We start from the raw sequence: 121,896 nt of genomic DNA on the forward strand, positions 1-121,896 counted from the left end.
AGAATTCGCTCCACACTACTGAGGAAGAGAATCGTATTTCGAAACCTACGTGTCTGACAACAGCTGATAATCAACTGAGGGGACTCGTTCCAAAATGAACGACTGGCAGGAATCATCTTACGTGTTAGATGAAGCAGTCTCAGTAAGATGCTGTTATTTGTTGCTTTCTACATTCGTTTTTACTAAACAGTACATTCTAAGTAGTATGTAGTACAAGTTTTAAGCCATACATATTTTGCTAAATAAAAATACAATTTTGGGCTTGCCTGTTTTGCATGTTATTTTGGCATTAATACGTGTCACATATCAGTTTGCAAACAATGTAAAAAATATATATATTTGAGGTAATAAAGCCGCATACAAACATGGTCTCTTTTTTGCTTTCTTGAGTAAGGCAGCTCCAAAATGCAGGTGTTTCAGCCTAGCTCAGTGCTTTCTGTGGTGGTGGGGCAAGCCAGCAGAAAATACATTGCACCGTGATTGGCTCAGTGTTCTGTCACTCATTGGGACACTACGTCACTGCCAAGTCTAAGGGTCCAGCTCGAAAATTCAAGCCCCCTGGGTGCTGCCATAGAGTTACATTAGAAGTGCCCATCCAAGAAGGCTCAAGGTCATTGGTCACAGATAGAATTACGTCAAATCACGTTATATCTACAGTAGCTTTGATTGGACTGATCATGTCAACATCATACTTTCAAAATCTTAGCTAGTGTACCAGTTGTTAAAATACTTTGTGAATTTCCACAGGTTCACGTATTAATATAGCATGTTGATTTATTATAATGCATGTCTGCATCCTGGGAATAGGGGAGTGTGTACTTGGGTTTTACCCTGTGTGCTCGTGCTCAAAATCATTCTGATGCACTATGGGAGGTAAGCACGCTTTTTCTGTATTCTTCAGAAAAGTTAGATTCCTTTAGGCACAAAGTCACGACACACAGTGTTTTGTTCATGAATAATGTTGTATACTTAGAGGTTACTCATAATTGAATGGTACTGTCAAGATGCAATTGTAATTGTACTTTTTAGGATGATATTAACATTCTGAATGCAACATGCTTAGCTAGCTAAGGTATTGTATGTGCGATGGCTAGATCCTCGACTGATCCCAGTCCTTTGTATTGTGTGTCTATGTTGTAGAAAGAGGCGACAATTGGCAGAACATATTTGTGCTTTACAAATGTTTTGTCTTTTCTTTTGCATGCAGGTATGTGGTTTTATCATTGTAAAATGGGTGTTATTTGTTGATACATTATAAGGAGAGGCTGTACTAATTTTTGTATTCCAAATCATTTTGATGCACTATGAGAGAAAGCGGCGACAATTAGCAGAACATATTTGTGCACAACAAATGTTTTGTATTTTTTTTTGGGATGCAGATGCAGAGAGAATTCTGATTAATTAAAACAACAATCTCCGAAGTACACGTCTATAGTCTCAATCAATCACACACGCACCGGTTACACTAGCAGTAATCATCATGAATCAAGTCGACAATCTACTGGCAAATAATGTTTAATCCTTATCATATGAAAAGAAATTATGAAGAGAAATTATAGATAAAACGTATCGGTGCTCATCTGCCATTGGACATAAACATTACACAACAAGTTGGAAATCGCGAATTCAACAATGAGTGGTTTGGAAGGAATCAGTGGCTAACTGCAAGCATTGCAAAGCCATCACTAGCCTGCTATTCAGTCGAGTGGATGTGTGGTCCCAAGTCTAAGATTAAGGGCCTCTTTTCCTAGTTTAAAATTATAAACATTCAACATTGGCCATGCTGTCAATGAAGCATGATTTGTGCCATGCTCAAAACAACTGTTAACTCGGAACTGCAAAATCTGATTTTAGTGAGTTCAAAACAACTGGGAACTTTCATCCAACTCGGAATTGTAAATCTGGAACTCTGGCCTCTTTCTAGAGCTATGACCTGAAGATCTCAGCTCCCGAGTGGTGCAGCAGTCTAAGGCACTGCATCTCAGTGTTTGAGGCATCACTACAGACACCCTGGTTCGATTCAAGGCTGTATAACAACCGCCCGTGATTGGGAGTCCCATAGGGCGGCGCACAATTGGCCCAGCGTTGTCTGGGTTTGACCGGTGTAGGCCGTATTTGTAAATAAGAATTTGTTCTTGCATAGTTAAATAAAGGTTACATTTAATGATTCAACCTTTTTTTCCCCCCAGAGTTCCCTGTTATCTTGAAAGCACCATAAATCCATAGAATGCCAGACCTTGATGACAAAGTTTGATGACAAAATGTGCCCACGAAGGACCGCCGCGCCAACTTGTATGCTGCTACATAAATTATGTAATATGGCAGGGAGATATGTATACTGTAGTTAAGAAAGTAATACTAAGTGTATGTTGTGTAGTTAAGTATGCTCTCTCCAATTCTCTCTTTCTTTCTTTCTTTCTCTCTCTCGGAGGACCTGAGCCCTAGGACCATGCCTCAGGACTACTTGGCATGATGACTCCTTGCTGTCCCCAATCCACCTGGCCGTGCTGTTGCTCCAGTTTCAACTGTTCTGCCTGCGGCTATGGAACCCTGACCTGTTCACCGGACGTGCTACCTGTCCCAGACCTGCTGTTTTCAACTCTCTAGAGACCGCAGGAGCGGTAGAGATACTCTTAATGATCGGCTATGAAAAGCCAACTGACATTTACTCCTGAGGTGCTGACTTGCTGCACCCTCGACAACTACTGTGATTATTATTATTTGACCGTGCTGGTCATTTATGAACATTTTAACATCTTGGCCATGTTCTGTTATAATCTCCACCCGGCACAGCCAGAAGAGGACTGGCCACCCCTCATAGCCTGGTTCCTCTCTAGGTTTCTTCCTAGGTTTTGGCCTTTCTAGGGAGTTTTTCCTAGCTACCGTGCTTCTACACCTGCATTGCTTGCTGTTTGGGGTTTTAGGCTGGGTTTCTGTACAGCACTTTGAGATATCAGCTGATGTAAGAAGGGCTATATAAATAAATTTGATTTGACTAGTAAGCTGTTAGTAGCCCATGTGCCTCACCCTAACAATTTGGTCTATTTTCAACTCTTAATCTCGCCTACTGTTCTGATTTGGTGGTGCACATGTAGCCTATAACCTGTTTTTGAGAAATATAATCATTGAATATTGTAAGAGTTTTCATTGTCTGCTCTAGGTCCTAAACGATATCATAACCGCCATCGATAAGAGACATTACTGTGCAGCCGTATTCATCGACCTGGCCAAGGCTTTCGACTCTGTCAATCACCACATTCTTATCTGCAGACTCAACAGCCTTGGTTTCTCAAATGATTGCCTCTCCTGGTTCACCAACTACTTCTCTGATAGAGTTCAGTGTGTCAAATCAGAGGGCCTGTTGTCCGGACCTCTGGCAGTCTCTATGGGGGTGCCACAGGGTTCAATTCTCGGGCCGACTCTCTTCTCTGTATACATCAATGATGTCGCTCTTGCTGCTGGTGATTCTCTGATCCACCTCTACACAGACGACACCATTCTGTATAACTCTGGCCCTTCTTTGAACACTGTGTTAACTAACCTCCAGACGAGCTTCAATGCCACAACTCTCCTTCCGTGGCATCCAACTGCTCTTAAATGCAAGTAAAACTAAATGCATGCTCTTCAACCGATCGCTGCCCGCACCTGCCTGCCCGTCCAGCATCACTACTCTGGACGGTTCTGACTTAGAATATGTGGACAACTACAAATACCTAGGTGTCTGGTTAGACTGTAAACTCTCCTTCCAGACTCACTCACATTAAGCATCTCCAATCCAAAATTAAATCTAGAATCGGCTTCCTGTTTCGCAACAAAGCATCCTTCACTCATGCTGCCAAACATACCCTCGTAAAACTGACCATCCTACCGATCCTTGACTTCGGGAATGTAATTTATAAAATAGCCTCCAACACTCTACTCAACAAATTGGATGCAGTCTATCACAGTGCCATCTGTTTTGTCACCAAAGCTCCATATACTACCCACCACTGCGACCTGTACACTCTCGTTGGCTGGCCCTCGCTTCATACTCGTCGCCAAACCCACTGGCTCCAGGTTATCTACAAGTCTTTACTAGGTAAAGCCCCACCTTATCTCAGCTCACTGGCCACCATAGCAGCACCCACCCGTAGCACGTGCTTCAGCAGGTATATCTCACTGGTCACCCCCAAAGCTAATTCTTCCTTTGGCCGCCTTTTCTTCCAGTTCTCTGCTGCCAATGACTGGAACGAACTGCAAAAAACACTGAGGCTGGAGACTCATATCTCCCTCACTGGCTTTAAGTACCAGCTGTCAGAGCAGCTCACAGATCACTGCACCTGTAAATAGCCCATCCAACTACCTCATCCCCATACTGTATTTATTTATTTATCTTGCTCCTTTGCACCCCAGTATCTCTACTGGCACATTCATCTTCTGCACATCTACCATTCCAGTGTTTAATTGCTATATTGTAATTACTTCGCCACCATTGCCTATTTATTGCCTTACCTCCCTTATCCTACCTCATTTGCACATACTATATATAGACTTTTTCTACTGTATTATTGACTGTATGTTTGTTTATTCCAAGTGTAACTCTGTGCTGTTGTATGTGTCGAACTGCTTTGCTTTATCTTGGCCAGGTCGCAGTTGCAAATGAGAACTTGTTCTCAACTAGCCTACCTGGTTAAATAAAGGTGAAATAAAATTAATTAAAAAGTTAATTATATTCCCCTTTATTTATCCTACGGTTCTGACTTGGTGTACAGGGAGAACACTGTAAGAATGGCCCATGTTCTGAATTCTGTCGCTGTACATTTCAAAAGTGCTGAACAAATAGTTATATTAACTAAGTCCGTTCTAGCTCGCTCTTAATCAAAATTACGGATTGCCTCTTATCTGCTTGTCGTCCCTTATGCCATAGTTTGTACATCTCAATTGTCAGTAGAAACCACATTTGTTTAAGCAAGTCAGCCATATCAGCTATGTTTTTTTTTAAGGCAGTAAATGAGGCTGAATGAACTGTTTCGCTGCCAGACAAGGCTCCGGTGATAGCCAGGGGGAGCAGTGGTAAGGTGTTGGGACAGCTTTATGTAGGCCCTAACATTTTGTGGGCACTGTTTGTCACCGTTATAGTGCAATTCATGTATTGTTTAGTGTTGTGGCTTTGCTGGCATGCATGACACTTTTTATTTTTTGCCCCACAAAGATTTACATGCTAAAATCGCCATTGAGTACGATAAATTTAAGTAGTAGTCAAGCCAGATTTCGGACATAGCCACTGACTGGAAATGATAGGTAGTTGTGTAGTAACTCAAGCATGTCAGTAGAGGTCAGTGATTAGTCGTGAAATGTCTCATCGCCTTTGACTAAGATTATCTATTATATTGAAAAGATAGCCGAGATGGCCGCTCTAACAATGGAAATACTATGATATGTCCTCATGAAAGCTGGATATCTAAATATCAAAAACTAACAACAAATATTGAATAAAACTCAATGTGGTTATAATTTATTCAAGGTAGCTTTATGTAATAATTTATACCACATTAAACCTATAGTGTTCCGACATTTACCCACACCAAATAACTTTTTTTCTAAGGTAGGCCCACAAAATACTATGGAATATATGACTAGTTTTCTTTTCTATTTTCATTTAACTAAGAAATTTAACTAAGAAATTACCCAGCAAACAACACAGTCGTATAGAGGTAACGTTGCTAATGTGCAGGCTTCCTGCCAGTAGTCTTTCTTACTTTTTGCTGAGACACTGAAACTGCAGATCGCTGTCCAGGGCAAAGAAAAACACGTGTGGTGTTTTCAGTCAACGACTTTCTGGTCGACAAGCCATCAAGTTCAATTCGATAATTATCCAACTCCATAAAGGCAAATACGTTTTTTAGCCAATTTTTTTTTTGTGGGTCGTAAACTAGGATCATATGGGTTCAGTCACGGGTTGGAATCAGTCACAGTCTAAAATGACGTATCTCTCTCTAGTCGACAGGGATGCTGTGCTTAGGGAACTATTTATTGCGCCACACAGCTCTCACTTTAAGGCCCAATTAAACAGTAACGAGGCCAAATTGATGTGAAGATAAAATGCGGGCAATTATCATATTGCTTGATGCTTATTTAGAGAACATTTCGTCTTTGATTGGTCTATTTACTGCCAAATTATATGATTTTACATAGATACTTTTATGATCTATTCCTCTCTTCAAAACTCATTAGTATAAATTTAAATTGTAATATTAGACCGCATTACTGCTTCCTATAAGCCTAAAAAATTATGATCCATATTGTCGACTAATTTTATACATTTTGAAGTGTGTGTGTTCCATTACTGGGGTCTCACAGCAGGCACATCTGGCTCCTGTGATGTCTGTTACTTCATGGTGTTTCAGCCTGATTCATGGGCCTGCTCGGCCTCAGCTGGTATTCCACTTCAACCATTTTGCATCACATACCTCCCAAAACCTCTCTCTCTCCTTTCACCCACATACCTTCCAAGACTCTCCCTCTGTCTCTCCCCACAGCTCTCAAAGTCCCTCTTCATCTGACTGTCTCCCCCTACCTTCCAAAGAAACCCTCTGTCTATCTCTCTCACTCATACCATTATGTCATGTCCTAGACCTACTGTGTATCCTCTCCCTCTGTCTGTCTCTCTCACTCATACCATTTAGTCATGTCCTAGACCTACTGTGTATCCTCTCCCTCTGTCTGTCTCTCTCACTCATACCATTTAGTCATGTCCTAGACCTACTGTGTATCCTCTCCCTCTGTCTGTCTCTCATTGATCTACATCTATTTCCAGAAATGTTTCATATCCAACCTCTTCCTTGTTCAGTATGTTTCTCTTTATCTCTGTTTGTCTCTTGAGTCTCAATCATTCACATCCTTCACTTCCTTTCGCTCCTCTCATCTCCACTTTTCTATCATGGAAAATAGTTTGAGGTTTTCAGCATAACCTCAAGGCTATAGGAATACTGCCGGATGTTGCCCCATGCCTTGAATGTGTTATGGCTACACCATAAAACACTCACACAACTTCACCTCTCAGTCATCTAGACAAGTGGTTCTCAACCCTTTTTGCTTGCTGTACCACCAACTGAAATTAGCTCTGCCCAGAGTACCCCTGAAGTACCCACTCATGTGCATTCTACCAGTTAGCCTATGGTCTCATGAGTCTTTTCTAGTACCCCCTGTGGACAGGCCAAGTACCCCCAGGGTCCTAGTACCCCATGCGGATAGGCCAAGTACCCCCAGGGTTCTAGTACCCCCTGTGGATAGGCCAAATACCCCCAGGGTTCTAGTACCCCCTGTGGATAGGCCAAGTACCCCCAGGGTTCTAGTACCCCTGTGGATAGGCCAAATACCCCCTGTGGATAGGCCATGTATCCCCAGGGTTCTAGTACCCCCTGTGGATAGGCCAAGTACCCCCTATGGATAGGCCAAGTACCCCCAGGATCCTAGTACCCCCTGTGGATAGGCCAAGTACCCCCTGTGGATAGGCCAAGTACCCCCAGGGTCCTAGTTCCCCCTGTGAATAGGCCTAGTACCCCCTGTGGACAGGCCAAATACCCCCAGGGTTCTAGTACCCCCTGTGGATAGGCCTAGTACCCCCAGGGTCCTAGTACCCCCTGTGGATAGGCCAAGTACACCCAGGGTCCTAGTACCCCCTGTGGATAGGCCTAGTACACCCAGGGTCCTAGTTCCCCCTGTGGATAGGCCAAGTACCCCCAGGGTCCTAGTACCCCCTGTGGATAGGCCATGTACCCTCAGGGTTCTAGTACTCCCTGTGGATAGGCCAAGTACCCCCAGGGTCCTAGTACCCCCTGTGGATAGGCCAAGTACCCCCAGGGTCCTAGTACCCCCTGTGGATAGGCCAAGTACCCCCAGGGTCCTAGTACCCCTGGTTGGTAACCACTGATCTTGAGGAGAGGAGGATACTCATTAGAACTTACAGCAATGAATCATATCAATTATGAAGGAATATTGACTATGTCAAATTGAATATGGATAGGATTCATATCTTCAATGATCTGCTGACATTGCAATGATGCCAATTCTCGAATTGTAATGTCACCAGGATATTGTGACTATGTCTTCATATTTCTATACAAGCCAGGCCTTCAACAAAGACATACAATTAAATATCACACAGTATAGGTCAACATTCACAAGGCCGCAGGGCCAGACGGATTACCAGGACGTGTACTCCGAGCATGCGCTGACCAACTGGCAAGTGTCTTCACTGACATTTCCAACCTCTCCCTGACTGAGTCTGTAATACCAACATGTTTCAAGCAGACCACCATAGTCCCTGTTCCCAATGACACTAAGGTAACTTGCCTAAATGACTACCAACCCATAGCACTCATGTCTGTAGCCATGAAGTGCTTTGAAAGGCTGGTCATGGCTCACATCAACACCATTATCCCAGAAACCCTAGACCCACTGCAACAGACCGCCCCAACAGATCCACAGATGATGCAATCTCTATTGCACTCCACACTGCCCTTTCCCACCTGGACAAAAGGAACACCTATGTGAGAATGCTGTTCATTGACTACAGCTCAGTGTTCAACACCATAGAGCCCTCAAAGTTCATCACTAAGCTAAGGACCCTGGGACTAAACACCTTCCTCTGCAACTGTATCCTGGACTTCCTTACGGGCCGCCCCCAGGTGGTGAGGGTAGTAAACCACACATCTGCCACGCTGATCCTCAACACAGGGGCTCCTCAGTGGTGCGTGCTCAGCCCCCTCCTGTACTCCCTGTTCACTCATGACTGCATGGCCAGGCATGACTCCAACACCATCATCAAGTTTGCCAGTGACACTACAGTGGTAGGCCTGATCACCGACAACGATAAGACAGCCTATAGGGAGGAGGTCAGAGACCTGGTCGTGTGGTGCCAGGACAACAACCTCTCCCTCAATGTGATCAAGACATCGAAGATGATTGTGGACTACAGGAAAAGGAGGACCGTGCACGCCCCCATTCTCATCGACGGGGCTGTAGTGGAACAGGTTGAGAGCTTCAAGTTCCCTGGTGTCCACATCACCAACAAACTATCATGGTCCAAACACACTAAGACGGTCGTGCAGAGTGGCACGACAAAGCCTATTCCCCCATTCGGAGACTGAAAAGATTTGGCATGGGTCCTCAGATCCTCAAAAGGTTCTACAGCTGCACCATCGAGAGCATCCTGACTGGTTGCATCAATGCCTGGTATAGCAACTGCTCAGTCTCCGACCGCAAGGCACTATAGAGGGTAGTGCGTACGGCCCAGTGCCTCACTGGGGCCAACCTTCCTGCCATCCAAGACCTCTATATCAGGCGGCGTCAGAGGAAGGACCTAAAAATTGTCAAAGACTCCAGCCACCCTAGTCATAGACTGTTCTCTCTGCTAAAGTCAAGGTCCAAAATGCTTCTTAACAGCTTCTACCCCCAAGCCATAAGACTCCTGAACAGCTAATCAAAGGGCTACCCAGACCCCTCTTTTACGCTGCTGCTACTCTCTGTTTATAATCTATGCATAGTCACTTTAACTCTACCTACATGTACATATTACCTCAATTACCTCGACTAACCGGTGCCCCCGCACATTGACTCTGTACCGGTACCCCCTGTATTTAGCCTCGCTTGTTAACTTACTGCTGCTGTTTAATTATTTGTTACTTTTATTTAAAGTGTTAAAATTTTTACTTAATACTTATTTTTATTTATTTTTATTAACTTCTTAAAGTATTGTTGGTTAAGGGCTTGTAAGTAATCATTTCACTGTAAGGTCTACACCTTTTCTATTCGGCACGTGATTTGATTTGATTTAAGGCCATGGAGTAAGAAAAATAATTTATATTTCTACTTTTTTTACAGTATTTGTGGGTGGAAGTGTAAATTATTACTTGTTGTGTTCGGTCAGCTCTGCCTAGATAACACATGTTTTCCAACTTTGTTTTGGTCATGTGGTCTCATCATTACACTAATTTCATTGGATTAAACAAAGACTGAAGCTTTCTAGACCCCAGTTGCCACCCACTCTACGGAAAAAAATATTGATTCCCACACAACGAGAGCATTGGGGACATGTGATCATCCTGGAGCGAATTCTCAGAGAAACAATGCCAGCCTGCAAGCCTGCATGACGTGAGGGGGATTCTTTGTTTTCTTGTAGTCATGTTACTCTTGTTTTGGTATCTATTTGCTTCATACCCACACCCTACCCCCACCTCATCTTCACAAGTCCCTCCCTCCCCTTCATGTGTGTCACTACATTCCAGCCTGGGTTAACTATAGTTTTAACTCTGCTTTGTGGAAAGTAACACATTTTCCGGGGGAACAAATAGTACATTTTAAGGTGACTAAGACTATTTAAATACAGATCCCCCCCAAAAAAAGTATGCCCTGCCATTAGTTGAATACAGACCTCAGGAAGTGACTACTTTTGAGAAACTATTGGATTGGCTGCCTTGAACTGCATGTTGAAGATAGAAATTGAATGATTAGAGCACACACAATCTCTACTATTCCAATAGATCCTCATTCATTTATTTAAACGTACTAATTTCCTTATATGAACTGTAACTCAGTAACTCGTGTTGCATTTATGTTTTTTTCCCCAGTGTAGTTTCCTTTCTACACTTAATAGCTATATTTTGTAACTGTTAGCATTCTCAGTAACGCTTAACATTAAACTGTTCTTGTGCCGGTGTAATAAAACTGTAATAACTTTTGGAGCATAATTTTATTAGCATGTTGTTACATTATACTTTGGCAATTACATTTGAATTGCATAGCAATTAACTACTGTAAACAAGAGGAATAGTGACTGTTCCTTATTCCACTTATGTAATAACTCCGTTATTGTGTCATAAAGCAATTTCCAAAGTCCTATGTAACAACATTGTTATTGTAATAATCACTAAGTTACTACACATGTAGAAGAACTTGATTTCAAGTGTTACTGCATTACCTTATGTCACTAATTTATTAAAATATATTTATTAGTCATTTTGAAGCTGCAAAAGTGGTTTAGTCTAATGTTGTGGTGATTCCATGTCCCTCATGTATTTCATTCTAGGCTATAGTCTATAATTAAGATTAATATCTAAGAGCCCTCCAACCCATGTGCGAATGATCATATACTGTATCTAGATTAATTCAACAAACTATTGTAGTTTTTGGTTCTTCATCAAATATTTTGCAGCCATCAAATACATATTTTGGGATTTTCAAATAACTCGCATATATTCAAATACCTTCAAATATTATTTGGTTTTCTGAGACGTATTTAAATACTTTCAAATATTATTTGGATTTCTGAGACCTGTATTTGAATATCAAAGAAAATAGTTGCCTTTTAGTTGAAACTCTATTTTAACTATATTCAACTACCTCAAGTATTTAAAAAATAATAATAATAAACTACAAAGTATAACTATTTTCTGTCCAGGTTTGCTCCAATCCACTGTCTTTTCCCCAAACATACGTCAAGCTAAAACACGCACACGCACGCACACACACTGTTATGGTCGTGTGAGGAGGGTTCTGGTACAATGTATGAAGCAAGGAATGAACCAAGGCAAACCCCACTCCAGCAGATTGATATTTTGCCTGGCTCCACAACTGTCAAAACATCTCTGCCTGCCTACCCTAAGCCAACGTACTGCCTCATCAAAGCAGCCTGCCGTCCATCCCATCAGCCAGCCAGCCAGCCCAGCTGTAACAGCCTGGATCAAATAACTCACATGCAGTCTATGATGTACTGCTGGGATACCTCATCCAGAACCTCTTTCTCTTTCAGAGCTCTGTCATGGTAGTAATAGTCTATCATAAAACAGAGGATAGGGTGTCTCTCCGCCTCTTATTTTTTTACTGGCTGGTCTTCCCCCCCTTCTCACTCTGTCTCTCTTTCCTTCTTTCTCCCCTTCTCTCTCTCTTTCTCCTCTGTCTTGGTCTCTCAAGCGTCACATACCTGGTTCTAACATGAATCCTTTGTACTGATCTTGTCCACATTCTAATTTTTAGACAGGTGCAGACGATTAAAAGACACATTGTGATCTGACTGTGATCAGATCTTCCTGCCCACCTCCAGAGGTAGTCAGACACTCATTGTGTCTGGATATCTTACAAATGTAGAAGGATCTGGACAGTGTAACCATTTAAATTACACCATTGACTTATGGCATCACTATGTATCTTACAATATCTGTCAAATTATTTGCATACCCTGAGGGTCCAGGATATCTGGTCACATTTTACTACCATGTGTAGATGTAACAGCTACAATATGGGCAGAATCAGAATGTGGATAAGATCAGGACAAAAGAAGCATGTTCAGCCAGGTCACCGTGATACAAGTCAGTATTCATCGTCCCTCAATATCTGAGGACGTGGCCAAAGGTTGCATGTTTGTATCCAGCGATAGAAAATTGTTTTTTATATATATTTTTTAAGCCTAACCCAAACCTTAACCATTCGGAGTTAATAATGCCTAACCTTAAGATTAAAAAATTTGATGTTTGGAACAACTTCGAATTTTGACGTTTGAGAAACATGGATGGTCTAATTCTAACGTGAGACTGAGAGCTTGTTGCGCATGTTATCCCCAGGTATAAACAAGGCTTCAGTTTCAGCTGTCTGTTCCGCTCTTCTCTGTATCCTTCCCTCTCTCTCTCACATCCCTGTTTTTCAATGCATTAATATCCTGGGGGTTGTGGGGTTAAGTTGTCCTTAGCGTGTGAGAGGAATGAGGAAAGCCCAGGTCTGCACCAGTGGAAGGGTCAGGGGTTAAGTGCCTGGACAGGGGGGTTGCTGCTGAGGCATAAAAACAACACCAAAACCCATCCGCTGCTTTACCTCATAGACATAGACATGAACATGACAACAGAGATGTTATACAGAACTTATTTATACACATAGTTATAGTATAATATAGTATAATGCAGAAATACACTCCCGGAAACACACTAATACTGTAGTTGTACATACACACAAACTCAGAAGCAAAAGCACAAACACACACACATCGATTCGGAGTGACAGAGGCAGCTGCCAGTGTGATCTCTGGGTCATGTTAGCTCACATGACCCAGAGGGGGTGAATGTCTGTGAAGTGAGTTACCAGATCACATGCTGATGGGGGTTAGTGTAGGTTCGAAGTGTAACCCTATGGAACAGACAGAGGGATACAGAGGGCCCCTGGTAACCACTAACATGGCCATATGCACTACTCACAACTCATGGTGCAACGAAATGGCTAAATAAGACTGTTATATACCTCTGTTTGTCTTCATCTCTTTCCTTTCATTACATGTTGTAAAATTCATTCAAATAGTTTGGGTTTTAAGTAGACTCTGGGGTGTATTCAGTTCACGAGGAGGGTACATTAGTAAAACTAATTTCTGTGGTCGCAGCTTTGCTTGGGACTTTTACAGCGACAACGATTTGTCTTCATCTTTAATGGTACTGCCTGATTAAGAAAGCAAACAGTCTTTCTGGCGATACTGTACAGGATTGTATATTGGATTGTGTGTGTGTGTGTGTGCGTGCGCGGAAGTTTATGTTTGTGTCCTCATATTGGCCCAATTTTTCGTATTCATCAATAAAAATGGCAGCTGTATGATTGATCCAAAGTGGGCAAGCATTTCTGTTGACATAATCTCTATTTATAAAGTGTGTAGTCCCTCCAAGGGCTGAGACGAGACTCGATTAATCAGACCAGTGTTTTAATTAGGGCTAATATCCTCAGGGTGGCGCGCGCGCACACACACACATACTCGATATATACACACACACACACACACACATACTCAATACACACACACACACACACTCACAGTGGCCCTGTGTGTATGACCAAGGCCTGAGAGGGGTAAGGGGCAGCGAGGGTGAAGAGTGAGGGGGAGGAGGGTGTTCTGTTTGTCCAAACGCTCTGAGGGTTGTTCTCATTTAGAATTTGTGAAACAGAAGTGTGTTTGTTACAGTAGAGTGCCAGTGGGCATTAATAGATCGTGCAGATGTTTGAATGTCTTGAGTACTATTTCTAAGAAAGGCTGTTGTGTTCAAGTCCAACTCCATGTCAGGAACCTCTCTTTACGGTTCTATTTTTACACAGGGCTTAGGGGTTTAAATACGTTTATTTGAAAACGACATGCTTGTCTCTCTATTATTTTGAATTTTATATTACGATGAATCACTGTCAATTATTTACTGCACATTGATGACAAATATTTCATACACAAAGATTGCATTGAGACCAAAATGACCTTGAAATTACAGTGTAACTTTCAATAAAAATTTTACTATTTTTAGTCATTGTATTTTCATTTTTTATTATAAATAGTAATAATACTGAGCTTGTACACAAGACATTGCGCCATAACATTCTGTCAAATAATACAAAAAATATATAAAAATTAAAGAAACCATTGGAAAGAAAAAACACTTTTCTTTCTGTTACAGACAAATGTACAATTGAGAGCTGAGTGCTTGTGGCAACCTTTGATCTGTTGAGACATCCAGCTACCATTTAGTGAACAGACGGACACAGTGTTCCTATAAGGTATGTGATGTAGTAACTTGACTAAAACATTGCAGAAAGTTTAAGAATAATGTTGCAGAATTGTTTAGATACTTTAGAGAGAATAAATAAGGAAATGACGTAAAACACCACACTATTGATCTTTCGGTTTTTGCAACAAGAGAAACAAAAAGACACAAGCAAAAAAAATTATGAAATAATTTTTTCATACGTTTTTTTTGTTGACTTCTTTTTTGTCCTTGAATCAATCTGCTCCACATGGGCTTGGAATGACTTCAATGGTTCACAATGTGCATCCCACCTTTCCCTGTGGCTTTGCTGTCATAGCCGTACTGACGATGTTGTTGTTTCTTTGTTTTGGACCTCGAAGCCTACGTAGGCACATGTAATAACCAATGATTCAAACATGATTCAAATGTTTTACAGAAAGTTCTTAAGACACAAGATCTTTTTGTTTCATGTTTGATGGCGTCGTTGACTCTGAGGTACATGATATTGCACTTCTGGTCAGCTGGGTTGGTCTGTGGTGAGGTGGTCCTGGTTTCTCATGTGACTCTTGGTCGTGAGTCTCGTGCCCTAATAGGCCTCTATGAGGGGGACTGCACCCCTTGATGGATCAGCCCTGTCGCCCATCAGAACCCCTGAATCCCCCCTCCTTCCTCCTCCTCCTTCACCTGGGACTTTCCCCGAAGTCACCCCTGACCCCTAGGAATCCTTCTAAAGCTACAAGAGATCAGAGTTATCAACAGAACACAGTGAGAGTTCAATGGAATGTTTTAGAACACTGAGCATTTAACATAACGAAGGGAAGGAACAGCTGTAGTATACATTACAGGTCTGTTTATGATGATGTCTCAAAGCTTCCTCTTTCTTTGATTGACATGTTTATTTTCTACACATTTCCTTGTTTGTTTGTTTGTTTGTTCCTCAGTCTATGGCTGGAATGTTGTGTTCATTTCACTCTTTGTGTGGGAAGGAATCTTCTGGAACAAAACATATCAAATAAATGCAACGTCAAATAAAAGTCTGTTATTTTTTCCCTCAAGTAGCTTTCATTCAGAGATAAATAGAATGAATCTGTATTCCTTTGGCCCTACGACAAACATGTAAACAGGTTCACAGCTCTAAAGCCACTAGTGAGTCTGTTACTATACAGTCTGGTTGTGCTCTTCCACAGGCCCGACTTAAGGATGTTTTACCCCAACCGGGCCTCCACTCCTGGGCTGTGCTGTGGGTCTGTTTGGATTAGTCTTCCACGGTTTTCCTGGTCATAGTTGGCGCACAATGTGGGGTAGACCACATCACAGCCAAGGGAATGTACCCAGTGGCATCTCTGTCAGCCATCAACAGACATTAATCTAAGTTCTTGTGTTTCATTGTTTTGGCCTTAAATTCCTCTATCAATGTCCTTTAACTTTAGTCTCTCTTCCATTACTTTCATCAAGCCTGAAGGAACAGATCATTGTTGAGTGGAAGTGTCTGGGTGAGGAAATAGGTAGCCAGGGATGGTGGAGGAAGCTTTTGGTCCTGATTACTTGAAGAGCCCCCTCAGTTTCAACATATACAGTACAGTACACACGTCCTTCAACCGAGACTAGGCTGGAGGTGGAGGTGGAGACTGGGCTGGGCCGGAGTTGGAGACTGGGCTTGGCCGGAGGAGGAGACTGGGCTTGGCTGGAGGAGGAGACTGGGCTTGGCTGGAGGAGGAGACTGGGCTGGAGGTGGAGACTGGGTTGTGCCGGAGGTAGAGGTGGAGACTGGGTTGGGCCAGAGGTGGAGACTGGACTGGGCCGGAGGTGGAGACTGGGCTGGGCTGGGCCGGAGGTGGAGGTGGAGACTGGGCTGGGCTGGGCCGGAGGTGGAGGTGGAGACTGGGTTGTGCCGGAGGTGGAGGTGGAGACTGGGCTGGGCTGGGCCGGAGGTGGAGGTGGAGACTGGGCTGGGCTGGGCCGGAGGTGGAGGTGGAGACTGGGTTGTGCCGGAGGTGGAGACTGGGCTGGGCCAGAGGTGGAGGTGGAGACTGGGCTGGGCCGGAGGTGGAGACTGGGCTGGGCTGGGCCAGAGGTGGAGGTGGAGACTGGGCTGGGCCGGAGGTGGAGGTGGAGACTGGGCTGGGCTGGGCCGGAGGTGGAGGTGGAGACTGGGTTGTGCCGGAGGTGGAGGTGGAGGTGGAGACTGGGTTGGGCCAGAGGTGGAGACTGGGTTGGGCCAGAGGTGGAGGTGGAGACTGGGCTGGGCCGGAGGTGGAGGTGGAGACTGGGTTGGGCCAGAGGTGGAGGTGGAGACTGGGCTGGGCTGGGCCGGAGGTGGAGACTGGGCTGGGCCAGAGGTGGAGGTGGGGGGGGGGGGGGGGGGGGTTCTTAGATGGGCAGATCCTCAGGTGATCTCAGGTCTCAGATAATGAAGGGCACCTAAAAGGAAAAACAGAAGAGAATGAGACTAAATTACAAGTTAACCTCAATTAAAAATAAAGACTGATGATCACTGACAGAGATAAAGAAGGTTTGAACCATGGGAGCAGCATTATCATGGTGATCAGTCTCACAGTGTGTGTGTGTGTGTGTGTGTGTGTGTGTGTGTGTGTGTGTGTGTGTGTGTGTGTGTGTGTGTGTGTGTGTGTGTGTGTGTGTGTGTGTGTGTGTGTGTGTGTGTGTGTGTGTGTGTGTGTGTGTGTGTGTGTGTGTGTGTGGTCTAGAAAGGTGAAGTGGGCAGACTTGAAATCAGTCCCATTAAGGTTGGGTAAGGGCTTGGTTAGGCTTGACACTAGAGGCCCAGTACCAGTGAATCTGGGACAGGGATCAATACTGCTTCCCCAGCTGACCTCAGCAGGCCCACACCACACACCTGTTTCTAATTGCTCCCTGCCAGAGGATATTAGGATCCTTCCACCCCCCAGAAAATCCCTTTTCCCATTCTACAGACCTAACCGCACACGGCTATCCAGTCTCTGTGATTAATGACATCAAGATGTAGTCCCTCTGATGAGTGTGTGTGTGTGTGTGTGTGTGTGTGTGTGTGTGTGTGTGTGTGTGTGTGTGTGTGTGTGTGTGTGTGTGTGTGTGTGTGTGTGTGTGTGTGTGTGTGTGTGTGTGTGTGTGTGTGTGTGTGTGTGTGTGTGTGTGTGTGTGTGCGTGCGTGTGTGTGTGTGTCTTTTCTGTCCACTTACATATCTCTTCAAGATATTTCATTAGGCATTTCTTTCTCTCGGATATTAGGTTAAATATTCACTCGATACCTGCAGTCCTTTATAAAGCCGTAGCAGCCAGCTACAGGGACTGGTGCCTTTGCTTTGAAGGGCGAGGTTGCTGCGAGGTCGAGGGACTGGCCTGATTGGGTGACCTGTGCAGGTCGCCCCCCACAGAGGGAAATTGAAAACTACTGGGTGCTCTAATCACGGTTGAACGCATGTGGATGACGTCGGTTTTTGAGAGTTACATGAAGGTTTGTTTGATGTCAGAGTTAACCTTAGTGTAATGTTAATGTGAACTGAAGGGCCTCCTCACAGTTAAACAAGCCTCCCATAAGAAAATGTTCCAGGAGAGCATATCTTACACTGTTAGTGCTGTTTGACAGGAATTAACAATTGCTGACAGGCGAGGCGAGGTGAGGCGAGGTGACATGATGTGAGCTACAGTATACCAAAGGACAGATATGATCCAATATAGTCAGCGTTACTTCAGAGATAGGATCAAACAACTCTTCCTGTCTGAAACCCTGCTGTTTTTGTTGGATGGAAACACGTCATATGAACACTGATAGAGTCCTATCAACACATTTGTCCTTTGTAAATGTTTTGGCGTGGTAGACTTAAGAGCAGTGAAAACTCAAGGCGGCTACAGTTGATATGATTGGAGAGAGATCTTCCTAAGTGTTTAAGTGGTAATAAAAGTGAGAGATATTGACCTTACTTTGTCCATGGTACTGCCCATACTGGTAGGAGGCCACAGGGTCCACGCTGTAGGCAGGAGCGCTGTAGGAGGAATGGCAGTAGGACTGGGAGTTGGGCAGCGAGGGGAGACTGGGGATGTTGGGGACACTGGACAGGCCCTCCAGACCCTTGAGGTGCTCCAGACGCTGGGAGCAGCTGGCCCCCATGCCCCCGGGGGGCTCCAGGCCTCCTGTCAGGGGGGAGAGGGCGTAGTCACTCTGGGGCTGGTGGGGCACCCCGCCTGGGTTCAACAGACCCATCACCTGGAGAGAGGGAGGGAGAGTGTTATTGCTGTTACAGTGACGTTATTGACATTCCATTCAGATAGGTGGTTAAGTGATTTTGGAACTTGTGAGAACAGGTGGTGTAGTCCTATCAGACGCTTTGGCACAGCTTTGTGTTATGTATCATTCCAAACACCACGCCCAACCCCCATCCATAACACATAGTAGCACAGCCTAACTCAGACAGGAAGTTCCTCTCCACTGACATCAAAACACTTCCACCAGGCCTTCCCAGACAGGCAGCGATAGCACCACAGAGGAATAATCAACCAATTTGTCTCAGAAACTCTACTCCACTTATTTGGAAATTCCCTCCTGCCGCCGCTCCAAAAAGCATAGGATGAGATAAAGACTTATCACCAAAGATGTCCCAACACAGATAAGGTAGTCGACCTTTAGAAGCAGAGAGAAAAGCCTCTGGACCACAGCAGACAAGCTGCAGACAGAGAAACAGGCTTTGACCTGTTGTTGATTAGCCACCCTAATTGAATTTGGGGGAATATTTGTTGGCGAGCGAAGGACGGAAAAGAGCCGTAGGGTGTTGTTGTAAAGGAGGTTCAGACAGAACGAGCCGATAACAAACCCTCACTAACTTTAACTGGATGGATGGGAACAAGTTCAACAAAAGTGTCTAATAAACAGATAATTGCTGTGACTCAATATCATCTCACTGAAAAGATATATCCCAACCCAACGTGACCACTTTAAACATCCCTACCTCTAAATGAATCTAATCCCTCTAAACAAAGACCTCTAGCCTCTGTCGATGTCCTAATGAAAAGCAGGTACGCTGCACTTTGGGCTCTTCTGGCCCTATAAGTGACATATTATTCTACATCCACACACACAGATGGTCCCACTTAAGTCATTTCCCAGGCAGGGGACAGAGGAGCCCATGTTGATTTTGAGAGGGGAGTTGTGTTTCTCGACCCAAATAACATTTTCCCCCAAAAGAACCTGCGTTTTGGAACACTCTGTTTAAACAGAAGAAGTATATGGACGGTTGGTGCGGTCGACCTCTACAAGAAACTACAGCTTTCTAAAAATGCTATACCTCTCTCTCTCTCTCTCTCTCTCCCTCTTTCTCTTTCTCTCTCGTCTCTCCTTGTCTCTTTAGCGTGACGTGGCTCCTGGCTGGGCTTCATCGGCGTGTTCTGTGTTGGAACATTGCTGTGTCCAGCGGCCCCAAATCAGCGTGTCCAGGAAAAGCCGGACAGCAGAGGAGAGCCAGGGAAGAATGTCGGAATGGGGGAAGTCTGAGACATACAGGACATTCCTGATCTCTCATACAATATACTGTATATTCAAATAAATGAGGACTTGACTTTCATACTGAGGAATGTGGAGACAAACATTGTAAGAATGCAATCATGAGAAGCCTCCCTGGAGGCTTGACGGTTTATGTGCAGTGTGTGTGTGTGTGTGCGTGTGTGCGTGTGTGTGTGTGTGTGTGTGTGTGTGTGTGTGTGTGTTTCCCTGATTGTCCAAGGTAGCTGTGTATGGACTGCGTAAGAGAGGTAAGTGTAGATAAACAAAATCTCAACAGAGATTCAGGGAGGGGTAGTTTCCCATGCATCTTAAAATACACACTCTCAAACATACATTATGGTTGTCATACAGAAGCCCTGTCAGTGTAATCTTGACAAACACCCTTGCAGAAGTCGAGGTGTGTTCCTTACAAATGGAAAACATATGGGGGTCAGGCACCACATTTATCAGAGAGAGAGAGAGAGAGAGAGAGGAGGATAAGGGGTGTTTGATTTGTAGAATTGTGTGTTGCGCCAACATGCAGCAGAAGTTCTCTTGCATGCAAATAATAATGATCAATCCATTTTATTTCTAGTTTCTAAATAGAGTAGGCCTAGTTGATCTTCGATATACACTCTTCATAACCATTTATATAAATGAAAGACCCATCCAATTTAAGTCAATTCATAATTTAAACAACATTCCACACTCGTACCAAAAAATGGAGATAGCCTGCACCAATGATATATGTAACAAAACATAGGAAGTAATCTACATAAATTACACACATAATTCAATTCCTTAAATATTCGGTAGCAATCAATTTGGACACTGGAACCTTGATTGATTCCTCTTCCAAAGTGCAAGGATATTATGGATGTGTTGATGGGCTACAGCCAGGGACGAGTTAGAGGTGATGACGGTGAAACTCGAAGCAAAAGTATATTTGTCCTACTGCAACAGAAAAACACAGACTATTGTCTGAAAATATTAGACTACCATACATGTTCTTTGATAGACGATATCTCCCCTCCTTATGACTTAGCCTATTCATTGTTATTTTGATAAATTGAACACAGTTCAGTATATTAATAAGTATTTTAAACGTTCATCAATAATATGAAACATTTCAAAATGTTTTCTTTCCCAACATGTGACCTGTGTAAATTAAATTTTTCCATGTCAGCCTCTCCAGTCAGTCATCCTTCATGTCCATATTGTCAGTCACACTCTCTAAAGTGACCCCGAAGCACTGTGTGCGTGTGTGTGTGCGTGTGCGTGTGTGTGAGTGCGTGTGTGTGTGTAAACCCTGTGCTGTATTGTCTGAGTGGTCTGACTTTGAGCAGCTGAAATCTCATTTTCTGCCTGTTAGGACAGCCTTTAATGTTTAGGTAAAGGGACGATAAGCCTCATGCCTGTATAATTGGCCATAATTGTCTTTTCAGTTTTCATTTGTCTCATCTTCTCCTCATTTGTCCTCCTCCGTGTCCTTCCTCTGTCCTTTTCAAGTCCTTTCACTCCACCTCCACCTCACACCCACCACCACCTCACACCCACCACCACCTCACACCCACCTCCACCTCACACCCACCACCACCTCACACCCACCTCCACCTCACACCCACCACCACCTCACACCAGGGGTGCGTGCTTAGTCCCCTCCTGTACTCCCTGTTCACTCATGACTGCGTGGCCAAGCACGACTCCAACACCATCATTAAGTTTGCTGACGACACAACGGTGGTAGGCCTGATCCCCGACAACAATGATACAGCCTATAAGGAGGAGGTCAGAGACCTGGCAGTGTGGTGCCAGGACAACAACCTCTCCCTCAACGTGATCAAGAAAAAGGAGATTATTGTGGACTACAGGAAAAGGAGGCCCAAGCACGCCCCCATTCTCATCGACGGGGCTGTAGTGGAGCCTTGGTGTCACCAACAAACTATCATGGTCCAAACACACCAAGACAGTCGTGAAGAGGGTACAACAATGCCTATTCTTCCTCAGGAGACTGAAAAGATTTGGCATGGGTCCTCAGATACTCAAAAAGTTATACAGCTGCACCATTGAGAGCATCCTGACTGGTTGCATCACCTCCTGGTATGACAACTGCTCGGCCTCTGACTGCAAGCTTCCTGACATCAAGGAGCTCTATATCAGGCAGTGTAAGAGGAAGGCCCTAAAAGCCCTAGTCATAGACTGTTCTCTCTAGTACGGCATTGCAAGCGGTACCAGAGCACCAAGTCTAGGTCCAAAAGGCTTCTTAACAGCTTCTACTGCTGAACAGCTAATCAAATGGCTACCCAGACTACTTGCATTGACCCCACCCCCTTTTTTTACTATGCTGCTACTCGTTGTTTATTATGTATGCATAGTCACTTTACCCCTATCTACATTATTACCTCAATTACCTCGACTAACTTGTACCCCTGCACATTGACTCAGGAACCGGTACCCCCTGTACATAGCCACGTTATTTTATTGTTGCTCTTTTACTTTTTACTTTAGTTTATTTAGTAAATATTTTTCTTAACTCTTATTTTTCTTAAAACTGCATTGTTGGTTAAGGGCTTGAAAGTAAGCATTTCACGGTAAGGTCTACACCTGTTGTATTCGGCGCATATGACAAATTCAATTTGATTTGATTTGACCTCACACCCACCTCCACCTCACACCCACCTCCCGACATAGATAAGAGTGTGAACTCTGTTTCTGTGTGTGTGTGTCTGTTTGTGTGTCTGTGTGTACATCGGTAGCTCCGCTGGACTCACCTGGGAGGAGAGGCCATTGCCGTTGGTAGGGTTCTGGGAGTTGGGAGGGCCTCCTGACGTGACAAAGTTGTCAGAGTAGCCTGAGAAGCCGTGGCGTCCAGAGGCCAGGCAGTAGGCCGACCCCACATCCTGCCCTCCCCCACCTGAGCTCTGGTGATGGCCTGAGGAGGGGGGCAGGGGCTGGGGCCGATGCAGGGTGCTGGCCTGCTCCGACACCGCTAAGGGAAGGACAAATAAAAAGGAAGAAAGTTCCATTTAGATATATTGTCTCTCAATTGACAGATTATTACATTGTAGCCCACTTGAAGCAGTCAATATTTAATAATACATGACTTTGTTAATCAAGCTCAAGGGTCTGAACCCTGACAGCAATAGCTGAAACACACAGGATGTTTAGCCTGTGGCCTTGATTATAGTATCCAAACCTTGTGATATGGATGTAGGGGGATACGGGCTGTCAGACAGCTGATAAGGTGAGAGACTGGACATGGCAGAGGGCGGGAAACCCCCAGGGATCAGGTGATTGAAGGCCATGAGCTGACTAGCTCCAGCCTGCTTCCTCCAGCGGGCTCTTCTGTTACTGAACCACACCTGGGGAAAGAGGAAAACATGACATGAGATCTTACATTGTCTTAAACATTCATTCCCACTTACAGTACCAGTCAAAGGTTTGGACACACCTACTCATTCAAGGGTTTTTCTTTATTTTTATTATTTTCTACATTGTAGAGTAATATTGAAGACATCAAAACTATGAAAAAACACATATGGAATCATGTAATAACAAAAAAAGTGTTAAACAAATCAAAATATATTTTATATTTGTGATTCTTCAAAGTAGCCACCATTTGCCTTGATGACAGCTTTGCACACTGTTGGCATTCTCTCAACCAGCTTCTTGAGGTAGTCACCTGGAATGTATTTCAATTAACAGGTGTGCCTTGTTAAAAGTAAATTTGTGGAATTGTTTTCCTTCTTAATGCGTTTGAGACAATCAGTTGTGTTGTGACAAGGTAGGATTGGTAGACAGGAGATAGCCCTATTTGGTAAAAGACCAAGTCCATATTATGGCAAGAACAGCTCAAATAAGCAAAGAGAAACGACAGTCCATCATTACATTAGGACATGAAGGTCAGTCAATCCGGGAACATTTCAAGAACTTTGAAAGTTTCTTCAAGTGCAGTTGCAAAAACCATCAATCGCTATGATGAAACTGGCTCTCATGAGGACTGCCACAGGAAAGGAAGACCCAGAGTTACCTCTGCTGCAGAGGATAAGTTCATTAGAGTTACCAGCCTCAGAAACTGCAGCCCAAATAAATGCTTCACAGAGTTCAAGTAACAGACATCTCAACATCAAGAGGAGTTCAGAGGAGACTGCGTGAATCAGGCCTTCATGGTTGAATTGCTGCAGCGAAACCACTACTAAAGGACACCAATTAGAAGAACGGACTTGCTTGGGCCAAGAAACATGAGCATTGGACATTAGACCGGTGGAAATCTGTCCTTTGATCTGATGAGTCCAAATTTGAGAGTTTTGGTTCCAACCTCTGTGTCTTTGTGAGACAAAGAGTAGGGGAACGGATGATCTCCAAATGTGTGGTTCCCACCGTGAAGCATGGAGGAGGAGGTGTGATGGTGTGGGGGTGCTTAGCTGGTGACACTGTCTGTGATTTATTTAGAATTCAAGGCACACTTAACCAGCATGGCTACCACAGCATTCTCCAGCGATACGCCATCCCATCTGGGATGAATGAATAGGTGTGTCCACACTTTTGACTGGTACTGTATATGAATGGTTAATGACTGTTAGTTGTGCATATGTGTATATCTCTCTCTATGAGTCAATCTCTGTTTTTGTCTGACTGCATTTTTAAAATAATCTGCTTTCTATGTATCGTGTGTGTGTGTGTGTTTGTGTGTTCGTGTGTGCTTGTGCATTTGCATTAGTGTGTGTGTGTGTGTGTGTGTGTGTGTGTGTGTGTGTGTGTGTGTGTGTGTGTGTGTGTGTGTGTGTGTGTGTGTGTGTGTGTGTGTGTGTGTGTGTGTGTGTGTGTGTGTGTGTGTGTACTGCCCTTAGCTATAGTTAGAAGTCACATAGTGATCTCCCATTTGTGTGGACCACATTGTGACATCATCTCTTTGTGTGTGTGTGTGTGTGTGTGTGTGTGTGTGTGTGTGTGTGTGTGTGTGTGTGTGTGTGTGTGTGTGTGTGTGTGTGTGTGTGTGTGTGTGTGTGTGTGTGTGTGTGTGTGTGTATGTGTGTGTGTGTGTGTGTGTGTGTGTGTGTGTGGGAGGGGGTCATGTGTTCCTCTCCAGACCAGCCCATGTGACTCCTGTCTGCAGCCAACAAGGCCTTCGCTATCTCCACATCTCATGGCCCACCACCAGAACATCATTAAACATGGACTTGGCCATAGCAACACAACACTATTTTACATGGTTTCCTCCCCTATAACTATAAACTATCTCTGATGGTCTTATTTAATTTCTGTTCCAAAGCCATAGAGTCACCCAAAATCCCAAATACTGTTGCTAATGAGAACAAGGGAATCATGTTTGAGGACGGTGCTTTCCTCAAAACTCATATCCATTCCAACTAGCTCTCACACTCTCACGTCAGAATTAGACGTTCATCCATGTTTCTGAAACGTCAAAGTTCGAAGTTGTTGCAAACGTCAAATTTCGAAGTGTTTAAGGTTAAGTTTAAGCATTAACGCCTAATTTTTAAGGTCAGGGTTAAGTTTAGGCATGAACTTCTCTAGGATAGGGGGCAGCATTTTCACGTTTGGATGAAAAGCATACCCAAATTCAACTGCCAGCTACTCATCCCCAGAAGATAAGATATGCATATTGTTAGTAGATCTGGATAGAAAAAACTGTGAAGTTTCTAAAACTGTTGGCATCATGTCTGTGAGTATAACAGAATTTATTTAGCAAGCGAAACCCCGAGGACAAACCATTCAGATTTTTTTATTTTTAGGTCACTCTCTTTTCAATGAGTTTTCATTGGGAAACCAGATTTCTAAGGGACCTGCTTGCAGTTCCTACTGCTTCCACTGGATGTCAACAGTCTTGAGAAATTGGTTGAGGTTATTCCTTTGTGTAATGAAGCAGTACAGCCATCTTGAACGAGAGTCACATGAAGTGTCCTGTTAGATAGAAGCGCGTGACCAGAAAGCTAGCTATAGTTGGTTTTAATCCTGTATTGAACACAGATCATCCCGTCTTCAATTTTATCGATTATTAACGTTAAAAAATACCTAAAGTTGTATTACAAAAGTAGTGTGAAATTTTTTGGCAAAGTTTACAGGTAACCTTTGAGATATTTTGTAGTCACGTTTGAGCAAGTTGGAACCGGTGTTTTTCTGGATCAAACGCGCCAAATAAATGGACATTTTGGATATATATCGACGGAATTAATCGAACAAAAGGACCTTTTGTGATGTTTATGGGACATATTGGAGTGCCAACAACAGAAGCTCCTCAAAGGTAAGGCATGAATTATGTTTTTATTTCTGCGTTTTGTGTCGCGCCTGCAGGGTTGAAATATGCTTCTCTGTCTTTGTTTGCTATTGTGCTATCCTCAGATAATAGCATCGTTTGCTTTCGCCGAAAAGCCTATTTGAATTCTGACATGTTGGCTGGATTCACAACCAGTGTAGCTTTCATTTGGTATCTTTCATGTGTGATTTAATGAAAGTTTGATTTTTATAGTAATTTTCATAGTAATTTGAATTTGGCGCTCTGCATTTTCTCTGGCTTTTTGCCAAGTGAGACAGTAGCGTCCCGCCTAAACTCAGATTTTTGGATATAAATATGAACTTTACCGAACAAAACATACATGTATTGTGTAACATGAAGTCCTATGAGTGTCATCTGATGAAGATCATCAAAGGTTAGTGATTAATTTTATCTCTATTTCTGCTTTTTGTTACTCCTCTCTTTGGCTGGAAAAATGGCTGTGTTTTTCTGTGGCTATGTACTGACCTAACATAATCGTTTGGTGTGCTTTCGCCGTAAATCCTTTTTGAAATCAGACATGTTGGCTGGATTCACAACAAGTGTAGCTTTAATTCGGTGTCTTTCATGTGTGATTTCATGAAAGTTTGATTTTTATAGTAATATATTTGAATTTGGCGCTCTGCATTTTTACTGGCTTTTGGCCCTTTCTATTGCTGGATTCAAACTTGCCACCTTTGGAATCAGAGGCAGATGCTTACACTTATCCGTCTCCCCGTCCTCAACGCCCTAGCATAACCAAAACTTACTTGAAGGTAACATGGCTCACTGTTCCCCCTAGTGGCCGGTTTCCACGTCATCTCCTGACCTCCTCAGACATGGATGTATGTCGAATACTGACTTGTATCATGAGTGACCTGGCTGATCCATTCACAGGGACATAGCAGATAAATGAACCCATCCAAATTTCTAAATTAACATTTAACTGAACAGGCCTCCTTCTCCTCTGACCAGTATGGGGGGATGTGGTTGGCTGCTGCTGCTGAGAGTCAGTGTGTGTGACTGGCGGGACTCATGCTGATTCCATATGTAATAGCCCCATGCTGGGCCCGGTACAGCCTCCATATGGGAGCTGTTGTGGGGAATTTTCTGGGCCGTAGATCAGAGCTGGCCCTGCAGATTGGACCCCTGGGAACACAGGATGAAGGGGAAGGACAGGAATGTGTGTGTGTATACTTGTGCATCCCTGTGTGTGATGTGAGACAAAGAATGTGTGTGTGTGATGTGTGTGTAGTCTACCTGTACTCTGGCCTCCGTGAGTTTGGCCCTCTGAGCCAGCTCTTCCCTGGTGTAGATGTCAGGGTAGTGTGTTCGTTCGAAGGCTCTCTCCAGCTCATCCAACTGTTCGGCCGTGAAGGTGGTTCTACTGCGGCGCTGCTTCCTCTTCAGAGGCAGGTCTGGTTCTGACTCCACGTCCGACCCCTCATCTGAGTGGCTCGCTGCTCCAACAGACAAGAGGTGCACAGTTAGGACTTTCATGGTGTTAGTTAGTACTATATCATTATCACAGGTAACAGTTACTGACGTTTTTTCTTCTTAATTGACTCGACTGGTTAAAGAAAAGTAAAAATAATAATACTTCAAAGTCTTACAAAACATATCTTCAGTTTCTCATTCTCCTGACTACAGTGATCAAATAGAATTCAGGAAGACCAAAAGGGAAAGTCCTCAAGAAAAAGAGGAGTAGTAACGTAGTGAGAGTGAAGAACAGAAGTATAAATCCATCCACTTGAAGTGTGAACTTGTTTACTTTCCCTTTTCCCTGCTATCTGTTTACATAAACCTCTTCAGAGGAGGGGCCACCAACACCCTCCCAATAACCCCCATTCCTCTTGTCTTGTGCACCAACAGACTTCCATTCAGAGGGGAATTCTGTGTGATTTTATAAATAATCCCACAGGACAAGGTTCCCGAGGCGCAGCGACAGTGGGATTGAGAGGACTAAGCGCCACACAAAGGCCTAATTTGGATCCAGGGATCATTCGTTTTTTAAGGGGGGAAAGGGGGGGTCAGTGATGGAAAGAGAGAGAGTGTAGGGGGGAACCAGCATTGTCTAAAGTTGCAGTCTTTCTGGAGCCCCAGTAGCAGTTGGGGATTGAGCGAGGGACAGGGCAGCCCCCCCCCCCCCCCACCCCACCCCATATACCCCCTCTACACCACTTTGCAGGTGCATGCTGGTCTTGTTTGCTCAGAGAGAAACGCCGGCCCTTTAAGAGCCAATTCAGCAGAAGAGGCAGTGAATTGGAGAGGCTCTCTAAAGCTGCGGGCCAGTAGTAACACAGTGGTAACCTAGGGCAGGGCCAAGCCAGCCAGACAGACAGAGCCAAGGCCAAGGAGACCCAGAGATCAGAGACTCTCCTCAGGCCAGGGTGACCACAGGCCATTGTGTGTCCAACGCCCAGCTTTACTCTGCACCTCAGTGTCCCTGTCTATGTGCACATAAGCACGCACATAAGCACACATTTGTACTAGAGCTGTGTGATATGCACAAAAACACTTATTGCGATGAATTGCCTGAATTTATGCAATATTGATAAATAGAATGATACGTTCATAACATGATTGTACACCACAGTTGTTTTTTTATTATCCTTTACATTTCCATAGATTTTTCCTCAAAATCAAATAACTTCTGGGTAACAATTAAGTACCTTACTGTGATTGTTTTCAATTAAAATGATCAAAAAGAAACTAAAATAGCTTCTTAGGACTATCTGGGGGGGGGGGGGGGGGGGGGGGGGGGGGGGGTCTGAGTGGAGAGGGGGAAACTATCTGTTATTGCCAGAGAGGTTTGGAACTCTCTTTTTTATTGGTCTACTTTACCTCCTGGTGATGTCACCGGGCAGGCCAAAACTTCATCCCATCAAAACAGGCTGAAATATCAGGCGTTCTTTTCAAAACAGGCTGATTTTATATTTATATTTTACACAGGTGTATAAAATCGAGCACACCGCCATGCGATCTCCATAGACAAGCATTGGCAGTAGAATGACCTTACTGATGAGCTCAGTGACTTTCAACGTGGCACCGTCATAAGATGCTACCTTTCCAACTAGTCAGTTCATAAAATTTCTGCCCTGCCAGGGCTGCTCCAGTCTACTGGAAGTGCAGTTATTGTGAAGTGGAAACGTCTAAGAGCAACAACGGCTCATCTGCGAAGTGGTAGGCCACACAAGCTCACAGAATGGGACCGCTGTCCTCGGTTGCAAAACTCACTACCGAGTTCCAAACTGCCTCTGGAAGCAACGTCAGCACAATAACTGTTTGTCGTGGCACTTTATGAAATAGGTTAACAACGCCGAGCAGCCGCACACAAGCCTAAGATCACAATGCGCAATGCCAAGCGTCGGCTGGAGTGCTGTAAAGCTCACCGCCATTGGACTCTGGAGCAGTGGAAACGCGTTATCTGGAGTGATGAATCACGCTTCACCATCTGGCAGTCCGACGGACTAATCTTGGTTTGGTGGATACCTGCCCCAATGCATTGTGTCAACTGTAAAGTTTGGTAGAGGAGGAATAATGGTCTGGGGCTGTTTTTCACACTTTATTTCAGCATGACAACGCCCCCGTGCACAAAGCGAGGTCCATACAGAAATGATTTGTCAAGATCGGTGTGGAATAACTTGATTGGCCTGCACAGAGTTCTGATCTTTTGGTCATGTAGTGTATATAAAGCACAGAAAATCTAGTTTTTGACTGCACTCTGCCTTTAAACTACTAGTTTGATGGTTGTACCATCAATTGTCCCATTAACAATCACCCATATTATCAAACTTGTTTAATTTCACATTTCTCCAGTATAGGCTACTTATCATGATGAATGATATCAGCAAAATGCCTGCGATAAGTGATCGATATAGTCGGTGTCGATCATTTTTGATTTATCATCCCAGCTCCACTTTGTACAGACACACACGCACACACACACACACACACACACACACACACACACACACACACACACACACACACACACACACACACACACACACACACACACACACACACACACACACACACACACACACACACACACACACAGTCAGACATTGAAGTGGTCACTGAGTGGAAGTTTCAGGTTGATTGAGTTAGTGTGATAATATGAGACTTGACAGCTTTTGTATGTCTACTATTCAAGTTAAAGTAAGATCAGATTTAATACTACTGTATACTCTGTTCTGAAGCGTATGGGCTGGTTTCCTACCAGGCAGTTCTAGTAGGCCTTTAGCTACTTCAGAAACAGAAGTTCATTGAGGCTGGCGCGCCGACTTTGTGTTACTCTTAATGAATTCCCTGGAGTGGAGGGGGAGTTTTTGTCCAACACTGTATTAGTCCCCATCAGAAGCAACAAGAAAATACAAGAAAATCCAAATAGCTTGAGGTTCCTCATGTGAAACTGATCCACTCCCCCCTTAACACTTTCCCTTCTCAACACCAAAGGCAGTGGGAGCCAACAAGGATGCATTAAGAGCAAATTGGTAAAGAAACATTAAACAATGTGAGGAAGGGAGAAAGAGAAAGGGTAGGGGAGGGAGAGATGTTTTCTTTGGGTATTTGGGAAGATTATTCTATTTTTCATTTGATCAGAATGTTCTATTTCTGTTTACAGCGACTCACACTCACGCAGGCCTCTCAGCTGCTCCCATCCACACTAAATAGAACCAAGATGTAAAATGGCTGCCGGTCGTGGTTAAGACCATTACAATGAATCAAGAAGGAAAACTGCAACTTTACTACCTCCAAGCACCTAATGAGTCATTCACTCTGTGAGCTTCCAGTAGAACAAATATTTTAATTCCTGACTTCTAAACATCTTCATGCCACATCACTAACCAAACAACAAATGCAAAGACTTATTATAAAGAGAGACCAAGGGGTGGGTGGAGATTTTTTAGGTGGTGGTGGTAGTGGCTGGTGGAGTAGGAATTTGAGGTGTGGAGGAGTTGGAGTGGGGGGCATTATTCAAAACAGGATTGCTGGTGAAAAACAGAGAGGAGCCTTTGTAGCTGCAGCTCCTGGAGGACCATAGGGAATGCTTAGTTTCCCCACAGTTACCAGAATGCAACAGCGTTCCAAAGAATTTCACAGGGATTTAGATTCTGGGAATGCCGAGTCGTTCGAAAAATCCTTAATTACTTTGGAATTACCTATCGGTTATGATCAGTCTGCTTTGGGGATCCTAGGGAACGTTGTCTTTCAACCAGAGTGTCATTATGGCCTCTTGGAGGTCTGCAGTCACGTCTTGATATACTCTCATGTGACAAAACTATTCAGGGACATTAATCTAGTTGAACTATAAAAAGATGAATGAAGTCACCGACCAACTTAGAACACTCCTTTCAGAGAGACTGTCTTTAACTAAACACCACCTAGACCTCGCTCCCTCTCTCCCTTTCTCACCCATCTCTTTCTCTCACATACTCTTTGTCTCCCTCTCCTCGTCCCCATCTCTCTCTCTCTCTCTCTCTGCCTACTCTGTCTCTCTCTTTCTCTTCCCCATATTTCTCTCTTTCTCTCTCTTTGTTGCTCTAAGTCTGAGGTCTTTGCTGGCGATTTGCACGCTCCATCTGTGGAATCCGTCATGGCTGCCTCGGCCCGCACAGAGGGGCCTGTCACCTGCCCCACGGGGGAGCGGGGGGCACAAAGAGGGCCAGAGAGGGGCGAGGGGGGGGGGCACAGCTGGGGGGGGGGCTCCCCAAAACCTTCCACTCCAGCCTGGGGGGACCATGGGAGCACCTGAGGGGTAGAGGAAGGAGGAGGCCTTTGTTGTTCTCCTATTCAAATGTAGGCTACCACCACCAGCTTTCTATGACTGTGCAGTTGTGTTGTTGATGTTGTTGATGTTGTTGTTGTGTGTGTCAGTGTGTTTGTGAGAGAGGGATAGTGTGGGTCTTACAGAGAGAGAGAGAGAGAGAGAGAGAGAGAGAGAGAGAGAGAGAGAGAGAGAGAGAGATGAGATACAGAGAGAGAGAGAGAGAGAGAGGGGGAGAGAGAGAAAGAGAGAGAGAGAGAGAGAGAGAGAGAGAGAGAGAGAGATACAGAGAGAGAGAGACGAGATACAGAGAGAGATACAGAGAGAGAGAAAGAGAGAGAGTAGGGGGTTGAAGTGACAAAAGTCTACCTGGTGATAGGGCCGAAAGCACACCTTCCCTGCCACCCGCTAACTCCCACTACTCTCAGTACCCTGGCGCAGAGCAATCCACACACACAAACACACACACACAGGCGCCTAGGCTTCTGTAGACTGTGAAAATTGGGACTGACAGTGCATTACATAGACCATCCTTCTGCTTCTAGGTTAATGAGCCTTGTCAACTCTGCGGCAACTCTGGTGGAGTGCAGATACACACACACTCCCTCACTCATATACTCACACACTCACTCATACACTCACACACTCAGTCATACACTCACATCTCACTCACTCTTACACTCACTCATACACTCCCTCCCTCACTCACACACACACTCACTCATACACTCCCTCACTCAATCACACACACACTCACTCACTCACTCATACACACACTCACTCACACACACACTCACTCATACACTCACTCACACACACACACACATAAACTCATGTACTTGCTGCGTTTTCAGCACATTCTAATTTTTACATAGATATTCTCTATTTCACACATTGGACGCACAAACAAATGCGTACAATGAAAAAATCCATTCAAGATATTTACAGCCTAAGCAAACAGCAATGAGTTGACCATTTCCCCCTGATACTACTTTGGTCATTATTACTCCTGAGTTAAGAATAGTTCCATGTAAAACAAAACAAAAATTGTATAACAGGATGAATGTGCTTATTTTTCCGAGCTAGTAAACTCGGCACACAGCAGTGAAGTGAGGGAAGGGAGAGAAAATCAGATCCTTTACAGCTGTTCTGTAAATCTGTGGTCTCTGAGTGCCCCGTTAGTCCCAGGCGCCGCCCGCTGCCTCCTATCCATGGATCTCATTGCTTTTATTTGGCACTGCTGAATAGCCTTTGCAATCCAATTATCCACCCAATCCCACATATCTCTCTTTATGTATACATAAACTGTATTTTAAAATGTTTTATTCATACTCTAGCTAAACATTCAAACTTACTTTTCCATGTATTTTCACTTCACCTCAGCTGTGGGTGGAGTGGGTTTACAGTATGTGTGGGATTGGACCTGTAGGCTTGCCAGTTTGTAAAACCCCAAAAGACACAGTGCAATCCTTAAAAGGGTAAAGCTACAGTATCTGAATGTCAGAGACCCGTTCAGGAAGCCTGGCTTGGGCTGGGCCTGCCAGGGAGCTGGAGCATTGCTGCTTTAAGCCGCAGAGAGAGAAGGGGAGTAGCAGAGAAAAGAAAACTGTTTAATTTAACCAAACTGTATTCCTGAGAGGCACACAGCACATAGCAGCCTGAGCCAAAACAACCTGAGAGGCACACAGCACATAGCAGCCTGAGCCAAAACAACCTGAGAGACTCCCTTCATTCCAGAACAGGGTAAAGAATAGAGGATTTAACTGGAACAGACTGTGCTCCTGGAAATCGTACAGGATGGTTTTGTGGGGACTAGGAGTGGGGACAAAAAAGCTTTAAAATGTCCGCAGAGAGATGGAGTGTATGGAGCTAAATTTTGGGCATGGTGGGTGGGTGTGTGGGGTGGCTGACCATATGGGTTTCTGTTTACAGCCTTCTCATGGGGGTTACTGGTCGGACGGCGGGTACTGCCATGGAAGTTCTCTTGGGGTGGTTGGTAAATGAAGAGGGTAACTGAGCCAGTGACATGTGCCCCCCTCTGAAACAAAACAAAAGGCAGAGGAGACAAATGAAGCATTTATTTGGGCGGGGAGTGACGCTGGTCCTTTTCAGGGGCCAGGGGACTAAGTGACTGCCCAACTGCATTAAACAGTACATAGAGGACTGGGCAGATGCCTGAAGGACTGAAGGATAATGGTTAACTGACAGCTTATGGGCCCATCTGCGCCTCTACCATGTTGTTAAAGAAGGTGGGGGGTGCTCACTTGACTTGCTAAGGAGGAGCCCCGACCTCTACAGCTGCCCTGTAATTGAGAGTGTGTGAAGAGCGCTGTGTGTTTGTCTGCACTGTCAACGAGTGTGTGTGTGTGTGTGTGTGTGTGTGTGTGTGTGTGTGTGTGTGTGTGTGTGTGTGTGTGTGTGTGTGTGTGTGTGTGTGTGTGTGTGTGTGTGTGTGTGTGTGTGTGTGTGTGTGTGTGTGTGTGTGTGTGTGCTTGAGAAAGAGATGATGTGGTGAGAGAGAAAGAATAACTAATAAGTCATAACCTCATCAAGCTTCAAGAAAAGAAAGACTGAATAAGACAAAGCGACCAAGCTCTCCTCAAACAATAAAAACCTCTAGAGGAAACCTCTAGACAGAAAACCTCTAGACAGAAAACCTCTAGAGAGTAAATCTCTAGTGAGTAAACCTCTAGACAGAAAATCTCTAGAGAGAAAGCCTCTAGACAGAAAATCTCTAGAGAGAAAACCTCTAGACAGAAAATCTCTAGAGAGAAAACCTCTAGACAGAAAACCTCTAGAGAGAAAACATCTAGACAGAAAACATCTAGACAGAAAACCTCTAGAGAGAAAACCTCTAGAGAAAACCTCTAGACAGAAAACCTCTAGAGAGAAAACCTCTAGACAGAAAATCTCTAGAGAGAAAACCTCTTGACAGAAAACCTCTAGAGAGAAAACCTCTAGAGAGAAAAACTCTAGACAGAAAAAAACTCTAGAGAGAAAATCTCTAGAGAGAAAACATCTAGACAGAAAACCTCTAGAGAGAAAACCTCTAGAGAGAAAACCTCTAGAGAGAAAAACTCTAGACAGAAAACCTCTAAAGAGAAAACCTTTAGACAGCAATGAGAGTTATGAGAGTCTGTGCTGTGGTGGGATAACAGGAAGCTGTTACCTGTCATGTTGACCCAAGCATGATTGTAACCCTGTTTCCTGTAGGGATGATGGAGAATGACCTTACGTTGACATCTGACCCCACTTAGCCTGATCTGAGAGGAAAAGAGAGCTAGGCACTGACTGACCACTGGGGAGTTAACTCAATGTGACTCTCTTTTACGAAGTCCCTTCAATTTTAAAAGGTCAAAAACAGCTAAGCTCTTGTCATCTTTGACTGTTGGTAGCATTTTACACTATGGCATGTAATTAAATATTAATAACATGGTAATAGTATAGTAACAAGTTATAGTTCCTTACAATAAAAAGAAAACGTATATTTCCATTTCTAGGTTCTACTATTGAGAGCAAAGTTAACTCTCTCCCTCCCAGCTTGCCCTGCCCTGTCTAGAGCCTTATATCACTACCCCTGCCCTGTCCAGAGCCTTATATCCCTACCCCTGCCCTGTCCAGAGCCTTATATCCCTACCCCTGCTCTGTCTAGAGCCTTATATCCCTACCCCTGCCCTGTCCAGAGCCTTATATCCCTACCCCTGCCCTGTCCAGAGCCTTATATCACTACCCCTGCCCTGTCCAGAGCCTTATATCCCTACCCCTGCCCTGTCCAGAGCCTTATATCCCTACCCCTGCCCTGTCCAGAGCCTTATATCCCTACCCCTGCCCTGTCTAGAGCCTTATATCCCTACCCCTGCCCTGTCTAGAGCCTTATATCCCTACCCCTGCCCTGTCCAGAGCCTTATATCCCTACCCCTGCCCTGTCTAGAGCCTTATATCCCTACCCCTGCCCTGTCTAGAGCCTTATATCCCTACCCCTGCCCCGTCTAGAGCCTTATATCCCTACCCCTGCCCTGTCTAGAGCCTTATATCCCTACCCCTGCCCTGTCTAGAGCCTTATATCCCTACCCCTGCCCTGTCTAGAGCCTTATATCCCTACCCCTGCCCTGTCTAGAGCCTTATATCCCTACCCCTGCCCTGTCTAGAGCCTTATATCCCTACCCCTGCCCTGTCCAGAGCCTTATATCCCTACCCCTGCCCTGTCCAGAGCCTTATATCCCTACCCCTGCCCTGTCCAGAGCCTTATATCCCTACCCCTGCCCTGTCTAGAGCCTTATATCACTACCCCTGCCCTGTCTAGAGCCTTATATCCCTACCCCTGCCCTGTCTAGAGCCTTATATCCCTACCCCTGCCCTATCCAGAGCCTTATATCACTACCCCTGCCCTGTCCAGAGCCTTATATCCCTACCCCTGCCCTGTCTAGAGCCTTATATCCCTACCCCTGCCCTGTCCAGAGCCTTATATCCCTACCCCTGCCCTGCCTAGAGCCTTATATCCCTACCCCTGCCCTGTCCAGAGCCTTATATCCCTACCCCTGCCCTGTCCAGAGCCTTATATCCCTACCCCTGCCCTGTCTAGAGCCTTATATCCCTACCCCTGCCCTGTCCAGAGCCTTATATCGCTACCCCTGCCCTGTCTAGAGCCTTATATCCCTACCCCTGCCCTGTCCAGAGCCTTATATCCCTACCCCTGCCCTGTCCAGAGCCTTATATCACTACCCCTGCCCTCTCCAGAGCCTTATATCACTACCCCTGCCCTGTCCAGAGCCTTATATCACTACCCCTGGCCTGTCTAGAGCCTTATATCACTACCCCTGCCCTGTCTAGAGCCTTATATCCCTACCCCTGCCCTGTCCAGAGCCTTATATCCCTACCCCTGCCCTGTCCAGAGCCTTATATCCCTACCCCTGCCCTGTCTAGAGCCTTATATCCCTACCCCTGCCCTGTCCAGAGCCTTATATCCCTACCCCTGCCCTGTCCAGAGCCTTATATCCCTACCCCTGCCCTGTCTAGAGCCTTATATCCCTACCCCTGCCCTGTCCAGAGCCTTATATCCCTACCCCTGCCCTGTCTAGAGCCTTATATCCCTACCCCTGCCCTGTCCAGAGCCTTATATCCCTACCCCTGCCCTGTCTAGAGCCTTATATCCCTACCCCTGTCCTGTCTAGAGCCTTATATCGCTACCCCTGCCCTGTCTTGAGCCTTATATCCCTACCCCTGCCCTGTCCAGAGCCTTATATCCCTACCCCTGCCCTGTCCAGAGCCTTATATCACTACCCCTGCCCTGTCCAGAGCCTTATATCACTACCCCTGCCCTGTCCAGAGCCTTATATCCCTACCCCTGCCATGTCTAGAGCCTTATATCCCTACCCCTGCCCTGTCCAGAGCCTTATATCCCTACCCCTGCCCTGTCCAGAGCCTTATATCCCTACCCCTGCCCTGTCTAGAGCCTTATATCCCTACCCCTGCCCTGTCTAGAGCCTTATATCCCTACCCCTGCCCTGTCTAGAGCCTTATATCCCTACCCCTGCCCTGTCCAGAGCCTTATATCCCTACCCCTGCCCTGTCCAGAGCCTTATATCCCTACCCCTGCCCTGTCCAGAGCCTTATATCCCTACCCCTGCCCTGTCTAGAGCCTTATATCATTACCCCTGCCCTGTCTAGAGCCTTATATCCCTACCCCTGCCCTGTCTAGAGCCTTATATCCCTACCCCTGCCCTGTCCAGAGCCTTATATCACTACCCCTGCCCTGTCCAGAGCCTTATATCCCTACCCCTGCCCTGTCCAGAGCCTTATATCACTACCCCTGCCCTGTCCAGAGCCTTATATCCCTACCCCTGCCCTGTCTAGAGCCTTATATCCCTACCCCTGCCCTGTCCAGAGCCTTATATCCCTACCCCTGCCCTGTCCAGAGCCTTATATCCCTACCCCTGCCCTGTCCAGAGCCTTATATCCCTACCCCTGCCCTGTCTAGAGCCTTATATCCCTACCCCTGTCCTGTCCAGAGCCTTATATCCCTACCCCTGCCCTGTCCAGAGCCTTATATCCCTACCCCTGCCCTGTCTAGAGCCTTATATCCCTACCCCTGCCCTGTCTAGAGCCTTATATCCCTACCCCTGCCCTGTCCAGAGCCTTATATCCCTACCCCTGCCCTGTCCAGAGCCTTATGCCCTTACCTCAGTCAAGTGATTAACAACTCCCTGTCTGCCTTTCCTTGTTCAACCACTGCATTCAGTTGCCTTTTCCCTGTGTTCCACAGCTTTGACACCCCCAATCCCTCCTCTGCACATGCACACACACTCACACACACTTGTAAAAACAACCTCTCACCCCCTTCCTTCTCTCTCTCTTTTTCTCTAGCCGTTGTGTTTGGTGGATACTTCCATTAGATAAAGAGAGGCCATATTCTATGGCATCCATTCTCCTTGACCTTCGCAGGCCTTTTCACTCTTTCACTCTCTTCAAACCGTCTTTTGGAGCACTCGGCTGAATGTGGCAAGTCCATCACGGGTGAAGGGGGTGTGCGAGAGGTTGAAGGGGCTGAAGGAGGAAGCCCCGAGCCCCGAACCAATCGCCCCCACTTCAAAGTTGGCCTGCATTCATTAATTGCCCTTTGAATTGATATCAGAGGGTCACAATAGGGGTGTGAAAGGAGAAAGAGGCTTTAATGAAGCATAGAGCCCCCATTCATCTGCAGATAACTATGTTTTTATGCTTGGATTGTCATCATGCACGGCATTATAAAAAAAATTATGCGAGGCGGAGGAGCAGGGGAGGAGAGGAGAGGAGAGGAGGAGAGGAGAAGAACAGAGAGAGCCCGAGGCGAGGTTTAGTGAGAGTGATTTGGTGCTCCCCCTTGCCCCCTGTGCCCTCGTGCCCAGGGACACACTGAGTGACACATTCCTCAGACTGACAGGGAATATCAGTCTTCGGATGGTCATGTTATTTAGGGCAGTTGCCATTTTGCTCTATATAGCCTCAGTCTAACTTTGTATAGTCTGAGTCTGACTCTATACAGCCTCAGTCTAACTCTATATCACCTCAGTCTAGCTCTATATCACCTCAGTCTAGCTCTATATAACCTCAGTCTAACTCTATATCACCTCAGTCTAACTCTATACAGCCTCAGTCTAACTCTATACAGCCTCAGTCTAACTCTATATCACCTCAGTCTAACTCTATACAGCCTCAGTCTAACTATATATAACCTCAGTCTAACTCTATATCACCTCAGTCTAACTCTATACAGCCTCAGTCTAACTTTGTATCACCTCAGTCTAGCTCTATATCACCTCAGTCTAACTCTATATCACCTCAGTCTAGCTCTATATAACCTCAGTCTAACTCTATATCACCTCAGTCTAACTCTATATCACCTCAGTCTAACTCTATATCACCTCAGTCTAGCTCTATATCACCTCAGTCTAGCTCTATATAACCTCAGTCTAACTCTATATCACCTCAGTCTAACTCTATACAGCCTCAGTCTAACTCTATATCACCTCAGTCTAACTCTATATCACCTCAGTCTAGCTCTATATAACCTCAGTCTAACTCTATATCACCTCAGTCTAACTCTATATCACCTCAGTCTAACTCTATATCACCTCAGTCTAACTCTATATCACCTCAGTCTAGCTCTATATAACCTCAGTCTAACTCTATATCACCTCAGTCTAACTCTATATCACCTCAGTCTAACTCTATACAGCCTCAGTCTAACTCTATACAGCCTCAGTCTAACTCTATATCACCTCAGTCTAGCTCTATATAACCTCAGTCTAACTCTATATCACCTCAGTCTAGCTCTATATAACCTCAGTCTAACTCTATATAACCTCAGTCTAACTCTATATCACCTCAGTCTAGCTCTATATAGACCCAGTCTAACTCTATATCACCTCAGTCTAACTCTATACAGCCTCAGTCTAGCTCTATATAACCTCAGTCTAACTCTATATCACCTCAGTCTAGCTCTATATCACCTCAGTCTAACTCTATATCACCTCAGTCTAGCTCTATATCACCTCAGTCTAACTCTATATCACCTCAGTCTAACTCTATATCACCTCAGTCTAGCTCTATATAACCTCAGTCTAACTCTATATCACCTCAGTCTAACTCTATATCACCTCAGTCTAACTCTATACAGCCTCAGTCTAACTCTATATCACCTCAGTCTAACTCTATATCACCTCAGTCTAGCTCTATATAACCTCAGTCTAACTCTATATCACCTCAGTCTAGCTCTATATAACCTCAGTCTAACTCTATATAACCTCAGTCTAACTCTATATCACCTCAGTCTAGCTCTATATAGACCCAGTCTAACTCTATATCACCTCAGTCTAACTCTATACAGCCTCAGTCTAGCTCTATATAACCTCAGTCTAACTCTATATCACCTCAGTCTAGCTCTATATCACCTCAGTCTAACTCTATATCACCTCAGTCTAGCTCTATATCACCTCAGTCTAACTCTATATCACCTCAGTCTAACTCTATATAACCTCAGTCTAACTCTATATCACCTCAGTCTAACTCTATATCACCTCAGTCTAGCTCTATATCACCTCAGTCTAGCTCTATATAACCTCAGTCTAGCTCTATATAACCTCAGTCTAACTCTGTTTCTCTGAAGCTCTAAGCTTTATAACAACAAACAATCAACAAGCACTCAACACTCAAATAATTTTCATGTTCCAGACACACTCAAATATTGTACATTTCCATATAGTGTCTTCACCCTACTTTGATCGTTGCTAGAGAGCGTAGCAACAACCGTTAACGTGCCAGAAATTACTATTATTTACAGCTTCTCGTATAGAACACAAGATGTAAGAACCGAAGATGTCAAGGTTGTCATGTTTTCTATAACTGTCTGTAATGAGCCACCTTCATGAAAGTATGAATCAGGGGTGCAACTTTCGCTGGGGACGGGGGGACATGCCCCCCCCCCCCCCCCCCCCCCCTACACACATTCTGAAATTGCATTTTTGTGCCCCCAGTTTTATCATTGGAATGTGATACAAAATGAGACAACAGTGTGCTTTAGGACCATGTGGATGCCTCCGAGTGGTCGGGTAGACTGTTTGGAGTGTTTATCTGACTGGATAAAAAATATATATATATACAGTACCAGCCAAAAGTTTGGACACACCTACTCATTCAAGGTTTTTACTTTATTTTTTACTATTTTCTACATTGTAGAATAATAGTGAAGTTATCACAACTATGAAATAACACATATGGAATCATGTAGTAACCAAAAAAGTGTTAAACAAATCAAATATATTTTAGATTCCTCAAAGTAGCCACCCTTTGCCTTGACAACAGCTTTGCACACTCTAGGCATTCTCTCAACCAGCTTTGTAAGGAATGCTTTTCCAACAGTCTTGAAGGAGTTCCCACATATGCTGAGCACTTGCTGAGTACTTGTTGAATACACATCCCAAACCATCTCAATTGGGTTGAGGTCGGTGATTGTCACTCTCCTTCTTAGGTCAAATAGCCCTTACACAGCCTGGAGGTGTGTTTTATGTCATTGTCCTCTTGAAAAACAAATGATAGTCCCACTAAGCACAAACCAGATGGGATGGCATATCGCTGTGGTAACCATGCTGGTTAAGTGTACCTTGAATTCTATATAAATCACAGACAGTGTCACCAGCAAACCACCCCCACACCATCACACCTCCTCCTCCATGCTTCACAGTGGGAACCATACATGCGGCGATCATCCGTTCACTTATTTTGAGTCTCACAAAGACACGGCAGTTGGAACTAAAATCTCAAATTTGGAGTCATCAGACCAAAGGACAGATTTCCACCGGTCTAATGTCCATTGCTCATGTTTCTTGGCCCACGCAAGTCTCTTCTTCTTATTGGTGTCCTAAGTAGTGGTTTCGCTGCAGCAATTCGACCATGAAGGCCTGATTCACGCAGTCTCCTCTGAACAGTGGATGTTGAGATGTGTCTGTTACTTGAACTCTGTGAAGCATTTACTTGGGCTGCAATCTGAGGTGCAGTTAACTCTATAAGGAACTTATCCTCTGCAGCAGAGGTAACTCTGGGTCTTCCTTTCCTGTGGCGGTCCTCATGAGAGTCAGTTTCATCATAGCGCTTGATGGATTTTGCGACTGCACTTGAAGAAACTTTCAAAGTTCTTGAAATTTTCCGGATTGACTGACCATGTCTTAAAGTAATGATGGACTGTCGTTTCTCTTTGTTTATTTGAGCGGTTCTTGCCATAATATGGACTTGGTCTTTTACCAAATAGGGCTATCTTCTGTATACCACCTCTACCTTGTCACAACACAACTGATTGGCTCAAACGCATTAAGAAGGAAAGAAATTCCACAAATTAACTTTTAACGAGGCACACCTGTTAATTGAAATATATTTGTTTAACACTTTTTTGGTTACTACATGATTCTATATGTGTTATTTCATAGTGTTGATGTCTTCACTATTATTCTACAATGTAGAAAATAGTTTTAAAAAATAAAGAAAACCCCTGGAATGAGTAGGTGTGTCCAAACTTTTGACTGGTACTGTATATTATGTCCCCCCCACTTCTAAAACCAAAGTTGCACCCTTGGTATGAATCATCTGCTGCTGGATATTTTAATTGTGAGATCGTGTTAACAAGGTGAAAAAACTAAAGAGAGAAGAACTAAAGTATGAAGTCTATTTAAGAGTATACATGGAATGTGCCATGAGTGGAATCCATCAAGTCATCTTACTGAGTTTCCCTATAGTCTAATTGTTCTGTTCCCTAACTGCACATACAACTCAAACTTTCACACAAAAATATCAACGCATGACTTGTGTGAAAGATTCAGTGACATTGAACCTTTATTTAACTAGGCAAGTCAGTTAAGAACAAATTCTTATTTAAAACGACGGCCTACCCCGGCCAAACCCAGATGACGCTGGACCAATTGTGCGCCGCCCTATGGGACTCCCAATCACAGCTGGATGTGATACAGCCTGGATTCGAACCAGGGACTGTAGTGATGCCTCTTGCACTGAGATGCAGTGCCTTAGACCGCTGCGCCACTTGGGAGCAAATGCGTGCATCAGCCATTATTTGGAATGTGCCTTCGGAGTGTAACTGAATCCATGAAGATAACTGATTTTCAGTAGGCAGCACCTTTAACACCTTAAAACATAAGACCTGGAACATGGTGATGTATATGAGAATGTGATATGGGAACTTGACCATGGATCTATGCTACAGTATAGTGTGTATTGTGTTTCCAACTTCAATGCCTCTTAGCAAATCCTCTTCCAGTGCCACTGTAAGACAATGATGAACATCACAAATCCAACATCAGAAGCCATGCAGAACATAAATCTGCAAACACTCACACACTAAATACACAAACCTAGCCCCTAATACTCTCTCAAACAATTTTCTTTTACCCCCCTCCCTTCTCTCTTCCCCATTCACTCTCTTTCCAGCACCCCCCCCCCCCCCCCCCCCCCCCTTCTCCCTCTCCTCCTCTCTCCCTCTCCTCCTGGCACTAATCTGGTGTGTGGCCACATTAAATTGTATAGATGCTCCAGCCTGAGTAGTGGGTAGTTCGTCAACTTTATTTACACAAACAAAGTCCTGCTCAGTTTCTGTTACAAAAGCAGCTAAATCTTTTGGCCCTTTCATGTATTGTCAGCTCTTGATTCCCTTGTGTCCTGCAGCTATTGGCCTGGCTCTGGGCACAATGAGGCTGGGAGAATGGCAGCAGATTGGCGGAATGCGCCTCAATAAACCTAATTATGACACGATGACTGCGCTCACCATGGCAGGTTTTCAAAGATCCCAGACTTATTCAATTAGCCCTTTCCAGGAGTCCCTTTCACAAAATAAAGTTATCCCTCTTTGACTGTTTGTCTTTCAGATGGGGAATTTTGTGTGTGTCCGAGTATAAATGGAAATGTGCTGGGCCAACAAGGCTCCTCTATATGTATCATCAGTGTTATTCAGGGAAATTTTAATTGGCCAAGTAAGGTTAAGAAGATACACTGGAAATATGAGAGAGGAGGAGAGAGGGTCGTTCTTGTACATTATCAATCATTAGCTCCATTTCTAGGGTTAATTAACTCAATGTTAGCCTTTTAGATTCTGGAAGGCAGAGAAACTACTATATTGAACCCCCTGCTAATGGTTATGCAGGAACTGTGCCAAAATAGAAAATATGCACAGGAGGCATTTAGTGAGACTGGATCACTGACTGGACATTTGGAAAAGTATTTTCTTAAGAGTGGCATAATGTGTTCAACTATTGTAATTCTAAGTTGAAAGTATTTTCTCTGACACATGAATTGAGAAAGATAGCCTGCCCTACTGTCTACTTAACCAACTGCACCAGCCTTTTTTCCAATCACATTTGGCACGTGAGGATATACTTGCGCATCATTTTAGGCACTGTGGTGCACGAAGCTGCAATTGAGCTAGCTTGAAATTTCCGAAATACATTTCAGTTGTCTTTTTCCCCAGACAAATAAATCCAAACAAGCCGCCTTTGATGTGGACGCTTAAGAGAAACGACAATGAATTCTGAACGACCCTCGCACAACAATGGTCTCAACAAACATCGACTTCATCAATGTTTGACCCGTTAAGCTGGGAAAAAAAAGTAATTTTCAGATTGTAATTGCGGCTGTAAAAACAGCATTCCAAATGAGACCAGACAGAAAAAACGCACGAAAATAGTGGACTTCACAGGTCTCGAAAAAACTACAAATCGTTAAAAAAAAGTCGAGATTTGGCGTTACTGGCGTCACTCTACCCATACAAGGCAATCTCTAGAGCGCCACAATAGCTTAGTCCTCAGGACCAAACACCAACCAATTTGAAGTGTGCGCTCATTTCAACTCTCATTACCTACGCATAATAGTATAAACCATGCATTAGTTTGAGTTATCTGATATTAGTGCTAAAATTAACTGTGCCCGTTTCAAGTCAAAGCATTGTCGTGGCAAAGGTCATTTACATTTATAGTTAGCCCTTAGGGTAAAATGTACACTTGACCGATACGAATGGAAATAGGATAGTAAACTGACTGAGGTAAAGCGAGCCCGAATGAGCACATGGACACAGCACAACCTTTCTAAGGAAACGGATACTATTTTAGGCTTATTAATATTAGTTTATACCCTTCATTTTGGAATTAATAAAACAATGTGACATGTATTGGCAACCAAATAAAGACAAATATCAGATGGGTCAATGATTTAACGGATAATTTAATTTTAGGGACCTTTCTACAACAAACTGACTTCCTTTTGTTAGCGGTTGCACTCCTGAAGATGAACCATAGATATTAAACGAATGTGCGCCGCAGGCATGGAGAGAAAGAGAAGGAAACCGAGGGAGAGGGGCGGGTTCGCTCTCTGGATGAAAGTAAAATGAAATAAAAGGCTCAATTTAATCCGCTTGAAGAGATTTTGAGAGCGCAAGGGGTGAGAGCATGATGGGTGAGTATTGCAGCAGTGCGCATGACGAGTGGCGAGTTCCATTGTGACCGCCGCTCGAGGCCAAGCGCGCCTCTCGGGGGAGAACATTGGTCCCCATTCACCAAAGGAGTCCTTAATACACTCCCTCGATCATTAAATGTGACATAGCACAATATCAAATCATTTAGAAGACATTATTAATGTTTAAAAGGGAAAGAATAGGGCATCAAAGACTTAATAATAGACCATGCACAGGGACATGTTACTAGCCAATTGTACATGTATATCATCAGGCCTATATTGGTAAGAAAATATATTGTGCAACAATTTGTACTTAAAAAATAAAAAATAAATATTTATATATTAGGCCTATGAATTAAATTATTAATAACCATAAAGTAGCCTATGCATATATTTAGGAAAATATTTGTAATTTTATGAGATATAATATTTTGTCAAAACCGTTGATATGAGGCTGCTACACAGAAACTATAATTTCTTATCTTGGGGCATTGGAATTTGTAACATGCCTAAATCATTATTAAGTGACATTAACTAAAAAGGCCAATATAAAAGTGTTGAAAGCGTGAACCCGAAACATCAACAAAAAACTAGTAACTTTTAAACGTTGTGTAAAATATGTGAGTGTGCACAAAATGTATAATCTGAGTGCACATAATAACCAAAAAGTTAGTTTTTTCGTAAACCATTATGTCCACAATGCTCTGTATGTCCAAAATTAAAAGTAACACATTATCAAGAAGTTTAATTCACCTCGCCATTAAATAAGCGTATTAAGCTGATTTGAAAGCATGTTGTTTAAATATCAGTTAGGCCTATACACTGTGTGTGTGTGTGTGTGTGTGTGTGTGTGTGTGTGTGTGTGTGTGTGTGTGTGTGTGTGTGTGTGTGTGTGTGTGTGTGTGTGTGTGTGTGTGTGTGTGTGTGTGTGTGTGTGTGTGTGAAAGAGGGCTTGAGAGGTTCTGAATGGCAGTCGGCTTCTTTAGACGACCTAAAAAGCCTCCAAAAGAAACATTTTGTAGGTGAAAACGGCCATTTCTCCATGGTGAACAGTCTCTAGACCTAGCCCGAGCAGCGGCTATTGGCGGACCTGAATAATTCATCCTTCATTGCGGTCTCATAATGTATTTTCTCTGCCTTTTGTTGCAAAGCTCCTTCTCCTTTTCTGACTGAATTATAAACAGGTTGCCTTCTTTTATGGCGACCAAGCTGCTGCGAAGCCAGGCTTTGTCCACGCGTAACCGAAGCGTAAATCTCAATGGACTCTCGCGCCTTTGTCTCCCAAGTTCATCCTCAAATGTCCGATTGTGTGCTCGAGGCCTGGCTTTGTGAGGGATGGAACTGTTATACAAATGTTTGATCAACTCATTTGGGACGTTTTGTCTCCTCCAACTCTCTGTCTTTTTCTATAATTTGTTTTACTGTGCTTGCATTTTACAGTAGAGCGGAAAGAGCAGGTGCGTTGAGATGGAATAGGCCTGCGAATTCGTTCATAATAAATTATAGGAAACCGTAAAATGGGATGTTATGAGATTTCTTGGCAATTAGGGGTTGAAAAAGTTTTTGGTTCTTTTTTATATACTTTTGATGAGGGGTATTTCCTCAAACATTACAACGGGGCTATGTGCATCTCGATTAAAATGCATGTATAGGCCTAATAACAACGTTATTAGTATGATAAAGACATTATAAAAAGTAAACATGTACCTACAATAAGCCTACAAGGTAAAGGCTAGCCTATATATATAAGCAAAGTGTCCTACCATAAACAATTAAATGCAAATATGTAGCAGAAGTAGAATATGCACAGACTGATTCGAGGCCTGAACGTTATAATGTTTGTCTGCAACAAATATCGTGTGGGTTGCCCACTTCGTGCAAGCACCCGTGGTTACACATTCGTTCACTTAATTGTTTTAAATTATCTCTCTCTCTCTCTCTCTCTCTAACACACACACACACACACACACACACACACACACACACACACACACACACACACACACACACACACACACACACACAAAGTGGCAATCCTCCCTTTACCACAAAAGTTATCACCTGCTGTTTGAATTATCGTAACGCCTCATGGGACAAGCATTAGCAGGAGAGATATGGTCGATAAGAATTCAAAACAATCCAGTGCACTTTATGACTGTTGACCAAGGAAGACACTCTCCTTGTGCTTTCACTTCATCGGAAACAACAACAGTTTTAGAGTTAAAGACAGACTAGGCCTATCTACCTCACAGTCTAAAAATGAATGGCAACCCGTAAGGAGTGGTGACTCCCATTGTGAAAATGTAGGCCTAGCCTATAACACCGAGTCAGAAAACCAAGAAGCTTACACAAAACAAGATGAAAACCTTTTTCTGTCCATCTTTGTTTAGTTTTGAATAAACGAGAAGTTTCCTCACCGTTTCAAAGAACATGAAAGTGCACAGAAGCATTTAGTTCTGTGTATGAAGGGCCTACCCCTTACGCAACAAGTAACTGCCTCACGCAAGTTGCCTATAGAAGAGAGGAAATTATTTATTTATGATTGCACTCACATCGGTCTCCTAAGATGCCCTCGATGCTGTGTTTGGCCCGCCGTTCGTGTTCTTCTAATTCCTTTTTCTCGATTTCATCTTCATCATCATCGTCATCTCCCTTCCCTCCGAATTTACTCCTCATGATGCGACTGATAGAGCTCACTGTGTTAGAAGAAATTACAGAGCACTGATTAATAAATAATAAACTGGAAAAGTCTAAATAAAAGTTAAACAATCTGCACTCACTGGCTTTTATTTGTTCTTCTAATCTACCATGATAAAGCATCAAATAAATCTAACTTGATATCAACATATGCACCATTAAAAAAATCGATTGACTTTGCAATATTTTTTTATGATTTTATCTTAACTTAAAATTAATTTGTTAATTACATTATAACAGTTATTATTTCCCCCAGCCATAATTTTCAGCAGGTGTTAACGTTTTTGTTTTCAGAGAGTAAACGGTTTATTATTGTGGTAAAATGTGGTTATTGAGAAAGAAAATACATTAGTTCCATTATCATAAATAAGACGGTGATGATGATGACCATGATGATGATGAACAATCTATGGCTGCAGGTGAAGATTGCGCCCATTGAAATGGGCAGCAATTATGACAGAATGCAAATGTTTCCTTTTACCTGATGGAACGGTGTTCCGGTCACATATCCCATCCATCAGTAATTTATCCCGAATCTCCCAGCTAAACATACCCGGGTTGTCCCGCTTGTACTCCTCTATTCTCTTCTCAACATCAGGTGTCGTCCCCTGCTAAGGAAACGACAAATCATATCATCGTTAATTAATTAAGGCATAATAAACAGCTCATATCTACTTACACTGTCTACTTACACTCAGCAAAACAATATAGGCCTCTTACATGCTTTCCCAACCTGTAGCTTGTTAAATTTTAATCCAACATGTCATACCTCGAGAAAACAGTTTTAAGAGAATAATAAAATGCATGACAATACAAAACCCAACAATTTCACCAGCGATAGAACTGCTCGTGCTCCCTCACCTTGGGTTTGCTTCCTCCGATGGCCCCGGGTCGGATGGAGCCGGTCTCCTGGTACCGGCAGAGGATTTTGGAAACGCAACCGTGAGAGACGCGAAGCTGACGGGAGATTACGCATGGCCTGATGCCATGGTGGGCCATTTCGACGATCTTATGGCGGATATGGTTGGGCAAAGGTCTGCCATTTATGAAAACTCCCCCGAGCTGGTTCATTCTGCCTTGGCCTAACGGGGTTGAGACTGAGTAAAAGAAAACACAAAATGGTCACCAGAAGGCTTCATGATTATAAACTATAGGCCTACAACACAACAACTAACATTATTTCCATCATAGGCTACTAATAACACCACAAGGCTACTACTACATTTTTTTATACATAATAGCCTAATAAAAAATTAAAGTCGTTTAAAATGAAAGGTTTGGTAACAATGAAAGTCCTTAAAAGTTGCTTTAAGTAATGATGCTGTATCTTATTATTTAAAATAGCGAGGTGTATAGCCTACTTATATGAGCCTGTAAATCTTCTGTAAATAAACAAATGATTTGTTTTCAGAGATTAAGAGATTATTAAATTAATACTTTAATTAATAGTCCACTGCAAACAAATAGATACATATAAAAAGGTGTCAATAATGACTACAAAAAAAGCAGATGATAAAGATGACGTTAACCGTTCAAACCACTTTGCATCCGATAACCGAAATGAAAATAACTTTGAAAAATGAAACATGAAAAGAACATTACATTTTAATTGTGTTACTTCTCAATTTTGCGTGTCAATCCCAAAGTTTTATAAAAAATGTTTTTACAATTGGATATGACCACGTTTAGGGGGGAGGGGGTTATGGGGTAGGCTACAGAATATCCTATATTAATAATCACTCCTTAATTATTACGCATCGAAGCCCAAATCTTCCCACAAGCAGTGCTCAAAAAGTTGTTTCGACTTTTGATTTTACCTTCCAGTGGGAAGCCACTGTGTGGGTAGTTCTGAGCCAGCATGGGGCGCATCATCCTTGGTATTGCCCCTGCCAACGCAGTCATACCTCCACAACCCTATGCCTTCAACTAACCTCCCGCCAGAGAGGAGAACAGGGAGCTGCCGACGATGGAGCTTGACCACTGGGAGAAATTATGAGTAAAAATGCCCTGTATTCCAATTCGTGGAAGGTTAGCCTTGATAGGGTAGCCACTGGACTAGACAAGAACCAGCGTCCAGGGAGATAAAAAAAAAAACACTCCCGCCTCCCGAAGAAAAGAGCCCAAGTTACCAAACCAGGAAAAACTTGAGGTAGACTTCTGAAGAGTGCGCCTATGCGTTGATCTTTCAACAGTCGAGAGGCACTTGGATACGTGAGGGAATCTGCGATGTCATCAATAATCATGCAAGTGATGTTGTTGTCGCTGTTGTTGTTGACACACGTTCAGAGTGAGGGAAGATGGTCAAAACCCTGAGGAACAGTTATTAGTTGTGCTGCACTTCTTTGCCATCAGTGATCCAGGCTCTGTGATTGGTTTAGAGGAGGGAGACCGGCTCTTGGGCGTGCGTAATGATTGGCTGACGGTGCAGGAAACTTTCTTCCTCAGAGTTGTTGTCAGAGGCGTTGCTTGGGACAGGACTGAGGAAGCTTCTTTAATCATCTTCTTGACAGATGTGACATCACCTCAGGTCATAAGTTCGATTACATATACAGATGCGTGTAGTTTTTAATGTTTTTAATGCCGTTTTGATTAGTCACTCAACATACAACAGTGTTTAATTGAAGGTATTTTTTCGTAGAGCCTATGCATCCATTTGTTCTCACTCTATGGCCTGAAGATAACACAAACGCTGCAAAAGTTAGTGCACCTCGAGGAATTTATTGTCGCTTTTAGATTGCGCACTACCAATAGGAGAGCCGTCTGACCGGGACTCGCGCCCCAGCAGGGTACGACGCCAGGAAAGCGGTAAAGAACGTCTGCTCTGCTGACAGACGTAACTATTGTGTTGTTGGGCATTTATTTATAGTTGCCTTGCAAGTTTTAAAGACACGTAGTATCCCTATAGGCAATCTCACAAGGAAGGGGCATTGCAGTCCCTCTCTTTCTCTCTCTCTCTTTCTTCCTCAATTCAATTCAAAGGGCTTTATTGGCATAGAAAACATATGTTTACATTGCCAAAGCAAGTGAAATATAACAAACAAAAGTGAAATAAACAGTAAAAAATTAACAGTAAACATTTCAATCACAAGAGTTTCAAAGAAATAGAGACATTTAAAATGTCATATTATGTCTATGTACAGCGTTATAATGATGTACAAATAGTTAAAGTACAAAAGGGAAAATAAATAAACATAAATATGGGGTGTATTTACAATGGTGTATACAGAGAGTTCTTCACTGGTTGCCCTTTTCTTGTGGTAACAGGTCACAACTCTTGCTGCTGTGATGTCACACTGTGTTATTTCACCCAATAGATATGGGAGTTTATTAAAATTGGATTTGTTTTCAAATTCTTTGTGGGTCTGTGTAATCTGAGGGAAATATGTGTCTCTAATATGGTCATACATTTGGCAGGAGGTTAGGAAGTGCCGCTCAGTTTTCACCTCATTTTGTGGGCAGTGTGCACATAGCCTGTTTTCTTTTGAATGTTTGGCTGCAGTGCAGGTCATCGTAAAAGAAGTGAAAGCAGCCATGCTCTTTAGAGCTTCCTTATCAATCAAAAGAGCAGAGGTTCATTCCCCACCTTTGAATTCAGACAAAACCCCACTTCTCTCCACTGTCCATCTAAAGGAGTTCATTTTTACTTGGTTAGCTGCATGTTTGCGTTTAGATGTAATTTATTTAGTCCCAATAGTATATAGAGTAATGATCCAATCACTTTTGAATGGTAAAGGTATTTGGATGATTTTGTAGTAAACTGTAATTTTTTTGTCATACATTAATCCCATGGCCTTGTTTTATTTTTGGCTGATATTTTCAAATTCAATATAAAACATACACATACCATTTTAAACCCTACATACACTACACGACCATAAGTATTTGGACACCTGCTCGTCGAACATCTCATTCCAAAATCATGGGCATTAATATAGAGTTGGTCCCCCCTTTGCTGCTATAACAGCTTCCACTCTTCTGGGAAGGCTTTCCACTAGATGTTGGAACATTGCTCCTTTTAGCCACAAGAGCATTAGTGAGGTTGGGTACTGATGTTGGGCGATTAGGCCTAGCTCACAGTCGGCGTTCCAATTCATCCCAAAGGTGTTTGATGGGGTTGAGGTCAGGGTTCTGTGCAGGCCAGTCAAGTTCTTTCACACCAATCTCATGCTGAAACAGGAAAGGGCCTTCCCCAAACTGATGCCACAAAGTTGGAAACACAGAATTGTCTAGATTGTCATTGTATGCTGTAGCGTTAAGATTTGCCTTCACTGGAACTAAGCAGCCTAGCCCAAACCATGAAAAACAGCCCCAGACCATTATTACTCCACCAACAAACTTTACAGTTGACACTATGCATTCAGGCAGGTAGCGTTGTCCTGGCATCCACCAAACCCAGATTCATCCGTCGGATGCCAGATGGTGAAGCGTGAATCATCACTCTGGTGAAGTAGAACGCATTTCAACTGCTCCAGAGTCCAATGGCGTCGAGCTCTACACCACTCCAGCCGACGCTTGGCATTGCACATGGTGAACTTAGGCTTGTGTGAGGCTGCTCGGCCATGGAAACCTATTTCATGAAGCTTCCAACGAAAAGTTTTTGTGCTGACGTTGCTTCCAGAGGCAATTTTGAACTTGGTAGTGAGTGTTGCAGCTAAGGACAGGCAATTTTTACGCGTTAAGCGCTTCAGCACTCGCCGGTCCCATTCTGTGAGCTTGTGTGGCCTACCACTTTTGGGCTGAGCCGTTGTTGCTCCTAGACGTTTCCACTTCACAATAACAGCACTTACAGTTGCCCGGGGAGGTTCTAGCAGGGTAGAAATTTGACGAACTGACTTGTCGGAAAGGTAGCATCCTATGACTGTGCCACGTTGAAAGTCACTGAGCTCTTCAGCAAGACCATTCTACTGCCAATGTTTGACTGTGGATATTGCATGGCTGTGTGCTACATTTTATACACCTGTCAGCTATGGGTGTGGCTGAAGTAGCTGAATCCACTTATTTGAAGTGGTGTCCACATACTTTTGTATATATACCGAACAAAAATAGAAATGCAACATGGAACAATTGAAAAGATTTTACTGAGTTACAGTTCATATCAGGAAATCAGTCAATTGAAATACATTCATTTGGCCCTAATCTATGGATTTTACATGACTTGGCAGGGGCGCAGTCATGAGTGGGCCTGGGGAGCCAGGCCCAGCCACTCAGAAGGAGTTTTTCCCCACAAAAGGGCTTTATTACAGGTGAAGAACCTGGACGTGGAGGTCTTGGGCTGGCGTGGTTACACGTGGTCTGCGGTTGTGAGGCCGGTTGGATGTACTGCCAAATTCTCTAAAACAATGTTTGAGGAAGCTTATGGTAGAGAAAATTAAATTAAATTCTCTGGTAACAGCTCTGGTGAACATTCCTGCAGTCAGCATGGCAACTGCACACTCCCTCAAAACTTCTGTGTCATTGTGTTGTGACAAAACTGCACATTTTAAAGTGGCCTTTATTGTCCCAGCGTAATGTCCCAGTGTAATGACCATGCTGGTTAATCAGCTTCTTGATATGCCACACCTGTCAGGTGGATGGATTATCTTGGCAACGGAGGAATGCTCACTAACAGGGATATTAACAAATTTGTGCACAAAATTTGAGAGAAATAAGCTTTTTGTGCATATGGAAAATTTCAGGGCTTTTTTTAATTTCAGCTCATGAAACATGGGACTAACACTCTACATGTTGTGTTTATATTTTTGTTCAGTGTATATACTGTAAATACTCTCTTCATCGATTTGGTTAATAATGTATGCCTATAATTGATTGTTTTGTAAGCATTTTATTTTCTTTGTGTGTCGTCCCAAATACCACGCATTTCACTCCATTTTACATGTTATTCTCTCCATAAAGTGGTGCTTGCGCGTGGGGCGCATATGTCATGCACAGAAGCACAAGAGGTCGTTATCCATCCAGGTGCCGAGGTGCATTATAACCGTAATAGCTCGCCCATCGTGGCAACAGCTGAACCTTTGACGCGGGACCTGATGGCATATGCACATGTACATGCTAAATTGACTTTTATTAGGGCCTCCGTGATAGCCTACATTACATAATACCAATAACACATTGACAGGCCTATGCTTGCTGCTAGCGCCAGTAGCCTTGCTAATAGCAACTACAGAATAGGTTTGACCAAATTGATGTTGAAGACATGCTACTCCCTCTCCATGCTACTCCCTCTTTTGAGGATTGTTTAGTTTTTTCTGATGGCAAAATGTTATTCTGAAATGTATGCCATTGTAATGGTATTTGAACGAATTCACACTCCACATGACGCACCTGAAGACAACAGCAACTAGTTGGAAGGATCATATGACGCACCTGATGTTACACGTTTTTTGTCTTTACCTCCACCTCTCCAACCCCGTGAGGTCACCTAGGAGAAAAGAGAGCACAGCAGAGAGATCGAACGTAAGCACTATCAGACTTCTCTTATTTACGCAGAAAATATGTATCCCACTGGCTTTAGATTTAGTCAATTAACATTAGCCTATTTTGTACCTTTGAAAAGACAACTTAAATGTTGTATTTCTGTTAGAACGCGCGTGGACAATAGTTGCGCGCGGTAGAGAAAATGCGTAGGGAAAACGAGGGTCCTTTCACGTGCTAAGGAGCAGATTATTGTCATTCATTGAACCATTAGGAGGAAGCCAATTCAATAAAATTAATATTAGTTTTGTCAATTCCCTTGACATTTAAATAGCCTATTTGAACACAGGAAATTGTGAAATACTGTTGGAAAAAATATTTATAGTCATTGATGTACTGCTTTTATATTTCCCTAAAAAGCCTATTTATTTAATCGACCATTTTTACAGATCAATTCGATGGGATGAAAATGTATATTGCCACATCCCAATATGACGTTTCTGGTGAGATCATACTTGTAAAGAATATAATTATCACATTGATGATGATGTCGTTTATGGACGGCTTTGACGGGCTGCATTAAGATGATTTGTGGCAAGTTATTTTATTATGACAATTTTCCTAAATCTAAATATTTTAGTTTAAGAACATCAAACGTCATATTACCAAAACACCAGACACTCACCTTTTAGTGAAATGACAATATGTTTTACTTTACACCTAATAGTGTCATCCCTCTTGGACATTCTGGAAAAACATTCATCTTAAATTTACTAACGTGACGATTTCAGGGGTCTTTGTACTTATTGAAACTGGATATTGTACCCTAAAAAAACGAACGGAACGAAGGAAAACAGAGAGCGATGATGCATACCTCCGCCTTCTTGAAAGCAACACAGAATCTCCGTGTCTAATCCATTACCGGGGATGAAATTCAAAGTCAGAAATTTCGCTTGATGAGAAGTAAATTAGTTGTAGATTAGTTACAGAGTTAGAGTCAAATCTATAAACACTTATTTGTCCAATATTTTTTTTAATGAATGCTATAGATCAATAATCGAATTAAGTAATGTATGTAGGCTAACTAGAAGACTAACCTCCGAGATGGTTATAAAACAAAGTTCTATAAAAATATGCCTAACTATGTCTCTAAATGTTTTAGTGTTTATCATTATATAAATATTTAAATTAAATATAAAGTAAAACCATATTATGAGTTATCACATAATTGGTTTGCAATGATGCTAAATGTTGGAATTTGGGGATGTTGTTGTAATTATGTTCAACCAAAGGCTATATTGATAGCTATTTATGGTTCTGTGTTCAACTATTGAACGCACAAGGATCATGTTAGAAGGATTAAATGAGTGAAAACATGTTTGCCCTGACAAGTGGAGATATGGGAAAGCAAATGAAGTTTAATCAAACAGAAAAATGTGAGCCATGAATGAATAGTTGGTTGGTAAGAGAGGGAGGGGGGCTTTAGCAATGACGCAGCTTCTGAGATGTTATCACCGCATCCTGTAACACAGGGCTGTCAAACTTCTGGATCAGGGCCGCATATACTACCAGAATTTCATCCTTGCATAAAGGCCTAGACAATTCAATTGCCCTGAGAAAATGATGGGAAATATAAGAATGATGGAAGAAAAACAAGGGAAGGGGAGAATGAATGGATAAAGCTCAGCTAACTCCCTCTCTTCCCCTGATCCTCCAGGTCTCTCTCTCCTTAACCAGGAGGTGGTGGTAGAGGTGCCCTCCAGGTGAACCTATCCCTTCCTCCCCTTCCCCAGCCAGAGCTCACCATGGCTCCTCGGTCTACGAGACCTGCCCTAAGGTGAGTCTCCCAGCAGTGCACCCAAACCCACCCACTCTCTCTCTTTCTCTCCTTGGGGGGACATGGGGTCATAGAATGGTGCAGGTATGTTGCATGGCCGGTGCTGGGCTTAGCCTCAGAAACAAAGCAACCCAATACCTGACTTGCTAATGTGGAAAGGCCTCTCTCATCTGTCTACCTGCCATCCAACCCAAGCCACAGTTTACTCTGCATTAGGGAAGTATACTGGAAGCAGAATAGAAGGTTACTCAAACCACGGTTGTTACAAGCCATGTGGATTGCCTGTTGGTGGAAGATATGACATAATGTGTAATGACCGTGAACCTGCAGCTGTATTCTTCTCATCCTGGGCAGAGAGGGGGTTGACCCTGATAACCCTAATCATTACCTTTTTCCAACCGCAAAGGAAGTTTCTGTTTCAACAGGAACACAGATATGGCAAGTCGGCTGATGTAAAAAGGGCTCTATAAATACATTTGATTGATTGATTGATTGAAGTCCTTATGCATTGTTCACATACAGATGGCCTTAGAGTATACACCTGGGCCCGGAGAGGGGTGAAGAGAGGATTTTTGTTAGTGTTAATTTACTCTGCAGACAATTAAACTCAAGAAAACAGTAGTGTCAAAAACAGTAGTGTCAAAATGACCGTATGCATTTTGTTACAGCAAATGATCTACACTCTTAAAAAAAGGTGCTATCTATAACCTACAAGATTTATTCGGCTGTCCCCATAGGAGAATCCTTTGAAGAACCCTTTTGGGTTCCATGTAGAACCATTTCCAAAGAGGGTTCTACATGAAACCAATGACTGGAACCCAATATGGTTCTAAATGGAAGCAAAAAGGGTTCTCCTATGAGCCCATCCGAAAAACCCTTTTGGAACCATTTTTTCTAGTCTAGAAGTCTATGTTGTATCTATCACCAGAGGGTGTCTGTTAGTCTAGACAGACGGGTTGCCTCCGACAATGTAACCAATGTTCCAGCGTGCTGTTGCCCTAGGTCTGGGATTTCCGAGACTAGGCGTCTGTGGGCAGTGAGTTACTGCTCTCTTCTGCCAAGGACTATTCTATGGCTTGTTGCATCCATGATAATTCAAACGTCAACAATTAACTGGCAGTTCTTAAAGGGATAGTTCGGGATTTTGGCAATGAGGCCTTTTATCTAATTCCCCAGAGAGATGAACATGTGGATACCATTTTTTTAAATCCCAAAGTATCCCTTTAAGTATTGTCTACTGACATGCCCATCATCAATATATCTAATTTCAAAGTTTTAAGAGAAAGAATCATTGCACATAAACATTGTAATGTTTTCTTTATTACTGAACTGTGTTAAACAGTACATACGTAACATTTATCTGTGGAAATACATTTTAGTACCTTAACAACAATGAACAAACTCAAAAACATCACCTTTTTATTCATCATTAATGAATACAATAATAGACAAAATACAGTATATATATATATATTACTTGTGTCAAATAAGAGGGTGAAAGTGCTTCTTCTAACGGTTATACTGACAGTCTGACAGGGGAGTGACAGAGGAGTGACAGGGGAGTGACAGGTTGATTCAAGCAGGCATGGCCATCTTTAGAGGCCAGGTCCATAATCATATTTGATTGTGAGGCAATGTTAAAGTAAATGTGTTAGGGCAGTAAGTGCTTGTATATAACTCTCTGTATATCCCAGCCTTCTCAAATGTGCATATTTTTATGTGAATCCTAAAAGACGTGTCTGTAAGATGAGGACCCAAGAGGCAGGAAACAACAGTCTGTTCCACACAGAGCACATACAGTATAAAGTAAATACAAAATTAAATAGCTTCAAGGCTGTATAAATCTAAGCCTTGTGGTTTTAAGTAATACTGTTGGGATTATTTATCCTTCTATGGTAGTTAAGTGATTGATTTATATCATTGATTGGACAGAGAGTCCACTCATCATGATGTGCTGGTCTGAATCAGTCAGTCCCTGGTTATAGCGGAACCAGTGCAGCACGGTAGACTTCCAAGGCCCTGATTTCAATACCCCTGGCTTACTGACTAATATTGACAAATCCAATCCATCTCATTTTAGTCTCTCAGTTCCATAGGTATTGCAAAAACTGTGCCATCCTCACGGCAACTCTCTCGATATGCCCCCTGATGATCACCGACCATACAGGCAACAGACTAGAGGAATCCGTTTGCTATGGAAGCCTGTCAAGCACATGGCAATTAAAGATGCAGTCCAGAGTTTTACTATATTTTCAGCCAGTAGTTTTGAAGGTGGTGCTCACTAGCCAAAACGGTTCGCTGTTTTTTGTGTAGCCTACTACGTCATCCAACTGTGTACTACCTCATCCATTTTGTATAATATGTTACAAATTTTGCAATTCATGTGATATGTTACAAATCCAATTTGTGCAATATGTTATGAATTTCAATACCTCATTAGAAAACTGAGGAAATGCCTCCTCCCTTCTTCAAGAAGCTCATCAATGATCTGAAGTGATTGATAACAAGACTGAAAGCAATATGGTGGAAAGGAACCTTACTTTCACCTTCCCTGTCTGTCAAACTGGTGGGGATGATCAGTTGACAGGCAGATGATAATGATCCGATGACACAGGCAGCAGAAAGGCCAGAGAAATGTACACAAGTGTACAGTAGGCCTACAACCGGTGCACTTTTGAAATAGGAATGTAGCAGGCACCTGTTCTCTAGACCTACTCTTGGTAACCTAAACACCATGTCAATTTAAATACCGGTAATGACACCTCTCCCTATCTTCACATCACCGTCAAATCGCTGTATAGCAGATACTGTACTATTGACATATCTTACGTTAGTGACTTCTCAATTACATACACTATGTATACAAAAGCATGTGGACAAATTAGTGGATTTGGATATTTCAGCCACACCCGTTGCTGACAGGAGTATAAAATCGAGCACAGAGCCATGCAATCTCCATAGACAAACATTGGCAGTAGAATGGCCTTACTGAACAGCTCAGTGACTTTTAACGTGGCACCGTCACCTTTCCAACAAGTCAGTTAGTCAAATTTCTACCCTGCTAGAGCTGCCCCGGTCAACAGTAAGTGCTGTTATTGTGACGTAGAAACGTCTAGAAACAACAACGGCTCATCCAGTAGGACACACAAGCTCACAGAACGGGACCGGTGAGTGCTGAAGCGCTTAGCATGTAAAAATCGTCTGTCCTTGGTTGCAACACTCACAACCGAGTTCCAAACTGCCTCTGGAAGCAAAGTCAGCACAATAACTGTTTGTCGGGAGCTTCATGAAATGGGTTACCATGGCCGGGCAGCCGCACACAAGCCTAAGATCACGATGAGCAATGCCAAGCGTTGGCTGGAGTGGTGTAAAACCCACCACCATTGAACTCTGGAGCAGTGGAAACGCGTTCCCTGGAGTGATGAATCACGCTTCACCATTTGGCAGTCCGACAGACGAATCTGGGTTTGGCGGATGCCAGGAGAATGCTACCTGTCCCAATGCATAGTGCCAACTGTAAAGTTTGGTGGAGGAGGAATAATGGTCTGGGGCTGTTTTTCATGGTTCGGGCTAGGCCCCTTAGTTCCAGTGAAGGGAAATCTTAACGCTATAGCATGCAATGACATTCTACACGATTCTGTGTTTCCAACGTTGTGGCAGCAGTTTGTGGAAGGCCCTTTCCTGTTTCAGCATGACAATGCCCCTGTGCACAAAGTGAGGTCCATAGAGAAATTGGTGTGGAAAAACTTGACTGGCCTGCACAGAGCCCTGACCTCAACCCCATCAAACACCTTTGGGGTGAATTGGAACGCCGACTGCGAGCCAGGCCTAATCGCCCAACATCAGTTCCAACCTCACTAATGCTCTTGTGGCTGAATGGAAGCAAGTGCCCGCAGCAATGTTCCAACATCTAGCGGAAAGCCTTCCCAGAAGAGTGGAGGCTGTTAAAGCAGTAAAGGCGGACCAACTCCATATTAATGCCCATGATTTTGGAATGAGATGTTCGACGGGCAGGTGTCAATTTTTTATTTTTTATAATGTAGTGTATATTAGTGACTTCTCAAGGACAGGTTTTGATACAGTGAGAGGCATAGTGGGTAGTGTATAATTTTCAGGAAGCTGGTATCAAACCCTGGTCCTCAACTCTGTGCATTCAACTAGTCTAGTCTGGGAGCAACAGGCAGTTAATCTAGGTCTCAGGCAAGGTTACCCATCATCATATGAGCCTACCATAGGTAGGCATACAAGTGCATGTATGAATTTATCAAATGGTAGGCTACTGTAGGCTTACTACTCAATGAGCAGGTGAAGGCCTTTATATGGTGTTTGCTATATCCTACTTTTAAAAGGCCATTCTGAACAATATATATTTCTAAAAAAGTAAAGGAAGGGAGGGACATTATGCTAGTATACAGCAGTATATACATAAATCACACACATCACATTATCATCATGATCATCTTCATCATCAGGCGTTCCGCCTATTCGTTCCAGATGAGCGGCCTGTCTCGTGATCGGGTCTATATTTTAACCAGCAGATCAGCCACGTGACGACCACCGAGAACATGGCTAGGATGCTGGCCACCGACAGGCAGATGGGTCCCGCGGGCGAGGGTGGGCTGCTGTGACTGTGCACGAAGATCAGGCCCATGAAGAGCAGAACCAGCATGGACAGAAAGGAGAAGATCACGCACACACAGCCCGTAGTCAGGGCAACCCGCTTGCAGCTCTGACAGCTTCCATAGTGCACCGAGTCCTGGGAGAGGGTAGTGGCCGTGGACAAGGTAGTGGAGGGGGTAGCTTGGCTCGTGGACGCCCCCGATGCCTCCTCGCGCCTGAGGGCGACGAGTGCGGGGTGCAACCGGGGAGGGTAGAGGGGCAAAGCATCCTGAGGCAGAGGGTCAGAGTCAATGTACAAGGGGAAATCCTCCGTTACCTTGGTATTATTGGGTAGGTTTTGTATCCGATAGTCCGGTACGGGTGTCCTGTGGCGACATATAGGGCAGCTGATGCGCCATGGACGCTCCTCGCGGAGATGGAGAGTGTTCAGGCACTCCTCGCAAAATGTGTGCAAGCATTCTAAAATCTTTGGCGCGCGACGGTCAAGGTCGAAATAATTGTAACATATTTTGCATTCATACTCCTCGTACGGGAATGCTGTCTCCAGGCCGCTCGGGTGTTCTGCTCCACTGGATGCTGAATCTACCTCTGCCATGTCATCTTTCGCCGATCACATTCTCTACGAACACAAAGGAGCCGACAGGCAGAGATGCTGATGACGGTGTTCGTCTATCCCCGTTCATAAAAACGCCATCATCTCTCTGATGAATTGTATAGCCGACGTTGAAATTGTTGATATATTTGTAAAATCCCCACGACGTCAAAAAATGAAAATCCAGTTGTATCCCCTCATCATCAGTGTTCAGATCCGCTGGTTAAAAATACATGGGTCTCATTTTACGCTTCGGGTGTGGAATCGGTGATGTAATGCTCGTGACGACTCTTCGATGTGAGGGTTGGTTCATCCGCCGGAGTGATCTGTGCTCAACCCGCATTGAGAGGAGACAGTGAGGCGGCTATTGACACAGAGTTCATGGTTGTTATCTTTCCTATCGGTTGGTGGAAACCGCCCGGGTTGAAAGGAGAGGCCAATATACACCGTTTTCAGTCCTCTCTGGGAGTCAGACCGAGAGGAGATGTAGAGATAACAAGGTCCGTTGCCATCATGCCAGACAGAAGAAATGTGCCATAATTAAATCAAAACATCTCATGAGTTTACACGATAGACTCTGTCAAAAAGTAAAAGTTTCATATTGGTCCCCCTGTGACATGACCTGTGTTCATACTGTTTTGTTTTATATCCTCCTGAGACACCAGCAATGAATTGTTGTCCTCTCTAGTGTACATCAGTTCTTGGTCCGTATCTCTGAGGCCATACAAGACACTGTATTCAGTCCTGCTTTTCAGTGATATCAGGTGTGGGTGTGTGGGTGTGTGACCGTGACAACTTTATCTTCCTGGTTATAAACAAAAATGGCTTTCATCAAAATTAGCACATTTTATGGACATTTGAAAATAAGTGTGTGTAGCCTAATTATTAATTATAATTTTTATGCGTTTTATATTCAAACTGTTTCTAGTAAATATCTCAGGAATAGTTAAGTGAGTTGTCAGGACTGTGTAAAACATTTTCACATTAAATATGAGCTAAATAAGAGCTTATCAAGAAATATCCTCTGTAGTGGACACCCGGATGCCGCAACTACGTTTTTCACTTACTGTAGGCTACCCATTGACTGTAATCAAAGGCAGTACAGTATGAAGATAAGCTGATCACACTTGTAGGCAATGTCGTGACAACATTGGCTAGCAAAGCTCTTGCGTAGAAACAATTCGGTTGCATTCCAAACCCTCTCCACTCAGCCCTCAAATTAAGTGGACACTTCTGATGACGTGTCATGACGTCTGTTTACACTTGCAGGACAAGGGTCGAGGGAGGGAGGAATTCATTTTAAATGGACCGCCCTTGCCCGGAAAATTGTCACTCGTTCGTCCCGCGACAATTGTGTTTTCATCCACCGGCATACACCGGTAGCTGCTTTATATGCACTACCGTCAGTTATGATTGCATGTCTACTTACATTAACTATATCATTATTAATATACGCTTACTGTATGATAGCTAGCAAATTAATTACCTAACTAACGCTAGCCTGCCTAGCTACTTCTGAAGAAGGAAAATATTTTATTTCTACAATTTCCAAAAGCTAACCAAACAAAAACATCATTACTTTTATGAGAAGTGTTTGTGCATTAGTAGCACAATTTCTAATTTATTTACATTCGTTTTTACTTACACTTGTATGTTGACTCAATATTGACATTAAAGTTTTGGCGGACTTTTCTGTGCAGACGTACAATCATCGCGAATTGAATTATGGGGCGTTTCAGGCCCTGAAGTGAACATAGTTGTACACTCGCAAACTCCATTAAAATCGAGGGCTGAGGGGCTTACGTTGCAAACTTCCCTTGCTTGGCTAATCATTTGGACCGACGACAAATATGGCCGCGGAGATCCGCCCAAGGGCATAAAGCGAGGGTAAGTGAACAAAGGTCTTTCATGAGTTTGAAAGGCAGCCTTCATCAGTTCTAACGGTCGTCTCGCACCCAACTGCGCATGTTCAGGCCGTCAAATCAAAGGTACTCTAATATAAAGTTGTTTTTGATGAAAATGAAAACGTGTCAGTTTGTCACTTTAACGACGTTGAAGTTAAACTACTTCAAACATTGTCTCGAATCTCGGTTGTGCCTTTAAAGTTTGAGAAAATGAACAACTACGTAAGAATTATTTGCTTCTCTCATTGATTCTCAAACCCTGGCCAAGTCTGTTTGGTCGGTTTCACCAGCGTTCCCTGAAGTCTCGCGATGTTGCGCCTCTGGGTTATAGAAACTGATGTAAAAATATTTTCTTAATGTTTATGTCCTAATGAACACTAAAGAGGACAATTTTGCACTTAAAATAAAATAGAAAAAAATATATGTATTTTTGTTTCTTGGCAACATGTTTTTTTTCTCACCCCAAACACTTATGTTATGTAAAAAAAAAAAAAAAAAAAAGAATAACTAAAAATAAACAACATAACGATGGTCATTATGGCCAAACAGTTATATTTTTGTTTCATCAGACCAGACGACATTTCTCCAAAAAGTACGACCTTTGTCCCCATTTGCAGTTGCAAACCGTAGTCTGGCTTTTTTATGGGGGTTTTGGAGCAGTGGCTTCTTCCTTGCTGAGCGGTCTTTCTGGTTATGTTGATATTGGACTCGTTTTACTGTGGATATAGATATTTTTGTGCCTGTTTCCTCCAGCTACTTCACAAGGTCCTTTGCTGTTGTTCTGGGATTGATTTGCACTTCACTTCTCGCACCAAAGTACGTTCATCTCTAGGAGACAGAACGCGTCTCCTTCCTGAGCGGTATGATGGCTGCATGGTCCCATGGTGTTTATACTTGCGTACTATTGTTTGTACAGATGAACGTGGTACCTTCAGGCATTTGGAAATTGCTCCCAAGGATGAACCAGACTTGTGGATGTCTACAATTCTTTTTCTGAGGTCCTGGCTGATTTCTTTTGATTTTCCCATTATGTCAAGCAAAGAGACACTGAGTTTGAAGGTAGGCCTTGAAATACATCCACAGGTACACCTCCAATTGACTAAAATTATGTCAATTAGCCTATCAGAAGCTTCTAAAGCCATGACATCATTTTCTGGAATTTTCCAAGCTGTTTAAAGGCACAGTCAATTTAGTGTATGTAAACTTTTGACCCACTGGAATTGTGATACAGTGAATTATAAGTGAAATAATCTGTCTGTAAACAATTGTTGGAAAAATGACTTGTGTCATGCACAAAGTAGATGTCCTAACTGACTTGCCAAAACTATAGTTTGTTAACAAGAAATTTGTGGAGTGGTTGAAAAACGAGTTTTAATGACTCCAACCTAAGTGTATGTAAACTTCCGACTTCAACTCTACATATTTTATTAGACCTATTAAGTCTTCATGTTCAATATCAGTTATTGAATAAAGGCATGTAGCATAGCCTTAACCCCATTTGGCCTCATTAGGCTATATGTTAAAAAAAATATTAAAAGACTTAAAACGATGCACACACACCTTGCATATAAACATAGACTACATTGTCATCTCAGTTATAGGCCGATTAGCATAAACTATTAGAATACATTACGAATCTTTTAAAAAGTAAATATAAGGGTGTGATGGAAGCTCAGCTGTGGCATAAAGGCACTGTTTCCCCGTTCAGCAAGAGATTCCTCTCTCCATGCATACCTTTGGTTGTTTCGTTGTGTCTTTGGCAGTTGAGACCTAATTTACTGACCTTCATGCCTCATCTGATTATTGTTGAGTGTTTACTTTATTTCTGGAATTAATTCATGTTATTCCTTTACTCAGTGTGTGGTTTCCCATTGTTTGTTATAATCTTGAGCCAGGTTGTAACAAGGGTTTTAAAAAGAGTGTCTGATCGTATCACCTAGTCTAAAGGTTGGTGAATACGTCTGGGCAAGTGGCGCAGTGGTCTAAGGCACTGCGTCGCAGTGCTAGTTGTGCTACTAGAGATTCTGGGTTTGAATCCGCAGCCGGCCGCGACCAGGAGACCCATGGGGCGGCGCACCACTGGCGCTGCGTCGTCCGGGTTAAGGGAGGATTTGGCCAGCAGGGATGTCCTTGTCCCATCGCGCACTAGTGACTCCTGTGGCGGGTCGGGTGCAGTGTACGCTGACACAGTCGCCAGGTTTCCTCCGACACATTGGTGCGGCTGGCTTCCGGGTTAAGTGGGCATTGTGTCAAGAAGCAGTACGGCTTGGTTGGGTTGCGTTTCGGAGGACGCACGGCTCTTGAACTTCACCTTTTCCGAGTACTTGCAGGAGTTGGATACCACGAAATTGGGGAGAAAAGGGGTAAATAAATACATGGTTTTGACAGCTTGGTGCTCCTCGCTTATCCCACACACACCTTTCAAACCGCACCTGCATGCCCAGAGAGCACACCTCTGTGGGATGCTCAGGGTCGGTAACATACTCTGTCGGAGTCTGTACCTGCCAGTCTATTCTCATAGGCTAGGCTACTGTATGAGAATAGACTGGCAGGCACAAACAAACTGCTTAAATATCTGGTCCGGAGCTTGTGGCCAAGTTCCAGAGGGCATGGGGTCTGTTCCCCATCGACGCCGCCAATCAGAACGGAAACTGGGCGCACCCTCTGCGGGAGACCCTGCTCTGGGACGCGGACGCACCTGACACTTGCTCGACTGCGGTGCAGTAATGGACACGCTATTACCAATGAACAGGACAGCAACTCAAATTACAATCACAAGGAAACTCAATACAATGTTGTTGTAAGTGTAAACTTTTCTATAAGATTTGAATGAGTTATTGAGTTGGAGAAACAGAAGAAAGTAAGCTCCCACTGGGTGAAAACTGGTTGAATCAACGTTGTTTCCAAGTCATTTCAACCAAAACAGTCAATGTCATGACGTTGAATCAACTTGGAAAAAAGTGGATTGGCATAAAGTCATCAATGTAAGGCAAATTATGTATGGAAATGGGACTTTACATAGCCTATGACAACTCAACCAAATGTAAATCAAAACTAGATGTTGAATTGATGTCTGTGCCCAGTGGGCTATAGGCTACCTTCCCAGGGCCGGCGTTATGGGCAGGCATTAGGGTGCCTGGGCAGCCCTTCTTTCCCAACCAAATCAAATATTTAAATATTGATCATTTATTTGGCTGAGATGTTCACCGACAGAAAGACCCATCAATCTCAGATAAAGCATCCGAGTGAGCAAAACATCTCCCTTCTGTCTCAGTATGTGTAGCCCATGTATCTGATGCTGTCTGATCAAAAAAAGAATGGCATGTCATACTCTTTTCGGCCAAACCACATCAGATACATGGACTACGACAGAATTAGACGTTCATCCATGTTTCTCAAATTTCGAACTTGTTCCAAAGTGTTTAAGGTTAAGTTTAGGCATTATCTCCAAAATCTTAAGGTTAAGCATTAACTCCGAATGGTTAAGTTAAGGGTTAAGGTTTGGGATAGGCTTTACACCAAAATTTCAAAAACATTGGACATGCAACCTTTGACAGATGCTTACGCCCATCTGCCTGAAACTTACTTGAAGGTAACATGGCTCACTGTTGCCCCTAGTGGCCGGTTTCCACGTCATCTTCTGACCTCCTCAGACATGGATGGACGTCCAATACTGACTTGTATCACTGAGGATGGACATCAAATATTGACTTGTATCACGGGTAACCTGGCTGGGGCTACATCATGTAAGACAGAGGGGTGCTGTTTCACTCTCTTGGATGCTTTCTCCAGTGAGATAATTTCCACCATGGGAATTGAAGGAAAGTTGACAGGTACACAGTGTACTGTTCAGATGCTGGAAATATTTTGGCCGAACGTGCAAAGGTAGCCTACTTTTTGAATAAGGTTTAAATAGGTTTAAAGTAAATTCAAATACAACATTATATATTTACACCTGTCTATAGAGAAATAAATTAAATCATTCAAAATACTTCACCAGAGAGCATGACTTAGCTACAGAGGATCATCAGCTTCTTTAAAAAAAATAGCTGTGGATTGTTATAAATCAAACATGCATAGGCTATTCCAATTTGAGCAGTGCGCGTGGCAGTAGGCCTGGCTGATTACCAAGTTGCGGCTGTCAGTGAAAAAAAAAAGTGTGAAGATAATGTGCCTTGAGTATAATTTAAAATATTGAGACAAGTAGAAGGGGAGGGGTCCGTGGCGAATATATAGGCGTGTCTCCAGAATGTGCTCAACTCTCCAGAATGCCTCACCTGTCTACCACCAATTCTTGTGCATTCATTGTTTCATTGCATGAAGAATTGTTTGCACTTGGATTGTTTATTTTGTTATAAATTCCTCATTTACATACAGTACCAGTCAAAAGTTTGGACACACCTACTCATTCAAGGGTTTTTCTTTATTTGTACTATTGTCTACATTGTAGAAAAATAGTGAAGACATCAAAACTATGAAATAACACATATGGAATCATGTTGTAACCAAAGTGTTAAACAAATCAAAATGTATTTTATATTTGAGATTCTTCAAAGTAGCCACCCTTTGCCTTGATGACAGCTTTGCACACTCTTGGCTTCAGGCTGGACCCAATCATTGATTGATTTGATACAATGTTGCACTTCACTAGCAATAGTTAATGTCAAGACAGAAAGAAAGGGAGGCAGAAAGGTGGAGTAGAGAGATGAATGTGATTGAAAGAACCGTCATTTTCATCAGGATATTTTCTACAGTTTTTATTTGTCGAGCTTATGTATTTTTACTTAGTCGACAATGGAAATGATAGGCCTACTGCTGCATTGGCCTATAGGCAGGCCATCGCTGAGTTTCATGCATGCACTCATTTCTTTAGCTGCCAATGAATCACAGTGTGCTTTCGCATTTGTTGAATTTTTACTTTTAGATAAATTCAGATTTGTATGATTAACAAGTCACAATGATTTTGAGAAAATAAAATGTTATTATTTAAATGAAAGTTCCATGAAAATGTGCAATCCTGTCACAATCCTAACTGGCATGCAGATTTGTAGAAATGGAAGGATAAATTGTAAGCTTCCCCAACCTTGAAACTCATGCGCGGCCTGTAAAGTGATTTGTTTGACAATCAGATGAAAACATAATGACTAGCCTAAACAAACAACCCAACATCCGTGTTTGTTAGGGTATTCAAATGGACCATTACATAGCCTATGACCTGACTTGAGCAGTTAGCCTATTGTTTAGTTTAGGCTACTTTAAACTTAGATACCACAGACATTCAGTATCAACAGCCGTTCCAGCCTGATGAGGACTGTTGATGGTCTTTTGGCTGGCGCAGATGAGGATCATGTCACAACCAGTGGTGGAAAAAGTACCCATTTTTCATACTTGAGTAAAAGTAAAGATATGTTAATAGAAAATGACTCAAGTGAAAGTCACCCAATAAAATCCTACTTGAGTAAAAGTTTAAAAGTATTTGGTTTTAAATATACTTAAGTATCAAAAGTAAGGCTAAAAGTATGAATCATTTCAAATTCCTTATATTAAGCAAACCAGACCGCACAATTTTTTTAATATATATTTTTTAATGTACAGATAGCCAGGGGCACACTCCAACACTCAGACATAATTTACAAACAAAGCATTTGTGTTTAGTGAGTCCTCCAGATCGGATGACCAGGGATTCTCTCTTTTAAGTGCGTGAATTAGACCATTTTCCTGTCCTGCTAAGCATTCAAAATGTAACGAGTACGTTTGAGTGTCAGGGAAACTGTATGGGACACTTTCTTTAGGAATGTAGTGGAGTAAAAGTTGTCAAAAATATAAATAGTAAAGCAAAGTACAGATACCCCCCAAAAATACTGAAGTAGTACTTTAAAGTGTTTTTACTTAAGTACTTTACAACACTTGTCACAACTGGATCTGTTTCTCTTTTCCCACCATCACACATTGGAGGTCCTGATGGTGACTACAGGAAATGGCAGTGCTAAAAACATGTTTGGTCAAGTTATTTTCCAAAAGACAAAATATTTTTTCTAAATTAAAATCAGAAATAAACAGCCATTCATTGCGTTTCATAGGCTATCCATGTGACTCATGAGATAAAGACTTTGCAACTGACAAAGCTGTCCAAAGGCTGGAATTGATAACAATACTCCATGGTCTATTATTTTCTACACGAGTAGAAAAGGCCATATACAAATACTGTAGTTGATCTCACTAAATGTTCATTTGAAGCTACAAGTAGTTCTCTTGGTCAGGATATGGTTACAGAAGAGTGAAAATTATAGGAATGACAATGACCTGCAATGAGCCTCCTTTTTGTTACTATGCTGTAGGCTACTGTGCTTTTACACTGTGAATGAGTGGCAAAAAGTTTACTGCAATCAGTAATGTTTCCCTCCTCTTCTAGTATCAGATATCCCAGATCTTATATTGTGGGAGTCAACCTGTCTGTGTAGAGCAGGGTTTTCCAACTGGCAGTCAGCAGGCCGAATTTGGCCCACGGGGGGTTTTCTGAGCAAAAAAATCCACAATTCTAATATTTAATTATTGGACATAAAATACTGTAAAAACACCAGGAAATCAGCTCCAAGTGATTTTAATTTTGGAAATGTGTTCCCAAGTATCCCCACACATAATATAGAGATACAGTGGGGAGGACAAGTATTTGATACACAGGTTTTCCTACTTACAAAGCATGTAGAGGTCTGTAATTTGTATCATAGGTACACTTCAACTGTGAGAGACGGAATCTAAAACAAAAATCCAGAAAATCACATTGTATGATTTTTAAGTAATTAATTTGCATTTTATTGCATGACATAAGTATTTAATCACCTACCAACCAGTAAGAATTCCGGCTCTCACAGACCTGTTAGTTTTTCTTTAAGAAGCCCTCCTGTTCTCCACTCATTACCTGTATTAACCTCACCTGTTTGAACTCGTTACCTGTATAAAAGACACCTGTCCACACACTCAATCAAACAGACTCCAACCTCTCCACAATGGCCAAGACCAGAGAGCTGTGTAAGGACATCAGGGATAAAATTGTAGACCTGCACAAGGCTGGGATGGGCTACAGGACAATAGGCAAGCAGCTTGATGAGAAGGCAACAACTATTGCGCAATTATTAGAAAATGGAAGAAGTTCAAGATGACGGTCAATCACCCTCGGTCTGGGGCTCCATGCAAGATCTCACCTCGTGGGGCATCAATGATCATGAGGAAGGTGAGGAATCAGCCCAGAACTACACGGCAGGACCTGGTCAATGACCTGAAGAGAGCTGGGACCACAGTCTCAAAGAAAACCATTAGTAACACACTACGCCGTCATGGATTAAAATCCTGCAGCGCACGCAAGGTCCCCCTGCTCAAGCCAGCGCATGTCCAGGCCCGTCTGAAGTTTGCCAATGACCATCTGGATGATCCAGAGGAGGAATGGGAGAAGGTCATGTGGTCTGATGAGACAAAAATAGAGCTTTTTGGTCTAAACTCCACTCGCCGTGTTTGGAGGAAGAAGAAGGATGAGTACAACCCCAAGAACACCATCCCAACCGTGAAGCATGGAGGTGGAAACATCATTCTTTGGGGATGCTTTTCTGCAAAGGGGACAGGACGACTGCACCGTATTGAGGGGAGGATGGATGGGGCCATGTATCGCGAGATCTTGGCCAACAACCTCCTTCCCTCAGTAAGAGCATTGAAGATGTGTCGTGGCTGGGTCTTCCAGCATGACAACGACCCGAAACACACAGCCAGGGCAACTAAGGAGTGGCTCCGTAAGAAGCATCTCAAGGTCCTGGAGTGGCCTAGCCAGTCTCCAGACCTGAACCCAATAGAAAATCTTTGGAGGGAGCTGAAAGTCCGTATTGCCCAGCGACAGCCCCGAAACCTGAAGGATCTGGAGAAGGTCTGTATGGAGGAGTGGGCCAAAATCCCTGCTGCAGTGTGTGCAAACCTGGTCAAGAACTACAGGAAAGTATGATCTCTGTAATTGCAAACAAAGGTTTCTATACCAAATATTAAGTTCTGCTTTTCTGATGTATCAAATACTTATGTCATGCAATAAAATGCTAATTAATTACTTAAAAATCATACAATGTGATTTTCTGGATTTTTTACAAATACTTGTTCTCCCCACTGTATGTGATCATATAGAAATAATAATAATAATTGATTGGATTTATATAGCGTTTTTCTACCAACTGAGGTACTCAAGCGCTTTACATAGTAAGGGGGAAACTCACCTCATCCACCATCAATGTGTAGCACCCACCTGGGTAATGCATGGCAACCATTTTGTACCAGAACGCTCACCACACATCAGCTATCAGGTGGAGAGGTGAGGAGTGATATACGCCAATCAGGAAGGAAGGGGATGATTAGGTGGCAGGGATGGAATGTGTCCAGGTTGTGAATTTAGCCATGACACCGGGGTGAACACCACTACTCTTACAATAAGTGCCATGGGATTTTGAATGACCACAAAGAGTCAAGACACTGTTCCCACATGTAATCAAGGTTTGAAATGATTGTTTTAGTCAAATATTATATCTGTTTAGGCTTCTTGCGGTCAATTTGCAGTCTTATTATGTTCCGGACACCTGACCATCCGCTCAAGAGAAAATTGGCTTGCGGCTCAATCTAGTTGATCCCTGGTCTAGAGACTACTCCTCTTCGAATATGCGAGGTCCTAACTCTGTACCCCCCACAGCTGTCTGCTAGGCCGCAGTATGAGAGGAGGAATCGGCTGCTATACCTCCTGTTCCTGGTGTCAGCTGGGCTGGGTCACGAGGTCTTCTACATCACCTTCCCGCCTTGCTTACACTGGAACCTGGACCCCTTCCACTGCAGACGTCTCGTCAACATCTGGACCGTAAGTCACCTGTGGTTGCAAAAAGAGAGTCTTCTCTGCTCTTCAACCCATCCATCTTTTCTCTCTCTTCCCCTGCTACCTATTCAATTCATACCTGTGGTTTCATTACAGAAAATACATGTTAAACTGTTGGAAATACCCACACCATAAGTCAGATATGGTATGCCAGATCAGCGTGTGCCTTGGTGGTCACAGACTGATGCTTTGCTGGAATTGTTATTTTATTTTACCCATATCTTACCAGGTAAGTTGACTGAGAACACATTCTCATTTACAGCAACGACCTGGGGAATAGTTACAGGGGAGAGGAGGGGGAGCCAATTGTAAGCTGGGGATGATTGGGTGGCCATGATGTTATGAAGACCAGATTGAACATCCCATACAATAGTATGTTTTATCGTATGTGAAAGAGAGAGAGAGCGTGCAACAATAATGCTCTTCTTCTCCTTCACCTCCTCTGACCCCTTACCCCTCTCTGACCCCCCCCCTTACCCCTTTCTGACCTGGTCCTGACATCACAATGTCCCCAGGCCACAAGGACCACATGGGGCCAGGTTGACTGGTGCTACAGGGTAAAAGGACAGGCAATAGGACAGAACAAGAGGGTCTCTAAATTACTCACTATTTGGCAAGCACCTATTAACAATCACACAATTTCAACCATTGTATCATAACTATTTATTACTGGGTTATAAACAATCTAATAATTAATAGTTTATACTCATAGATCATCCATGTTCCTGCATCTAGTTATGCTTTGTCCATGAAGCTCAAACACACGCACACACACGCACACACGCACACAGGCACACACACACACACACAGGCACACACACTCTGACAACGAGTGACAGTAAGTTTGTTTCCTCTCCTCCAGCACAAGGTGTGTGCTCTTTGAGCGACCTGCCCATGTTCTGCCCCAGGGGAGGAACGGTTTGGGCAGTGAACTCTGAACACCTAGACACCTCGCACGCAGGCACGCAGGCACGCACGCAGGCACGCACACACACACAGTCACACACAGTCACACACAGTCACACACAGTCACACACACACACACACACACACACACACACACACACACAGTCACACACAGAGTTCCTCTCTAGAGTGTAGTTAGGTATTGCAACCTAAGTTGATCTCTCGTCTAGTCAGCCTGTTTTATTGACCTGGTCATTGCTTTGAGGTTCTCTCTCTATGGGAACCATTTGGTCTGACTGCCCTTAGGGCAAACAGCTCTGCGGTTGTAAAGCCCTCTCTTATTGTGAAGCTGGTGTTTTCTAGGGTTCACGCTGTGCCCTCACACATGCACACACATACACACACTCCTCTCGTTTAGCACAACACGCACCTTAATTATAGGGTAACATCAGTTGCCATGGTAACACATGACTTTTCTTAATGATCATAACTAATGTCACTGAATTAGAGACTGACCCTCTCCACTCTGGTCCTCTTCCTAAAGCATGCTGTATTGACAGGACTTAAACCAGCATTTATTACTTCATCAGAAAACAAACCAACAATGTTGTTTTTTATTATTTTGTTTTAAGCCTTCACCAAACCGTAGCCCTAACCTTAACCACTCTTAATGAATGCCTAAAGTCTTAACCTTTGAGTTGTTTCTGTTTTAACCCTGTAACCACACGGAATTGCTACTGTAACCACGCAGAATGAATGCGTCCATAATATATCACATTTCGATGGGAAAATATGAGATCTTGTTGCAGGAACAGTCCATTCCTCCCCAACCCACCACCCTCCCATGTTGACAGATCAAAGTCCAGAGCGACACTCGGCCTAATCAATACTCTCATTCATTCAGCTAACTCTGTGCTGCTACTATCTGTTTATGACCTGCACCATCTTTAACTCATGTCTTCATGTGATGGAGCCTGGTCAGTCCTTTGATGTGGCCCACACAAAGAGCCTAATGTGTCGGCCCACTGTATAGGTTGATCTGAGGGCAGTACCAGTGGGATTGATATGATTGGTTGGCTGGTAACAGGGTACGCTATTTGTCAGATTCAGAGTGTTTAATAGTCACATGTACAGGGTTGCAGGTGTGATTGCAGGGTACAGTGAAAATCTTAGGCTCTGAGCTCCAACATGCAGGACTAAGTGAAATAAAATAATACAAATGGTCATAAAAAACAACAATATAAATAGCACTATATACATCCTAACTATAGCAGTGATGAATAAATACATGTTCATTGGGGTGGAGGCAGAGTAAATGGTGCCCGTGTCTTGGAGGCAGTAGCCTCCAGGGAACAAGCGGCTGATTGCTAAAGAGTAAGATAGTGACTGTCTTTCCTCCCTCCCTACCTCCCTCCTCTTTTCACTTTCAGTCTATAAACTCTGGTTGCTATGCTAACCATGAGGATAAGAAGCCTATAGGCAGTTCTCTCTCTCATGGACCATGGTTACTCAAACACTCAATGATTATAGTCTCCCCATCTTGTCAGTTGGAATAGTCATGGTTACCACCTCTATCTTTCTTTCTGTAGCTTGCACACTCTTTCCTACCCCATCTCTCTCTCTCTAAATATAACAGGCAGAGCTAAATACAACTCTAGCCTGGGTGGAGGGTCAGCCCCCGTGTCCCACTAGCGCCGTCTCCTAAGGATGTGTAGTAGACAGTCAGTGTGTACTGATTGGCCGCACATCCCTGGCCTGGCATTGCCTGCACACTGCACACCCTCTCTGGCCACGTACACACTAAGGTTTTGCTACTGATGTACAATGCATTTGTGATACATCGTTTTTCTGCACAAACTCTCTGCTGTATCACTAAAATATCAGTTGTTTCACAACCATTGTGTCAGAACCTGAGTTCTGTGGAGCGTGTCTGTGTTACTGTAGGGGTACACAGTCAGCATCAACTGAAGACACTGTGTCAGAACCTGAGTTCTGTGGAGCGTGTGTTACTGTAGGGGTACACAGTCAGCATCAACTGAAGACACTGTGTCAGAACCTGAGTTCTGTGGAGCGTGTGTTACTGTAGGGGTACACAGTCAGCATCAACTGAAGACACTGTGTCAGAACCTGAGTTCTGTGGAGCGTGTGTTACTGTAGGGGTACACAGTCAGCATCAACTGAAGACACTGTGTCAGAATCTGAGTTCTGTGGAGCGTGTCTGTGTTACTGTAGGGGTACACAGTCAGCATCAACTGAAGACACTGTGTCAGCAGCTCATGGATGTATTTGATTCTTACAGTAGATTGTGTTACTGAGCAACTGCAGACTGTGCTCCTTTTATAGAAGTGTGCCTTGCATCTTCTTGCAAACTGGTTACTACAGACTGAATGATTACATAGTTATAGGATACTGTGTGGCCATTCTTAATGGAGCATTGAACAATCCGGTTAGCTTCATACATTAGAATGTTTTTCATTTATTCTTTGCACAGTAAAAGTGTACCGAGTTCCAACCAATCAAATGTATTAGTAAAGCCCTTTATGAAGACTTACCCTTCTCTCTTTTCCTCTCCTATCTTCTCTTCTCCTCTTCTCCTCTCCCCTCCTCCTCTCCTCTCTCCTCCTTTCCTCTCCTCTCCTCCCCTCTCCTCTCTCCTCCTTTCCTCTCCTCTCTCCTCCTTTCCTTTCCTCTCTTCTCCTCCTCATCCTCTCCTCTCTCCTCCTTTCCTCTCCCCTCCTCCTCTTCTCCTCTCCCCTCCTCCTTTCCTCTCCTCTCTTCTCCTTTCCTCTCCTCTCTTTTCCTCTCATCTCCTCCTCTCCTCTCTCCTCCTCTTTTCCTCTCCTCTCCTCCTCTTTTCCTCTCCTCTCTTCTCCTCTCCTCTCTTCTCCTCTCCTTCTCCTCCAGATGGTAATGTACATCGGCCAGGCCCAGAAGGCTGTGCTGAAGCTGCCTCGTCCTCTAGCGCCCCCAGTGGTTTAGCTGGAGAAGCGTGTGGACGCTGTGTATGGCCTTCCCACCACCCACGCCATGGCCGCCACCACCATCCTCAGTGTCGCTTCCAGGGTTCAGGTGAGGCCCATGCAGCGCCTTGAGCCCCTTGGGTCCCCTGCCAAGCTTCTGCTACTCAGTCTTGGGGGAGACTCATCACTTGCACCCTTCCCTGGGACAAGGCCTGTACAGAACCATAGATGTAAACATGAAGAGTTTCGTGCCACATAGTTATATATACTGAACAAAAATATAAACGCAACATGCAACAATTTCAAAGATTTTACTTAGTTACAGTTCATATCAGGAAATCAGTTTATTAGGCCCTAATCTATGGATTTCACATGACTGGGCAGGGGTGCTGGGGAGCCAGGCCCAGCCAATCAGAAGGAGTTTTTCCCCACAAAAGGGCTTTATTACAGACAGAAATAGCCCTCAGTACCCCCACACCCCTCAGACGATCCTGCAGGTGACGAAGCTGGATGTGGCGGTCCTGGGCTGGCGTGGTTACATGTGGTCTGCGGTTGTGAGGCCGGTTGGACGTAATGCCAAATTCTGTAAAAGGACTTTGGAGGTGGCCTATGTTAGAGAAATTAACATTCAATTCTCTGTTAACAGCTCTGATTGACATTCTTGCAGTCACCCTCAAAACTTGAGACATCTGTAGTATTGTGTTGTGTGACAAAACTGCACATTTTAAAGTGACCTTTTATTGTCCCCAGCACAAGGTGCACCTGTGTAAGGATCATGCTGTTTAATCAGCTTCTTGATATGCCGCACCTGTCAGGTGGATGGATTATCTTGGCAAAGGAGAAATGATCACTAAAAGGGAGATAAACACATTTGTGGACAACATTTGAGAGAAATAAGCTTTTTGTGCATATGGAAAAGTTATGTGATGGCCAGTCACCATCAGTCACCTTCAGACACACCCACACAGCTGCTGTTTGTTCCTCTGATTGACTATAGAGTAAATTACTGTCAATCTCTCTCCCTCTCAAACACACACACACACAACAATCAATCAGCTACTCAAACACCAGCCTCAGATACAGTGGTTGTGTGCACCAGCCTCAGATACAGTGGTAGTGTGCTTCAGTGGTGACATTGTTTCTGAGAATCAAAGAAAGCACATAACTATAGTGGTCTGGTGCAGTGGTGACTTAGTTTATGTTTCTGAGAGGGCACATAGCTATAGATGTGTAGTGGTCTGGTGCAGTGGTCTGAATGGCCTGAGGCGATCTCTTAGGTTGAGGGGTGAAAGGTCAGGACAGTCAATCACAGTGGCCCCTCCATCCCAGCATCCTTTGTGTCCATTGAGTCCTCTCTTCATTAACTTCTTCTGAAAGGCCCCCCTAGCTACAAGGGGAAGGAACAGACACAGGAAAGAGAGGAGGAGGAGCAGGGGAGGGAGGGAAAAGGAGGTCAATGAATATACATGACATGGGCTTGCTTCACTGTCATTGAAATGGAGAGAAACAAAAACACATAGGTAAATTATATAAAAGGAGGGAGAGGGAAGGGGAGATGGACAGACATGAGTAAAAAGTGGCAGAATAGATGGATGACAGATAGCTGTAGTTGTCTTAGGGGGACTGGCTAATGGAGGACAAATATCAACAAGAAGAAAAGGATAGACAGAGGAAAATAGAAAAGGTGAGCACGAAGTGGAAGATAAGAGCATGGCCCTGCCCAGAAACAACCCCTAGAGCCGTGTAGACCTGGAGGAATTGGATAGGTGTATAAACAATACGTACATTTCCCTCCTATTGGCTAGCAGGATTAAGCACGTTCCGACTATGTACGGAAGAATGTTGGGAATTTCTTGGTTACACCGTCAGTCTGACAGTCCCAAACGGAGGTTTTCAGATTGTATCCCTTATTTATCAAAGTATCAGAGAACGTCTCATCAGATAGTTGTGTATTTTGTAGTAGTGTGTGTAGCCACGTCTGAGTGTGATTTGTGTGTGTACCTATATATTCTGTCCACAATTCCAGTTTGAAGTGGGTCTGCTTGTGGCGGTGGTGTTGTCTGTGTAGGTGTGTCTGAGGCATCTGTACACAGGCATGCATTCTGATCTGGTGAGTCTCTTCCTCTGCTCTGCCCCGACAGCACTATATAAAGTACTGTATAAAACATTCAGACCCAATACAGTATTTATTATTCATACTGTATGTCTGGCTGGCACTGTTAGCTAGGGGGACCTGCCTTTCACTTTGACATTCATCATGCCATTACATAAGAATAAGTAGTTCATTATGACCTGTAAAGTTGAGATAACAGAGGTTCCAGAGCAACACTCAGACCAGAGGAGGCTGGTGGGAGGAGCTATAGGAGGACAGGCTCATTGTAATGGCTGGAATGAAATAAATGGAACGGTATCAAACATATGGAAACCAAATGTATGACTGTTACATTAATTCCATTCCAGCCATTACAATGAGCCTGTCTCCTATAGCTCCTCCCACCAGCCTCTTCTGACTCAGACTAGCACTTCATCACCATAAAGACCACGTCACCCTTCAGGCTACTATGAATATGTCTGTCTAAGCAGTTGCAAAAATGTATCAAATACATGTACAAAATATACACTCCCCCTCCCTGCTGGTTTCAGGATGTGATCTGTGGTGCTTTAATCTCAGCCACATTGATAGTGGTCACCTATCCATACTGGGAAACCTTCGACCGGCTCCAGCTCACCTCCCCACTCGGGGCATTGGTACTGGTCTTCTTCCTGAGCTACACCTACCCCAAGCTGGACCAGTACACCACCATCCTGGAGGTGAATGCAGGCTGTTCTGTGGGCTACTAGGTAAATGAGAGGCTGGGGGTGACGTTTAAGCCCCAGGGGGTGCTACCCGTACCCCTGCCAGCACTGACACTGGGTGGCTTAGCCCTGGGCAGTGCCGCTTTGTGGTGGGTGTTGTGGCGTCTCGACAGATGGTGAAGACAGCCAGTCTGTAGGTGCTGTACTCCTGCTATGGACTGTCAGTCAAAGACAGACGTAAGGAGAAGGAAGGAGATTGAGGTGCCGTATAAATTCACCACCTACACATTCATAGGCCTGGTCCACTCTATTCTGGTCAATAGACTGTTCATAGTACTGGGACCACTATGACCCAATGCTGTTACTATATAACATGAATGATGACAGGATTCTAGCAAGTGTTGTATAAAAATGTGCCTTGTATATTTGTGACATTTGTACATTGATTCTGTATTTCACACATTGTGTAATTTTGAAAGACTGAAGACAAATAAAAATAATCTGAATTACACCAATTTTATTTGCAACATGTTATTTGCATTATTTGTTATTTGACCGGTTTATCCCTTCACTTTTGTAAGTTCTTCATATCTCCTTCCTCTCACTACCACAACCATACCTAAGCAACATCTGCATAATTACAGTACTGCATTGTACAGTATGTCAGAGTTTATGTCCTGTTGTATCTTTCATTAAGTAGATGAAGCTCCGCCCAAGAGCATTCGCCCACCTAACAAGACCATGTAAGTCAAAAATAAAACCTGTTGAACAACAGCTGTGGCTTCCTGTTATTTACACTCATACAGCATATAGGCCTATTGCACTGTAAGACAAACCTTTAACGTAAATGACTGGAATTGAAATGATTGCTCAGAGCAATGTCTTTCAATGGTACAGTATATGGGTTAAAAGCTCATGTGAAACAGGACTGCAGTGAATTCACAGACTGATGTCTCATGTACATTTTAATTACCATGGAGATAAAAATACAGCCACATTTTATGTAAAAAAAAAATTTTTTTTTTTTTTTTAAAGATCCCCTCAATCTACACACAATACCCTATAATGACAAAGCGAAAACAGGTTTTTAGAAAATGTATAATTTTTTTTTTTTAAACAAATATCTTCAGACCCTTTGCTACGAGACTCGAAATTGAGCTCAGGTGCATCCTGTTTCGATTGATCATCCTTGATGTTTCTACAACTTGATTGGAGTCCACCTGTGGTAAATCCAATTGATTGGACATGATTTGGAAAGGCACAAACCTGTCTATACAAGATCCCACATTTGACAGTGCATGTCAGAGCAAAAACCAAGCCATGAGGTCGAAGGAATTGTCCGTAGAGCTCCGAGTCAGGATTGTGTCGAGGCACAGATCTGGGGAAAAAATGTCTGCAGCATTGAAGGTCCCCAAGAACACAGTGGCCTACATAATTCTAAAATAGAAGACGTTTGGAACCACCAAGACTCTTCCTAGAGCTGGCCACCTTGCCAAATTGAGCAATCGGGAATGAAGGGCCTTGGTCACGGAGGTGACCAAGAACCCGATGGTCAACCATCTCTGCAGCACTCCACCAATGAGGCCTTTATGGTAGAGTGGCCGGGACGGAAGCCACTCCTCAGTAAAAGGCACATGACTGCCCGCTTGGAGTTTGCCAAAAGGCACCTAAAGACCTAAAGACCCTCAGAAACAAGATTCTCTGGGCTGATTGAACTCTTTGGCCTGCATGCCAAGCATCACGTCTGAAGGAAACCAGGCACTATCCCTACGGTGAAGCATGGTGGTGGCAGCATCATGCTGTGGGGATGTTTTTCAGCGGCAGGGACTGGGAGACTAGTCTTTCGAGGGAAAGATGAACGGAGCAAAGTACAGAGAGATCCTTGATGATAACCTGCTCCAGAGCGCTCAGGACCTCAGACAGGGGCGAACATTCCTAAGCACACAGCCAAGACAACGCGGAGTGGCTTCGGGACAAGTCTTTGAATGTCCTTGAGTGTCCCAGCCAGAGCCCAGACTGAAACCCAATCGAACATCTCGAGAGACCTGAAAATAGCTGTGCAGCGACACTCCCCAGCCAACCTGACAGAGCTCGAGAGGATCTGCAGAGAAAAATTTGAGAAACTCCCCAAATAGAGGTGTGCCAAGCTTGTAGCATCATACCCAAGAAGACTTGAGGCTGTAATCGCTGACAAAAGTGCTTCAACAAAAGTACTGAGTAAAGGGTCTGAATACTTATGTAAATGTGATATTTCCTTTAAAAATATATATATATATGGAATCCATTTAAGAATAAGGCTGTAATGTAACAAAAATGTGGAAAAGGTCAAGGGGTCAATACTTTCCGAATGCACTGTACCAGCCAAAAGTTTCTATGGTTACTTCATACACTGATGTACATTTGTCCAACAGAAATACCATGCATGATATCAACTGAACAATTAATTTGGGTCCGAATCCTAACTTTTGCACTTTACTCATCTCAAGCTTTCAATGTGATGTCAACGGGAGATTTGCGTGAAAACGCGGGTTGGGCCTGTACTCTGCTGGAGCTGGGAACACCTGTGTTGGGATGGACTGGGCATGAGTAAATGAACCCGTGTTGGGATGGACTGAGCATGAGTAAATGAACCCGTGTTGGGATGGACTGAGCATGAGTAAATGAACCCGTGTTGGGATGGACTGAGCATGAGTAAATGAACCCGTGTTGGGATGGACTGAGCATGAGTAAATGAACCCGTGTTGGGATGGACTGAGCATGAGTAAATGAACCCGTGTTGGGATGGACTGAGCATGAGTAAATGAACCCGTGTTGGGATGGACTGGGCATGAGTAAATGAACCCGTGTTGGGATGGACTGGGCATGAGTAAATGAACCTGTGTTGGGATGGACAGAGCATGACTAAATGAACCTGTGTTGGGATGGACTGAGCATGAGTAAATGAACCCGTGTTGGGATGGACTGGGCATGAGTAAATTAACCTGTGTTGGGATGGACTGAGCATGAGTAAATGAACCCGTGTTGGGATGGACTGAGCATGACTAAATGAACCTGTGTTGGGATGGACTGAGCATGAGTAAATGAACCCGTGTTGGGATGGACTGAGCATGAGTAAATGAACCCGTGTTGGGATGGACTGAGCATGAGTAAATTAACCTGTGTTGGGATGGACAGAGCATGACTAAATGAACCTGTGTTGGGATGGACAGAGCATGACTAAATGAACCCGTGTTGGGATGGACAGAGCATGACTAAATGAACCCGTGTTGGGATGGACTGAGCATGACTAAATGAACCCGTGTTGGGATGGACTGAGCATGACTAAATGAACCCGTGTTGGGATGGACAGAGCATGACTAAATGAACCCGTGTTGGGATGGACAGAGCATGACTAAATGAACCCGTGTTGGGATGGACAGAGCATGACTAAATGAACCCGTGTTGGGATGGACAGAGCATGACTAAATGAACCCGTGTTGGGATGGACTGAGCATGACTAAATGAACCCGTGTTGGGATGGACTGAGCATGAGTAAATGAACCCGTGTTGGGATGGACAGAGCATGACTAAATGAACCCGTGTTGGGATGGACAGAGCATGACTAAATGAACCCGTGTTGGGATGGACAGAGCATGACTAAATGAACCCGTGTTGGGATGGACAGAGCATGACTAAATGAACCCGTGTTGGGATGGACTGAGCATGAGTAAATTAACCTGTGTTGGGATGGACTGAGCATGAGTAAATGAACCTGTGTTGGGATGGACTGAGCATGACTAAATGAACCTGTGTTGGGATGGACTGAGCATGACTAAATGAACCTGTGTTGGGATGGACTGAGCATGAGTAAATTAACCTGTGTTGGGATGGACTGAGCATGAGTAAATGAACCCGTGTTGGGATGGACTGAGCATGAGTAAATGAACCCGTGTTGGGATGGACTGAGCATGAGTAAATGAACCCGTGTTGGGATGGACTGAGCATGAGTAAATGAACCCGTGTTGGGATGGACTGAGCATGAGTAAATGAACCCGTGTTGGGATGGACTGAGCATGAGTAAATGAACCCGTGTTGGGATGGACTGGGCATGAGTAAATGAACCCGTGTTGGGATGGACTGGGCATGAGTAAATGAACCTGTGTTGGGATGGACAGAGCATGACTAAATGAACCTGTGTTGGGATGGACTGAGCATGAGTAAATGAACCCGTGTTGGGATGGACTGGGCATGAGTAAATTAACCTGTGTTGGGATGGACTGAGCATGAGTAAATGAACCCGTGTTGGGATGGACTGAGCATGACTAAATGAACCTGTGTTGGGATGGACTGAGCATGAGTAAATGAACCCGTGTTGGGATGGACTGAGCATGAGTAAATGAACCCGTGTTGGGATGGACTGAGCATGAGTAAATTAACCTGTGTTGGGATGGACAGAGCATGACTAAATGAACCTGTGTTGGGATGGACAGAGCATGACTAAATGAACCCGTGTTGGGATGGACAGAGCATGACTAAATGAACCCGTGTTGGGATGGACTGAGCATGACTAAATGAACCTGTGTTGGGATGGACTGAGCATGAGTAAATGAACCCGTGTTGGGATGGACAGAGCATGACTAAATGAACCCGTGTTGGGATGGACAGAGCATGACTAAATGAACCCGTGTTGGGATGGACAGAGCATGACTAAATGAACCCGTGTTGGGATGGACAGAGCATGACTAAATGAACCCGTGTTGGGATGGACAGAGCATGACTAAATGAACCTGTGTTGGGATGGACTGAGCATGAGTAAATGAACCCGTGTTGGGATGGACTGGGCATGAGTAAATGAACCTGTGTTGGGATGGACTGAGCATGAGTAAATGAACCTGTGTTGGGATGGACTGAGCATGACTAAATGAACCTGTGTTGGGATGGACTGAGCATGAGTAAATTAACCTGTGTTGGGATGGACTGAGCATGAGTAAATGAACCCGTGTTGGGATGGACTGGGCATGAGTAAATTAACCTGTGTTGGGATGGACTGAGCATGAGTAAATGAACCCGTGTTGGGATGGACTGAGCATGACTAAATGAACCTGTGTTGGGATGGACTGAGCATGAGTAAATGAACCCGTGTTGGGATGGACTGAGCATGAGTAAATGAACCCGTGTTGGGATGGACTGAGCATGAGTAAATTAACCTGTGTTGGGATGGACAGAGCATGACTAAATGAACCTGTGTTGGGATGGACAGAGCATGACTAAATGAACCCGTGTTGGGATGGACAGAGCATGACTAAATGAACCCGTGTTGGGATGGACTGAGCATGACTAAATGAACCTGTGTTGGGATGGACTGAGCATGAGTAAATGAACCCGTGTTGGGATGGACAGAGCATGACTAAATGAACCCGTGTTGGGATGGACAGAGCATGACTAAATGAACCCGTGTTGGGATGGACAGAGCATGACTAAATGAACCCGTGTTGGGATGGACAGAGCATGACTAAATGAACCTGTGTTGGGATGGACTGAGCATGAGTAAATGAACCCGTGTTGGGATGGACTGAGCATGAGTAAATTAACCTGTGTTGGGATGGACTGAGCATGAGTAAATTAACCTGTGTTGGTTGATGAGTTTGGTGGTCTTACAAGTTCGGTGTGTGTCTGGGTGTGACATCACACCCAGGGTGTGGTTGTGACATCACAGGAAGGGCTCGATGTCGATGTCCAGGGCGGAGCATGGCATGGTGAGCTCAAAGTGGTTGATGACATTAGGGTGAAGGACCCCGAGGCGTCCTATGCTCTTCCCGCGTGCAAAGATCTCAGCACAGCGACCAGGGAAGAAGGTGGAATCTGAAAGTGGGGAAACAAGAGGGGGGTGGGAAGGAAGGAGAGGTGATGAGGCTTCTCAGTGGTCCAGTGAAAATAAACGTCAAAAGTGTAGTCTCTGAATAAATGTTTCCACAGAAGAGAGAGACTCAAGAGATAATGAGATATAACTATTCTCAGATGTGTGGAATAGTTAGTCACTTTAATAACTCTACTCTACCTACATGTACATTTTACCTCGACACCGGTGCCCCCGCACATTGACTCTGTACTGGTACCCCCTGTATATAGCCCCGCTATTGTTATTTACTGCTGCTCTTTAATCATTTGTTATTCTTCTCTTACTTTAAAAAAAATGTTTTTTCTTAAAACTACATTGTTGGTTAAGGGCTTGTAAGTAAGCATTTCACTATAAGGTCTACACCTGTTGTATTTGGCACATGTGACAAATAACATTTGATTTGATGTGAGAGACAGCTCACTGACAAGGTTTTTTAAAACAATGACTGCTAGAGCCTGTTCAAGGAGAACATCTAGGCTCAGGGTTGCTATGACTCCACTTCCACAGACATGTTATGTTCCGTTCCTATGCTGTTCTGTTCTCTTCTCTATGGTGCTTCACTTCTTCCCACGTTGCTTTGCTCCTAAAAGCTAATGTACTCCTTAGCTAACCGTTCAGATGCTAACTCCTAACTAGCAACAGAAAGCGCTCTACATTGTGTGTCTCTTCGAAAGCAGGGCAGCACCATGACAACAAGTCTTTAAAAATGGTACACTAATAGCTAAGTTCAAGCCAGCCAGCCTGACAAGTGACAACATATTCCACCCACCCTGAAAACCCTCTCAGATTCATTCTCTCTGAGCCAAGTTCAACACTAACCAGACAGTCAAGCATGTCTTTAACAGTGAACGGGAAGGGCTGAATTTGACAGTTAAGTGAAACATAGGCATCTGCTCCTTAAGAGTCCCTCCCTCCCCCCATAGGGTAACATTGCGGGAGGTCCTGCAGAAGATCATGGCCCTGTAATGGGGTTAAGGTCACACGGACATGAGGAGCACATCTTTTTTTGCATGTGTGTTGTGTGTCTGGTCTGCATAATAGTTTGCTAGTCATGTAAATGTAACAGTTTAAGTGTTTTTTTGTTTTTTTGTAGCTGTGTAAGTGTGTTTGTTTCAGGCAGTCTAAATGCCCATGGATGTGCCAGTCTATCTCCCTGTAAACCCAGACAGGGGCACTGCAGCAGCAGACGTGACTCACATGCAGTCTGACTCCCCCTGCTGAAACGACATGCTCTTACTCTCTATCCCCTGATTTCCAAGTCTCTCTCTGTCCCCCGCACCCCTGCTCTCCCTCTTTGCAACCTCCTCATCCCTCTCTCTGTGGTACTTGAGCCCATCGATTTCCCCCATGTCTGATTGTGGCAGGAGACACGCACATCGATGGGGGGGGTGAATGAGTGAAACAGAGAGAGTCCAGTTTAAACTAGTGAGATGGCTCCCTGGTTGTCTTACCGTCGGCAGCCTGGATGTGGTAGCCATTGCCCTGGCCTGGTTTGACCTCCAGCAGCTGCATGACCCTGTCCATCAGGCCGTGGATCACCTCAAACCCAGGACTCTTGTTGTAGTAGACAGCACACAGACGACGGTTGTTCCTGGCCCCCACATCTGAGAGGGAGAGCAGAGGACAACGTGGCCATTAGGATGTCTTTAAAACTGATAATGACAGTGTGTCTTCTTGAGTATGAGGGAATCAGTATGTACATTCATGTTTGTCCGGATAAAGAAATTAGAAAGGCAGGCATACAATGACATTATTTCTACACATATCCGTGAATACACTACATGATGAATACTTGGGTCACACCCACACACCTTTGGTTTCATCCTTGAGCACCACGTCTGAAATCTCAAACAGCCTCAGAGGCAGAGGCATCTTCCTGTTGGCAGCAACAGTCTTCAGCAGGCCTGACAGCAGGGTGGTGCGCGCCACCTGGTGGAGAAGACGAGCACTGCTGTTACCACCACCACCAGCCGCTGACCAACCCACCCAGTCACACAGCACTCTCTTATGTAGTAAACACTCACATCAACAGGGGGTGATAGAATCCATTCAACTGTTTTACTTGATAATTGCTGTAATTTATACCAATCATAAGAAATCATTCAGAAACTAAAGGGGGCCGTTTATAATGTTATCAGAGAGACATGATTAATCCACGGTAATGGTGGTCCACCTGGAACTCAGCTGTCTTGGGGTTGGAGATGTGACATGCTCTGGTCTCTGAGATGTTCTTCAACAGCTTGTCAGCTATGTCCTCCTGAGAACACTGCACAGGAAGACAGATACAACACATGAAAATGTGTGTGCATGTTTATTATTTGGATCCCCATTAGCTTTTTCAGAAGCTACTCTTCCTGGAGTCCACAAAAGATAGAGAGAGTGAGGTGTCATTACCAGGGCGAAGGTGAGGGCCTCTGTGAATCCAGCAGCAGCCAGGTCCTGTCTCAGCAGCTCTGACAGCTTATTCAGTGGGAGCTAAAAACACAAGAGTCATGAGACAGAAAACAATACCACCCAACCAGCAGCTCCAGTCAACAACCAATCAACTTCACTCCTGAATAACCTGCTGAAGAATACCCTCACCTGATTGGCTACGGTATAGGTGCGCGGCGTGGTGCGGGGAATATTGTTGAAACCGTACGCCATGGCGGCGTCCTCCATGATGTCACAGGCGTGGATGACGTCAGAGCGCGTGGGCGGGATCTCCACCTCGATCTGTTCGCCGTCGCTTGTGACCTCTGAGCGCAAGCACATCTTGGTCAACAGCTGGGCGATGTGCTCAGTCGACTCACTGGAGACAAACAAACCATTACAAACAGTGGCAGGTATCCTAGCGGTTAAGAGCATTGGGTCAGTAACTGAAAGGTTGCTGGTTCGAATCCCCGAACAGACTAGGTAAAAAAAATTGTCATTGAGCAAGGCACTTAACCATAATTGCTCATGTAAGTCGCTCTGGATAAGAGTGTCTGCTAAATATGTACAATGTAAACCATTTATAAGCATCTGCAGGAATGTTGCAGTGGAGGCTCCTCAGAGGAGGAAGGGGAGGACCATCCTCAGTGAAATTTAAATAAATAAAAAAATTGTGAAACATTAAAAAGTTATCCTTTTTAGATAAAACTTACTAAATATATTCATATGTCACCAAATAATTGATTAAAATACACTGTTTTGCAATGAAAGTCTACAGTAACTTCAACATCACTGTCTGGGCTAGCACCATGGTGTAGCCGAAGGACAGCTAGCTTCCGGCCTCCTCTGGCTACATCGACTTCAATACAAATCTAGGAGGCGTGTAGGACTCACCCGCTTTCATAGACATACATGGTAATTATGACCACTTCCGGAGGACGTCTTCCAACCAATGAAAGCTTTTGCAGTATGAACTGACATGTTGTCCATCCAATCATAGAATTACTCATTTCAGAGAATGAACCTAGTGTGCTGTATTGGGATTGTGCCACAGAGCATTATGGGGGTTCTGTGTGTTGAGAGGCTTGGTGACATTGTTGGATCGAGATTAAGAGTTATAGTTGAGCATTTTGGGGATATTATTCAATTCAAATTCGTTTTTTCAAGTTACAGGAGACGGAGGAGGTATATTATAAAGAGTTTTCTTGGTTTTAGAACATTATTTGTGTGTCCAGTTAGTGCAATTTATTTAAATTTGCCTTGCTAACTTCAGTAGCTAGCTAGCTACCAGCATGAGTGTGCTGTTCTCTCCACCAGAATGGTAGAATGGCCAACGCTGCCGATTATGTTGTGGCCTTTTTGTTGAAGAACCCCTTTCATTGTCTGGGGTACATTAAAAGCGAGGGTCAACCTCTGCCTGAGATCAGTTTCATGATAAAGGATGAAAAGGTGAGGGCATTCAATACAAACTGGTATCAAAAGTATAACGTTAGCTGGTTAACAGGGAGCCTTTCATCAGGCCACCTGTATTTCTGGCCTTCCCTGCTTTTTGGAAAGTCTGAGCCTTGGTCGAAAGGTGGGTACAGTGACATGAAGAACATCAATCGTTCAGCCAAATTAAAAAACAAAAGCAGGGCATGCAAGAATTTGCTTTTAAAGGACGACCAGAGGGAAAGTTCGGTTAACAGGGGCAACTACAAGGAGCTTGCAGAGGTAATTGCACATTACGATGCTTTACTTGCTGAACATATCGAACTTTCGACTGCCTTTTCTGGGATGTCGAAACAATTCCGAATGATTTGATAGCTTCCAAATGTTAGATTAATGAGAGAGGTTGATGCAACGCATGTTTTCACATGCACTCAGGGAGGCTTTCCACTTTCCTCCAGTACTAATTTAACAAAGATGATAACACAATCACTCCGGACAGACAAGCAAAAACTCATGGCATAAATGTTGCAGCAGCCTAGGCTACACCTAAACATTAGAAATCTGACATGCTGTATCAGATGACAACAAGACATTGTTTCAGACTAATCAACTGTTAAAAATTGCCCCACTGCTCTGGGACCTATTGTGCCACCAGTCTGCTTGCAGTTGTCAGTTATCGTCAGGTATGTGGATGATAAGGGTTTTATTCAGGAAAGTGTTTTGGGCTACTTTGATGTGTCAAGTGGGTGAGACGCGCAGTCTGTTTGACTTTATGAATTTTGAGATGTCTGAGTTTAAGTTCATACAGTCTGTGTTTGACTTTTTTGAGATGTCTGAGTTTAAGTTCATAGAGAAACTCGTTGTCCAAACCTACGATGGCGCAGCTGTAATGGAATGTATCTGCTATTTGTATTTACAGCCAAGTCCCCTCCTGTTCCCTGATTAAGCAGTGATGACCACTCCACTCCACTACCGTTGTCAACTTTCTCCTGACATGAACTGAAGCCACGACTTCTCATGTGCCCACACATCCACTGGCACATTGAGTGTTTCCCTTCCAAGCACTGTGAGTACCCCTATCAATTTCCTCACATTACTGTATGTAGAGTCAATCACATACACAATCACATTATTACGCTTTGCTTGGACTAACTCATTCTTAGCTCTTTTGTCTAACTGTGTAGTGTGTTGTGTTATTGTTTTTTGTCTTCCCAGTAAAATCCTGTCCAGCACTGGTCAAGCCTCTGAACATCTCAACTCATGCCTCATAACCTCATTCAATCACTGCTGTGATCCCTTTCCAACACTGTAAGTAGCTCTCAGTCCCATTTATTTATTTAACTAGGCAATTCAGTTAAGAACAAATTCTCAATCTCAATGACGGCCTAGGAACAGTGGGTTAACTGCCTTGTTCAGGGGCAGAACGACAGATTTTTGCCTTGTCAGCTCGGGGATTCGATCTTGCAACCTTTGTTACTAGTTCAACGCTCTAACCACTAGGCTACCTGCCGCCCCAGATCACCAGAAACAGGGTTGGATATTATTTCAAGTCACTTATTTACCTGATGCCAACTTTGCGGTTGATGAAGTCTGCTGACAGAGTCTCCTTCCTGTAAGCCAGCTCCTGAGAGGTCACATGGTATAGCAGGAAGGTAGAGGGTTAGGAAAATAATAGAATGGGGATAGTCCGAATTTAAATATTGACAAGCAGGTTCAAATATATACACTGAACAAAAATATAAACGCAACATGCAACAATTTCAACAATTTTACTTAGTTACAGTTCATATAAGGAAATCAGTCAACTTAAATAAATTCATTAGGCCGTAATCTATTGATTTCACATGGGTGGGCCTGGGAAGGCATAGGCCTACCAACTGGGGATCCAGGCCGCCAATCAGAATTTGTTTTTTCCCACAAAAGGCCTTTATTACGGACAGAAATACTCATCAGTTTTATCAGCAGTCCGGGTGACTGGCCTCAGACGATCCCGCAGGTGAGGAAGAAGGATGTGGAGGTTCTGGGCTGGCGGGGTTACACGTGGTCTGCGGTTGTGAGGCCGGTTGGACGTACTGCCAAATTCTCTAAAACGATGTTGGAGGCGGCTTATGGTAGAGAAATGCGTATTAAATTCTCTGGCAACAGCTCTGGTAGACATTCTTGCAGTCAGCATGCCATGCCAATTGCACACTCCCTCAAAAATGGAGACATCTGTGGCAATGTGTTTGGATAAATTTGGATAAATAATCATTTGTGCGTATGGAAAATGTATATTATTTCAGCTCATGAAACATGGGACCAACACTTAACATGTTGCGTTTATATTTTTGTTGAGTATATTTTCCCCACAAAAGGAAACAGACTGCAGAGTGATGGTAAGTGGACACAGTACCGGATACAGGCAGGTCCTGCCATCTGGGTACACCACCTCAGCCTCCTCTACCCTGAGAGAGAACAGGACATAGATCAAAAGGAGTATTTTAAAGTGGGGCCGGGCAAAGGAACTTCTTATCACTATCATTTCCACTAATTCATGGTCTTATTTTACACACAAAAATACATTAGGTTCAGCTATTAGTTATTTCATTTCAGTGATATAAATCTAAACAGCTGTTGCCTGGACTCACGTGAAAGGCTCCTCACAATACTCGCAGAACATCGTCACCATCATGTCCAACACGATTTTTGCCTTGGTAAGATCAGTGGCTGTGCACTCGATAAAAACATTCTTTGTATTCAAGGAGATTTTGGAATGGTCCCCTAAAAAAACAACAGAGAGAAGACTGTTAGAATAGCATCTATAGCATACGATGGGTTAATCAATATTGGAAGTCCACTAGGTTTATAGTTTGGCATGTAACCTGTGGTTATATGTGTGTGTCCTCACCATTGATGATTGGAGGCATAGACAGTACAATGCCGTTGCTGTCATAGATGACAGGATATACAGGCTTGTCTTCAATAATGTGCAGATAGTGTCGCAAGTGGCTGTCTGTCTGAGGGAGAAATTCAAAGAAATCGAAACATAGGATGACAGAAATAAAAGATCTCTAGCCATAGCCAATCATAACTCATTTAACAGAGGCTCATAATCTTTGTTGCCAATCCCTGCTCACCTTGTAGAGGCTCATGAGTTCCTGTGCGGTGTACTCCTTTGCCTGGTTGAGAGGTTTGAAGCGGATGTCACCAGGTGGTTTGGCTGTGTAGGTGAAGGGGCCTGAAATGGTGTCCAGATCATGGGTGCCGATGGCAATCAGAGTCCTTTTCCTACAGAACACAGATTAGTCACAACTTCCCCTGAGACAACAACACATCTCAGAAACTCCCAGAAAAGAACACACTGAAAGCCATCACTGAAGTATGAGACATGGTATTGTAAAAAGTTATCTGACCAAAACGTTGACAATAAATATGCAGAGGTAAAATGGTGTGCGTAAGTAAGCCTTGTCCAGCCAGAACGGCTCAGAGGGCCAGGAGCCTATCTCCTATTTCTGTAGCATAAGGTAGTTTTATATACATGTACACCTGCTGGACATCTCCTTAATGCCAAGCATAGAGGCATCAAAGCCTATGGTAAGATTCGACTGGGGACCGAACCACCAACCTTCCAATCTCAGGGCAGACACTAATCTCAAGGCCACTGAGTTGGTCAAACTTATGTGTGGGAATTATATATATTTTTCTGTGAAGGTAGAGATGTGTTAGGTGTCTGACTAACCTACAGACGTTCTGATGGAGTTTCTCCTGTAGTTCGATAAAGCTGTCGTAGCGTTCCAGTGTGAAGGTGATGTTTCTCAAAACTGCAGCCACAGCGTGGGGTCGCACAGCAGCCGTCTGCGACAGGCACACTGAGTCAGGATTCTCGCATTCATCTCTAAAATTCCACTCTCTTACTTCCAACACTTGACCCAAAGCCTCCTTTGCACAGCCTCTACAAAATGTAGAGGCATTCATCAACAGTTCAATATCTTAATTAATCATCTTGTCACAAAGGACTACGGTGGTGGTTCATTCATGATAATATGTATGAACCAACCCTACACTCTGCCCAGAACCTAGGCCATTAAACTAAAAGTCCATGTTTTCCACCCCCCTCTGTGATGACCAAATGAACCAACCCTAACACTCTGCCCAGAACCCAGGCCATTAAACTAAAAGTCCATGTTTTCCACCCCCACCCCCCTCTGTGATGACCAAACGAACCAACCCTAACACTCTGCCCAGAACCCAGGCCATTAAACTAAAAGTCCATGTTTTCCACCCCCACCCCCCTCTGTGATGACCAAATGAACCAACCCTAACACTCTGCCCAGAACCCAGGTCATTAAACTAAAAGTCCATGTTTTCCACCCCCCTCTGTGATGACCAAATGAACCAACCCTAACACTCTGCCCAGAACCCAGGCCATTAAACTAAAAGTCCATGTTTTCCACCCCCACCCCCCTCTGTGATGACCAAATGAACCAACCCTAACACTCTGCCCAGAACCCAGGTCATTAAACTAAAAGTCCATGTTTTCCACCCCACCCCCCTCTGTGATGACCAAATGAACCAACCCTAACACTCTACCCAGAACCCAGGCCATTAAACTAAAAGTCCATGTTTTCCACCCCCCTCTGTGATGACCAAACAAACCAACCCTAACACTCTACCCAGAACATTAAACTGAGGGTGTGGCTCGTGATTTCCACACACCTCCTCTGAACACCAAACTAAACAACCCTACACTCTACCTAAGACCCAGATCATTAAACAGAGAACCTGTTCGTGTTATCCACCCACCTCCTCTGTGATGACCAGCCTCTGAGGCTCTCCGTTGGCTGGACTCACACGCCTGTAGCGAGGTGCTTCCATCCTGGAGCGCAAACACACATGGAGAAGTCAATACACGGCTGAAGACAACACACACAATAAAGCAGCACAAGCTGAAGTACTTTGGCAATGTAAAAGTCATGTTTAAGCACACAATTCTCCATATAGATGTGTTTACATACTTCTGCTTGAAGACCTGCAGGCCCCTGACCAGTCCTTCCAGACACAGCAGGTCATAGCGGTTAGCTGGGACATCAATCTTATACAGAATCACATCAGATGCCCCCTCTGCCTTGGTGTCCCCCTGCTCACGACTGATGATGTCCTTCTCTGAGGTCTGAAGGACAAGGTTAGAAGGAGGATGGTTAGCCCGAAAATACTAAATTGGTTATCACACAAACAAGTGGATATGGTTGAGGTTCATCCTCAGTCTTCTACTCACAATCTCATCAAGCTCCAGTCCAAACTCAAAACACAACTCATCAAATTCTTCATCAGCTGAAAGAAAGGAAAAGAGAATAACATTTTAATATCTGTTGGAACAATGCATGTATTTTGGTCACACCTCCATTCTTAATTGAGTTATATTTTACTAGTTAAATGGACGTAGCTATGTGGTGGTCAGTCAGTAGCAGGCTAGGATAGGTCTGGACTGGGAAATGATGCAATCGTGGTGAAATAACAAGCATCAGTTCTGTCAACACTTTCTTTACAACTAGAATTAGAACAGCTTTACACAGATCAAAGGATGCCTTTGTAAGGTCAAGAGCAAAATGGATTGAAGAGGTGGTAAGAAACACTAGTTACTTTTTTGCACTTGAAAAGACAAACTACAAAATAAAATCTATAACTGCACTCAAACTTAACGATGTTTTATGCAAAGATCCGATTACAATATCATCATTTGTCAATTCCTTTTATGAAAACCTTTACAGCTCTCAATTTCAGGAAGATGGTTGTGAAAGCTACATTTGCCACATTCAGAATTATGTCCCTGTAATTGAGGATGATTTCCACTCAGTTTGCGATTCACCTGTGTCAATTGAAGAAATTAGAGAGGCTCTGAATTCAATGAAAAAAGGGAAATCACCTGGTCCTGATGGCTTGTCAGTTGAATTCTATAGACAGTTTTGGAAGTTACTAGAAGACCCGATTTTTAATATGTTTCAAGATTGCATTAAAAGTGGGGAAATAGTCTCCACTATGAAACAGTGCCTTATTTCACTGATTCCGAAGCCCGATAAAGACCCTTCTCTCATTGACAATTGGAGACCAATTACTTTATTAAATATTGATTACAAATTGATTGCTCTGGTTTATGCCAAAAGACTAAAGAAAGGAATAGATACCATTATAAATGAGACTCAAACAGGATTTATGAAGGGCCGTCACATAAGCTCTAACATTCGTTTAGTCTTGGACCTTAAAGATTATTCAGATGCAATTGACTCCGATGCGATTGTCTTATTTTTAGACTTCTGTAAAGCCTTTGACACAATTTAACATTAATTTCTCTTTAGGCCTCTTAAACATTTTGGATTTGGTGAAAATTTTATCAAAGTAATTTGCATGTTTTACAAAGATATAAATAGTTATGTGTTACTAAACCTTAATACTTCCAAAAGATTCAGTATCAACAGAAGTGTACGTTAGGGATGCCCAATTTCGCCATTTTTATTAATTTTGGTTGTGGAACTTCTACCTCTAGATATTCTGAATAATGCAAATTTGTATGGCTTAACCATCTTTAACAAAGAAATCAATTTCCCAACTGGCTGATGATACTACTCTTTTCTTAAGAGACAAAGACCAGGTTGCCCATAATACTATAACTGCATTTTCTATCACATCAGGAATAAAACTGAATGTTTCTAAATGTGAAATCTTATGTTTATTTGACTCTGATGATAAAGAAATATAAAATATTCCTGAAAAGGACTGTGTTAAATATTTAGGAATACATCTGTCAAAAAAACACTTAGTCAGACAACATTTGAATTTCTCTCCTAAAATTAAGAGAACCAAAAATATATTTAATAATTAGCTACAAAGAGATCTTTCTATAATTGGGAGAGTACTTCTGTCCAAGGCAGAGGGACTGTCTCATTTTGCGTACCCCTCATTATCGTTATGTGTAAATTCTGATCTCTAAATCCTGTAAAGAGATCAATAAGACCTTTCTTGACTTTATCTGGAAAAATAAGTCTCAAACTAAAACAGTCAGTCCTTTCTAACAAAAAAACTGAAGGCAGTCTAGAAGTGTTGGATTTTGTTGATATAAATAAAACTTTCAAGATAAACTGGTTGAAAAGATGCTTGACCAATACTGAATCAATATGGTATTTAATTCCAAATAATGTGTTTAATAAGTTGGAAGGTCTTCAATTTTTACTGAAATGTAATTATATTCTTGAAAGATTACCTGCTAAATTGGCTAGGTTTCACCAACAAGCTTTAATGGCCTGGAAAATATGTTTCCTGCACAATTTCCCCCCTCATAAAGCTCTTTTGTGGAATAATTCAGACATAAATGTAAGGAATAAGTCATTGTTCTACCCCAGCTGGCATGAGAGGAATATTGACTTTGTTCTTGATGTTTTCGACAACAAGGGTAATATTCTCACGTATGAACAATTTATAATATTGAAAGAGTTTCCAATACCTTTCAGAGAGTTTATTTCTGTGATCAAAGCCGTTCCCAGTGGTCTAACTACACTAATGAAAACTCATCTTAGTTTTGGTAATGATCACAAAGTTTATCCAGAACTCAGATTGGAAGGCTTGGGCTTACTTGAGAGATCTTGTTGTAATAAATATAAGACAAATTCTTAATTCACAAAACCAACTTACACCGAGAGGAAAGTTTTTCTGGAACATGCTTATTCCTGACATTGCCTGACAAATATTGTATACCAAACAAAGTTAAGGAAGTGCACTTCAAAATTTGACATAAGATATATCCATGTAATTATATGATATCCAAATTTGTGGCTATTGATATGTGTTTTCTGTGAAAAAGAAGGTGAGAATCTGTCTCACTTGTTCTTTGAATGTAAATTTGTGTCAGAATTTTGGGAAAACCTTGCAAAAAACTTATTTACCATTATGAACACCACCTATGTTTTTGACATGAAAGATATAATATGTTACTATTGCAATGATAACAAGACCACTGAAATGATTGTATATTTTTTTCCTTCTTGTTGCCAAATACTTCATTCACAAACAAAAATTCCAAAGTACTATACCAAAATAAAAATAAAAATTTGATTGAATTTAACCATTTTATTAAAACATTAACCCTAGTGAACAATAACAATAATAATATTTTCCTAAAGCATTACAATAAGATTTTTTCAGAGTGATTACAATTGCACTAGAATTTTTTTATTTATATTTTTTGTTTGTTCCAGTATTTTCTCATTAATACCTGCGTTCTGTTTTGATATAATGTTGATGTAAGAATGTAAATTGTTGATCTGTATTTTGATTACAAAAATAAAAAAAGTTCTGTCAACACTATCAAATCCTGTTAATCACGATTCAGTAGAAACTGAGTAAATGCCGTTGTTGTGTATGTGAAATATGTGATATGTTGATGAACAACACACAAAATGAGCGAAAAGCTGTTATTGCCACGGCATCAGTTACTGTTAGCTGAAGCTAGCTAACAATTTCCCCATCCATTCAAACATGCAGCCACTAACTAGCTAGCTATAGCAACGTTCCTTCTGTCTGAAACCACAACGCAGAAACATACTAGTTTAATTGTCAAATTTACTGAATATCTATTACTTGATATGGTAAGTAACATTTCTTACTGTATGTTCTGCCCAAGGCATGGAACAGAAGATCCCTTTTGACACTGACAGTCGGCATGTTGACCACCGCTAACCGCTAGCTGCAAAGCCTTCTTCCAAGACTGAAGGACCCCTCGAAACCGGCTGTAGCTGTCCGGGAAAATGCCAGTCTGAATTATGGGTAAAGCACTACTCTTACCAAAAGTGGCATTTTGTATCGAATAACATAAACGGCCATTTCAAATAGTTAATTCACAGTCACACTGGACTATCGAAGACCAAGTGTAACGGGGTAGAACCATTGTATTGTGAACGCACAATAATTGGTCTACCAGTCCCAGGTGGGAAGGGAAAGACGATACCTATAGTGCTTTCAAGACAACAGTGATTTTTTTTTTTTTTTACTCAGAACTCAGAAGAATACGAGGTCAAATCATGACGTCAGTGACATTCAGGTCGGAAAGTTGGAGCTCAAGAAAGAGGCCCTAATTCCCAAATTGAAATTCAGAGTTGGATGACTGTTCAAAACGATTTTTTCCAGTCTGCGCTTGTTTATTTCTGAGTTCCCAACTAGTCAAATCAAATCAAATCACATTTTTATTAATACAGTTTATTAACCCCCCCCCCCCCAATTAAAAAAAAAATATATATATAAGACTAAGAAATAAAAGTTACAAATGATTAAAGTGATTAAAATAACAAAAGCGAGGCTATATACAGGGGGTACCGGTACAGAGTCAATATGTGGGTGCACCAGTGTCAAGGTAATTGGGGTAATATGTACATGTAGGTAGAGTTATTAAAGTGACTATGCATAGATAATAACAGAGAGTATCAGCAGTGTAAAAGAGGGGAGTGGGGGGCAATGCAAATAGTCTGGGTAACCATTTGATTGTATGTTCAGAAGTCTTATGGCTTGGGGGTAGAAGCTGTTTAGAAGCCTCTTGGACCTAGACTTGGCGCTCCGGTACTGCTTGCCTTGCGGTAGCAGAGAGAACAGTCTACGACTAGGGTGTCTGGAGTCTTTGACAATTTTTAGGACCTTCCTCTGACACCATCTGATATAGAGATCCGAGCAGTTGCCACACCAGGCAGTGATGCAACCAGTCAGGATGCTCTCGATGGTGCAGCTGTAGAACCTTTTGAGGATCTGAGGACCCATGCCAAATCTTTTCAAAGCCTTTCAAAGCACTTGGCTACATACGTGAGTGCTACAGGGCGGTAGTCATTAAGGCAGGTTACCTTAGTGTTCTTGGGCACAGGGACTATGGCGGTCTGCTTGAAACATGTTGGTATTACAGACAGACAGGGAGAGGTTGAAAATGTCAGTGAAGACACTTGCCAGTTGGTCAGCGTATGCTCAGAGTACACGTCCTGGTAATCCGTCATTCAACCCAACCCCTCTGAATCGGATAGGTGTGGGGGCTGCCTTAAAGGAAAACTTCACCCCAAAACTATTTTTTGGTATTTGTTTCATTAGTCCATTGTTGACATAGTCCCAAAATGTTTCGTTGCCAGCAAACAAGTTTTCAAGATATGTAACTTTCAAATGTATTTATAAAGCCCTTTTTACATTAGCAGATGTCGCAATGTGCGATAGAGAAACCCAGCCTTTAATCAATGTCTACGTTATCAATGCCTGGAGAGCAGTTGTTGTTGGGGCTTAATAACTGCCTTGCTCAAGGGCAGAATGCAGATTTTTCCAGCTTGCCGGCTCTGGGATTCAAACCAGAACCCTTTAAGTTACTGGACCAACACTCTTATCCACTTGGCTCATTGTTAATTAAAGGCGAGATCGTTGTTCAAGATGTTCAAACGTTCATAAATGACCAGTAGGGTCAAATAACAAATAATAATCTCAGTGGTTGTAGAGGGTGCAACAGGTCAGCACCTCAGGAGTAAATGTCAGTTGGCTTTTCATAGCTGAGCATTCAGAGGTCGAGACTGCAGGTGCGGTAGAGAAAGAGATGCAGGGACAGGGTAGCATGTCCGGTGAACAGATCGGTGTTCCATAGCCACAGCCAAAACAGCAGAAACTGAATCAGCAGCATGACCAGGTGGCCTGCGGACAGCCAGGAGTCATCAGGCCAGGTAGTCCTGAGGCATGGTCCTAGTGCTTAGGTCCTCCTCCGAGAGAGACAGAGAGGGTCGAAAACAGCAGGTCCGAGATAAGGTAGCACGTCCCGTGAACAGGTCAGGGTTCCATAGCCGCAGATAGAAAAGCTGAAACTGGAGCAGCAGCACGACAAGTTAGCCAATTGGAGGATGCATGCCAGCAAAGCCACCACACAACACAACATAACACTAAACAATACATTAATTGCACCATAACAGTGACAAACGATGCCCACAAACTGTTAGGGCCTACAAAAAGCTGGCCCAACAGCAGAGCTTTCTTTTCAGCGCCATGGAGTGATCCTTACCACCACTACACCTGGCTATCAGCAGAGCCTTGTCTGGCAGCGACACTGTTCATTCAGCCTCATTTACTGCCTGATTTAAAAACATGGCTGATAGGCTGACTTGCTTAAACAAATGTGGTTTCTACTGACAATTGAGATGTACAAACTATGGCATAAGGGAACGACGAGTGGATAAGAGGCAATCTGAGCTAGGACAGATGTAGTCAATATTTTTTTATTTTTTTTATTTCACCTTTATTTAACCAGGTAGGCCAGTTGAGAACAAGTTCTCATTTACAACTGTGACCTGGCCAAGATAAAGCAAAGCAGTGTGACAAAAACAACAACACAAAGTTACACATGGGATAAACAAACGTACAGTCAATAACACAATAGAAAATCTGTATACAGTGTGTGCAAATGAAGTAAGGAGATAAGGCAATAAATAGGCCATAGTTGCAAAGTAATTACAATTTAGCAATTGATACTGGAGTGATAGATGTGCAGATGAGGATGTGCAAGTAGAAATACTTGTGTGCAAAAGAGAACAAAAAAACAAAAAACAAATATGGGAATGAGGTAGGTAGTTGGTTGGATGGGATATTTACAGATGGGCTGTGTACAGCTGCAGCGATCGGCAAGCTGCTCTGACAGCCGATGCTTGAAGTTAGTGAGGGAGATATAAGTCTCCAACTTCAGTGATATTTGCAATTTGTTCCGGTCATTGGCAGCAGAGAACTGGAAGGAAAGGCAGCCAAATGAGGTGTTGGCTTTGGGGATGACCAGTGAAATATACCTGCTGGAGCGCGTGCTACGGTGGGTTTTGCTATGGTGACCAGTGAGCTGAGATAAGGCGGAGCTTTACCTAGCAAAGACTTATAGATGACCTAGAGCCAGTGGGTTTGGCGTTTAAGAGCAGTTGGAGGCCACGGAAGGAGTGTTGTACGGCATTGAAGCTCGTTGAAGCAAATATACTGTAACTATTTGTTCAGCACTTTTGAAATGTACAGCAACAGAGTTCAGAACATGGGCAGTTCTTACAGTATTACACCAAGTCAGAACTGTAGAATAAATAAAAGGGGCATAGAAGCAGACAATGAAAGATCCTACAACATTTGATGATTACATTTCTCTAAAACAGGCTATAGGCTACATGTGCATCACCAAGTCAGAACAGTAAAGGAAATGGGGATACCTAGTCAATTGTACAACTGAATGCATTCAACTGAAATGTGTCTTCCACATTTAACCTAACCCCTCTGTCACGTTCTGACCCTAGTTCTTTTGTTATTTCTTTGTTTTAGTGTGGTCAGGGCGTGAGTTGGGTGGGTAATCTATGTTCGTTTGTCTATGTTGGTTTTTTCGTTTGGCCTGGTATGATTCTCAATCAGAGGCAGGTGTCGTTAGTTGTCTCTGATTGAGAATCATACTTAGGTAGCCTTTTTCCACCTGGGTTTCGTGGGTGGTTATTTCCTGTTTAGTGTTTGTGTGTTTCACGTTACGGGACTGTTTCGGTTTTCATTTTGTTTCACTTTGTTAGTTTGTATTTTGTCGTATTCATTCTCATTAAAAGTCATTATGGATACGTACCACGCTGCATTTTGGTCTTCCGATCCTTCCTACTACTCCTCATCATCAGAGGAAGAAGAAAGCCGTTACACCCTCTGAATCAGAGAGGTGCGGGGGGCTGCCTTAATCTACATCCACGTCCTCGTAAACTAAATTGTGAGGGGGAAAAGGGACCAAATTATTAGGGTGAGGCACATGGGCTACTAACAGCTTACTACACAACATACACTTAGGATTACTTTGTTGGCTAAAGTATACATATCTCCCTGGCATATTACATCATTTATGCAGCAACATACAATACATTTTTAGACTCACCTTGTTGTGCTGTGCTCACTTGAACAGGAAAGTGGCGGGGCAGTGCTTCTTGTGGGCTCTAGAAAGATCTTGTCTCATCGCTGCAACTCCCCTATGGACTCGGCGAAGGTCGAGAGCCAAGCCACACTGCTTCTTAACCTGGAAGCCAGCCGCACCAATGTGTCGGGGAAAAACCATCAAACTGACGACTGTAGTCAGCTTGCAGGTGCCCGGCCCGCCACAAGGAGTTACTAGAGCACGATGAAACAAGGAGATCCCGGCCGGTAGAATATATAGTGAAAACAATAGTGGTCCTAAAACAGAAACTTGAGGAAAACAGAAACTTACAATTGATTTGTCAGTGAACAAACCATCCACAGAGACAAACTGATATCTTTTCAACAGATAAGATCTAAATCAGGCAAGAACTTGTCTGTGTAGACCAATTAGGATTTTCCAATCTCTCCAAAAGAATGTGGTGATCGATGGTGTCAAAAGCGGCACTAAGGTCTAGGAGTACGAGGACAGACGCAGAGCCTTGGTCTGACGCCATTAAAAGGTAATTTGTCACCTTCACGAGTGCAGTCTCAGTACTACGATGGGGTATAAAACCAGACTGGAGCGTTTCGTATACATTATTTGTATTGATTTGCTGCATAACAGCTTTTTCCAACATTTTTGAGAGGAATGGGAGATTCGATATAAGCCGATAGTTTTCGAAGAATTTCTGGACCAAGGTTTGGCTTTTTCACGAGGCTTTGTTACTTCCACTTTTAGTGAGTTTGGCACACATCCAGAGGATAGGGAGCCGTTTATTATGTTCAACATAGGAGGGCCAAGCACAGGAAGTAGCTTTTTCAATAATTTAGTTGGAATAGGGTCCAGTAGGCAGCTGGAAGGTTTAGAGTCCATTACTATTTTCGTGAACGTTTCGAGAGATACAGGATAAAAACACTTGAGTATCTCCATTGATCCTAGGTCCTGGCAGTTCAGTGCAGACTCAGGACAACTGAGTTTTGGAGAAATATGCAGATTCAAAGAGGAAAGTAATTTGCTTTCTAATGATCAGGATCTTTTCGTTGAAAGATGTTAACGAATTCATCACTGCTGAAGTGAAGGCCATCCTCTCTTGGAGAATGTTGCTTTTTAGTTAGCTTTGTGACAGTATCAAAAATAAATGTTGGATTGTTTTTAATTCTCCTCAATTAGGTTGGATAAAGTAGGCTGATCGAGAAGCAGTGAGGGCTCTTCGATCTTGCACTGTGCTGTCTTTCCATGCTAGTCGGAGGACTTCCAGTTTGGTTAAGCACCATTTCCATTCCAATTTCCTGGAAGCTTGCTTCAGGGCTCGGGTATTTTCTGTATACCAGGGAGCTAATTGCTTGTGACAAATGTTTTTTGGTGTGACTGTATCTAGGCTAGTACGCTAGGTTAAATTTAGATCCTCGGTAAGGTGGTTAATTAAGGGTTAATGGAGAGAGGTCCCCTCCCATTGATGTAAGGGTAGGGGTCAAGCAGGGAGACCCAATGTCTCCGCTGCTGTTCAATCTGGCCCTGGACCCCATGATCGACACCCTCGAACGCTACGGCCTGGGGTACAAACTGGATATTAACTGGTTTTTGTACTCCTACGTCCTTGGGTATGTGGAGGGAGTCTGGAAGGGCATCTAGAAATCTTTTCTTTGCCCGAGAATTTATAGCGCAGCTTTTGATAATCCTTGGTTGGGGTCTGAGTAGAGTATTTGTTGCGATTGCGAACATATTAAGATGGTGGTCCGATAGTCTAGGATTATGAGGATTTGTTTTTAGATCGACAATATTTATTTCATGGAACAAAACTAGATCCTTGGTATGACTGTGGCAATGCATAAGTCCGGAGACATGTTGGACAAACACCACTGAGTCAATGATGGCTCTGAAAGCCTTTTGGAGTGGGTCTATGGACTTTTCCAAAAACGACTACAAGGTCCGACAGGAATTCAGGGAACTCAGTGAGGAACGCTGTATACGGCCCAGGAGGCCTGTAAACAATACAGACTTCATAGACTTCTGAAGAGACTTCATAACTACAAGCTCAAAAGTATTTTTTATTTTCTTTGTAAATTGAAATTTGCTGTAGTAAATGTTAGCAACACCTCCGCCTTTGAGGGATGTGTGGGGATATGGTCACTAGTGTATCCAGGAGGAGAGGCCTCATTTAACATAGTAAATTCATCAGGCTTGAGCCATGTTTCAGTCAAGCCAATCACATCAAGGTTACAGTATGATCAGTGATTAGTTAATTGACTATGACTGCCTTGGAAGGGAGGGATCTAACATTATGTAGTCCTATTTTGAGATGTGAGATATTATCACAATCTCTTTCGAAAGTGACAGGAATGGATGAGGTCTTTATTCCAGTGGGATTGTCACGCCCTGACCGTAGAGATCCTTTTTATGTCTCTATTTTGGTTGGTCAGGGTGTGAGTATGGGTGGGCATTCTATGTCTGGTGTTCTATGTTGTCCTTGTTTTGTATTTCTATGTGTTTGGCCTGGTATGGTTCCCAATCAGAGGCAGCTGTCTATCGTTGTCTCTGATTGAGAACCATACTTAGGTAGCCTGTTCCCACCTGTTCCCACCAGAACTGTTCGTTTGTCGTTTTGTTGTTTTTTGTTCGAGTGTTCATATTTATTAAACGTATTATGAATACTTACCACGCTGCACCTTGGTCCTCGTCTCCTTCTCCAGACAACAGCCGTTACAGGGATTGCTAAGTCGAACACGCCATTGTCACACCCTGATCTGTTTCACCTGTCTTTGTGCTTGTCTCCACCCCCCTCCAGGTGTCTTCCATCTTCCCCATTATCTCCTGTGTATTTATACCTGTGTTCTCTGTTTGTGTTTTGCCAGGTCATTTTGTTTGTAAAACCTACCAGCATTTGTTTCCCTGCTCCTACCTCTTTCTTGCTCCTGTTTTCTAGTCCTTCCCGGTTTTGACATTTTCTGCCTGCCCTGACCCTGAGACTGCCTGCCGTTTTGTACCTTAACCCACTGTTCTGGATTATTGCCCCCTGCCTGCCCTGACCCTGAGACTGCCTGCTGTTCTGGATCGTTTACACCCTCTGGATTATTGACCCCTGCCTGCCTTGACCTATTTGCCTGCCCCTGTTGTAAAAACGTGTTACTTCGACACTGTCTGCATCTGGGTCTTACCTAAACGTGATAGCCATGTTTAGTTTTTCCTGACCTAGATCGAGGCACAGACACGGTCACAATGGGGAAAACTGAGCTGACTATACTGACTGCTAGTGGCAGACTCCACTAAGCGGGCAGGCTGGCTAACAGCTTGCTGCCTGGCCTGCACCCCATCTCATTGTGGAGCTAGGAGCGTTAGAGCCATTTCTACGTTGATAGATAAGATGAGAGCACCCCTCAAGCTTGGATGGAATCCATTACTCCTCAGCAGGCCAGGCTTAGTCCTGTTTGTGGGGGAGTCACACTATCTTTTGGGAGGTTCAGAAAACAGTTTTCAACCAGCGATTGAGTTGTGCAAGTCTGCTGTAGAGCGCATCACTCCCCTTAACTGGGAGGGGGCCAGAGACAATTACTCGATGCCAACACATCGTTCTAGCTAAGTTACATGCTGAAGTTATGTTGCTGATGGTTTAATCCAAACATCGTTGGTGCCGATGTGAATAACAATGTCCCTATACAGTCTACACTCGCCAGTTTAAGCCTCAGCCAGCACCATCTTCAGATGAACTTTTATGTCGGTAGCCCTGCCCCCTGGATCATACAATGTATGATCACTGGCTGATTCTTTTTAAGTATAATATTGCGGGTAATGGAGTCGTCAATGACTAGGGTTTTCAATTTGTCAGAGCTAATGGTGGGAGGCACCGGGCTCAGACACTTCCTAACCTCCTGCCACATTTATGACCATATTAGAGACAAATATTTCCCTCATATTACACAGACCCACAAAGAATTAGAAAACAAATCAAATTTTGGTGAACTGCCATATCTATTGGGTTTGTGACCTGATTTGTGACCTGTTGCCACAAGAAAAGGGCAACAACTGAAGCACAAACACAATTGTAAATACAACCCATATTTATGTTTATTTATTTTCCCTTTTTGTACTTCAACTATTTGCACATTGTTACAACACGGTATATAGACATAATATGACATTGGAAATGTCCCTATTCTTTTGAAACTTTTGTGAGTAATGTTTACAGTTCATTTCTGATTGTTAATTTCACTTTTGTTTATTATCTATTTCACTTGCTTTGGCAATGTAAACATATGTGTACCATGCCAATAAAGCCCATTGAATTGAATTGATAGATTGACTCATCTTTGTATCTGTGCCATTATAGCATCTGTGACATCATGGGCAGCACTATTGATGCTATATCAATTTTAAAGTAGTCAATTTTCTTCTTCTTCGTTGGCTGATGGCGCTCAACTCATAGGAATCCCCACCCAATTGACTACTTTAAAACGGTGGAAGCCCTCAATGGCAATGTCCATGCTAAAATATCCATGATGAGTCCTCCAACTATCTATATGACAACCAGCACAACCCCAATGTAAAGTCATTTTGGGTAAGTTGCCGAAATGTCACGCATATCAGTGCGTTCGTATCAACCTAACCATTACAAAACTTCTAATTGATCAAATATGCCTCATGAATCAAATTGGCAATTACATTTTTGTAGACCAAATTCAACTCTCTCATTGACCGCCATACAAAAATTCCTCACTTCGTGCATTTATTTTTGTGGACAGAGTTTGGGTGAAGTAAAACCTCTCTCTTCTCCTCTTCCTCTCTGGGTGTACTCAATTTAACTCCTTGGTTGTACTTTACGTTTTCCACAAGATGGTGCTAGAAGAAAGAAACCAGAGTAAGCCAAAGCCTGATATCGCAATCATATAGCAGCCAGTTTAGAGCAGTGTTTTGGAAGTTGATAAAGTCAAGTGTATGGTAAGAGACCAGGCACACAAAAATGAGTATAGCCTATCATTTGTATTTTACTTGAATAGTTCTGCGCATGAAGTCTTGCCAAAATGCCACGAACTTGGATGACCGCCTTGTTAAAGCTGCTGAATATAAAAAGATTTTGACAAGGACAGGGGCATAAGATAGTGACCCTTCCCCTGCTCTGTGCCCTTGACCACGGAACATTTTAGAAGCCGGGAGTGGGAACCGCAGACATGGTCAAGATAGAGCTTGCACCGTTGAATATCCCGTTCAACCGACGTTTACAGACAGCTGCAGTTCTTCAATGGGTCTTCTGCTTTCTCTTTGGAGGTAACTGGTAGGCTTCTGCACACTTCCTCATCTTCAGCAAATCATAACCATGGTGGCCCAGGGTTGGGGTCAATTAAAATCAGTGCTTACTCATGTGATGCCCATATTTTTCTTCACTTCCATCTTGTCCTGTCTGTCTAGCGCAGTGTTGTTTTTGTGTGTATGTTGTGATCGTGTTGAATGGATACTGGCACATGGCTGCTCTGTATGCCCTGTGGCTCTACCTGGACTGGGACACACCTCAGGCTGGGGGCCGCAGGTCTGACTGGGTACGCCACTGGACCGTGTGGAAACACTTTGGAGACTATTTCCCCATCCATGTAAGTAGGCGTATGATGTTTTCTGGTTGTGTAGCCTATGCATTTAATGATACATGGAGGCCAACTAATATCAAGCCTCATTATTATCAACAGTAATAGGTTATTGCACCATTCTTTGCATAATTTAGACTTCAGCCTGTGTGTAATGACACTCAGAATTACTGATTGAATTCCATGTTGAATTAATAATATCACAATTTGTATGCGAACACCTATTAACTGAATGATAAATGTAATTGAGGACATTTGTCTCAAGGCAAGCATGACTGCCTACCCACTCTTTATCCACTGCCCTTTGGTGTATTAATAGCTCAAATAGGTCAAAGCCATTGTAAAGTGGTCATTGGCCAATACATCATCGTGATCCCATGGCTAATGGCCCAGCACCCTGTCACATCCACCCATTCTGTGGTTGAGTTCCTGCCCGACTACATTGCAGATGTATGCCAGATCTTACAAGGCCTGATTAGGTATTTAACATATCAGCTAACCACATCATATGACATAACCATCTGATGCCTGACTGCACAGTCGATGACGTAGCACACGACCATTGGTTGACGCAATGCAACATCTGCGCATCTAGTCAGGCAAGAACTCAACCTATGTCTTATCCATTGTCCTCTCACTGTTCATGTCTTGTCTGTGTCTGTGGTCAGCTGATTAAGACATGTGACCTAGACCCAGAAAGGAACTACCTGATGGGGTTCCATCCTCACGGAATCCTGGTAGCCGGAGCGTTTGGCAATTTCTGTACAGAATACACAGGTTTCCAAGAGCTCTATCCAGGAATGACTCCTTACCTGCATACCCTCGGCATCTGGTTCGGCTTCCCATTCTTCCGGGAGTACCTTATGTCCTCAGGTGAACCTTGTTAGGGATGTATTTATGAGCCATAATCATCAGATGCATTCCACCACAATGCTTCTGGTTTTTCTCATTTAAACACTATCATTGAGCTTTCAAGGTTAGGTAAATACTGGAGTGCATTTTGAAGGACCCAAACATTACATTTCAAGGTCCAAACATTGTGTCGCACACTGTAGTGCAGTATTAGTTTGTCAACAATTCTTTCTTCATATTGTGGATATTGTAAGTCTTTTCAAATAAACTCTGCCCTGTGAAAGTTTTTCCGTGGCCACATTTGTTCTAAGTATACTGTGCTGTACCTCCCCTAAGGGGTTGTTTCTTGTTCCAAGAAGAGTCTTACCCATGTGTTGAGCCAGAAGGGAGGGGGCAACGTGTCAATCATAGTGATTGGTGGGACGGCAGAGTCCCTGGAGGCCAGGCCTGGGAGCCTCATCCTGGAGGCCCTCAACAGGAAGGGCTTCGTCAAGATTGCTCTCAGGTGTGGGTGAGTCTCTGTCTGCGTCCGCTTGTACACTTAAAAATGCATCCTTCCTGCCTTATTTCCTGTCAATCTACTCATCATATATAACCATCTCGTTTTAAATAAAGTATTAGAAATGTTCATGTTGACTGAAATCTCCATAAGGGCCATTACTGAATGTACTGTAGGCCATAAAGTGAACTATGAATCTTAACCCCAGGGCTTTTAATGACCCATGTGTTGAGATGACAGGAAATGCACTGTAATATTACAGTACACACACACCTGCATGAATAACTGATTTATGTCCTCCGCTCAGAGATTTGAAAGATTCACTCATTTGACTGGGCATTTAGTTGTTAAAAACAGAATTAGGATACACTCAGGTCAGAAGGATTATGGGTAGCCGCTCTACATTCCACTTTAGATAGATTGGTGTGAGCCGAGGATGAGCTGGGAGTGATGAGGGAGATAGTGAGAGCAATAATGACAGGAACATAGATTTTTTTAGCAAACAAAAAACACGAAAAGGATCAGATCACATTGAAATACATTGATTTTGCAAACAACCACAAACATCAAATTATGAGGTTGCGGTCAAACGTGGAATTATGCCGCTGGTAAAAATTCGGACTTGTTCTCTCACCCTGTCCTGTGTGCAGGGCTCATCTGGTGCCAGTGTTCTCCTTTGGGGAGAATGATCTGTTTAATCAGCTGAAGAACCCGAAGGGCTCCCTGGTCCGTACCATCCAGGAGGGCATGAGGAAGACCCTGGGCTTCAGCCTGCCTCTGTTCCATGCCCGGGGGGTCTTCCAGTACAGCTTGGGCTTCATGCCCTTCAGACAACCCATCTACACCATTGGTGAGTGGGGGATGGGGGACAATGTGGGTGGAAAGTCATGGGAAGAGAGAGGTGACGAGGAATAAGAGACTAAAATATGACCCATTTGTTTCTATGGGGAAACATATTCCTTAAACTATTTACAAACAACATTCAGAAACAATGTGCAGTCACAGTGCTCTGATTGAAGGAAATCTTCTAGTTAGCTAGTCATCACCCAGATGGCAAAATAAAAGCTCACTGGGGGAGAGGGAGAACAGCCGACATATAAGGGAAACTGGTAAACTGGTTCATAGCTAACTGTGTTAAGGGTAACTGTAACCGTGGCAGCAGCTGGGGTCAGCCAAGACATCGTGACCAGCTGGAACAGAGCCGTCCACAGTGAAGGGTCACTGGGCTACAGCCAATCAAATCACCTTAGAGCTGTAAACTCATGTGTCCTCCGTCTTGCCCTCTGTTCCACTTCCTTTATCTCTCCCCTCCCTTTCTCTCCTGTTCTTCCTCTGAGTGACTACATTTGCACATTCTGTAATTCCTCTGCCTTTCATTTTCTGCTCTGACTGAACCCCATCTGTATTTTTACTCTCTCTTTCTCCACTGCCTATCTCTCTCTCTCTCCATCTACCCTTGGCCCATCTTTCCCTCCTTCCTTTCCCTTCCTCCCTCCCTCCATCTCTTTCTCAGTGGGAGAGCCCATAGTTGTGGAGAGGAACGTGAGCCCCTCATCAGCTGAGGTAGACAGGCTGCATGGCTGTTACCTGGAGGCGCTGGCTAAGCTGTTTGAGCAGCACAAGGCTGAGTACAGGATCCTAGAGCACCAGCACCTCATCTTCACCTGACCAGACCAAATGAAGTCAGATAGCACTACACTGTAGGATTGCACCATTCAACCAGCTCCTGACCAATACACACTGATACAGACTTTCAAACAAACATAGTGCAAACATACACAAAATCACACATGGGAAATGGACACGTGCATGCTTGCACACATGTACAGTGAACACCCATTTACACAATCAAACGGGCATCGCTCTCATCCTTTGCTCTCTTATACAGTCACCATAGGCCCAGAGTAAGTCAGCTGAGTTGAGCGTTGGAAATCCCGCTCATTGCGCACCGCTCTGGCACTCCATCTCCTTTCCACCCGCTCTCTAAAAACCCCTTCACGTTCATTAAAATCACAATTTAACCAACACCAATCTATTTTTGTGACTACCTAGACCTACCATTTGGTTTTGAAGTATTGAAACCAAACCACATGACTTGAATGAAAAGTATTTTAATGAACATGAAAAGGTGAATATAAGAAGCGTTCATGTCATGTGAAACAACATATAAACACTGTAAATAGGTCAGGAGCCAGACAAAGAGTCTAAGAAGGTTTGAAAATGTATTATTTAGGCTAATTTATTCCAATCATTTCAAGGCGTTAGGGTACAAAGTAATACATTGTGAAGCATTTGTGAGTGCAACACACAGGGCTGGGAGGGAGTCAGGAACATTACCAAGTGCTCAGCATTTAAACAACATTTCGTTGTATTAAATCATTATAGTCTATAAATTGGGCATATAGGCTGATTTATGTTTTTAGGCAAAATAACCAAATTAAAAAACAGAAAGCTCCTTGAAAGTTGGAATATGCCTATTGGGCCAAAATCAATTATTGCCTATTGTATAGATAATAGAACAAAAATGAAGGAAACTTTTAAGATATCAGATTTTTAGTTTATAAATACTTTGCTACAATGACACACTTAATTAGCTACCCAGCTCATTCATTTATTTTAGTTTAGCATGTGCAGTAGTACACCATCATGCTTTCGGGATACGTGTCTTTTCAGATTCCACTATGATTCACCTCACTCCCTCTCTTGCTCTTGGTCCTCATCTTTGTAAGCAGTGGCGGAACTAGAGTTTTCTACATGGGGTGGCCAAGGGGTGTCCAAGGCTACTTCAGGGTGTCCATAGACCATGACAGTAAATTAGTGTGTAACCCTAACCTGGCATCTAAGGAGCATGAATGAATCATATGATTGCTGATTAGAGGTAGAATTGATAATTCACTTAACCCGAAGTTCTTCAATGTGACAGATAGTGTGGTCCAAAAGGGTTTGTTCACTAGAATTATTTAAAATACTATGAATAGTCAGGGTCTCTACCTCGAAACTGCAGCTCAATTTCTTTCTCTCTCACATACACACTGTACTGTACTCACATACTGGAGAGACTTGGGTCACTCTGTTTTCATGAATATATAATCTGGATCTATAAGTGTTGAACATCCAAAATATTTTCCCAAAAATAAAGCTCAAGCACCAAGGAGATAAGATAGCATTTGTGTGTTACATAAATTGCATAGTTTATTTACAAAAAAGTAAATTTACAAAAAAACACACTGCAATTTGACATACCAGGTATCAAGCAGAAACGGACTTTAAAAATAATTTTGGTGCCCATCAATATTACAAACTTACAGTATCATATTAATGCTCATATATATTACATTAACTAATAGCAAAGAAAAGTTTTGGAATTGGCCTAATCAAGACCAAATTAAATATGTGTGACATGATACCCTGTGGATTTATCATTTTAGAATGTCAGTGTACTAGCTAGTACACAGTGCAGGTTTTAATCATGACCAGAGGGACCGTCTAAGTGCCAAATTATCCTAGTTAGATTTAAAACAGCATATTTGTCACGTTCCTGACCTGTTTTCCTTTGTCATGTATTTGTTTTAGTTGGTCAGGGCGTGAGTTGGGTGGGTTGGTCTAGGTTTGATTTTCTATGTTGGGATTTTGTGTTCGGCCTGGTATGATTCTCAATCAGAGACAGCTGTCAATCGTTGTCCCTGATTGAGAATCATACTAAGGCAGCCAGGGTTTCACTTGTCTTTTGTGGGTGTTTGTTCCTGTGTCAGTGTTTGGGCCACACAGGACTGTTTCGGGTTAGTCACGTTTGTTGGTTTTTGTATTTTGTAGTGTTTGTTGTTTTTCCATTAAATAATGAATACTTACCAATCCGCATCTTGGTCCGATCCATGCTCCTCCTCGTCTGAGGAGGAGAACAACTACGATAGCCGTTACAATATTTCTGCGGTTCTGGTGAGAACTGGCAAAATGTTTCACAAACTCATCCATGTTGAGGGAGCGTGCTCTCCTTGACTCAACACTGAGAATTCCGAAGTAACTTAACCTGTCATCAACCATTGTTGTCCTAAGGTGGGTTTTAATCAGTTTTAAAGCTGAGAAGCTTCTCTCGCAAGAAGCACTGCTGACTGGTGTAACAACAGAAATCTTACAAAGTGGAAATAGCTCATGGAAGACCTCTTTATAAGGTTCTAGAAACACAACAAAGTCAAGGAGAGTAGACGGTCTGTCCCTTCCACGTTTCTCTCTCCTATCAAGAAGTCACTTGGTTTGATGAACCTCATGTTTGACGTCCTCTAAATCTGACTCAAAGGTCTGAGCAAAGGCAAACAAAGGCTCCTCATTCAAGAATGTTGTACTCTATGGGTTGAGAGATTGGACCCCTTGCATTATCTCGCAATTCTTCTTTGAAAACGCATCTGCGGCTCAGCTGTGAGACTGTCAAGCACCTGATAAAAGATAGCTCTTTGGAAGCTCTCACCATCACTTTGGTCACTATTTTTCTGTCCTACAGTGCTCATCATCAATGAGTCGTGAAATCTTAAACTTGTTTTAGGCTGTATTTTACACACTGTTTGTACACTTATTTTTCAGTGCTCTGCAATCTCTTCAACCTCTTTCCATAGTTCTCCAAAGTAACCCTCACTTCTGTGGTCCTGTAATGTGTCTGTAAGGGCACCTACTAGATCCACAACCCTTGCTAGGTCAAGAGAGCTCGATTGGAGCATGTCAGAAAGACATTTGGCATCACCAAGCACTTTACAAAAGGAAACCAAAAGCCCTATGAATTGTAAATCTATCTGAGAAAGAAGGCCTCCTTGCCTCCACTGATCTATCACCACTATTTTCAAGTGTGATATCCTGTAGCACTCTCAGAACTGCTGGAAGCCTGTCCCTCAGATTACGGCATGCCATGTATCTGCATGCCCACCTTACATCCGTAAGTCTCTGTAGTTCCCTGGGCTGCTGCTGTGGATACAGCTCTTTCTGAACTGCAAGCCACTTGAGATGAACGTACGAGCCAGATACAAAGTTATAAAGCTTCTGCAGGAGAGCAAAAAAAAGTGAACTGCCTCAGGCACTGATTTTACAGCATCGACAAGAACCAAATTCAAACAATGTGCATTACAGTGCACATAAAATGCAAATCTTGCACTGTTTTTAATCCGTGCAGACACACCAGAATGCTTCCTGCTCATGACAGATGCACCGTCATAGCCTTACCCCACAATATTATTTGTAGTCCAGACCATGTTTGTCAAGGCAATCAATTATCATTTTTGTGAGACCTGCTGCATCTAAGCTTTCAGCTGACTAAAAGTGTAAAAAGCTTTCGTGGATGGCCCCGTTATAATAGTACCTCACAACTGAAGACATTTGTTCTTTTTACTTTAAATATTTAGTTTCATCTGCAATTACACTAAAAACTTCACTTTCTTTTACTTTTCTTATTATTTGACTTTGTACCATCTCAGCTCAGCCCTCAAGAACTTTGTTCTGGATTTGGTGGCTTGTGTACTTAGCATTGCCATATGCATTCATCCTTTTCTCTATGAGAGGGTCATGCTTTGCTATTTCTTCTAAGATTGTCCAAAAATGACCCTTGTTGTGAGAGTCATCAGACTCTCGATGACCTGTCTGCGCTATACTTTGAGTGATAGTTAATAGGAGCACATCTGCAATTGTTTTAATATAAGTACAGTTTTCCTCCACTTTCTTTTTCCGGTCCTCATTTATGACATCTAACATTGATGAGTTGCTGTCAATAGCCCTTTTATGCTGATTCCAAGCATACATAGAATTGATATGATGCTCTGCCTTCGAATGGAGCTTAAACCCAGCATCTTTAAACAGTACCTTTTTCCAGTTACAAAAACCTGTCTGTGATGTGAAGGCAGATTCAGGTGTATTGGGCAGATAAAAATGCCTACAGGTGAAACAATAAGTCGAATCTTGACTTACTTAATATTCAAGCCATGAATTGTCCTTATACCAGGAGCTGTTGAAAGCCCTTTTCCTAGTACCATGCTGAGTTCTGGGAAATAATTTCAAACACGGCTGTACAGGACCCTCTTCTCTGGATCTTGAAATGTCTGAAAAACACGTTAAATAATGTGTCATATCTCTATGGAAATGTATAATTAAGAGATCCACAAGATTAGATACTAACAGCTGCTAACTAAAATGTGTAGTTTAAGGTATAGGCCTGGCCTAACATTGGGTCCTTTTGGAACAGCATGCTGCTTGATGCTTGATGCAGTTGGGAGGGTCTCGATGACATCTCCTGGCAGCTCTGGCTCACTGTCTTGCTCAGAGCCAGAGGTCTCTGTGTCATCCCTTGATATATCTATTACATTAAAATAACACAAGAACCATTAGTGTATAATCACAATAAAAATGCCACAGCCATCAAAACAAGAACACACATGAATCAACAACCAAAATTTTAAAGTGAGGCTTAATCTGACAAAATCATCTAGATGCTCTGACCTGGTGGTGGTAGACTGGGTCCTTGTGGAGTCTGACCACACTGACTCTGACTAGCCTCTGACTAGCCTCAGGTAGGGAACTGCTCTGGGGTCCGGTGATGATGCAAATGAGATGTCAATCAGCATCAAACTGCCAGTAGCGAATGAAATTTTGGGGTGGCACCCGGGGTGGCCAATCAGATGTCAGGGGTATCCAGAGCCACCCCGGACACCCTTCTAGCTCCGCCCCTGCTCGCAACCAACATTAATATTCTCTCTTCCTCGTCCTCAATTTGAAAATTGTGCCGCCGAACGTCAAAATAAATACTTATTTCAATAAGAGGTGAAATGAGATGTCAATCAGCATCAAACTGCCAGTAGCGAATGAAATTTTGGGGTGGCATCCGGGGTGGCCAATCAGATGTCAGGGGTGTCCAGTGCCACCCCAGACACTCCTCTGGCTCCGTCCCTGTTTGTAAGTCACCATGATTTTGCACCTGTGTGTTTTATCAGTTTCTTTATGAAAACATTTAGCGACCTCCATGACAGTAGCTAAAGCAACTGCAGCACACAAGTAGACTACAAATACATGCTGGGCCAGGCATGCCCTGAGCTTATGAAGTGAGCGCTACTTTGGAGTGCTATTGGAGCAGGCGAGAAGGCCAATGCACCAGCCTTTCGGAACCTTGCTCCGAGCTCCAGACAAATTGGGCACACTCCGCTCACATACTCTGGCATAGGCATATAGTGCAGGGAAATATTGTACAGTTGGTTGAAAATCATTTGACATCAGGCTCTATTCATGACCAGCTCTTTCCTCCTGCTAACCTTATGGGACCTCATGGCACAAATGGGGCATGTCAGGTTGTGTTTGGTGCACCAAGGGAACACTTGTAGGGCTGCATGGGCGATGTTTGCGTGCTAGTCTCTCTGCGGTTGTGGGGAGTGTCAGGTCTCTCTCTACTCCCAATCTCTCTTTCTCTCTGCCTGTGAGTAGCAGGCAGCAATGCTAAAATAGACATTCATGTCACATGACATTAGGGTTAAATTTAGACCACACCGGCTGAGCTACTGCACAGAGAGGATGCTGCTAAAATGAACCCCTGCTATGCCATTGACATAAACCTGTATAATAAATAGACAATACTACAGGTTATAAGATCGCAGGCAATGTGTTGTGAGATTTTGTTAATGGCATGAAATAGGGATTGGAAATGGGATCAGATCAGCATTGCATTGCATTGTAAGGGATTTAACATTTAGAAACATGGAGGGGGTTTCACTCTTTGACCCAGTGGATCATGACATGGCCATGCAGATTCCTGTGGAAAGTGTAGACGTCATAGGTTACTCTCACAAAGATATTACTAAATTCCCAAGAAATGGGAATTGATTGAGTAAGCTAATATATTTATATACAGTATGTGAGAATAAACTAATGTAGGCTATAGGCCTGATATGTGCATAACTGTGTTTTAAAGTCTAAATGTTATTTATTTTGTGTAAATACATAGCTATTTTTGTCTGATTACGAGTTGTCCTCTTGTAATGTGTTTATTCATAACATATTTTCTTTACTTTCACCTTTAAAGGCCCAGTGCAGTCACAATTCTGTTTTTCCTGTGTTTTGTATCATATTGTACAACAGCTGATTAAACTAACACTGTATAAGTGTGATAAAAAAAAGCTGTGTTATTTCCTGATAGTTGCTGGTTGAAAATATACTCTACACCGGACCTTCTAATCAGCAGGTTTGCATGGGCTGGAGTTTCGACTTTCCATGGTGACATCACCATGTAGTAAATTGGTTAATAGACCAATAACAAGAGTTCCAAACCTTTCTGCCAATAAGTTTTCAGTTTCCCCTCCACTTGGACCACTCCCAGACAGTCCTAGCAAAATCCTTGCTTAAGAAATAGTTTTGCTATAAAGCAATTCTTTCCCATTTTAATGGACATTTATTACAGTAAGGTACTTAATATGCAGAAATGATTTGATATGAATATACAAACGGCTGCATTGGGCCTTTCACATCTCTTCCATGCATTATTTGATTCAACACATCATTGACGATGGGACATCACCAGGACCATGCTTTCGGGGCTTTAGCACAGAATGATTTTGGGTCAGCCCTAAATCTTTTGTGCTGCTGCAATGGTATATAAAAAAAATTATACTCAACTGAACGTACCGCTAGTTAGTTCATAGAGACGTGGTTAGGCCTATGTGAAACTCCCAAAGTCAACCAACCGTTATAAAAAAATGTTAAGCAATTGTTGCGTGTTGTCAACTAGGTGATCCTTTTAGCACCCTTTTGATTGGGACAGTGACATCGCGTTGCTTTGAGACAAGCAGGGGACATGTCTTGGTAAATCAATCAATGTCAGATTTTTTCCCCACTGAATCTCCATTTGGATATTTGGTTACAATTAGACTGGGAAATGCTATCTAAGTTAAGGTGAGTGCTCCCCAATGGGCACAGACTTCAGTTCAATGTTAAGTTTTGATTTACAATTGGTTGAATTGTCAACTAATGTGAAATCAACAAAAAATGTCACCCTGTCATTGGATTTAGGTTATAAATTGGGTGAAAAAAATACTAAATTCCCTTATGTTGATGACTTTTTGCAAATTAAATCAGTTTTTCACGTTGATTCAAAGTCACATTTACGTTTTTGGTTGAAATTACATGGAAAAAATGTTGATTCAACCGGTTTTTGCCCAGTGGGTCATTAGTCGAGTTTGCTCATCTATTAGCAGGACTGTCAGAGCATTTTGCTAGCATGTTATTGCCAGGTTAAAAAAAACTGTAAACTCGCAACCCGGAAATCTCTGTCTTCAAACTTCAGAGCACCATATGTAGGCTAAAGTATAGCCTAGTAGATTATTTTGCTCTTCACTCACGTAGTAGCCATGACCCCATTTCTGAAAGGTAAGACTCTCATGAACACTTAGGCCTACGTGTTTTCTATTTCCCTCTACAATTCTCACCAGCCGCGTAGGAGACGTTAGAAGGCTAAGATGGCCTCGAACTCCTACAAAACATTGCAGGTTTCTACTTTTCAAAATGTTCTTACCCAATTTGTTTTGTGCATTACTTCATACACCCAAGTAGAACTATTGGAATATGAATCGCTGGGTACTCACCGTCCACCCGACCTTCCCGAATTCCCGGAGATGGTAGAACAACATGGGCTAGCTTCTTCAGTAAGGTGCCTAGAATCAAAAACTGTGGACTGATGGGAGCCTTGTCAGGAAACTGAAGGAGAGAGATGCTGCTTATAAACATGGCAAGGTGACCAAGGACAATTTTATGGTCGAACAGTACAAATACGACCTATGCAGATGGATCAAGATGGCAAGACTCAAGTATAGGGACCACGTGGAGGAGCAATTGAGCGGGTCGGCAGGGTCTTTTAACAATTAACAATTGCAAAAAGAAAGCCAATCACGTCACGGACACCAACACCGCCTTACCGGATGAGCTGCATACCTTTTTCTCACGCTTGAAGCAAAACAAATCTGAGCTGCCGAGGAGAGCCCCTGATGACAACGAGAGCTACGTGCTTACAGTGTCCATGGAGTACAAATGTAAGTAATTCAAACGTGTTAACTCTCGCAGGGCTGCCATCCCAGACGGCATCCCTAGCCACGCCCTCAGAGTGCAGACCAGCTAGCTGTTGTGTTTTCTGACATGACATTTTCAAGCTTTCTCTAGCTCAGGCCGTTATCCCCACCTGCTTCCAGATGTCCACTATCATCCCCCTGCCCAAGAAAGGGAAAGTAACTGAACTGAATGACTACCGACCCGTAACACTCACCTCCGTCATCATGAAGTGCTTCGAGAGGCTAGTCAAAGACCACATCACCTCTTCCCTCCCCAACACACTCGACCCTCTCCAATTCACCTACAGCTCGAATGATCCACAGAGAACACAATTGCCATTGAACTACACACTATCCTTACCCACCTGGACAAGATAAATGCCACCATAAAGCTCACAGCCCCGGGACTGAATTATTCCCTATGCAACTGGGTTCTGGACTTCCTGACGGGCCACCACCATGTGGTGAAGGTAGGCAACATTACATGCTCCACACTGATCCTCAACACGGGGGCCTCATAAGGGTGTGTCCTCAGTCCCCTCCTGTACTCCCTGTATACCCACGACTGCGTGACCTCACACAGTTCCAACTCCATCATCAAGGTCGCTGACTACACAACAGTAGTAGGCCTGATTACTAACAATGACAAGATGGCCTACACAGAGGAGGTAGGCACTCTGACAGTGTGGTACCAGGTAAACAAACTCTCCCTCAACGTTGGCAAAACAAAGCAGCTGATTGTGGACTTCAGGAGGAACCAGGCTGAGCATGACCCCATTCTCATCAACGAGGTCACCATGGAGACGGTTGAAAATGTAAAGTTCCTCAGCGTACACATCTCAGAGGAGCTGAAATGGTCAAACCACACGGACACGTGGTGAAGAAGGCACGACAGCGACTCTTTAACCTAAGGAGGCTGAAGAAATTTGGCCTGTCCCCGAGTGCCCTCGCAGTATTCTACAGGAGCACCATCAAGAGCATACTTTCGGGCTGCATCACAGTCTGGTACAGCAGCTCCACCGCCGCTGACCGCAAGGCACTACAGAGGGTGGTACACTCAGCCGAACGCACCATTGGGTGCACACTGCCTGCTTTCCAGGACACTTACAAAAACCAGGTGTCGCAGGAAGGCCAAGAAGATCATCAGCCACCCAAGCCTCGGCATGTTCTCGCTCTTCCTTCACTCAGACGCGGGCAGTACAGGCGCATCATTGCTAAAACTTACAGACTGGCAAATAGCTTCTACCCTCAGACAATAAGTCTGCTGAATAGCCACCACTAGTGAGCTATCTGTTCTACCCTGCCCCCACCCCAATGGACATTTAACAGATCTAACTCAGCTGATAACTGAACCGACCCGCCCAAACCTTAAACACCCTGAAAAATATACTCTTTTACGCCCATCATAAGTTTACAGCCAATGTCATTTTTGCTAATGAGTTTGGTGACCACTGTCCCGTTGCCTGCATAAGAGATGCAAAGCTACATAAATCTCGCCATTGCATTATTACAAAGAGAAATAACAAGAATTTAAATGAGCAAAAATTATTGTCTGATCTGGGAATGTGTGAATGGGAGATTGTCAGCTATCTGACTCGGATCAGGCCCTAAATTGTTTTATTTCTTTGCTCAACTCTATTGCAGATAAGCATGCACCATTCAGGAAAATATGGGTAAAGGATAGAGCTAATCCCTAGTTCTGCCATATATGCAGTGTGGCGTCGACAGAGATGGTAGCCTTGCTTCGAAACTATGCAGTATTTAGTTTTTTATGTATTATTTCTTACATTGTTACCCCGTGCAATTTTAAGTCTTATTATATACAGCCGGGAAGAACTATTGGATATAAGAGTAATGTCAACTTACCAACATTACGACCAGGAATACAACTTTCCCGAAGCGGATCTTCTGTTTGGACCACCACCCAGGACAATGGATCTAATTCCAGTAGTCGACCCAAAACAACGACAATGACAAAGCAGCCACCTGGCCAGGCTCCTTAAATGTGCCCACCGCTCCCGAGTATACTACTCGCCAATGTCCAGTCTCTTGACAACAAGGTAGACGAAATTCGAGCAAGGGTTTCCTTCCAGAGAGACATCAGAGATTGTAACATTCTGTGTTTCACGGAAACATGGCTCTCTCGGGATATGTTGTCGGAATCGGTCCAGCCACCGGGCTTCTCCATGCATTGTGCCGACAGAGATAAACACCTCTCTGGGAAGAGGAAGAGCGGGGGTGTATGCTTTATGATTAATGATTCATGGTGTAATCATAACAACATACAGGAACTCAAGTCTTCTGCTCACCCAACCTAGAATTCCTTACAATCAAATGCCGGCCATTTTACCGACCAAGAGAATTCTCGTCAGTTATGTACAGCTGTGTACATTCCCCCTCAAGCAGACACCAAGATGGCCATCAATGAACTTCACTGAACTATATGCAAACTGGAAACCACACATCCTGGGTCTGCATGTATTGTAGTTGGGGATTTTTAAAAAGCAAATTTGAGAACAAGGCTACCTAAATTATACCAGCATATTGATTGCGCTACGCGCATGCACAATACCCTCGGCCACTGCTACTCTAACTTCTGCGATGCATACAAAGCCCTCCCCAGCCCTTCCTTCGGCAAATCCGACCACGACGCCATCTTGCTCCTTCCGTCTTATAGGCAGAAACTCAAACAGGATGTACCAGTGATGAGAACCATTCAACGCTGGTCTGACCAATCGGAAGCCACGCTTCAAGATTGTTTTGATCACGCGGGCTGGAATATGTTCCGGTCAGCCTCTGAGAACAACGTCAACCAATACGCTGACTCAGTGAGTGCGTTTATAAAGAAGTGCATTGGAGATCGTACCCACTTTGACTATTAAAACCTACCCTAACCAGAAACTGTGGATGGATGGCGGCATTCGCAAAACTGAAAGTGCGATCCACTGCATTTAAGCATGGAAAGAGGTCTGGGAATACGTCTGAATATAAACAGTGTAGTTATTCCCTCCGCAAGGCAATCAAACAAACAAAATGCCAGTAGAGGGACAAGGTGGAGTCGCAATTCCACGGCTCAGACATGAGACGTATGTGGCAGGGTCTACAGGAAATCATGGACCACAAAAACCAATCCAGCCATGTAACGAACA

At 43.3% G+C, this 121,896-nt stretch overlaps 5 protein-coding genes and 1 pseudogene across 7 annotated transcripts; 3 read left to right on the forward strand and 3 right to left on the reverse strand.

Moving 5' to 3' along the window:
* Positions 1 to 16,905: 16,905 nt before the first annotated feature.
* Positions 16,906 to 50,114, reverse strand: LOC120018735 (paired box protein Pax-3-like). 2 transcript variants are annotated; one of them, XM_038961937.1, is made up of 9 exons: positions 50,030 to 50,114; positions 49,074 to 49,309; positions 48,694 to 48,823; positions 48,068 to 48,211; positions 27,521 to 27,720; positions 23,186 to 23,351; positions 22,761 to 22,978; positions 18,438 to 18,720; positions 16,906 to 16,940 (listed from the first exon to the last, which is right to left on the reverse strand). In XM_038961937.1, the coding sequence occupies exons 1-9, from the start codon at positions 50,112 to 50,114 to the stop codon at positions 16,906 to 16,908; spliced, it is 1,497 nt and encodes a 498-aa protein (XP_038817865.1). The 2 variants fall into 2 exon arrangements, with proteins under 2 accessions (XP_038817865.1, XP_038817866.1); XM_038961938.1 differs by having other exon boundaries at positions 16,923 to 16,940; positions 18,433 to 18,720.
* A 10,644-nt stretch (positions 50,115 to 60,758) lies between these two features.
* LOC120018487 (E3 ubiquitin-protein ligase RNF186-like) lies at positions 60,759 to 61,684 on the reverse strand (the record flags this gene model as incomplete). The annotated part of the gene is made up of 1 exon (XM_038961719.1): positions 60,759 to 61,684. A coding segment is annotated over one exon (756 nt), but the record flags the coding sequence as incomplete, so codon positions are not given.
* Positions 61,685 to 61,847: 163 nt separating this feature from the next.
* LOC120018488 (sphingosine-1-phosphate phosphatase 2-like) lies at positions 61,848 to 78,403 on the forward strand. Its single transcript, XM_038961720.1, is given in 5 exon segments — positions 61,848 to 61,894; positions 63,594 to 63,660; positions 72,293 to 72,454; positions 76,280 to 76,444; positions 78,362 to 78,403. Coding segments are annotated over 5 exon segments (483 nt in total).
* Positions 76,694 to 97,580, reverse strand: LOC120018097 (phenylalanine--tRNA ligase beta subunit-like). Of its 2 annotated transcripts, XR_005472175.1 has the most exons (17): positions 97,486 to 97,580; positions 94,107 to 94,162; positions 93,847 to 94,001; positions 93,635 to 93,707; positions 92,571 to 92,686; positions 91,969 to 92,119; positions 91,740 to 91,848; positions 91,480 to 91,612; positions 91,245 to 91,296; positions 90,415 to 90,476; positions 87,593 to 87,800; positions 87,404 to 87,484; positions 87,183 to 87,275; positions 86,821 to 86,938; positions 86,461 to 86,613; positions 84,769 to 84,972; positions 76,694 to 77,722 (listed from the first exon to the last, which is right to left on the reverse strand). XR_005472175.1 is itself a non-coding variant. In XM_038961083.1 (16 exons), exons 1-16 carry the CDS (start codon positions 97,541 to 97,543, stop codon positions 84,821 to 84,823), a joined length of 1,770 nt encoding a protein of 589 aa, XP_038817011.1. In that variant the 5' UTR covers positions 97,544 to 97,580; the 3' UTR covers positions 81,418 to 84,820. The 2 variants fall into 2 exon arrangements, 1 of the variants encoding a protein (XP_038817011.1); XM_038961083.1 differs by lacking the exon at positions 76,694 to 77,722 and having other exon boundaries at positions 81,418 to 84,972.
* Positions 78,790 to 79,899, forward strand: LOC120018098 (annotated as a pseudogene).
* A 9,353-nt stretch (positions 97,581 to 106,933) lies between the features above and the next one.
* Positions 106,934 to 110,360, forward strand: LOC120018879 (2-acylglycerol O-acyltransferase 1-like). The gene is made up of 6 exons (XM_038962100.1): positions 106,934 to 107,030; positions 107,172 to 107,350; positions 108,010 to 108,214; positions 108,530 to 108,704; positions 109,343 to 109,542; positions 110,206 to 110,360. Exons 1-6 carry the CDS (start codon positions 106,934 to 106,936, stop codon positions 110,358 to 110,360), a joined length of 1,011 nt encoding a protein of 336 aa, XP_038818028.1.
* The last annotated feature ends 11,536 nt before the right edge of the window (positions 110,361 to 121,896 follow it).

The sequence above is a fragment of the Salvelinus namaycush genome, chromosome 23 (assembly GCF_016432855.1).
Source record: "Salvelinus namaycush isolate Seneca chromosome 23, SaNama_1.0, whole genome shotgun sequence".
In the NCBI taxonomy this organism is placed as follows: Eukaryota; Metazoa; Chordata; class Actinopteri; order Salmoniformes; family Salmonidae; genus Salvelinus; species Salvelinus namaycush.

Excerpts from the sequence above, each read along its gene's own strand:
- LOC120018735 (XM_038961937.1), bottom strand. The coding sequence starts at position 50,114 with ATGACTGCGTTGGCAGGGGCAATACCAAGGATGATGCGCCCCATGCTG. Across the intron at positions 49,310-50,029 it reads CAGTGGCTTCCCACTGGAAG|TCTCAACCCCGTTAGGCCAA; the intron begins GTAAAATCAAAA and ends TCTTTTACTCAG. Across the intron at positions 18,721-22,760 it reads GCAATGGCCTCTCCTCCCAG|GTGATGGGTCTGTTGAACCC; the intron begins GTGAGTCCAGCG and ends CCCTCTCTCCAG.
- LOC120018097 (XM_038961083.1), bottom strand. The coding sequence starts at position 97,543 with ATGCCGACTGTCAGTGTCAAAAGGGATCTTCTGTTCCATGCCTTGGGC. Across the intron at positions 87,801-90,414 it reads AACCGCAAAGTTGGCATCAG|TGAGTCGACTGAGCACATCG; the intron begins GTAAATAAGTGA and ends GTTTGTCTCCAG. Across the intron at positions 87,485-87,592 it reads CCTATACCGTAGCCAATCAG|CTCCCACTGAATAAGCTGTC; the intron begins GTGAGGGTATTC and ends TTGTGTTTTTAG.
- LOC120018879 (XM_038962100.1), top strand. The coding sequence starts at position 106,934 with ATGGTCAAGATAGAGCTTGCACCGTTGAATATCCCGTTCAACCGACGT. Across the intron at positions 108,705-109,342 it reads AAGATTGCTCTCAGGTGTGG|GGCTCATCTGGTGCCAGTGT; the intron begins GTGAGTCTCTGT and ends TCCTGTGTGCAG. Across the intron at positions 109,543-110,205 it reads ACAACCCATCTACACCATTG|TGGGAGAGCCCATAGTTGTG; the intron begins GTGAGTGGGGGA and ends TCTCTTTCTCAG.